Below are 144,179 nucleotides of genomic sequence, written 5' to 3' on the forward strand. Positions count from 1 at the left end.
ATGTTATATGTGAGGTTGTTTCACCTTTTTTGGGTGCAACCAAAAATGGGCAAGTGAAAGTAAGGATCATTGGAAAATTTAACATTTTAACAGAGGTGCAGATTTTACAATAAATACTGGCCCACAGGCTATAGGGAGACACAAGTTCATAATCATACATTTGAGTCAACTACTTGTTATTCATGTGTCCATCCACTGGATTCTTTCCTTGAAAGTCTATGGGACAACAGTCTGTAAATAGTCTATTGGAACAGTAAATGAGCTGGTCATTTGTAATTCACCATGTCTCATGCCTAAACTTAATCAACCAACGAAAGCAAAAAGCACCACCAAGTGAAAGGCTGAGAAGAGCTGGTCATGCCTTCCCCGTTCTAAAATATTTGACATGCAGCTCACCACCACATGTGATGGACATGATATGGGATTTAGAAGTGGTTGAACTCAAAGCTGACTGAAATAAGAAATCAAAAATGTGTTTTTGTTAAAAGCAGGGTAAATTCTGGCTGCATTTTGTTTCTAAGTTTGAATGTGAAAGGGTTCTTTAAATAATGATTTGACCATTTTTGTTCACAGTTAACCTGTTTTGAAGATGTCTCGAACATGATATGATGGCAGTGCCTTCTGTTTTAAAAAGACTGTGAAGTTGTCATGTGACCTGTTCATTCTTATAAACACAGTGTTTTTACAGTTGCAGAAGCTAACGCTTTAGTCCAGCAGTGAGCATATGTTTCCTGTCTGGACACATGCTGATGACACAGCCCCGGAGTCATTCAGCTGGTCACAACAGCTGTTCTCCCATAGAGAAAATTCCTCTGATTTTGCCTTCTCATACCAGTAGTTTTCTTTAGTTGCTCCTATTAACCAAAAATTATTCAGTGTCTTTAAGTCTCTATGGGAAAAATGTTGTGTTTATATATGAAATTCTAAACTACTGAAAAAATGATGAGTAGTCCACACTTATATAGCACCTTTAAACCTTGTATCGGTTCCAGGAAGAGTTTTACAATGTGTTTTTCATTAATCAAACAGTCACACACCTCTTTGTATTATGTATTTTCACTCTGTATTCATTATGCAGTACTTTTTCTCTACAGTCACGCACTACTTCAGCATATCAGGTGTTGTAAAAATGTTCTTAATTGAGTCTGTATTAGAGTAGAACAGTTAAGTTGTCTTTTGTGTATTAATTTCTTGCAAGAAAGGTCTGCCAGTCATACAGAAAGCAGGCAGTCTGCAGAGTGGGCGACTGAGGCTGCAGCTGCAGGGAGTCTTTGTACACATGAGCTGTGCAACTTAACTCAGCGTTGCCATCAAAAGTCCTTTACTTGTTAGCATGAGAAGAGGCTTTGCTCACACAGTGTTCTTTATTGAGCTGAGATCATCACTAACAGAGCAAGTTGACCGAATAACAGAAAACGAAAACGAAACGAGGGTTTTTTTGAAAACGGGTACGAAAATTATTGCGGCCATACGGCAACGCTGCTGTAAAGACAGGTCCAGACGAAAACGATGAAAAACGATGAAACGATGCAGTACACACGAAACACATCTAGGTGCGCTGTAAGCCACCCCCACCGGTTACACCAGAACAATAGAAGAAGCAATGCGCATGCGTGTACGCCCCTACTTCTACCAGCGCGAAGCTCACGTTGTTCCTTCAACAGCCGCTGTAGTTAGCCGTGTCTGCAGCAGTGCTGCTATCAATGTTGTGGGGTCCATGATGATCGCTGTCTGTCCTTGTTGTGTTGTCTTCTTCTTCCGGATTTTGAATGGAAGCCGCTTTTTGTTCTGATCACTGACGTATGTGTATACGTCACTGCGTTAGCCATGTGGCTGTGACGCAGATGTAAACAAATCCGTTTTCGCTGTAACAATGGAAACAAAACGACGCCGTTCTCAAAACTTCCCACTCTGGAACCCGTTCTCAAAAACTATCGTTTTGGGGTAGTGGGAACGCCGGCTCCGTGTGGCCGCGACAGCCAAACGATAAGCAAAAGTATCGTTTACAGTGAAAAACGTTTTCGTGTAGCCGTAGCCTTAATTAGCAAGCTGAGGAATGAAATAACTTTATTTTCAGAGAATGGTCATCATCTGAGTCTGATGTGATGGCTTGAATGAGGTTGGGTGGTTTGAGAGATCAAAATGAGATATGTGGAGATAAAGATAAAAAAGGACCCCAGAGAACCGGTCCTCTGCAGCGTCCATGATATTCTATTGTCGATCCCACCATGGTGACATTAGAACTCGCTAGCACATTGCTGTCATCTGCCTCTGACTGAGCAGTACCACCTCTTATATTGCTACAAGTCACTAACTGGAAAGAAGAGTTTACCAGCACTTAACTCTCAAGTAGGAGTCTTTACCACCCCTCTCACTAATTGGTCTTCTTTAGGTGCACTGCTGAAGAGAAGTCATCTGTTGTCTCAGGAACCTTCTCACAAGGGCTGGCATGGTACCAGATGGCTCTCAAAGCAACCTTTAGTGCTGTGCGATATGGACAAAATTTTATATCCCGATATAGGTCATTTCATATCCCGGTAACAGTATATATTCCGATATAGTGTTTTTTCTTAAAATATATACAGTATATACATATAAAATTAATGGCAATTTCTCTTCTCTTTATATACAAAACACAATACAAATACAGGGCTCTCAAGTCTCACGCAATGAGCGTGAAACACGCATTTCAACAAGTTCACACGCCACACATGCCATTTCTCACGCTGAGAAATTATCAACTTCGTCGCACAGAAATTCTAATGGCCTATACTATAAACGAGTCAATGGCAGGTTACTGTGCGGTGTGTGCTCGTACAGCTCAGAAAATAGCTCTGGTACAGCTGTCTTGATTTACCAACCAATCGGCAAATCACAAAATAGAATTTCTCAGGCAATCAGAAAACAGAATTTCTTGTTGCCGGGTGAGGTCTGAAATAGTTTTCAGCTGCAAGCACGCGTTCCATAACCTATTATGCTCTGAATGCGTGCAGAAGTTGTAGACGAGCTGGAGGTGGAAGAGAACCGTCAGGATCATCAGCAGGTCATATCTTCATTTATTTTAATATTTTATTAGTTACTATAGTTTTCCTACTCTTTGTAAAAGACCAATACCTGCCGATTAAAGTGTTCGTTGGAGTAGTAGACCTAAATATTCAGCACACACCCTTTGACATGAGCAACTTAATGAAAAATGAAAAATATGTAGGAGTGTAATTAGGCTTCCGTGGTGACTGGTATGAGCAGATTCCCAATAAGGCTATCTACAATTGCCAAACTGGTATTAGTTCTGCCACACTGAAATGCTGATGCAGAGAGGGTTTTTTCCATGGTGGGGCTCAATAAAACCAAGACCAGGAACACTTTGGCTCTGAATGGAACTCTGTCATCCATCATGACTGTGAAAATGGCTGACATTGAGCCACAGTGCTTTAAATGGGAGCCCCCAATATCAGTCATCAAGCATCAAAATCTGCCACAAACACTTACAACAACACTCATAAAAAAATTTTGTTTGTTAAGACTTTGCATACCTAAAACAATTCATTTTAAAATATAGCAGAATTTAGTGTAAAAGTGAAGATTTGTGATTTTGGTATAAATATAACAATTTCTTTGTTCTTTAAAGGGGAACTCCGGGGCATTTGAAGCGCAATCCCATTGCTAGAGGTTGTCAAATACTGACAGTAGGACACGGACAGGTGCAAATCGGCGCTCCCTGTGCGGAGATTGCGCTGTTTGCGCAGCCTGTCATGCGAGGCTAATACGTGGTGGCTAAGGGGCAAGTGCTAACCCTTCCACGTAAAACAACAACTTGCACACTGCAGAAACGTCACACCACTTTATAAACCATCCGACAATAAAGTCACAAGCCTTACCATCAAAACCATATGCATGGTTCTCACATTATTGGCATGGGGACGTTACAAAACAACTTAATAAACAGCATGTCACTTACCGGTTGTTTGTATGCTCGCGCATGTGAAAGCCCAAAAGAGTCAATTGACGATAATCCCATATACAAAACAATTATCTTCTCTAGAAAAACTGCATTCAAGTATTTAAAACATTACAACAATACATGCCCAGTAATATTGTTGTAATGTTTTAAATACTTGAACGCAGTTTTTCTAGAGAATATAATTGTTTTGTATATGGGAGTATCGTCCATTGACTCTTTTGGGCTTTCACATGCGCGAGCATACCAACAAGAGGTAAGTGACATGCTGTTTATAAAGTTGTTTTGTAACGTCCCCATGCCAGTAATGTGAGAACCATGCATATGGTTTTGATGGTAAGGCTTGTGACTTTATTGTCGGATGGTTTATAAAGTGGTGTGACGTTTCTGCAGTGTGCAAGTTGTTGTTTTACGTGGAAGGGTTAGCACTTGCCCCTTAGCCACCACGTATTAGCCTCGCATGACAGGCTGCGCAAACAGCGCAATCTCCGCACAGGGAGCGCCGATTTGCACCAGTCTGTGTCCTACTGTCAGTATTTGACAACCTCTAGCAATGGGATTGCGCTTCAAATGCCCCGGAGTTCCCCTTTAAGTAGCTAGTTTATGGCGATGGGATACTGCAAGGGACCAGCCCCCCCCCAAAAAAAGAAAGAAACCCCCCCGCGCACACGGCCCGGCCCCTGCCCCGCCCGAATCTCACTCCAAGCAAACTTGAAAACTTGAGAGCCCTGCAAATAAAATGAATACATTTTTTTTTTTAATTAAATAAAACAAATATCCAGTGGACAAATACCATTCAAAATATCTGGTAGTGCAATCAGTTGTGATTTGGCGGTGTCTGCGGGACTGCTTGTCATCGGGGGTGCCTTTGGTCAACGATTCGTTCGGCTCGTTTGGTGGTTTTTTTCTTCATTTGTGGTTTTGAGGTAGTTTGTCGCATCTTCACGCCGTCTCTGTATCGTTCTTCATGTTGTGTCTTTAAGTGATAGAACAGATTATACGTGTTCGAGTCACTAGTAACGACTTGTCCATTGTGTTTTCCATCGTACTCTCCGCCATGTTGTTGTTTGTATCCATGCATGCTCCCCCATAGACATACATACATGTCTATGTGCTCCCCTCGCACTGCCGTAAATGAGTCTTTGCGTGTGACGTAAAAATGCTATCGCAAAGTAGTAGCATTGCTGCAGTTACATTTAGCCTTCATTCATTATTCATAAAACGCGTAACAACGTGTAATTTAAAAAAAAAAAAAAACGATAGAAACAATAGAGGGCTATATCGTACGGTAGACATTTTTATATCGCACTACGACATATATCGTAAGATCGCACAGCACTAGCAACCTTCATAGCAGTGTAAGAGGTACACAGCACTTGGAATTGTCAGGCTAAAAAGGATGCAGCACACTGGCAGCTTGACCAGGGAGAGATGCATTAAACCTGTGAATAAATGTTTGATGGAAGCAGAGGCAGCAGAGAGCCTGCTGAAAGGGGTGTGGCTTAATGTTTGGCAGGGCTAAATGTTACCGCATGTTGTTTACGCATTCTTGCATTTCAGTGTAGTATTACCATTTTGTGCAACTTTTTTCTTTTACTAATTTCACTACATTCAGGAGAATGTTCTGTAAATCTTTTTCATTAAATAATAATAATCACTATATTTATCTGGAAGCTTCTTAGATTCAAGATTTTCATATCCTTCTTCCCCATCCAGAGCTATCTATATCCAATATTAATATTCGTAAAAAAGTGCTTTTATGATCTGTCAAAATCTTATTTCTGTGATTAACTATTTTTCTGTGGACTAATATATACACTATACTGCCAAAATGTTATGTAATGTTATATATTTTTCAGTTGTAAGTCGCTTTGGATAAAAGCGTCTGCTAAATGCATAAACATAAACAAAAGTATTCGCTCATCTGAACCGAAGTGACATCCCATTCTTAATCCAGAGGGTATAATATGACGTCAGCCCACCCTTTGCAGCTATAACAGCTTCAACTCTTCTGGACAAGCTTTCCACAAGGTTTAGGAGTGTTTATGGGAGTTTTTGACCATTCTTCCAGAAGCTCATCTGTGAGGTCAGACACTGATGTTGGACAGAAGGCCTAGCTCACAGTCTCCGCTCTATTTCATCAAAAAGGTGTTCTATCGTAGCCTGGCGACGCCATCCTACGTACTTCCGCCCAAAGATTTTGGCTCCGCACATAGTCTGGCCAAATCCCCCTACCTCGGTTCGCTCAGTGTTTTGCCAATCAGCAAACAGTTGCGAGTGGTGACGCAGAACTCACGCGCGGAGTCCATTGTAGTCCATATAATTGTAGTTCAACCGCAGCGGAAATAAACATGGCGACGGAAGAACGCTAGAAGCTATCCATGAAGTTGTCTCAACTCTGGAGAGCATTACACAATTAAAACAAGAGCAAGAGGAATGCCTCGTCAATTTTGTTAGTGGCAAGGATGTCGTAGCTCTCCTTCCAACTGGCTTTGGGAAAAGTTTGATTTCTCAAATGGTACCGGTATAATGAAAGCAGATGTGGGAAGCGTGATTCGCGAGCTAGAGCCTCGCGAGAGTAAGCATGAACCTCGGCGCATAACCTGCGTCCTTTCTAAACATTACTGATTGGTTAAGGGAACTCCAATGAATTTAAGTTGCTGAGTAATGTCCCACCCTCCATGGAAACGGATTCCTCTTGGGTTTTTCCAGACTGTTTGACGGAGTCAACAGTCGGCTTTCGCCCAGGCTAGTTCTATCGGGTTGAGGTCAGGACTCTGTGCAGGCCAGTCAGGTTCTTCCACACCAAACTGGCTCCTCCATGTCTTTATGGACCTTGCTTTGTGCACTGGTGCGCAGTCATGTTGGAACAGGAAGGGGCCGTCCCCAAACTGTTTCCACAGAGTGGGGGGCAAAAAATCTAAATCTCTTGGTATGCTGAAGCATTCAGAGTTCCTTTCACTGGAACTAAGGGGCCAAGCCCAGCTCCTGAAAAACTACCCCACACACCTTACACACTTAACCCAGGGTAACGGCGTCGCTGGACGGCAAAGACAGGAACTGGCTGGCGGCTGGTAGTGTGCTGTAGCGGCCGCTCCGGGAGCGATGGCGACCCAGCACTCTAATGTGGACCCTGGTCTGGCTACAGGAGGCAAGCAGCCTCCCCTCCTAACACCTGGGCTGCTAACTCCCCTGGCTACCTGTCTTTGTTGCTGGGAGCTCTATATCACTGCGAACGACAGCTAACAGTAACCCTCCCCAGCTAACAGAGTGCCGTGTCACCAGACGTATTGCTCCTCTCTCACACCCGCCACCTCTGCCACACTCCTCCATCAGACTCTCCTCTCGCCATCATTCACAGCTACACCATATCAGTGATTAAGGAGCCTGTAATTAAGGAGCCAAATTGTAATTTTATCTTGCCTAATGAAAGCTTGGATAGGGTCAAGCCCCCTGCGGAGCTAAGTTTGAATAAGTGGATATAGAAAATGGATGGATGTTGTAATTTAAAAGAGAGATTGTTTTTGAAAATGCCTCATATTAATCCTCCCATTTCTAGTGTGAGAATTTGCCTGAGGTGGTTTCATCAGGCATGTGTGGGAAGCCCACTGACAGAAAAGTCAATTGTATGCTTAGCATGCTGAGAACCAAGGGAAAAAAGTGTCTAACAATTTCTGATTTTTTATGATTTCCTATCTATTTGGGCCTAAAAAAAACCTTACAATTTTAATTTTTTTTTAAATATTTTTTATTTTAATTTTATAGCATGTCCACTGTAGAGGACAACAGGACGATATTTGTGTGAAAATAGTACTAAATTTAGAAAATGAGAAAAAAGGAGCAGATTATATCTTCTGAGTGATATTTACCCAAGAACACATTTAATTTGAACAAAAACTATAAAATTCTGTATCATTCTTATGTTACTTGTTGCTTATAAGGAAAAAAATTTATATAATAATACATTACAATGAAACGAGAAACATGAATTCAGTTCAACAATAAATCATAGGGACATAGAACCTAACTAATCCTGCTTTTCTTCTTCCATTTTAGCTGTGATAATCCTGGAAACACGTTTTCTTTTTAGTTATGCAGAGGAACATCTTGCATTTGGTGCACCTAATGTAGGTCTTGCCATTGCAGCCCTTGTTCCTGCATCTTTCTGCATGTTTGATGTCCATCATCTCTGGCATGTGTCGCGCTCCTAGTCTGCGCACAGATGGCTCTGGTTGTGGGATCCTTGTTTTAGTTGGTGGCTGATAGTCTTCCTCACTGTCCTCACTGCTGTCAGCAAATGAAGGACTATCCAGCAGCTCTTCAGCCAGGTGCAACTTGAAATCCAGGTACTGCTGTGTATTCTTCGCTGGTCGATTCAGCGCTTCGCTGTCACGCTTGTACTGGATCCAAGCATTTGTGATGGCAACATCAAAGAAATGTGTCATCACACGTGAAGTCCACTTCTTGGTCCTGGTTGACATGCGGTAGAAGCTTAGCATTCTATCACAGAGGTCTACGCCACCCATGTTGTCATTATACTCCCTGATTACTGCTGGCCGTCTCACCTGGACATGAACTTTGTCTTTGTTGGACCATCTGCTGCAGACATCTTCTGGATCTTTCCCATATACAGTGGAGGCCATGAGAACTGGTTTATTATCAAACCATTTTGTCACTGCCAGCTCAGGCATCTTCCGGACTGCCATCACTGAAGCCCCTCTCCCTTCTTTTCTCAGCTGCTTATCTTCTGGTAGCTGGCATTGCTTTGGTACCCTGTTCTTCATAATGGTTCCAGTTGCTGGAAGACCCTTTGAGAGCAAAGCGTTCATGAGCTCAATAGTGGTGAAATATCGATCAAAGAACACATAAGTTCCTGTAGGAACTGACTCAACCATTCGCAAGACTGCTGCGGCTCCAACTCCTAGTCTTTGGCCCCTGAATGTGTTCTTGCCCTGATACACCTCGAAATCCAGGACCAGGCCGTTTGGGGAAGCAAGCACAAAAACCTTTAGGCCAGTAGGGTTTGGCTTTCCTGGCACATACTGCCTGACTGGGCAGTGGCCTGTGAAAGGGATGATTTGCTCATCAATGCAGACCTTGTCACACCTTGGAAGGCTGAGACAACCTTGCCTCACACATTCAAGCAATGGTCTGACTCTCCAAAGAATGTCTGACTTCTTTGCCTCTTCAGTTACATCCAGGTCATTGACAATCTTGAGTGAGCTCCTCAGCTTGTAGAACCTATCCCTTGTCATTTTCTTGCTAATAACTGGCACTTTAGTTTTTTTAGCCCAAAACATTTTGACTCTGGGATAGCCAAGGCAGGCCATGTATACTGATATGCCAAAAAAAATCTTGATTTCTTGGGCAGTAGTATTCAGTGACACTCCTGTTGTTTGCAGCTGTCTTTGATTTGTAAAAGCTGCGAGATCCTCAAAAATTGTGTCATTGATGTACTGTGAAAAGTACTGGATTGGACTCCGGTATTCACATACTTTGGGGTAATCTTGGTAGGCAGGAAGCCCAGGTAGAACAGGTGTGAATCTGTTATGATGTGATTAGGGAAAAAGAAACAAATAAAATCAAGTTAATAAATGAGTAACATTTATTATGAGAAACATCCATTTGGATGAATTCAGTAATTTCAGTCTCATAGATGTGGATATGACTCCCTAATGACCAAGCATATTTTTATGTAACTTTAGGTAACCAGCATATATTTAAAAGCATTTACACTTAGCACAAATATTTCAATAATCTAGCATGATAATAGAATTGAATACATTAGCCTGAAACTAAATAAAACATACAAGTTAGTCCTGGCCCATAGAGCACAACGACTTTCCTGCTCCCTCTGCCTCTGTGTCATCAGATTCGCCTGCATCTTCTCCCTCTCCTTCATCATCATCATCTTCTCCTATCACAGGCTGATACTCATCCTCCTCATCCTTTTCCTCATCTGAAAGCTCCAAATCTGAATCTCCCTCTATTATCTGGTATAGAATCCTCTCTGCTTCACTTCTTTCTCCTACCATTGTATGCAGTCATTAAATACATTAAAATTGTCCCGATGTCCACTACAGTTGACATTCATTAAATCACTGTTATTTCAAAACTGAAATAATGAAACTGTTTTCAGATGTAAAAATATTGTTATTAACATGTTTATGAACAAGAATATATATCATTTTCATGGTAAAAATAGCAATAGATAAAGAATATTTGACTTACCTCTCCTCTTTCCATAAAATGTGGTTGCTGGTATGGAAGCCATCTTGAAAGAGGAAAAAAGTAAAGTTCCCAGCATGCAATCCCATCACATGACACATCACTGGAAAGCCCAGGATGTCCTCTACAGAATACTTGTTATGGTAACTCCAAATACTTCAGGAAGATACAGGTGAAAAGAATGTCCATTGTAAAGGACATCAATAAATGGGCCGGGTCTCAATATAGGTTTGGGAGTTTTTTGTTTGTCTGTTTGGAAATTTCCATCCATCATCTTCCGCTTGTCCGGGGGTCGGGTTGCGGGGGCAGCAGCTTGAGCAGAGAAACCCAGACGTCCCTGTCCCCGGCCACTTCCTCCAGCTCTTCTGGGGGGACCCCGAGGCGTTCCCTGGCCAGCCGAGAAACATAGTCTCTCCAACGTGTCCTGGGTCTTCCCCGGGGCCTCCTCCCAGTGGGACGGGCCCGGAACACCTCACCAGGGAGGCATCCAGGAGGCATCCTAACCAGTTGCCCGAGCCACCTCATCTGACTCCTCTGGATGCGGAGGAGCAGCGGTTCTACTCCGAGCCCCTCCCGGATGACCGAGCTTCTCACCCTATCTCTAAGGGAGAGCCCAGACACCCTGCGGAGGAAACTCATTTCGGCCGCTTGTATTCGCGATTTCGTTCTTTCGGTCACTACCCACAGCTCGTGACCATAGGTGAGGGTAGGAACATAGACTGACCGGTAAATCGAGAGCTTCGCCTTCTAGCGAGTGCCGGAAATTTCTGTGAAGTTGATTAAAATAACTGTTTTTGAAAATGACAAAAAACAGCTACCCCATGAGCTGTCACTTCATGAGCTGTATTTGCAAATACCTGGGGGTGGTGCTGGATAATAAACTGGAGTGGTCTGCCAACATAGATGCAGTGTACAGGAGGGGCCAGAGCCGTCTCTTCTTCCTGAGACGGCTCAGATCCTTCAATGTCTGCAGTGACATGATGTGCATGTTTTATCACACTATCATTGAGAGTGCACTGTTCTATGCTGCTGTCTGCTGGGGGAGTTGCACTACAGACACAAACTGTAGGCGCCTGGACAAACTGGTGAAAAAGGCTGGTTCTGTTGTAGGCAGAAGGCTGGACCCTCTCAGTGCTGTGGTGGAGCAACGGATGAGGAGGAAATTATTTTCTGTTTTGGAGAACAATAAACATCCTCTCCACAGCATCCTGCAGGACAGAGAAGCAGCTGCAGTAAGAGGCTGCAGGACTGAGAGCTTCAGGAGGTCCTTTGTCCCCACAGCCAGAAGGCTTTTTAACAGGGACTGCTGAGTTCTTCTCAAATTGATTGATTGATTTTTTTATTTTTTTTATTTATTCAGTCATTTATTATTATTATTATTATTAGTTAGTAGTAGTATTTTTATTAGAATTGGTATTATTATTGTTGTTGTTAATATACAATCATTGTAAATATTAATAATTTTTTGAGCTACTTGACTTTTGAATTTGAATTTCCCCCATTGAGGAATGAATAAAGTATTTTTCTATTCTATTCTACCTTACCGTGGTGGGGGTGTTTGAGTGCCCCAATGAGTCTGGGAGCTATGTTGCCCGGGGCTTTATGCCCCAGGTAGGGTCACCCAAGGCAAACAGATCCTAGATGAAGGACCAGACAAAGAACAGCTTATAAGACCCTCATGATGAAAAAGAAGTTTTGATCATGTTATCCTTTGCCCAGACGTGGGTCACCGGGGCCTCCCCCTGGAGCCAGGCCCGGTGAAGCTGGCTCTTGGGCCTCGGAACGTCACCTCTCTCTTGGAGAAGGAGCCTGAGCTGGTGCGCGAGGCTTACCGGTTCCGGCTAGATATAGTCGGACTCACCTCAACGCATGGCTTGGGCTCCGGAACCAGCCTCCTTGAGAGGGGTTGGACTCTCTTCCACTCTGGAGTTGCCCGTGGTGAGAGGCCCAGAGCGGGTGTGGGCATACTCATTGCCCCCCCGGCTGTGTGCCTGCACATTGGGGTTTACCCTGGTAGACGAGAGGGTAGCCTCCCTCCGCCTTTGGGTGGGGGGATGGGTCCTGACTGTTGTTTGTGCTTATGCACCAAACAGCAGTTCAGAGTACCCACCCTTTTTGAAGTCCCTGGAGGAGACTCCCTCGTTCTGCTGGGGGACTTCAATGCTCACGTGGGCAATGGCAGCAAGACCTGGAAGGGTGTGATTGGGAGGAACGGCCCCCTCGATCTGAATCAGACTGGTGTTCTGTTGTTGGACCCCCCGGGGAAGACCCAGGACACGTTGGAGAGACTATGTCTCTTGGCTGGCCTGGGAATGCCTCGGGCTACCACCGGAAGAGCTGGAGGAAGTGGCTGGGGACAGGGACATCTGGGTTTCTCTAGTGAAGTGTCATGATGGCGAAAAGCAAAAATGAAAGATGGACTCAAGAGCAGATTTCACTAGGGCAACACAGGTTTATTCGAGGAAAATGGAGAACTGGAGAATGGCCTTGAAAAACGCTGAGTGGGGGAAAAACCTTGGCTGGGTGACTGTACGGAAAGAGAATGTGAGAGTGTGAGTTCAGGTGAGTTAAATCCTGATGAGTCTAATATGGAATGACGTGGTCTTACAGTTCTTGCAGGGAAAAAACGTCAACGGGAGGGGTGAAGCTGGGATCGGCTGACTGGGGGATGAATCCGGAGTTGTAGGAGGACGCATGACCCCAACTCATGAAAGGTGCTACCTCCAGTAGGGGTCCTTAGGCAAGACCCCCTTACGCTACCTGCCTACCGGGGATATGAGTGTAAGTCGCTTTGGATAAAAGCATCTGCCAAATGCATAAACAACAACTAATCTTGACCATTTGCTGGGTGAGGCAGTACAGTTCATTTTGATGTAGTGTGGGGGACCAATGAGGCTACTTTTCTCATCCAAAGACATTAAAAGATTATTATATATATTGCAGTGTCCCATCATACAATAGAGGTCATGAGTCTACAGTCTTCATTTTGAGGACAGACAGCTATGTAAATTTGATGAAAAAAACAACTGGGTTTTGCCATTGTTCAGAAGGCCCAAGCTCTCTTGGTTGCTCCGTGGTCTTGCAGACTCTGTCAGACATTAGGGCTTCAGGTTTTTTGGACTCACCATTGTCTTCATTCTCAAAAAACACTGCTACACCACTAGAAAAGAATGAGAAAAAGTCATCCAGGCATTATATTATGTATACTTAAACATAACAACACAATTTCAACCTCTTTGTTTTACTTTTAAGCCATTTTTTTCCTTTCAAGTGATATTTATAGTTGTGACTTCTGGAGTGTTGCTGGATCCCTGTAGAGAAAGATCGAAAGTTACGTATGTAACTACGGTTCTATGAATCCTGGATGACCGCCAGAGGCGGTGCTTCAAGCACTGAATGATACATCTCGCGCATGCGCAGGTCGAGTTGTTATACCAACAAAGTCACTCGTGACCCCTGCTGACCCCGGAGAGCCTATATCTTCCGGTGACATCAGCAGATCGGTTCCTACAGAATCTTCTCGCGAGTACACAAGGATTCTGAGTGACAGAACGCTCTGGCGGTCATCCAGGATTCATAGAACCGTAGTTACATACGTAACTTTCGTTCTATTTCATCCTTACTGACTGCCAGAGGTGACTCATACCAGAAAAGTCACGAGGAACCCAGCACTTACTCTCTACTGAGAGGAAGCAGCAGAGTCGGGCAGCAGGACCACAGCCAACGGGTGGGGAGTGGCAACATTCAACCGACAGAACCTGGAGAAGGTACTCGGTGATGCCCATGATGCTGCCTCACAGATGTCCACCAGGGGAATGCCCCGTAGGGCTGCCCATGATGTCGAGACAGCTCTGGTGGAGTGGCAGCCCACCCCAGCTGGCGGGGGGGCCCACTTCCTTTACATGCCTGGGTGATGGCGTCCACCACCCAGTGGGACAGTCGCTGCTTAGAGAGCGCACAGCCCCTCCGAGGGCCGCCATAGCACAGGAAGAGCTGGTCCGACTGCCTGATACCAGCAGTCGCGGCCACGTAGGCTCTCCGAGCCCGCACAGGGCACAGTAGTTGTAACCTGTCCTCCCCCTCCGGGGGAACAAACTGTGCCAGGTGGATAGGTCTGTTGAGGTTCGATGAATACAGAACCTTCGGGAGAAAGGCGGAGTTTGGCCATAGGGAAAACCCTCGAGCCATCCGAGTTCCACCTCATGCAGGAGTCGCTCACCGACAGAGCATGCAGCTCCCCGACGCGCTTCGCTGATGCGATGGTGAGGAGAAAGGGAGACCCCCCTCAGCCCCGCCTGAGCAAGGGGCTCCCCATCGTGCCGCTATCCACTCGAGCATGCCGAGAGGAAATGGCTGCCACATACCCCCTCAGGGTAGCGGGGACCGGCCGCCATCCAGGAGTGACTGGAGGAACTCCAGAATCTTAGGGACAGGACAGTGCACGGGGTCCAAGCCCCTGTCCAAGCCCCATGTAGAGAACAGTCGCCACCTCTGTTCATAATGCGCCCGGGTAGAAGGCGCCCTCGCGTTTAGGATGGTATGGCAGACATCGCCAGAGCAGTCAGTCAGCAGCGGGTCGGGCCCTGCAGTGGCCAGACCCACGGCTGCAGGCGGGAAAGGTCGGGATGCCGGATTCAACCCTGCAACTGAGACAGGAGATCCCTCCTGTCGGGGAGGCGCCACGGGGAACCGCTGCAGAGCCTGTGCAGCAGTGGGAACCACGTCCTCCCTGGCCAAAAGGGGGCTACCAACAGCAGCGTGTGGCCCTGCTGGAGGACCCTCTGTAGTGTTGGGACAACCAGAGGGATCGGCGGGAAAGCATAGAGGAGAACCTCTGGCCAGAGGCAAAGAGGTCCACATTTGCTCTGCCGAAGGTGGTCCAGATATTGAGAACCACCCCCGGATGAGGCTGCCCGGCAAAGGCTTGCAACGGGAGAGCAAGTCCGCCGTCTGGTTTCGTTTCCCGGGCAAGTACATTGCCCTCAGGCTGGCTAGGCGTGGTGCTGCCCACAGCAGGAGGTCCTGGGATGCCTGCAGCAGCAGTGCAGACCTGGTGCCACCTTGGTGGTTTATGCGGGAGATGGTCGAAACATTGTCCGACTGCACAAGTACACACCGGCCTCTCAAGAAAGGGAGGAAAGCCTGCACCGCCCTGTGCACAGCCCGCAGCTCTAACTGCGTTGATGTGCTGCAAGCGGTCCCACGCCGGTCACAGCCCCTGAGCTGTCCGGTCTTGCCACACGGCGCCCCACCCCGTAGAAGGAGGCATCCGTCGTGACTGTCTCCCGACGGGATGCGATGGAACCCATGGGCATGCCCTGGAGGAGAAACGAACGTTTCCTCCACGGGGCCAGAGTAAGAAGGCAACGGTAGGACCCTGAGCCTCCTGTGCCGGTGTCTCTTGGCATCCGAGCGAAAGCTGTGCAGCCACCTTTGGAGGGGACGCAGCGATAGCAATCCTAAAGGGACCACGGCAGCCGCAGCTGTCAGTTTCCCCAGGACACGTAAGAACTCCGCGTAGTGGAACCGCCTGCCTTCCCGAAACAGGAGGAGGCGGCGGGGGTGTCATCCACCCACCATGGCGACGGGCAGGCCTTCATGGTGGCCGCATAGAGGGTCACCCCGAGAAACAAACCGTGCGCTGTGATGGGGCCAGCCCAACAACTGCGCTGCTGATGGGAAAAAATTTCCGACGGTGGGCCTGGTGGCCTCGTCGTCTGTCCCCATGCCCCTTGATGGGGCGGCGGCCAGAGTTTGTGGCACATCACGATGCAGAGCCTCATCTGGTGACACTATAGTGTGACCACCTCAGGTTCAACTGCAGGCATACGATCCAAGCCTGCTTTAGCCGACTCATGCATAGCTGCCACTTGAGTCTTCTTAGGAGGAGCCACAGAGGCTGTGGCCTCATTCCGGCGCTTCGAGCGCCTAGGGAGGGTCACCTTCCCCAAAGGTGGAAGGTCATTGCCCACCTCGGGGCGCAATTGGGCCGGCCGAGACACCCACACGGCACAGGGCATGCAACTACAGTTCATAAATAAGAGTGAGAAGTTAGCCAAAATCGGGAGAGGGAGCGAGACGCAACCGTCACCAGTTAAAGCAACCAAACTCAGATGCTACCACAGGTAGCTCAATTCAAAACTGAATAATCAGCTGGCTAAAATTGGGAGAGGGGGCGAGATGCCACCTTCACCAATTAAAGCAATCAAACGTAGATGCTACCACAGGTAGCTCAATTCAAAACTGAATAATCAGCTGGCTAAAATTGGGAGAGGGGGCGAGATGCCACCTTCACCAATTAAAGCAACCAAACTCAGATGCTACCACAGGTAGCTCAATTCAAAACTGAATAATCAGCTGGCTAAAATTGGGAGAGGGGGCGAGATGCTACCTTCACCAATTAAAGCAATCAAACGTAGATGCTACCACAGGTAGCTCAATTCAAAACTGAATAATCAGCTGGCTAAAATAGGGAGAGGGGGTGAGATACCACCTTCACCAATTAAAGCAATCAAACTCAGACGCTACCACAGGTAGCTCAATTCAAAACTGAATAATCAGCTGGCTAAAATTGGGAGAGGGGCGAGATGCTACCTTCACCAATTAAAGCAATCAAGCTTAGACGCTACCACAGGTAGCTCAATTCAAAACAGAATAACTAGCTGGCTAAAATTGGGAGAGGGGCGAGATGCTACCTTCACCAATTAAAGCAATCAAGCTTAGACGCTACCACAGGTAGCTCAATTCAAAACTGAATAATTAGCTGGCTAAAATTGGGAGAGGGGCGAGATGCTACCTTCACCAATTAAAGCAATCAAGCTTAGATGCTACCACAGGTAGCTCAATTCAAAACTGAATAATCAGCTGGCTAAAATTGGGAGAGGGGGCGAGATGCCACCTTCACCAATTAAAGCAACCAAACTCAGATGCTACCACAGGTAGCTCAATTCAAAACTGAATAATCAGCTGGCTAAAATTGGGAGAGGGGGCGAGATGCTACCTTCACCAATTAAAGCAATCAAACGTAGATGCTACCACAGGTAGCTCAATTCAAAACTGAATAATCAGCTGGCTAAAATTGGGAGAGGGGGTGAGATACCACCTTCACCAATTAAAGCAATCAAACTCAGACGCTACCACAGGTAGCTCAATTCAAAACTGAATAATCAGCTGGCTAAAATTGGGAGAGAGGCGAGATGCTACCTTCACCAATCAAAGCAATCAAGCTTAGACGCTACCACAGGTAGCTCAATTCAAAACAGAATAATCAGCTGGCTAAAATTGGGAGAGGGGCGAGATGCTACCTTCACCAATTAAAGCAATCAAGCTTAGCTCAATTCAAAACAGAATAATTAGCTGGCTAAAATTGGGAGAGGGGCGAGATGCTACCTTCACCAATTAAAGCAATCAAGCTTAGATGCTACCACAGGTAGCTCAATTCAAAACTGAATAATCAGCCGGCTAAAATCGGGAGAGGGGGCGAAAACGCTGCCTTCACCGATAACAACTATAGGCCGCCTGCTGGGAGCAGGGAGCGCACACCCTGCCTTCACAAGGAGAGGGAGGATTATCCAAAAAAAAAATTTTTTTCTATTTATTTATTTATCTATAGATGGATGCCGGGAGAGGGGGGCAGCAAACGCTGCCTTCACCGACAACCAACTATAGGCCACCTGTGCTGGGAGCGGGGGGGCGCACACGCCGCCGTCACCAGGAGAGGGGCTAGTTTAAGTTCTATTTATCTATAGGTGGATGCTGGGAGAGGGAGCTGCAAACGGTGCCTTCACCGACAACCACTATAGGCTGCCTGTGCTGGGAGCGGGGGGCGCACACGCCGCCTTCACCAGGAGAGGGGCTATTGTGTATTTATTTACTTATCTATAGGTGGATGCTGGGAGAGGGAGCCGCAAACGGTGCCTTCACCGACAACCACTATAGGCCACCTGTGCCGGGAGCGGGGGGCGCACACGCCGCCTTCACCAGGAGAGGGGCAGAACAGGAGCTTAGCAAACAGAAGTTGTTCAACATCAACGTATGCAATCCTTACAACTGGAATAAGTTCATCAGCTGGGATAAGATCCTCAGCTGGAAAGTTAATCAGCTGGAATAAGTTCATCAGCTGGAATAAATTAGTCAACTGGAATAAGTCCATCAGCTGGCTAGCATAACTATAAACGAAAAACCTGTTACTTACTTACGGCTGTACAGCACCGCTCTTTTAGAAGGAGCGAACACGCCGCCTGCCGACACTTGTAACGACCGGCAGTACACTTCATCACCCGAGGAATAAACAAAGTTACAGACCTCTCGGCGGAGTTCGTTGCGGTCTCTGGAGGGCAAGCAGCTCGTAGCTCCGACGGGACGTCGCGAGGCCACCAGCAACGAACAATGAAGCAGTAAGTATGGTTTGAAAATTCATCTCGCGGTAATACCTGCGAGCGAGAAGATGAAAGGAACCGATCTGCTGATGTCACCGGAAGATATAGGCTCTCCGGGGTCAGCAGGGGTCACGAGTGACTTTGTTGGTATAAACACTCGACCTCCGCATGCGCGAGATGTATCATTCAGTGCTTGAAGCACCGCCTCTGGCGGTCAGTAAGGATGAAATAGATCTCCTCTACACTCTTCTCTACAGCCCTGAGATTCTGTTTTTCATCCATGCAACTCAAACTGCGCACATCAGGTTACAAAAATAGGGAGACAACAAAGCTGACCAGTCTATTGCTTTGTGACTTAAAGATAGCAGCCATGATCATTATTCTATTGCTGTTTGGTTTTTACAATGTGAGTGTAGAAGCTAGTTTTTTTCCTCTATTCTCTGCTTCATGTACAATAAAAAGTACAAGAATCAGACCCCAGAATAAAGTTCCATGTAAGCGGCTCATGTGTCCACCAGGCAAATTTTACGACATCGTCTTATAACCTGTCCTGGCTTTGCCACACTATTTATTATGTAACCTTATCGCACAGAGCCACATGCCTTTTTAGAAATTCTTACTCTTGTCCTGAGTAAAGCATGAGGCCAGATGCCTTAACAAACTCTGACCCTCAGGTTACCCAGCTGCAGCACAATGAGGAATGCGGAACTTTATCTGAAATTTCACTGGAACACAAATTATTCTGTACAGGCGACAAGAAAAATACAAACACACGCCAAGCGGAGCATACATTAACTCAGTTCACACACAATGAACGCTACATGTGTCACTCTAGCTAACATTCCTGCCAACGAGGCTATAAACTTCCATTTAATGGGTTTCTAGAAATGTACTTAGATTATTATGTTGAAAAGTCCTAGAGGCTGATTTTACTGAATCTGTGTCAAATAACCTGTAACATGCACCCCCCCTTTGTGTTTTCCCTGAAATGGTTTAATGTTGGTGTAAACATATTGTTTCTCACAGCCCAGCTTCTCATTGAATCGCTGAGAGAAACAATCCCGCTCACGCCCTTACTGGGTGCTACCTTTATAAGCTTTGATAACTTTTTTTAATGTCAGTTCCAGTTGGTTCATTAGGAACCGACATAATGTCGATTTTGGATTCAAATTTAATGTTTAGAATAACTTTACCTATATAGTACTTAATTAAAAATTTTACTTTTTAAGCTTAGATAAGAAAAGGAAAACTTAAAAATGACACAAGTCTAAGAAAAACAAAAGAATTGAACAACTCCTAAAGTGCCTAAGAAATTGCAAAGAAGCAGAAAAAACTGAAAACAAAATATTACAATGAACATTTTCAATTAAGTGGCTTAACATAGCTGGAGCAACTCCCTGTGTCAAAACATGTTGGTTAAAGGCCAAGCTCATCACTCAAACCAGGATGTAATCATGTTGTTGTTGTTGGCAGAGCTGTGTGGTCTCTGCTGTCCCTCATCTGACTCAGAGCCTGCTTACATGACTCTGGGAGGGCAAAGAGCCAGCAGCCTCACAGTGTGAGTGTTACCTCCAGTATCCATTGACAACATTTCAAGTCAGATCCTTGTTTCTGTGAAAGAAAGAAAAAAACCCTGTTCTCAATCCCTTTTTTCTTTTTAATTTGACTGTCTGTAGTTGACCTTTTAACCCCTTGTTAAACTGGTAGGTTAAACAATTACCAAGGTCTTTTTGGCAGTTTTATAACCCTTCTCTAGGGACTTCAATGACAGAAAAAGATTTTTAAGAGTAAATTTATGGAGCTAGATCAGGGTCATAATGTTTGTCTCTTTGAAAAAAATATTTGAAACTGAAAAAATGTCAGTTTTTGATCTTGAACGTTGAAAAACTGTATTCAAAATAAAAATAAGTGCAGCTTTATATATTTTTTCATATTTGAATTTTTTTTCAGTTTCAGATATTTTTTTAGTTCACTTTCAATTCAATTCAATTCAATTCAATTCATTTTTATTTATATAGCGCCAAATACAACAAATGTCATCTCAAGGCACTTAGATAATAAAGTCCAATTCAAGCCAATTGGAATTCAATTAATTGTAATCATAATTATTCATAAAATAATCCAATTCGTTCATATAATTCAAAAACAATTTCCTAGCTAAGGAAACCAACAGATTGCACTGAAACTTTTTTTTTCTTTTTTTTTTCAGTCCAATCTCCCGTCCTGAGCGTGCCTGAGGCGACTGTGGAGAGAAACGACTCCCTTTGAACAGGAAGAAACTTCTGGCAGAACCAGACTCAGGAAGGGTGGCCATCCGCCTCGACCAGCTGGGGTTTGAGAGGACAGAAGGGGGGGGGGGGGCACTGTAACACCATTCAATGGATATCTGTTGGAACAGGGAAATACGAGTTAATGACCACATTAATGTCACATATACATAATTTCATTTGAGAAATTGAACAGCAGAAAAAGAGAGTAAAGTGAGGAAAGGTGTGACAGATGAGGCCCCCAGCAGTCTAGGCCTATAGCAGCTTAACTATGGGATGTTTCAGGATCACCTGAGCCATCCCTAACTATAAGCTTTATCAAAAAGGAAAGTTTTAAAAGTGGAAAGGGTGTCTGCTTCCCGGACATTTACTGGCAGCTTATTCCACAAGAGAGGGGCCTGATAACTGAAGGCTCTGCCTCCCAAACTGGCAGCTGGTTCCACAGAGAGGGGCCTGATAACTGAAGGCTCTGCCTCCCATTCTACTTTTAGAAACTCTGGGAACCTCAAGTAAACCTGCAGTTTGGGAACGAAGTGCTCTGTTAGGAAAATTAGGGAAATTTCAGATTCCTTTTTTTCAATTTAAACCTTTGGGCCTGTTCTGGTGAGATGGGCGGGGCATCAGATTACAGGGGTGTGGCATCATGAGTGACAGCATAATAGTGAAACTCCCTCTATCATGTTGCCTTCAGGAAACATTGGAACTGCACAAAATTATTAGACACGTCCTAAAACAGGGGTGTCAAACTGATCCTTGAAAGGGCCGGTGTGGCTGCAGGTTTTTGTTCCAACCCTGCAGCAGCACAGCTGAATTGTTTAATTCAATCATCTGTACTGGTAAGACCTTCAGTGCAGACAGTTCAGTTGACTGAATGAAACAATTCAGCTGTGCTGCTGCAGGGTTGGAACAAAAACCTGCAGCCACACCGGCCCTTTCAAGGATCAGTTTGAACCCCTAAGCAATACATTTATGTGATTGGTAGTGAAAATGACATGCGACACTGATACAGTTCGATCATTTAAGCTATTTCGGTCAGCACTCTGTGCAACTTGCACTGTAAGAGAGATACATTATGCCTATTTGAGCAGTATTCTTAGCCATACTTAAGGTGTGTACATTTCCAACACCCACGAAGTAAGGCCCGCAGCATTTCAAGATAGCGTCTCCCCCAGCAATCAAATAAGTTTCGGTCATGTTCTGCATTTTATGTTTTTGTCATGTTCTGATAGGGGCTGTTCGGTTTCTCACTGGAGTGGTTCGCAGCCGAGTGTGGAGCGGCTGGGATGAGAATCAGCACTTCCAAATCCGAGACCATGGTCATCAGCCGGAAAAGGGTGGACTGCCCTCTCCGGGCTAACACTTGTGACTTGTTGCTGTCTTCAGCAGACAGCAGCGTGTCTCTGTGGATGGTTGAGGGCAGGCAATGACCCCTGAATGATGATAATGATCATATTGTAACTTAAAACTATATTTCTCTGTTAAAGTTTACATGTAGATTGGTCAGTGTTCTGTCCCTCATATTATTTTTTCATTATTACTTGGTTAACTGAGAGTTCGTAGTCATTTGTTCTATGATTAAGTTAGTAAATGTGCCTTCAACGCAAATACAATGATTCTAAGTCTATTCTGTGGTGAATGTCACTAAACTAGTGGCATGAGGAAAGCAGTGCGAAAGTTTGCATTCCAGACTAGAGTTAGCCATTTTGTCTGAGCATTCAGAGGGAAACGCCCTATTTGCCATTGTCTCTGCCATTTCCTGCATTTGCTGCCCTTGTTGATGCATGTTAGTGATTTGTTTATTCAATTCAATTCAATTCATTTTTATTTATATAGCGCCAAATACAACAAATGTCATCTCAAGGCACTTAGATAGTAAGTCCAATTCAAGCCAATTGGAATTCAATTAATTAATAATAATCATAATTCATAAAATAATCCAATTCGTTCATATAGAGCCAATTCAAAAACAATTTCCTAGCTAAGAAAACCAACAGATTGCACTGAAAACTTTTTGTTTTTCGGTCCAATCTCCCGGCCTGAGCGGCGTGCCTGAGGCGACTGTGGAGAGAAACGACTCCCTTTTAACAGGAAGAAACCTCTGGCAGAACCAGACTCAGGAAGGGTGGCCATCCGCCTCGACCAGCTGGGGTTTGAGAAGACAGAAAAAGGGGGGGGGGAGGGGGGCAGGGGGCCACCGCGACGGCGGCACTGTAACACCATTCAAAGGATATCTGTTGGAACAGGGAAACACGAGTTAATGACCACAATAATATCACATATACATAAAGAGAGTAAAGTGAGGAAAGGTGTGTCAGATGAGGCCCCCCAGCAGTCTAGGCCTATAGCAGCTTAACTATGGGATGTTTCAGGATCACCTGAGCCATCCCTAACTATAAGCTTTATCAAAAAGGAAAGTTTTAAGCCTGGTCTTAAAAGTGGAAAGGGTGTCTGCTTCCCGGACATTTACTGGCAGCTTATTCCACAATTGAGGGGCCTGATAACTGAAGGCTCTGCCTCCCATTCTACTTTTAGAAACTCTGGGAACCTCAAGTAAACCTGCAGTTTGGGAACGAAGTGCTCTGTTAGGAAAATATCTTACAATGAGATCTTTAAGATATGATGGAGCTCGGTCATTAAGAGCTTTATATGTGAGGAGAAGAATCTTAAATTCTATTCTGAATTTAACAGGGAGCCAATGAAGAGAAGCTAAAACTGGAGAAATATGATCTCTGCTGTTAGTTCTCGTCAAAACTCTGGCTGCAGCATTTTGGATCAACTGAAGGCTTTTCAGAGAATATGTAGGACAGCCCAATAATAAAGAATTACAGTAGTCCAATCTTGAAGTAACAAATGCATGAATTAGTTTTTCTGCATCACTCTGAGACAAGATGTTCCTGATTTTAACAATATTACGAAGGTGAAAGAAGGCAGTCCTAGAAACCTGTTTTATATGCGAGTCAAATGATAAGTTCTGGTCAAAAATAACTCCAAGGTTCCTCACTGTAGAACTAGAAGCCAAGGAAATACCATCTAGAGTAACTATATAGCTAGACAATTTCTCCCTGAAACGCTCAGGTCCAAAGATAACGACTTCAGTTTTGTCTGAATTTAGCAGCAGACAGTTCTGAGTCATCCAGGTCTTTATGTCTTTAAGACATGCTTGTAGTCTGACCAACCTATTGGTTTCATCTGGTTTTATAGATAAGTACAGCTGAGTATCATCAGCATAGCAATGGAAATTTATGCCATGCTGTCTAATAATGTTACCTAATGGAAGCATGTATAAAGTAAAAAGAATCGGTCCAAGCACAGAACCCTGGGGAACTCCATGACTTACTCTGGTGTGTGAGGAAGATTCTTCGTTTACAAGAACAAACTGAAATCTATCAGATAAATATGACTTAAACCAGCCTAATGCAGTTCCTTTAATCCCAATAACATGTTCAAGTCTGTGTAATAAGATACTGTGATCGACCGTATCAAATGCAGCACTGAGATCCAACAGGACAAGCACAGACACAAGTCCGCTATCAGAGGCTAAGAGGAGATCATTGGTAACTTTCAGCAGTGCTGTTTCTGTGCTATGATGCACTCTGAATCCTGACTGAAACTCTTCAAACAAATTATTTCTGTGTAAATGATCACAAAGCTGAGCTGCAACTATTTTTTCAAGAACTTTAGACATAAAAGGGAGATTGGATATAGGTCTATAATGAGCCAACACTTCTGAATCAAGAGTAGGTTTTTTAAGTAAAGGTTTAATTACAGCAACCTTAAAAGTCTGAGGTACATATCCTGTCAACAAAGACAGATTGATCAAATCCAATATGGAAGTGTCGATTAATGGGAAAACCTCCTTGAACAGTCTGGTTGGGATTGGGTCTAAAACACAAGTTGATGGTTTAGAAGAGACTATTGCTGTTGTTAGTTCAGAGAGATCAACTGGGCAGAAGCCGTCTAAATACAAATCAGGTTCTAAAGATTTATGGTAGTGATTACTTTTTATGTTTCTTTGCAGTCTGTTTGTTTCAGATAATGTACGATAGCTGTTAGCTTTTGTTTAAGCTGCTTGTGTGATACATGATAGCATTTGGCTTTAGCGTGGGATAATACATGTAATGCCTATCTGTGTCTAATGTTGTGACTTTGGGTTAGATGTGGGTTGGGCAAGGTCATATCCAACTCAGAAAAAAAGGAATGTGCCATAATTGTCAAGTTTATCCATGACTGCAGAGCAAGACTGTTGTGCTACCTGTAAAACATATGAGGTCCTATGATCAATTCAAAATGATCTTTTCATCTGGGCCAGGAATTTAACAATGTCTGAATCAATTCAGTTTTATTTATATAGCGTCAAATCACAACAAATGTCATCTCAAGACACTTCAGTGATACACTCTAATTCAATCAAATCCAATTAATTAAATTCAAAATTAGTACAATTCATACATACAGAGCCAATTCAAAAACAATTTCCTGGGGTTAAAAAATTTAATTAAATTTCCTAACTAAGGAAACCAACAGATTGCACCGAAACTTGTCTTCAGTCCAATCTCCCGTCCTCAGCGTGCATCAGACGACTGTGGAGAGAAACGACTCCCTTTGAACAGGAAGAAACCTCTGGCAGAACCAGAACCAGGAAGGGTGGCCATCCGCCTCCACCAGCTGCGGTTTGAGAAGACAGAAAAGAGGGGACAACAAACACTGTAACACCATTCAAAGGATACCTGTTGGAACAGGGAAACATGAGTTAATGACCACAATAATGTCACATATACATAAAGAGAGTAAAGTGAAGAAAGGTGTGACATAAGAGGCCCCTCAGCAGTCTGGGCCTATAGCAGCTTAACTATGGGATGTTTCAGGATCACCTGAGCCATCCCTAACTATAAGCTTTATCAGAAAGGAAAGTTTTAAGCCTGATCTTAAAGTTACGCTAACCCTAACCCTGCTTCCAGGACATATACTGGCAGCTGGTTCCACAAGAGAGGGGCCTGATAACTGAAGGCTCTGCCTCCCATTCTACTTTTAGAAACTCTGGGAACCTCAAGTAAACCTAGAGGCTATCTCCTGGGGAACAACAAGCTTATTTCCTAAATCTACCTGCATCTCCCAATCACAAGCATCCTCCAAGCTGCCTTTCCTCCTTATTGTCTTATTAACTTTCTCCCCCTCTTGAACAAACTGAATTGCCACTCTCTTCACCTTAGACCCTCCTAAGTTTACCTGCCTTCGTTTATCTTCAATACCTGCAGCTAAGCTTCTTAATACTTGGTCATGTCGCCATGTATACCGGCCTTGTGACAGACTAACCTTACAACCTGACAAAATATGCCTTAGAGCTGCAGTACCCGAACATAACGGGTCTCCATTTACCCAGAGTTTTAGGTTCTGGGGGGTTGGCAATACATCATATGTTGCCCCTATCAAAAATCTAATACTCCTTTCGTCCATACTCTACAGTTCTTTCGAACTAAGCTTTTTCTTCTCTACACCTTCCCAATTCAACCACCGTCCCTGCTTAGCCTGAGCCACTGTCTGTGTACCCCTTAACATTTCCTCCTGTCTACGAACCTGCTCAACAACTAGCTTTCTCTTCTCCTTGGGACCTGCTCTACTCCACACCGGTTTGCCTGGGCCAAGCCCCAAGCCTCCCCGGCCTATTTGAACATTACCCACAATCTCTGCATGTCTAAGAGTTGCTTCTGCCTCCTGAGCTGCCATTCTTGGTTTCCACTTCCTCCCCTTGTTTGGGTTTGGAACCACCTTACTAACTACCACATATTTACTCCCAGCTAACAGGAGCTCTGTCCTAACTAGTACATTTAAACTCCTCTACTAGACTAGATACTGGGAGCTGGAGTATGCCTTTCCCATACAGTGCCACAGTACTTAAGCATCTAGGAACACCTAGCCACTTCCTAATGTAAAAACTAACTAATCTTTCCATTTTTACTGCAACAGATAATGGAATCTCATACACAGACAGTGGCCACATCAACCTAGGAAACAATCCAAACTGCAGACACCACAGCTTCAACTTTCCTGGAAGCTCTGATTTATCTATTCTATCCAGTCCCTCAGCAACATCTTTCCCAAACTGCACTGCCCGCTCTCCATCATTCATGTCATGTCTGATTAAAAGCGTCGGCAAAATGACCGTAATGTAATGTAATGTCTGCCTGGTACCACCTGCCTACACTCTTTACTGCCTTATCCCTAATTATTGGAATGCTTTCTTCATCTATTACAAATCTTCTATCACTTAATTTCCCTCTACTTATTGAGATACTTCTAGACTTAGTAAGTTTGATTTTCATACCAGCCCACTTTAGATTTTTATTAAGTCTCTCAAGTATTCTCTTCATACATGGCACTGTTGTAGTCACCAACGTCATATCATCCATGTATGCTCTAATTGGTGTAAGGCGCATGCCATCCTGACGTCTCTCTCCACCTACAGCCTACTTTGAAGCTCTGATCATTTTCTCCATCACCATTGTTAATGCTAATGGAGAAATCGTACGTTTTGTTACCTAATGGAAGCATGTATAAAGTGAAAAGAATCTGTCCAAGCACAGAGCAATGAGGAACTCCATGACTTACTCAGGTGTGTGAGGAAGATTCTTGATTTTAAGAACAAACAGGAATCTATCAGATTGCTCAACAGAGCAGAACTCTTTGTCAGTCTGGCTACAGTGCTGAAAAGAAACCTGGGTGCTCTGTCCTTGATGCATATGTCGACAGGCAGCTAAACACCTCATTGCAAACAAGACTCTGATTGCATGTTTTAACCAGGTTTATTGCCAGAGGGTGAAACTACAAGAAAAATAGACAATACAATCAAAACATATAAATTACATCTCCACAGATGTGTAAATATCCAAACTGAACCTGCATTTACATGAATATCACAAATAAATTTTGTGCCGGAAATGTCACACTTGTACACTAAACATACAAACATCCAAAAATAGCATGGCTACTGAAAACAGCATGATAAACAAAGATGCTAAATGAAATGCATTCCTAATCAGCAAAGAATGCTCAATTCACCGCTAGAATGACAAAACATGTCAGTAAAAGGCATATAAACACAATAACCATACATACTGACGATGCAACCTCAAACAGATGTATGTAGGAATGACCAACTAAGCACATGCTCTGCCAAATGTCTCCTGCATTATGTCAACACTTCCTGAATAAAGTTTTCTCATTCAAATTAACAAAACACTACATGTTGTACCAAAAGGAGTCAGCAGGTGGTAGTGTTATGTTTGTACTCTTGTTCAAGTAAAATACAATGAAATAAACTACATTAAGCGCTTTTTAACTAAAAACAGAAACCTGGGATTGTTCTTATTCTCTTCTATCAATGATGAATAATAAGCAGTTCTAGCTTTGTGAAGGGCTTTCTTATACGTTATTAAACTATCTTTCCAGACTAATTGAGACTCTTCTAAATTAGAGGAACGCCACTGTCTCTCCAGCTTTCTTGCAGTCTGCTTTAAAGCACGCAGCTGTGAATTATACCAAGGAGCCAGCCTCTTCTGACTGATTACCTTCCTTTTCAGAGGGGCAACATTGTCCAGTGCTGTACGCATTGAAACTATAGTGCTGTCAACAAGAGAGTCAAGTGCTGCTGGAGTAAAGTTTAGGTAGTCGTCCTCTGTCATATCTGCACATGGCAGTGAAGAAAAGGATGATGGAATTAATTCTTTAAATCTGGTTACAGCATCCTCTGATAGACACCTTCTATATGTAAATTTCTTAATTTAATCTGTTCATATTTAGGCTGTCATTTTCAACATCTACATGAATATTAAAGTCACCCACTACAATGACTTTATCTGTGCTCAGCACTAACTGGGATAAAAACTGAATAACAGAATAAGGGCCAGATGGACGATACACAACAAGTAGAAGAGGTTTTTGTGATTTCCACATCCACTAATCTGGGGCCCGTTGCACAAAAGTAGGATAAGGGATTAAGCGGGGATATGTTGGCTATCCTGGATCAACTTATCCGTGATCCGGTTGCACAAAAGTTGGATAAGGGAAGTGGGATATGTTCAGACGTAAGTTACCATGGAGATTTATTCTGTGAAGCTAGCCTGCTCCAGACCAGGCTAAGTTCCAGGATCTATTTAATCTCATTTCTTATCTCAGTCAGCGGTCGCCACAAATGGAAACCAATATTTATTCCACTGCCTAGAACATATTGTTAAAACATTTAACTATACCCACTATCATTATTGAAACATTTGTGATCATTAATTACAATCATTTTAGATAACTGATGATTTCAGATGAACCACTATTTAATTTAGTTTCCCACAGACTACACATAAAGTACATCACCATATAAATATAAATACACATTAGAGAGTACCATGATGTTCCTTTATTGAACAAGGATGAATCAAAGCAAGTAAACCATCAGCTCCTTTCAAAACTGAAGTCACACAGTGCTCTACAAGACAAAAAGCACAGAATCAAAGCCTGCAGTTTGAGACAAACTGTTTGTAAAAATGGGCTATACAAATAAAATTGCCTTGCCTATACAGCACAAAAACCTAACAAAAATGCATCTGCCATTGCAGGCCCAACTTAAATCAACATGCAATATTAATTAAAATAATTTAACACATATTGGTCTCTGACCAGCCGACCACAGTCGTCACCCAGGAAGATGGCAGGATTGTCCCAGTCTATGAGAGCTGGCACTCTGGGGGCCCTCTCCTTTCTCAGGCAGGCCACATTGTGGAGGACAGCACAGGCCACAGTGATATCACATGCCCTGTCTGGGCTGACTCTCAGGTGGTTCAGACACTGAAAGCGTGCCTTCAGTAGGCCAAATGTCATTTCTATCCGGGCCCTTGTTCTGGCATGGGCATGGTTGTATGCCAGTTGTGCCTCCAGAGGGTCTGCAAATGGAGTGAACAGAAAAGGCTGGCAGGCATACCCTCTGTCACCCAGCAATACACCCAGGAATTCACCTGTGAATACAAAATGTTACCATCACAACCTCATAAGTAGTGACAGTCTTAACACAGCCATGATGTTAAAAGTGGTTATCAATAGAGGTTCTGTGGCTCACCTTGTGATAGGCGCCGATAGGTCTCCGAGTTCCGAAACACTCGGGAGTCGTGGACCGAGCCGGGCCACTTTGCCACAACATTACTGATCAAATAGTCAGCATTGCAGACCATCTGAAATAAGATGTTAAACCAATTAATGCACACTACAGGCAATGTACAGTGTTCATTAATTAACTTTATCAAAAGTCATGTTCACCTGTACATTGATGCTGTGGAAGTTTTTTCTGTTCACAAAATCCCCCTCATGGCCACCTGAGGGGGATTTTATTTTGATGTGTGTGCAGTCCACTGCACCAATGACATTGGGGAAACCTGTAATATGATGCAATGAGTATCTTACTCTGAATGTTAACATTGTAATTGTAACTGTAATTTTTTTTAAAAAAATTCTTACCTGCAATCCTATAGAACTCCTCCTTGATGTCACAGAGTCTTCTATGCCCAGGGGAGGAGATGAAGATGCTTGCAAGTCCTTTAATTGCGTTTTTTTTTCACTGCTAAAACAGTACAGGCAATGTGTGGGCAGGCACATTCTTAATAAAAAGTTGCTGCCATGTCCATTTTGGTTGGTTGCTTGCGCTTGACTCAGAGCGCGGATCTCGAAAACACATGAGAAGCTATACAGAATCATACGCGGCGGACACATGCGCGTAATTTGCACGGGGGTTACGGGGGTCATGACCCCCTCAAAAATCAGATCCAGCTAATATAACCCCCCCAATATCATCAAATCAAATCATCAAAAAATATCATAAAATTCTGAATGAATAACTTTTGTTTGTTTTCTTTATTCATTCATTTAATTTCAAGATAGTATCATTTTTTAAATAATCTGTAATTTAACCCCCCCCCGCCCAAACCGACTACTTGGTATTACCCAACCCAATTTCTCTACCGAAAGTTTGTTTTTGCGCAGCCGCTGGACCTGGTGAGTGGTGCCAGAGGGTGCCAGGGATCACTGTGTGGAACCAATGTCACTGAACTGTCTCTTAAGTTGCTGTTTGCTCCAAAACAGTCACACTTTTTTGGGGTTTGTTGTGCTAAGAGGTGGATTAACGAGAGTTAAATTGATGGAAAAGGGCTGTGACGGCTGCTCAGAAAGTTCACAAAGCTAGCGCGAAAATCTTGAATGTTGTCTTGCACATACCAAGACGTTCACCTCATGTGTTCCTTATATGTGATCCTGCAAGGCGAAACCAGTCGCTTTGGTAAAATTTACAAAACTAAGTTATTGTGCTCACATGAACGGCCATAAACTAAGCTTTCCAACGATATGTATATTGAGGCTATTGCTATCGCTAAAATAACTGCATCCAAAGTTGGCATGGTTCTCCTGTCACGATAATGCCAGAAGAGAAGAAAATCACCTTTTTAAGCGACGTTGACAACTGGAATGACTGCTAATGTGTTAAATCTTCACCAGGCTTAACAGTCAAAACATATGTTTTTCCGTGAAATTTGTTCAACCCGCCCAGTTTTCCAGTCGTTTCAGTAATATATTGTGGTCAACTGTATCAAATGCAGCACTGAGATCTAGTAGAACTAAGACTGACATTTTTCCACCGTCTGTATTCAGACATATGTTGTTAAACTTTGTCAAAGCAGTCTCAGTGCTGTGGTTCTGTCTAAGAGTTGACTGGAAGGTGTCATAGCAGTTGTTTTGTTTTAAAAAGTAATTAAGTGGTTGAAAAACCGCTTTTTCAATGATCTTACTTAAAAATGGGAGATTTGAGATAGGCTTGTAGTTGTTCATTTGTGTCTTGTCAAGATTGTCCTTTTTCAGCAGAGGTTTGATAACAGCTTTTTTTTTAGTGGCTCTGGAAACACACCCGACATCAAAGACAAGTTCACCATCAGTAACAGGTCTGACTCCTTTAATAATATTATTATTAATTTATAGCAATCTTAATGTGATAGTAAGTGGGCAATATGTGAAATCAGTTCAGAATAAAGGTGCAAGCTGCTCTCCAGTGTGCCACCCTGTATTGTGTGATGTATCGAGAGTTGCATTGTGCATAATACATTTGCTGCATGTAGGTGCCAATACAGTGATGAAATTGATTAATCTTTAAGTTCTTGTCATCTGCCAATGTTGGCTAGTGCTTAAACACTGAATTTAACTACTGTGTCGTTATGGCATAAATAGTGAAGTGAACTGCTGTATTTACGTTAAGTAGCCTAAATCAGTAAAAGTATCACAATGTATTTCTAACACAGGAATGGCAAATTAGCGAGCAAGAAAATGATTAAATAAATAAATAAATATGCTGCGAGTTTAACCCCCCCAATGGTAGACCCAAAGTTACGCCCTTGGGCGGACAGCACAGCTTTATGCCAATTACGCACACAGGCTCCACACCTCCACACACGCATCGCGTCTGCAATCATAACTCATTAGGGGAAATCACATTTTGCCAATATTTTAGAGACCCCCCAACATTTCCCAAATCATGTTTTCGGGGGGGTCTCGTGTCAGTTTCAGGCTGTCTCGGATCCCCCGAGTCCCCCGTAGTTTTTAACTGTGGCAGTATTTCCTTTTTGTTTTATTTTCTCCTTCACCTCTTCATATGCTTCCATTAATAGTTCTTGCTCCGCTGGGGAGGAATACGCCGCCCTTGTTGCCATGGTGAATCACTGAATCTATGATCGATCGTGGGGTCTATTTAAGAAAGCCGTGTGCAGCACTTATCCAGGATCGGTTTCACCTGGCTTAATGAATCCGTGTCTGCTCATCCTGGCTTGGCCTTTGTGCAACCAACTAAGCCTGGGCGCCATGTTTTGGATTCCTTGAACCTGGCTAAGTAATTCATCCTGGATGTCTAAATCCTACTTTTGTGCAACGGGCCCCAGATCAGGCTTTACCCAGATTGCCAATTATCTCTGTAGCCCACGTTGTTTGCTGGACAACCAGCGATTGAAGAACGCTTAACATGTCATCACTGGTCAGATTTGGCAGGGGTCCAGAGAAAATTGTTTTGGTAAAGTTATACACCGATGCAACATCAATTTTAGCGATTGGCGTAACCGGCTATATTGTTGTTTAGTTGGCATACCTGCTTCTTCTAATGTATCCCTTCAGTTATATTTATACCAGTTTTGAACTTGTAATCACAAGACCCTCTGTTTCATTTCATAGTCCTGGTTCAAGATGCTTCCAGATGTTTTATGATACAATTATTTTGTAAAAGTTTTATGTCTTTGTGGACTTTGCCTGGGCAGCATCGTTTGTTTTTGTTTTTTAACAATTTTAAACTGTGAAAATATTAGTTTACCCACCACAGACTCAGTTAAATCCAAATAAACTTTATTGTTATGAAAAAAATTACATTATCAACAGTATTTGCACAAAGTATAATATTTACAGCAGATGTCCACCCTTTGCACAGTATGAGGGTGGAGTGGCAGGGAGAGGGTGGCGTTCATGTATATTCTGCAGACAACAGGTGGAGCTACACAGCAGCTTTCCCACAGCCAGACAGACTCAACATCATGCAGCCTTCAGGCTCTCTTTATAAACTCCTGATTCCTTCTTTTTTCATTTAGAAACCAAACAATGCACAGCAGCACTGCACAGAACATTGATTTTGTAATCTTATTCTTAATATTTAGTATTTTTGTCAAGACTAAGATCTCTTCTTCACAGCGGCTTTCAGCTTTACTCTGCTGCCTGTGATTTGCATTTAAACATTTCCCAGTGGTAATGTTTAGGTTCCACGAAAGCGTAAGACTTATACGATATATTATCGATTTTTTTAATGTTATCAGGGTAGACCAGTCAAAATATCTAAAAAAAAAAATCTCACACTCGGGTCTTTCATGTATGCCCAATGCAGAAATACATACTTTAAAATATTTTTGACAGTACATGTAGACATCATCATCAATCGATAAGACATTGTGGTGCCTCAAACACTTCTGATTTTTCCATCTGTAAAGCTTTAGACTTGCGTACGTATTGTACAGCTTGGTGGTGTGGTAAGAGCAGGCTCCAATAAATATCTCAGTTCAGTTAGTGTTGATCCTTTTGGTTTTAGGAAGCATGCAGACGGTTGGCTGTGATTCGTTGGCTGAGTCTATGAGCCTTGGAGGGAGTCAGGTTCTGGGTCTTGGCCCTATTATCTTGAGTAAGCTCTTCGTGCTCCTCCTTTTCCACTTCCTGGCTTCGAAGGCTGGGTTGTGTCTCAACTTCAACATCTGTCTGCTCCCAGGCCAAGAAGAGGGGCATCTCTGCATCCACTGGCTCCTCTGAGAGAAAGGGGTGGCACAAGGTCTCAACCAGCCCAATGGCTGTCCCTAACACTGCAAACACAGAACCAAGTAGGTAGACTTTTAGAAGGCCTCGACTGGGTTTCTGGCTGAGCATCTCTTTTGCAAATGGGATCAACTCCTGCATGCTGTCCATTTCCAACGGTTCTGTCTAAATTGAGACAAAAAATGATTTGTGTTACTCATGAAAATTTAGCAACATTTAAACAAAGAAAACAAAAAAAGGACTCATTGTTTATATAAAACTACCACAAATTTCGTTGTAATACGTTTAATGTTTTTATTTTATTTTTATTTTATTTTACTCAGAAACTATTCAACTTTAATATTCTCATGAGCAAAGTCAAATTTGAACAAATCTTAGGATATTATCTCTACTGTATTGGTGAATGCAAAGCTGCAGAGAAAGTATTGTAGGATTAGAAACTTATCACTTTAGTTGATTTACATCCTATGAAATACATTCAAACATACTAAAATCTACCTCGTAAAAAATGTCAATATGTATATGTGTGTGTGGGCTGTGTAGCTCCTGGTTATTTGAGATGCATTAATGTCTTTTGATGGTTGTCTCTCGGAAGAAAAAAAAAGCACTTACCTTGTACTATTTCGTTGTTTGGTTGAGTCAGTTTCTCCCTGATCAGCGTTCCAGCTCATGGAAAGAACACACCTTCTTTGGATACAGTGGTCATTTATAGCCTCAGTCTGTCCACCCACACAGTGACAGCTGCTGAATATTCATGAAGCCAAAGCAGGCTCTGTGCCAGAGCCTTTCACCCAGTTGTTAGCAGGCTTCTTATTCCACAGTCCCCATGTATCTAATGGACCTACTAATATTACATCAGGGTGCCTGTAGTACTGACATGCATGTTTAAAGAAACTATTGCACTTTGCGTTGAATATTATAGTGTCCCAATAACATTCTTGGAACTTAAAGTTACGAGTCATTATTGCCCATGAGTAGATTAATGAAAGAAGAAATCTATATTAACCTGGAAAAAACTAAATTTAAACTATCCTCTTGAGTTGGTTTCACAACCACTTGCACCTTAAACCATGTGACCAAAACATTTTGTGTTGTTCGACATCTTAGAACTTCAATGCGTACAGCACTGGACAATGTTGCCCCTCTGAAAAGGAAGGTAATCAGTCAGAAGAGGCTGGCTCCTTGGTATAATTCACAGCTGCGTGCTTTAAAGCAGACTGCAAGAAAGCTGGAGAGACAGTGGCGTTCCTCTAATTTAGAAGAGTCTCAATTAGTCTGGAAAGATAGTTTAATAACGTATAAGAAAGCCCTTCGTAAAGCTAGAACTGCTTATTATTCATCATTGATAGAAGAGAATAAGAATAATCCCAGGTTTCTTTTCAGCACTGTAGCCAGTCTGACTAAGAGTCCGAGCTCTGCTGAGCCAGGTATTCCTTTAAATCTCAGCAGTGATGATTTCATGAGCTTCTTTATCAATAAAATTGTTTCTATCAGAGAGAAGATTGATGAAGTCCTTCCCACTATTATCAGTGATGTATCATCAAGTACAGCAGCTTTAGAAGTATCTTTAGAACCTGATTTGTATTTAGACGGCTTCTGCCCAGTTGATCTCTCTGAGCTAACAACAGCAATAGTCTCTTCTAAACCATCAACTTGTGTTTCAGACCCAATCCCAACCAGACTGTTCAAGGAGGTTTTCCCATTAATCGACACTTCCATATTGGATTTGATCAATCTGTCTTTGTTGACAGGATATGTACCTCAGCCTTTTAAGGTTGCTGTAATTAAACCTTTACTTAAAAAACCTACTCTTGATTCGGAAGTGTAGTAGTAGTAGTATTTTTATTATTGTTGTTGTTGTTGTTGTTGTTAATAAACAATCATTGTAAATATTTATAAAAATTTTTGAGCTACTTGACGAATTTGAATTTCCCCCATTGGGGGATGAATAAAGTATTTTTATATTCTTCTATTCTATTCTATCTACAACCATATGTTTAGAAAAATAAATTAGCCTAACCATTTGGTAATACTATACTGTATGTCACACAGGGAAAGTGGCAGTGGAAATACGGATGAAGGTATTCCTAAGGGATTTATGTTGTGTCCACCGCATGGCATAACCAACACTTTGATAAGAAAAGCTTTTGTGATTCCTGGTTGGATTTAGACAATGAAATAACTGGTTTAGGGTTAGAAAATGATGAAAGTAGGTCTAAAATAAATCATTTTAGCAAGGCGACCATAACCCTCATGGGCACCATTACATTTGTTGCCTTGGTTACATGTAAGCATGACATGTTATGATGAAACAATGTGACTTTTTGATTGGCTTTAGAAATGAACTTGAAATAAATAAAAAATACTCTGACAATCAACTGAGGTTGCATATTCTTGAAATTGAATGATAAGCAATATTTTGTGAATAAATCCCACATAGGCACATTTTAAGGAGGAGGACAGTTTAATTTATGATGCCAGTTTTTTTTAAGAAAAAGCAGCCACCACTGTGCAACTGGAACCAAGAGCCATTGTTGAAAGAAAATCAAAGGTTGTTACCAAATAGGAATCATAGCAACAATCAAGGACAACCGAAGACAGACGTGACCGTACTAGTCTGAAGCTGTACGCATGTGTGTGTGTGTGTGTGTGTGTTGACTCAGAAGGCGCACCCTGTACCTGGTCTTAGTCAGGGTGGAGAAAACATAACGTGTGTGTTTAGTCGGCCCTGAGGCCTGATTTCTTTGCACACAAATGATGATCAGCAGCTAGCACACACAGCAGTTGCCACACAATCTGACAGATCACTGCCTGCAGGGCATGTATTGTGTCTGGAGAATGAGTTTGTCTGTGTGACAGTGAATCCCCTCTCTCTCTCTTTCTTCCTTTTAGGAGATGGAAAAACACAAAGCAATGTTTTGCTCATACAGTTTGCGGATTGAAGATGAACACTTCTACATTCTGACTGAACATACAAAGAGAATGACACAGTTAGGCTGTGCTGAGACATGCTTGTTGGAAATTCTGGCATTTAAGGAATTTCCCCTCTTCAGTATGCAGAGAAGAACCCTGGACAGAACATGAATAGATTTGTCCTGTGTCACATATTAATGCTACAAAGTGAACTGTATCTATACTCAGAGTGTCGTCTTTCTACAAACGTTACAGCTTAGAGAATATATGAAGTCAGTTCTTTTAGTTTAGGGATGATACGAAGAGGCGGCATGGAAATGTTTCAATTTGAAGGTTAATGTAATTATAGACATAGACGTATTTTTCTAGAAAGTTGTGAGGTATGTAGTCAGATGGATTGTATATTTGGAAAATAGCATTAAGCACAAAGCATAGAGGAGAATGATAAATCAAAATCAAATCAAATCAAGTTTATTTATATAGCACATTTCATGTACAAACAATTCAAAGTGCTTTACATAAAATAAAAGCATTACAGCAGGGAGTGGAAGAAGCATTAAAATACATAAAAGAACATAAAGATAAACAAATAAAATCATTTAAATTAATTTAAAAACAAGCAACAGTCCAGATAAGTTCAAAGATATCGTGCAGATTTCCTGCATAGACACATGAGAACAGAAATGTCTTTAACCTGGATTTAAAAATGTCTCCATTTGGTGAAAGTTTAATCTCCACTGGCAGTTTGTTCCACTTGTTTGCAGCATAACAGCTAAATGCTGCTTCTCCATGTTTAGTCTGGACTCTGGATAAGAGGAGAATGTCAGTAGAATGTATTGGAAAGTCTTGGCCAAATTCAAATGCTGACATGATGATGGAGCTTGAAGTCCAAGGTTTTAGTATTTAGGATTTACCCTCGGGAACACAAATATCCAGTAAAAGTTTAGCAAAGATGTCCTGTAATTCTAAACAAACCAATCTACTAATAAAGACTGCTTTCTTTTTGGAGTAACAATGTTTTCTAATGCCTGGGCTGGTCTTGTTTTTTTTTTCATCTGCCTGCATGTCTGAGTGTGTGTGTTGATTCATGAGTGAAGGGCGTGGTGGTGAAGGGCGCGACTCTGACACACTCTGTCTCACCCTGTCCAGGTGACACAGAGTGTGTCTATAAAGCTGCAGCCCGGTAACCGCACATGTTCATTAAAGCGAACAAAAGAGCTGGAAAAAGGTGAGCTTCAGATTTAAAAACACCATCAGCTGCTTGGGATTCTGTTTGTGGTTGCTCACGGCTGCTTTCTTATCTCTTCCAGACATTTCATAAAAGGAACACAACATGAGAATATTTTTACTCCTAGCAGGTAAGATTTCCTACATTTTCTTTTCATTGTTTGCAGTAACATTCTAAATCCATAAAGTGGTTGTTTAATTTCCCAGTTAAAGGATACATGCCACACCAGATGCTTCTGTTCCTTAAACTGATCGCAGCTTTTAAAGCGCTCCATCTCTTTGATGCCACACGGTTACGTAGCTATTAACACAGGAAGGATTTCTGCCTTTGCTTTTAATGTCTTCTGCTGTGGCAAGAAAATGATTTAGGGAAAAAAGCGAATATATTTCTTACAGCTTCTAAGAATCAGTCCTCAAATCTTCTGTGGAAAAATACAACGGCTAACCTTTACCATATGAAATAACAAAACTACAAAAAGTTATTACTGTTCTGTTGACAAATGAATCAACTAATTGCCTATTTACTTATCCTTTAAATTACTGTACAATATAGTCTCCGGGCTACTGTGGTGTGTGAAATTCAACTACAGTGTTAGACGATGACCAACCATGCTTTCCTGTCTCAATAGCAACTAACAGGACTGTGAACATTTCTATCAATGAAGCTGAACACTTTCCAAAACACTGTATGATGTAAGATTTACAGTATTTAAGAAAAAAAAAGGGCTTCTTTCAGGGACATTTTTTGGCTTCAACTGCAAGTTGCTGAGCATTATAAGGGTAGATGCTGATCCCCCCCATCTGTCTACTACAAAATAATACATTTCAATAATAGATTTTTTTCGAAAATGTTCACAATTACAACAATAACTGAAAAAAAAGAAAGAAACCCCCCCAAAAATTCATATATTGAAATGATAAACACACAAAACTTTGCTTGGCGAAATTATTGGCGATAAATCTGAAACGAAAGAAAAAAGATGTTTGCTTAATTCTCACTGTTCTGTCGCCAGAATTCCACATTCAGGTTTACTACAATAATTGTTAACTGTCTCTTTTTTGCAATAAAAACAACATGAGAGCTGGAGGGGAGAGCAACAGAAATGCTGTTAGGAAAAAATGTATTCCAAAGGCTAAAAGTCATATGTTAATGATCTGATCATTTCAGTTTTATGTAAAGTTGTCAAGTGAGTTCACACTCCTGAAGCTCTTCAAATGCCTCCAGGATGTGGTTCGAAGCAGAAATTCTGTAAGAGAAATCTGTGCAGGCTGGAGTACAAAGGCACAAGCACAACACAAGTGTTTTCTGGGAGTAATGCGCTGTGGACCGAGGAAACGCTCATTTATTTGTTGGCAATAAAATGAAGTTCTTAAGCAAACGAACTGTTAAACATTTTGGAGGTTCTGTTGTGCTGTGGGGCTACTGCTACTGGTTTTAGATGCATTTAATGTTTGAAAGGAATGACCAAATCAGACAGTTACCGATGTATTTTAGATGCTTTAATGTGTTACTTGGTTTGAGGTAAATCTCACATTCTATTGCACGGAAGGGAGGTTGAAAAGTAAAAGTTACACTGTTTTAAACTGGCCAGCAATCCGTCCTGACTTTGCAGTGAAACATTTTTGAGAGAACAGAAATGTGAGCTTGTACACAAAGTAGTAGGCAAAAACTGGAGCTGTAATTGTGTTGTTATGTTGTACTTATAGGCTTTCAGTAAGCATGACACAAGAAAAATCGTTGTGTTAGTCCCACCATGACCAAACTTTTAAAATACTTCCAAACATGTTAGTCCACCTGAGATCATTCAAAATCAAGTTTCTCAAAACAAAAAACAGATAATGCTGTTGGGCTTTGAATAACATCTGCGTGTATATGCTCAACCAGCTGGAATGGGCTTCGGTGCTCTGTTCATGTTGCAAAGTTCCAACTTTTTGAAAAAGTCCATCCCAGCAGCCAGCCATCGGTTGACAGGCAGGGTACAATTTTCACATGAAGAAATAAGGAAAGGCACATTTGATCTTCATTCATTTCAGCAGCATTACTTTATGAAGTGGCACTACTCAAAATATTTACCAGTCAAACTAAATCAGATCTATTCTTGACGAATGACAGGTTTTACACTTCTCTATGTTTTTTAACACATATGTATTTCACCTAAAAACCGAACCCTGACTATCTGTCAGTGAATATTGCTATTCTTAATAAGGAACTATAAGCTTACTGAAGACCAAACTTCTTTGTACTTGGATATAAAAAACAAATTGGCTGTGAAATGTAAATCCTATCGTACATTTATTCACTTGTGTTAGTTGAATGGACTGTCTTGCCACAGTCTCGATAGTGGACACGTTGACATATAGAGGCAGTCAGTTCAGCCTCTGTGTATTTGTGTGGCACACTTACACAAACATTTTCATGTAGATATTTTTGTCCAGGGTGGGGATTTTGTAATATGTCAAATGTCAATGATAAATGGAAATGTTTATTGTGAACTGGGGAACTAATGTTACTGATGACAACCTGTTATGACACTGCATTCCTGATTGCACTGCCTTCTTCTTGACAGCAATATCAGCAGTATCTCAAGCTCAGAATGACTGCTCTCTGGGGGCATGTTACCCACCAGCCAATGACCTGCTCCTGGGCAGAGCTCACCGGCTCCAAGCCTCCTCCACCTGTGGCCTCACAGGCTCTGAGGTGTACTGCACCCCATACCAACAGGTACGTGTTTTGAGGGGTTAATTCATCTCATCAAGCATTAGAAACACGTCTTTTGCACACACTGTTTTGCGTTCCATTCATATCAACCTCAGTCTATTCAGATGATTTATTTGAGGCATACTTCTATGGTGAGAAACACAAAGTACTTTTCAAAATAAAAGCTGTAGTTTTGAGTTAGATAGAGGGAGAAAAATCCCATTAGGAGGTTAAAAAGTATCCGTATTGAAATAGAGATGTTGGCCTCGTAAAAACCCAATGGGGGCACTGCAAGCAGCGTTCAGCCTGGTCGCTTAGGTTAGATAATCCCTAATATTAATTAATTTCACAATTTGGGATGAATAAATGGATCTCTATTTTGAGTTTTAACCAGGTGATGCAGCTCAGTGAAAAATAGGGAAAATGGATGTGCTTGTGGTGGTTTTGGTCAGATTTCCACTGTATATTTGTTAAACTGTCTGATTTTGGTGCCAAAGAATCATGTTGCAACTGTACTTTTGGCTGATGTCTGTAAAGTCTGCTGCCTCAGCACAATCAGTCTGGATATAAGTGCTGATTTTGAAATAAGAGCAACTGTCCAGAGCAGAGGGTACACAGTGAGCAAGAGTCAAATGTGTCATGTTGCAGACTTTGTTCTTGCTCAAAGTAGGGAGAGAAGAGACCATCGCTCTCAAAAATACTTTTTTCTCAATTTTCTTTTCTCAAACTTTTTCTATAACAGGTGAAACTCCACGGTCATTATTTTCAGCTCGACAAACCTGACAAAAAAGATCATTTTTTGTATTTAGTATGTTCTGCAACTAAAATTCCTCCAGACATTTTGAAATAGATGCTCAACAAGATATTTTCTGTGACATTTCTCAGCTTTGTGTCAGATTTGTAAAAGGAATGGTGCAACACACAGCTTACGGCTTACAAATCACAGTCCAATAAAGACAGTGGAGGAAAAAAAGCTCGTTATTCAAAGTACTTTGAACCAAATGTATACAGACTATTAGACATAACAGATTGGCCATAATACATGATCAGATTTGTATCTGGTACTTGTGGAAATTTGTAAATAATAATTTTAGAAATTGTTAGCATTGTATAAGTTAAGTTAAGTTATGTTACATCACTGACGGTAGATTTAAAGTATGACAGATTTGGATGGATGGGACTTCACGTTTAAGGTTGATTCAGTGACCCATTTGGTAACTGAATGCACACACATGAGAAGATTTAAACTGAATCTGAAAATGTTGTCATCTGCTGAAAGGTTTTGAAAGTGAGAGGATGGTACGGGTCTGCACTGCAAAGCGGGTTTAACATGTCCATGTTATCTTGTGGCTATATGGTGTAACTACCCATTACAATGGAGATCTTTGTGAACAACTATGATGCTGGTTATCATCTCAGAAGGTCAACCCAGGTTATCCGACTCTGGATGTGTGAGCACTCATGTCAAAGCAGCTGACAGTTACACTGCATATATCTAGAGGGCCAAAAAACTAAAAAAATAAATAAATAAAAAAAGCTGCTGCAGTCAAAGCAGGAAGGAAGCTAACAACTGACTGTGTTAATGCATACATTTATAAGCCGATCGTTATCACTAGCAGAAGTACATTTGATTAGTAATGATTGTATATTTTATTGAATGCATTTGCAGCAGTTGTGTTCTTGAGGTATATAAGAGAGTTCCAGTCTTATTCTATCAGATTAATGGCAGATGGACTGGACTCATATATAGTGTTTTTTTTGTCTAGCTGACCACCAAGTGCTTTTACACAACAAGCCACGTTCACCCATTCACATTACATGGATCAGTTTGAACGTATTTTGGGGAATTTGATATGCTGCACTCTGGCCCTTTTCTCACTCTTTGAAAAATTGTTTGTACCAAATCTTTAAAAGTCAGCAGGAACAGGCTAACCATTCTCTGTTTTAGGGTACATAAGCATTTTCTACCGCTGACATATCTCATGAAGTCTTTGACTCCAGTTATGCACCCTGGTAGGAAAGCGAACCAACCTCATGACTCCAAAGACAATCTGACACCCCAGAGTTAAAGTTGAAGTTACCTCATGAAGCTACGAAGCGTGCTTTGTACAGGCACCTGATGTGTGCAGGTATGTGTCCAATAAATGCACATCCTGTATTAAATTCAGGTCAGAAGAAAAACAAGGGAGATGGATTACCACTCCCAGGCTCCATAAAATTCTAGATTTGATCAATTATTAATATTAAGATCAGATTTATTAGTCATGCATACATGCATACACACAAAATTTGTCCTCCGCTTTTAACCCATCGAACCTGCCAACCTTCCAGTGATTGGACGACCGACAACCACTCAGTCACGGCCGCCGTTATCAATTATCAATTAGGGTTTGTGATATATTTTGTGAAAATGGGCTGGTGTCAACTGTACAGGTCATAGTGCCTTGCAAAAGCAAGTGTCCACAGTCTTTGTGGCAAAACAAATAGGACCCATCACAAAGACGTCAATTTTGTTAGATGGAGGAAGTTTTGGGACATCTAAATTGTAACAGAAGAATGGAATGGTAAAAACAGATTAGGTCCAAGGATGAACTCTCATAGGACTCCACATATGAGACCAGCAGACAAAGACACAAAGTTATGATCATGGATGTCGAAACACTTGACAGAGAGGTATGATAAAACAAATAAGATCTGAGATTCCTGCTCAGTTCATTGGTATGTCAGACAGGTGTGATGAATGGTGTAAAACGCTGCAGATACAGTGCCTTGCCAAAGTATTCGGCCCCCTTGAACTATTCAAACTTTTGCCACATTTCAGGCTTCAAACATAAAGATATAAAATTTTAATTTTTTGTGAAGAATCAACAACAATTTTGAAGTAGAATGAAATTTATTGGATGTGTCAAACTTTTTTAACAAATAAAAAACTGAAAAGGGGGGCGTGCAATATTATTCGGCCCCTTTACTTTCAGTGCAGCAAACTCACTCCAGAAGTTCAGTGAGGATCTCTGAATGATCCAATGTTGTCCCAATACTACAGATTGAAACTGATGAAAAATACTGAGACCCTCCAGCTGAGGGCAATATACATAGATTATACATAGAATACATAGAATCCATACATAGATTTAGACAGAGGCCTCCAGATCTAGTTACCAAATAAATGAATTTGTCCTAGAGGTGGAAGGTCATACAGACAGAAACTTGGGGTTAAGTATGTTCATGTTGGACCAACATTTAGCTCACTGGGATGGGCGGGTGACAAATATATACCCCGTCGCAGCTGTCCTGGGTTTGATTTGTAGCATGTAACCCCCTCTCTCCCTATGACCTTTCAAGCTTCTTGAAAATATCCTCAATTGGTGATGAACCGAGTCTTCTGCCTGAAGAAAGTGGGGCGAGTCTGCTCTCTTTTGGGGCTGTAGTATTGAGAACTAATTTTATAAGTATGCCATTTTTTTTGTAGCTCGTGGCCTTTATTGGAAAGTTGCTTGAGATGAGATGAGGGCAGAGAGGGGGGGGGGTGCAGCCAAGCACCCCCAGCTGGGAGTTGAACCCGGGGTGGATGCATGGAGGAGTTTCAGCCTCTGTATGTGGGACGTCAGCTCAGCCAGCCGAGCTAACTGGCACCCCATAAGTATACCATCACTATCTTAACCTGCTCTATACATTTGGATTAATAACTCATTTCTACACAAGTAATGTGTAGAAAGTAATCCAAATAATTGCCAAGCTAGAAAATAACAGTAAGGCTATTAGTGAATCTTAAAAACAGTGCCAGACCTCAACAGCCAAACAATATCAAACCTGTTTGTTGGAAATCCTAATACAGTTCACATGTATTATATCGTGTGCCGTCAGGTGGTTTTCATGTCTTTCTTAGATTTGTTGGGATTCAGCACAGCTGAAATAAGTTAAAATGTAACCTGAACCTTCTTTTGCCAATACAGACACAGATAAACTTAGCGAACTAATTGTGTCACCATGTCCACAGTAGACTTTACACCCTAACTGTGGGGCTAAAAGCATGCTCAATTCGTAGAGGCTGCTGGCACCAAACAAATGCACACAGAGTGTATTTGCACATGTGTTTTAGGTGAGTCACTGCAGTGCCAAAAGCCATAAACTTCAGATTGTTCCTCGTTGAATAACTTTTAACCTGCATTGAGTACAAAGTCAAGATTAAAGTCCCAGTCGTGCTTTGCAGGGTGAACTGAGGTGGTGAAAGTGGCATGAACACACCTTTGAGTCTGAATATCCTTTATCACCAGAGATTAGATAAGATCCCTCCTTTTGCTTTTGAAAAAAAACCTGTGCATGTGATATTGAACATAGTGTATTTGTTTTTATTCAATTGTGCCCTACAGGCAGGCAAGGACAATGTGATATCATGCTGCTGCACATAAATAGCATACAATTTCAAGTTCATTGCCCCTTAGAAAGCAAAGCTATGTCGTGTTTTGGGATTGTTTTGTAATTATAGTTCAGGGTATCATTGGCTATTACTACAAAATGTGAAGTGAAAAACAAAAATGTAGTCTTTCACACAGTGTGACGTGTACGTTCATGTGAAGTTGTATTCACGTCATTCTAAGACATAGTAAGTGTATTCATTCCATTCTGATACAGGACAGGCAAGTGTGTAAAGTCATTTTTTCATGAATTTACATTACGAGTTCTCAGGTCACTGCATAGGTTTGAATTTATTTAGTAGAGTTCAAACAACACCAGAGTGGTGCTGCTGTGTGGTTCAGGGTGGAGGAATGCTTCCTCGTCCCCAACAAATTCAAACAATTTACTGTTGAGCAGATGCTTGAAAAGTTTGGAGCTCTGTACTAAATCTGTCCCAGACAGAATGGAGACTTTTCTCTTTTTTTTTGGTGTAACTATAGGTGAAAATTGTTTTTAATACTACATTACATTATTCTCTTTTCTTCCATTCATGGTATCAGTCACAGTTGCCTGGACCCTGTCTTCAGACAATTTGTTCCTCGTATGATTTGGTGTTCATTGTAATATCAATATCCCAGTCAGAGAAGGCTTTTAAAACCATTTATTTTGCATACAGACACATGCTCTGTGCTACCGACGGTACACTGATGTAAAGTATCTTCAGTACGTCTTTCTTTGTCCATGACACATTTTGATGTTTACATTTTTTTTAATAAGGTGGAAAATTAAGTCTTTTGATCTTGTAATTTAATCACCTGTAAAATTGTGAAATTTCCCAGAGTAGTACCACTATCAGTGTGTTAAGGAATTAAGATAACATGCCCTGAAAAATTCATGTTTAAAATGAAAGCATATTTGAAATGAGCTTCATATTTATTAGTTAGCCTTTCCTCGGTCTCTTTCAGCCTAGAGGAAAATGCATTTAAACAGTTTTGATTGCACAATTGTATATCAGTGTGTGTGTGTGTGTGTGTGTGTGTGTGTGTGTGTGTGTGTGCGCGCGTGTGTGTGTGTGTGTGTGTGTGTTGAGACACGTATCTAGAGGGGAAAACACTTTCAAGGCCTTTATGTTGTAACGGGAGCAGGTCGTTTAGGCCATTGGCGTTTAGGCCGCAGTCGTTTAGGCCCCCCTGCAGTCGTTTAGGCCAACATAGGAGTCGTTTAGGCCAGGCTACCTGAGCAGCTGAAATCTTTATTATTGTACATTCGTTATTATTTGAAGTGGGCGTTTTATTTTGAAGACGGTTTGTGCAGTTCCTCTTCCTTTCTTCACGTTCACCACTCGACATGTTTACACCGGTGCGGCAGTCACTGACGATGTAAGTTATGTTCATACTGATGTGAAATGAATGTGTACATGTTACTTACCTTTCTGATAGTGTTTTCTTGCTCCTGGTGTGTATTTGCACTCTTTAAAATGTCCGTTTCTGCTCGTTAGCATGATCGCGATTTAGCATTGTTAAGCTAACCGAATTTGTATTATACAGCATTATTGTCCAATGAATGTGGCAATGCGGATGATTATTTCCACAATTTTATGAATTTATAAATCACCATTTATTAAATAAAAAAAACGTTTCCACACTAAAGTTGGTTATTAAATAATTTACCATCGATATGTAGGCTACCCAGACAGACCAGTAGAGCTGACTTATATCTTATAATAACGAATGTACAGTAATAAAGATTTCAGCTGCTCAGGTAGCCTGGCCTAAACGACTGCAGGGGGGCCTAAACGACTGCGGCCTAAACGCCAATGGCCTAAACGACCTGTATCCGTTGTAACAATCAGCAGCCTAGTTGGAACTGTTCCCTTCAGTGAAAACAGATGTAAAACTGATGGAAGCAGCAGCCCAGCTGTGTATAATGGGAGTGTGGGGAGACATCTAAGTACATACATTCACAAATCCTGAGGAGCATATGATTCTGCAGCAGTGGAAAAAGAGAACATTTTCTTCAATTCTGAAACAATATGAGAATAAACGTAATATTTGGGCATCAATAGACAAAGCCTGTGTAAATGCTGATTTAAGGGTCAGCAGATATTCACCTAAAGGTCATTTTCTGCATAAAAAACATTTACGGGGTATCGCCAGTTAACTGTACATTGAATTGTGTTTTTAGTTGTTGTTTTTTTAAATTCAGTAGCAGTTCATTTGATAACAGTTCATATTTTGTCCATACAAAATGGAATCAGGATGAGCAGCATACACTCCTTCCTCAGCTTTTTGTGGGGCAAAGGTTGTGCTAAATTTTTTGATAGCTCTGTTTGTTCCCCTCAATGCAAAGCTAGCACAGTCAGTCATCAGGCTTCCCATGGAAAACATATTCGTTTCTCTTTCCTCTGGAGACTCAGTGACAGCAGAGCAGGGAGGAACAGTTTGGGCCAGTTTCAGGGCAAAACATTACACTCATTGAGACAAATATCGACATATACATGCACCAAACATTACACTGTAACCCAGCAGGAAACAAAGTATTTTAACTCTTTGACAGAGGAGGATGAAGTGCTGCCCATGTGACTCCAGAAACCCAAACAGCCAGCTGGCCCACACAGTTCAGGATGTCCTGACATCTTCTGGACCAGATAGATGGTGGCAATCCAGAAAAGGTAAGCAAGGGAAGCAAGAAAGTCAACACTGTACAACCTGATCCTGAATTTGAATTTACTGTCAGTAGAAGTATCTCCTGATCTGCTGTCCTGTGTTATATCACTGGAAATGTGCTCTCATCCACAAAATAATTCTACTTTTATAAAAAAAAAAGAAGAGAATAAGAATAATATTTTGATGAAGGATGTTGTGCAGTTGATATGCCGTTTAAATGATGGAGGTTCTGCTGTGTTGGTTATCCTGTAGAGGTGAGTCCAGTCACTCTTCAGTTGGACCTCAACAACCTGTTCCAGCTTGACAACCTGGTGCTGAGCTTCAAGGTAGGATTCAGCACGTAATTACTACAGATATCAGGAACATGTTGTCACAGACACATCATCATCTTTTCTTCTGTACACTGTATGTGATCTCAAATCCATTCAAATATTTTACACAGAGATTTCAGTATTTTTGCCCACACAAATGGTCAACTCTGCATATCATTCGACACAAACTATTTTGGTAGATATAGATTTAAAACATATTTACCAAGCAGGCTGGACAAAAACGGTTCATTCTCCCTATTCATTTCTTTATTCATAAAATCCATCTTCTTCTTTGCAGGGTCCTCGTCCCAGTGCCTTTGTCATCGAGAGGACACTGAATAATGGCATGACTTGGCAACCTATGCTCTACTTGGCCACAGAGTGTCAGAAAGCATTCCCTGGCGTCCCCACATCAACTCCTCTCACCCTGGAGCAGACTTATTGCCACACTCTGCCCCCTGTGTGGACAAATCCATACCAGGATCACACAGTAAGAACAAACATCAGCCAGGTCTTCAATCAAATGTTCTAAGATGTTCCTGCCACAGCACCATAAAATGCTTCATTTATTGCCTTCTGGAAACATGGGTGAAACATTTTTGCTTTTTTTTATTTATTCAGTATTTTATGATTGTATTTATGTATCTATCTATTTATTAGGTTTTGTTTTCATTTTCAGGATGCAGACAATAGTTCAGAGTAGAATTTTTGAATTATTTCGTTTAACATGGTCCTCGTATTCTAAATCCTAAGAGTTTACACAAGGATGATGGTTTACATTTTCATTGATCACTTTTAGAGACACGTGGCACACGTTACAGTGTGAAACTATCGAATCCTTCGGTGTGGATATGCTTTGGTATAAAGTTCTTAAAAAGATGGATTACAATTCAGTGACAGGAACCCAGAAACCCTGTGTTATGAAATAATGAAAGATGGTGTGTCAAGAATGAAAATAGAATCATTTTTGTCTGCAGGTTGAGTTCAGTCCAATGCGTCAGTATGCTTTTGTCCCAGCTCCGAACAGCAGAAAGATTGCAGGTATGTGTCTTGTGATATCAGCAATGAATTCCTGGCTAAAGAAATGGGAGGGAGGACACACCCAGTCTGACAGCTGTTTTCTCTGCAGATGTGACTGGGTTAACGGGGCTCAGGGTGAGGCTAACAGAGCTCGGTGATGTGCCCCGCCTACCAGGCCGAGGTCTCAGTAGGTTTTATGCCCTGAAAGAGATGAGGGTGATGGGCAGTTGTATGTGCCATGGACATGCTGACCGATGCCTCCCAGAGGAATCTAACAACCCACTGTCCTATGCCATGCAGGTATGTATGAGGAGCTTATTCCAAGAGCATATCAGGCCTCCAGTCTGGGATGCCATCAGACATCATTTGTGAGAAAGATCCCTGGTTGCTGACACGGCAGCTATTTCTGCCCCAACTACCAAAGATTAAATGTCACTGTTGAGTGAGAAATGTAAAGAAAAATGTCCTGTTTGCTAATTGAGCTTTGCACACTGATTCATTTCTCTGTACCTGCAGGTGAACCCTCAGTGTGACTGCAAGCACAACACAGCAGGTGTAAACTGTGAGCGCTGTGCTGATCTCTACAATGATCTGCCCTGGAGAGCTGCGCAGGAGGCCCACCCTCACACCTGCAAACGTGAGCTCATGCCCACCTGTTGCTCCGTCACCATGACACACACAAACAACTTCACCAGTTCCACACTAAATCAAATAGTGCTAAGGTTTTTTTGCCCTTGAAAAGTCTGAAATCCATTTGTTAAAGCTCACTTTACTTAAACAATTTTCAGGAACAGCAACAATAAAACTTGATGATATGGAATTCATGTAAGTTCGTGGTGTTGAAGCAGTGAAACCCTGAAGTGGTCCGACGGCCTCGCTCCCTGCTCCTGTCCTCTGCACAGATTCTGCTGGTGTATTCTGAAGTGGCATTATATGTATGCAACGGTCATGAACTGGCCTGATTTACATTCAATTGGAATTCATTCTAATTGGATTACAGCGATTTGTTTAATAACTGGATTTAATTCAACTTTTAAACTCTCTATTCAAACTATCTTCAGATAAGACATATGTTGTCAAAATGTTGCTGCTACATACATAAAGTAGATTTAACTGAACTGAATAGGATAGCCATATTAGACTGGTGATAAGGTGAGTCCTTTACACTTTACACCCCCTCAAACCTTTAGCTGCTCCATTCAACCACCACAAAGCCCCCCATCAAGGCTGTGTTGGCAATGACATTCGCTCTCATAAGGAAACATTTAAATGAGGAGTATTTCCCTCATGCCACCTGCTGGGGCAATACTTTACAAGGTGGAAATATGAGTTGTATTTCGGGGTATGAACAAATAACAGATAGGACACTTCTTGATATCAAAAGGCCAAAGACTTACTTCACCTCTTAAGCAAATCATGTAAATTATGGATCAGGTTAAATATTCCTTTATGCTTAAATGGGTGAAATGACAGAAGCATATGAATGGCAACACTGATTAGAGCTGGATGAATGTTCTAAATTCTAAGGCAAGGTGCTTCAATGCTTCCTTTCCTTTAGCTTAGGAAACACAGGACTGTCCTTCACAACGAGATCATTCTGTCCCTGTTCTGTTGACAATGTTATTCAGTTACTTGAGAAACGCCTGATTACTTTTATAAACGCATACTGATTAACTCAAATTCATGCAGATTGTGTGAGGGGGAGTAACCTGTGACAATATTGATGTAGTGCTCTGCTGAGATGCGAGCGTAGCAGGTTTTGCGCTGCTCCTTTAAACGGCCTGTGGAGAAAAGGCTCAAAGCTCTCCCTTATAAACTGCAGCACTTTGCCATTAGTATTTGCATATTGCCACTTTGTGCTTGTCTTCAGGGTGTAAGGATAAAATAGATGCACTTTGGATTATCTAACAGTATTGTACACCTGTTTACCAAGTCTTTTGCTCTTTCTTCAGGCTGTGAGTGCAACAACCACGCCCAGCGCTGTCATTTTGACCAGACGGTGTATGAGGCCAGTGGGCGTAGAAGCGGAGGAGTTTGTGAGGGTTGTATGCACCACACCACAGGGCCGAACTGTGACCAGTGCGTCCCAGGCTACCAGCCAAACCCCCACAGCCAAATGGACCGTCCCGATGCATGCATTCGTAAGTGAAAATAATCCCGAAGCCCCTTCATACAGCACAGAGTAATACAGCATCTGAGCATCTGTTTGTCCTGTGGCTTCCAGGCTGTATCTGCAGTGCAGAGGGGGCAGTGAACGGTGGCCGGTGTGACGACAGCACAGGCTCTTGTCAGTGCAAAGTGAATGTTGAGGGTCCCCGCTGTGACCGTTGTAAGAGAGGATTCTACGGGCTGACTGCATCTGATCCTCTGGGCTGCAACAGTAAGTCATCCAACAACACTAACGAGGAACTTACTCCTCTGGGATTTCTTTTCATGCTGGCACTTTTTATCCACCCTTCAGTAGCAGTTACTTTCACGTGTAAAGTTTAGATTTTTACATTCAGATCAGGAGTTTATGAAAATGAATGCTTTGTTATAAAAGAATGAAGCCAAACAATAATTCAGTCATTTTTTAGTTTTGATTGACAGAACATTGTGATGACTACTTTGATAAGTATTCGTTAATTTAAATGCAAATACAAACATTTGAAAATCTTAATGAAATGCTTTTAATTTATAATCATCACTCAACTATTTTTGCTTCTCATTTTATTTTATTTCTTTTTTTTTTGCAGAATAATGTAAAAAAACAGAACAAAATGTTTGAAAAGAGTAGCACGTTGCTTACACATGAATGTAAGAGGAAAGTGAAAATTTTACATCATAAATATCAATGTAAGCCTTTTTCAACATTTAATTTATTCATATTCATGGAACGATGAAAAAAATCTGTCTTAACAATTTTAAAATTGAATGTTAGTGAATGTAAAGTGGGCTTAATGAAAGAACACATTTGGAACAGAGATGTGTGGAAATCCATCCATCCATCTTCTATACCCGCTGAATCCGTCGGTCGGGTCGCGGGGGGGCTGGAGCCTATCCCAGCGGTCACTGGGCGAGAGGCGGGGTGCACCCTGGACAGGCCGCCAGTCCAACATTGTAACTTGCTTTAGCTTTTTATGAATTGCTGTGTTGGCTCTGTTTTTAACATTGTTTGTTCATTCTTTTTTACTTTCTCCTTCTCTTAATTGCTTTTGCTATTTCCCTACTTTGAATACTTTTCCAAAAAATGAAAGTGGTTTTGACAGGTCATTAACCTGTGGCCTCAGTCCTAAAAGCAAGTGAAACTAACCACTAGACTATTCCTACCACTAGCCAGGGTGAGTGTTACATTCCATATGTGTGAATGCCAGAACTTGGCAGCATAGACAAAAGGATGCCACACAGTTGCACACTGGAGGAATAGGATGTGCTTCTCCTCTGTGCTCAGCCTGGCTTCGGCAGCAGTGTTACAGTTTGGATGAATAAGATTGTGTTGTTCACACTTTGAAAGGGAGAGCAGTACAGAAATCGGAAAATCAAAAAGCTATTAGGAGTTATTGCAAAAGTAATACAGAAATTGCTTAAACAAAAGCTACTAAAATGGCAAAAGAAATAGAAAAACAGCAATAATTTAGAAAGAATAAGAAAAAAATCATAAATAAATGACACAATAGAAATGTCAAAAATGGAAATGTTTGCACATTTGATTAATTCCATGTTTATTCTTTCCTTTTTTTTTTTACAGATGAATCATTTTTTGGCACACTTTTATTTATTATTTTGGCATACATACAACTTCAGTGCAGGACATTGTGTTCTAACAGGGTATTTGAACAGTATAATATTGATATTTCCACTTCAGCTAAAATGGTTTTCTTTGACTCTGATCTGTGAAGAGTACCGTGCTTCTTCCTAACACTGACTTACGGAATGCTGTGCTCCAGGGTGTTCCTGTTCTGCAGATGGCTCCCTGTCGGGTGTATGTGACCCTGTGAGCGGCCAGTGTCCCTGCCGTCCCCATGTCCACGGTCTGACCTGTGACAGCTGTTCAAAAGGCTACTGGAAACCATTCCTGTCAGAACGCTGTCAACCCTGTGGCTGTGAGCCCACTATGTCAAACAGTGACACCTGTGACCAGGTAGGACTTGCACCACCAACCTCACCACTATGGCCCTAACAAGTGAGCTTCAACCATGTTAAGATTATCTTGTGAGAACTCGGACATTTCTTCCAAAATGAGACTAACCTCTGTGTCAGCACAGCAGTCCACATTAATGGCACAGTAGCTAAATCTCAAAAAAGGAGAGATCTGCAACCAAAATGCTTAAAGTTGAGAATCTGGACTCAATGACTGTGGTTGAATATATGTCTTTTAACCTTGCCGATCAATTCAAAACATGTTCAAATAAAAACAATTGACTTGACTGGCTAATTGGTTCTAATGTGCTGGTTAACTTTGCCTGAACAGAGCATAGTTAGCTCTGTAAACATTTATTTATGAAAGGTATATGGCAATCATTGGTCTAAAAGGTTCATATTAGGTCTGTGTAAATGTAGTTAGTGCCTTTGTGAAACACTATTTATACATTGCTCCCTGTACATGGAGCGCCTGTGGCGCAGCTAGTTGAGTCTTCCAACTGCAGGGTGTCCACGAGCAAGACACTGAACCCCAGTATGTTCATCAGTGTGCAGTTGTGGAGAATAAATGTAAACTTACTGTAAATACAGTGCTTATATTGATAAGATGAACTATATGAGTGTGTGTAAACTAATGATTGAGAGAAACAAAGCAATTTATAGAACCTAGACCATGTTAAATGAATTAAATGGAGAAGAGAATGAACAAAATGCAACATGAGACGTTAATGTTGAAATCTTGCTAATGGTTCACAGAAAAATAGTGATCTAGTTACTAAGATGATTAAAGAGAATCTGTAGACATGTTTAAGAGGACTTAAATATATATGGTATATGATGACGTGAGAAAATTCAATTCAATTTAAAAAAAATACATGAGCATTTTATATAATTGTATACTTTATTAAACATATGAATGAATGAGAAATAAACTCTTGGTCTGTCCCATTCTTCAAAGAAAATCCCAGGTCAACTTTGTGAAGCATTGCTTAGAATTTGGCTGTAACTGTACTACACCTCAGAGGTTGTGGATGTTCTGTCCCTGGATCATTTGCAGAGAACAAATGACAGAATTGAAGTTTGTCCTGATTTGTAATGATACAAGAATAAATTCTTTTGCTCTTTCTTTATTCCAGCTAACAGGTCAGTGTCAGTGCAGAGCAGGCTTTGGAGGCCGGACATGTACCGAGTGCCCAGATAACACATATGGAGAACCTCTAAGAGGCTGCCAACGTGAGTCGACTTCTTTAAATACTGCATGGCGCAAAAAGAAAAGAAGCTTATTTATTAAAGGAGGCTTTGATTCCATGTTCATCCTCTGAAACTCTGTTAAAACAGACTCTAAGATTTCATTCAATTGAGTTTATTTTATATAGCATTAGAAATATAAACAGAAAGCACACAAGGTAGTAGTATTTGTGTATCAATATTCAGACAATTAGAATGAACTTGGAATTATTCAACAAACTAATCAATGAAATTAGAAAATTGTTCAAACTGACAATTCCTGCCTGTATCACAAAATTGTAATATTTGAATACACTTTTGGAATAAGGTCATTAATGATGAAGACTGGCAGTAAATGCAGTACATGTTAAAGGCGACAGGGGGAGCTGACAGCGAGGCAGGGTGAGCAGGTCCAGCTGAGGGGAAGACTCATTCACAGTGTTAAAGAAAGCAAACTCAATGGTGTTGTGAAGAAAAGGGATGTAAAAAGCTGCTGGTTTGTCATGTTCAAGGCCAAACAGACAGACAGAGAGAGAGAGAGAAAGACTGCAACTTAAACTGATAGAGCGGCGCCCTGGACTAGATTCAGATCTCTCTTAATTGTTGACTTCAGGCATTTGCACATATTAGAAATGAAATTGAAACATGTGGCCTTGTGAGGATTGAGCCCTGCTGGTATGTGTGGTGGTGATTACTTTATCTTCTGATCTTCTTGTCTCTTCCCTGACAGCATGTAAGTGTGACGCTGAGGGAACCTTCGGAAAAGGTTGTGACAAGCAGACAGGGGCCTGTTTGTGTCGGCCAGGTGTCGTTGGGACTCGCTGTGACTCTTGTGATGCTGGACACTGTGACTCCTTCCCTGCCTGTGAACAGTGTCCCTCCTGCTTCTTCACGCTAGACTACCAGCGAAAGAACATTAGCTTAGTTCTGGAGAGACTTTCTCCCAGATTCCCCTCTCGTCCTGGAGATGATGATGTTCTTGAAAACTTTGGAAGACGTATTCGGACTCTTGAGTCCCATCTGAACCTGATCAGGAATTCTATCTCCCTTCCACCCAATATTGTTACACAAGTTGATGATGCTCTATCAAAGCTCGACAAGCTCAGGTGAGCAGCTCCTCAGATCTTCAGGGAAAAATGTTTAGTCTCTATACTTTAGTTTGAAAAACTGAAAATAAACATTTATCACACCTTAAAGGTTTTCATTTTTTTAGGAATGTGTTTTCTGACACTGATGATTGTAATTTTCCCATTTTCTAATACTATTCTAATACGTTGTTTTCCTGATGACCAACTGTCATTGTCTTGCAGGGGCAAGGTGGACAAAGTTAACGATGATCTTTCTCCCATGGGAAGACTTCCTGGTTTGGAATCTGAGGTGGACAAACTGCAGGCTCTGATGGACAGCCTCATTTCCTTTTACAAAGATAAGAAAGATGCCATAGAGAACTCCATCAGCGCCAACAATGCAGGTTAGAAAAAGACCCAAAAGTTTCTGCAACAGTTGATAATGTGTTGGATGGATGGCTGGTGTTTTTAGGTCACAGCAAATGAAAGAGGTTCAGTACATCTATTGCATAAAATACACTCAAGTTGACTTTTTGTATTGTATGCAGGGGCATTTATTGCCATCAAGAATGCCTATGATGAGTCTACAGATTCAGCCAAGAAGGTGAATGCCAGCGGAAACACAGTCAAGGAGTCAGCTGATGTGAGAGAGGAGGCTAAAGACATTCAGAATCAAGTACAGCCAAACAACATCAGAGATCTGAGCAAACTGAACCACAGCATGGCCTCCCACCCAGACCTCACTCCTGTTGCCAAAAAGGTACCTGCCAGGCTAACCCCCCTCAGCAGAGCACACGCTGCAGCATTGTGAAAGCTACAGCTTAAAAAATTTGTACCAGAAACAAACTCTTGATCAACAAATTTGTATCAACTGGTATCCTATCTGGGTTGCACGGTGGTGTGGTGGTTAGCACCGTCGCCTCACAGCGGGAGGGTTCCAGGTTCAACTCCTGGCTGGTTCTTTCTGTGTTTGTATGCGTGGCTTCTCTCTGGGTACTCTGGCTTCCTCCTACTGTCCAGAAACATGCATGTTAGGTTTATTGGTTTCTCTAAAATCATCCTTAGGAGTGTGTATGGTTGTCTGTCTCTGCGTGGCCTGTGATGGATGGGCAGCCTGTCCAGGGTGCACCCTGCCCAATGACCGCTGGGATAGGCTCCAGCCCCCCCGTGACCCAACTGATGGATTCAGTGGGTATAGAAAATGGATGGATGCTTTGCAATCTTCAATTTCCCGCTGTATCACCTACAGAAAGGTTGGCCATTGGGCTTTAGGTTGAGGCTAAGAAAAAGTTCAGGAACCATTCTCAGTGGCAGTGTTCATTATCTGTGGTGTAGAATATGCCCACTGCCTATCTGACTTCTAAACATGTGGCGTCATCTGACAGAACTGTAGCTCTAAAGCTCTTCAAAAGGACTTGATATCATCCTCTGGAGACTGTGAATGTTTGCTGAGCCCTAGATGACATTCTAACATGTAACGAGTGACTGTCTCTGTGTTAATGACGAAACTGACTACTGAAGAGACTAAAACACCAATGCTATATCATTTGACGGACAATTTGGAGTTTCGTTTCAGGGACACCAGTTCTTAGATCACTGTAAGATATGCACCTTTATGATTTGTGACTTCATTTTTCAGGTGTGTGGCAGTGTTCAGTCAGAGCCCTGCACCCCACTCCTGTGCAAGGGTGGAGATTTGTGCCCACCAGAGGGGGCCACACCTTGTAAGAAGGGGACAAAGTGTGTGGGTGGTCTGCCGCTGAGCAAAAGGGCAAACGCTGATGTTAAGGATGTGAAGGACCGATTGGACAAACTCAATGGAAAGATCACAGAGGCTGCTGAGATGGTACATGCTCATTCTATCAGCTACGTAGGCACATCACTATAGCTCTGTTCTGTTTCTTTTTCCAGATTATTCTTAGATTGTACAGCAGTTTACAGGTTCTAAATCATTATTTTACTTTCATTCCACTGAAGCTCCAAAAAACACAGGAGACGGCGAAGCAGGTGAAACAGTCTGCGGAGAAGCTATCCAGCAAACTGGAGAAGGCCAAAGAGGAGATAGAAGAGGATTTAAAAGAGACACGCATTGTTGTAAAAGAGCTCAAAGACTTCCTTTCAGGTACAAATTAGTGGAATCAGTCATGGCATTGGTATGAAGTTTCACAGGGCATCTCAGAGTGACTCTTCGGATCGTCTCTCCATTGCAACTTTGATCTAATTTTTCCACATTTCCTGTGTCTAGACCCATCCTCCAACCTGACTCAAATCCAGAAGGTGAGTGACTGGATCTTAAAAGCCAAGCTTCCCCTCAGCCTGGCTGTTCTGAAGAGGAAGCTGGAGGAGCTTAAGAATCTGGCAGCAAATCTACCCAACAGCACGTCTGTGCTGAAGGAGGCAGAGCCACAGCTGGATGACGCCAGGAAACTGCTGCTGGAGGCCCAAGCTGCCAGGTGTGCCCTGAGACTCCACTGTCAGACAAAACGTGGCCACCCCTCATGTTGTTATTTTGAACGATTATCAACTTTGCATAGCCACAGCATCTGTACATAGCAGATTTTCACTTCTGTCTTAATCAAGATGCTGCCTTTTGCTTTGTGCCCTCAATATCGTCTACACCTGTGTCCACAAACAATCTAGAGCCAGACAATTTATCTGTAAGGGGGAAACACACATGAGCTACCATGAGATTTGTGTATTCCAAACAGTATGACCATGTTCTGGAGATAATCAAAGACTGGAAAAGTAAGTGGTTATAAAACACAGCTGGAGGAACCTGTTTCAAATAAACAGGGTAATTGGCAACAAGTCAGTTACGTGATAAGGGTTAGAAAAAGCACCTTGGATAGGCAGAGTCTCTCAGGAGCAAAGATGGGTAGAGGTTCAGCAATTTGCAAATAGCTGTGGGCAAATTGAGGAGCAATGTCGGAATAATGGGTCTCAATGTAAAATTGCAAAAACATGGAATATTTCACCGTCTACATCCATCCATCCATTTTCTATACCCCCTTAATCCAACCGTAGGGTCACAGGGGGGCTGGAGCCAGCCATGATTGGGCGGGGGGCAGGGTACACCTTGGGCAGGTTGCCAGTCCATCACAGGGCCACACAGAGACAAACCAGCACACACTCACTCCTATGGACAATACAGAGTCACCAATGAACCTGACATGCGTGTTTTTGCACGGTGGGACATGGTCGGAGTACCCGGAGAGAACCCACGCATACACGGGGAGAACATGCACAGTCCACACAGAAAGAACCCAACCGGGATTTGAAACAGGGACCCTCTTGCTGTGAGGTGACGGTGCGGACCACCACACCACCGTGCAGCCATTTTGGAGCATCATGAAACACAAAATACAAAAAAGCTCCACGACTGCTGAGCAGCTAGAATCCTCTATCAGACAAGAATGGGGAAACGGCCCTCTGCCAAAAGTCCACAGCTGGGCTCCTCAGTTCCAGATGTTTACAGATGTTGTTAAAAGAAGGGGATGCTACACAGTGGGAAACATGGACCTGTCCCAAACTTTTTGTTTCCATCGGAAGTTGAGCTGATATTTTTCATTAAATAGAATACAGAAAACATTTGACTATTGTGAACACCTAACCTGCTGCACCTGGAGACTCAAGACATTAGCGGCAGTGTTAGTGCTAGCAATAGAAATATGGATGCGGCCTATTTTTATAAATTGTCTCCACCTAACTTGTTTGTAAATACTGAGATTTCAAGAATGCAAGTGTTGATTCAAAGTTGATTCAGATGTGAGCTTAAAGAGAAATATCCAGACAGATATATCCAGTAGAACATCACTAAATACACAATATAAAGAGGGGAACTTACATTTAATCCAGAATGAGTCTACGTTTTCATATATGGTAACAGACTTCATTACTTGTTACTGAAATAAAAGTACAAATGAAAAATAATGGAAAAGAACATGTACAGTACATCTGTTAACATTTGTAAGTCTTCAGACTGATGAAAGGTGTTTTCTCTGGTTGTGTGTTCGCAGAGATGTTGCACTGGGAGTGAAGGATGATGTGGACTTGCTGGTGACAAAGTTCAGCGCAGCTGAGGGCTCTCTCTCTGACCTAGAGGACAAACTCCAGGATAAGCTGGCTGTCATAGAAAGCCTCAACAGCAACTTGATGCAGGTAGGAGGCGCTGACACGGCTAAAAATGGATGGGATCCATTCATTCCAATTCCAGAAAAAGTTGCACATAAGGCTGTATGTACTGATTTGTTTTCTCTTCTTTCAGTCAAAAGATCAGCTGAGCCCAATAGAGAAGACATTGGATGATATATCAACACTGACCAATCCATTGAAACCCCAACTGGATGAGCTAAAAGACTTGCTGAAAAATGGAGGCCAGTTGGCTCAGAATGCAGAGGAAAAGGCAGACAGAGCGAAGGACGAAGCGATTGCAGCCAAGCAGGTAAGGACATCTGGATTATTTAGTAAAGCTGAACATTGTTAGCATAAATTGCATGTCAGTCCAGTCCATGCGCTGGAGTCAGGGTGCTGATGGCACCACACCATCTGCTCACCATGACAAGCCTAACACATGCGTGGAGTGACCTCATAGTTTGGTCTCACATTTCACATCGGCTAACAGGACTGTATATTGTGCAAACTTATATTTGGTGAATCTTTCATTTGAACTTGGACCAGTCTAAATATAATAGTAGCTTATCAGAATGCCAGATATGAATTGCACACACACACTTATTTGAGAATCTGAGTGGCATAAATAGCGTGGGGATTGGCTGTGATCGACTCTGTGAAGGTCTGGTCATCTCAATAAGCTGAGAATTCAGACCAGCTCCAGGTAACCTCTACTCACTGCATGGCTGGAAATAGCCTGGAGCACTTTATTCACCTGGCTGAAGATAGTGATCCTTCATCCAATATCTTGCTGGTACGGCTTGAGAGTTCCTGCCAGTTCCCGGATGATTTTACGAGGACCAGAAACTCCTGGGAGACCGGCAGCAGGTTCTAAGTCTGTCCATTCATGAAACACAAGCTTTGTTCAAGCCCGTCTAAAAAAAAAGCGAAAAGGTCTGCTGTCTGGATGCAAGAATGTACTGAGATCAAAGCAGATGTACATACGAGATGTTTAAAAAGATGTATTTTTAGAAGGTGCCATCAGGTGAACGATCGAGAATGAGAGACTTGTTTTGTATGATTGTTTCTAACGTGCTCACTTGAATGGCAAATGACGTTAGTGCGTTTACATTTTTAGATATAATCACTGATCCACTTATTTCTACTGATTAAACCATTCAATGCACATCCCAGGCAGTTCTGTGTAACAAACCATTTTGGCTCTGAGTTTATTGTTGTCCTGCTGCAGAGCGAATCAAGGAGCCATCAGACTGATGATGGAGCTGTTTGGATTAGAATCTAAACTGCCTCTTAATATATGTCCTCATGCAAATATGTTCATTTGAAGGGTCTGTTGGCTGTGGAAGAACAGCTTGATCGTCTAAAAGATGAAGCTGCCCCTGAGGCAGAGCCTGAGGACGAACGACTACTGAAACTGCAGGAGGATGCTGGAGTTCTGGTTAACACCACTGAAAACATGATGAAGACACTGGAGGGTAATATAGCAATAATATACTATCCATAATATAGCAACAGTGATATAGCAACATCCCTCTGCCACTAGTTGTGTTTCCATTTTCATGTTCAATAGATTATTTGTAATTTCCTGTAATGTGGATTGAGAATCTGTCATTTATCTCAGACTTACTTTACATACGTGTCCAGATGTTTTTGCTTCTCTTGGTCATCTACATTGGGAGAAATCAGTTTCTAACTGGGGAAAAAAATCTGTATTTTTTTTTACTTTTCTTTGTTCTCACACAGACAATATGTTTGTTGTGATCTTTTAAGAAAAAGTCTCCCAGGTTGGGTGTGTATAAAAAAATGAACACAGGTCAGTAAAACCCACAGTGAGATTTGGATAAGTTACATGGTCAATGCTTGTCATCTTGTCTCTCTCTAGGAAAAGCAGATTCCCTCAGAGGGCTGCAGGATGAGATTCTTCAGAAGTCATCAAACCTTGACGCGCTTCATATCAAGCTGAAAGACCTCCTGGAAAAACTTCGAAAGAAAGCCCAAGATTTTAGTACCTGCCAGGGCTGAGCATGCCAGAGCACATGTGCAGCCTTTCACCATTTCCACCCACTGTCTCTGTCAGCTTTTGACAGCTTTGGACATTTCTCTCAGCAACAAACCAGATGAGTGGACCTGATTGAATGTATTGCAACTCGCAGCACAGATGTAAAACATGATCTGAAATAGCGATGACTCTCTCTGTATGAACGGTGAATATTTAATTGAAATCCGTTTTATCAGTTTATTTAGAAAGAACTCATTCACAACATATATCAATCCAAGGCACCTTTAACAGACAATAAACAAGTTCAATATCATTCCCATTGGATACAATCCAATTATTATTCAAGCTGTTGGAATCGAATTAGAATCCAATTTAATCCAGTTTATCAAAGGTTTATTCATGTCAGACCAGTTTGTTTAAAAAAGCCTCACCAACAGAATTCTCCTCTTCGGTCCTGGGCGTGCACGGGCTGACTATGGAGAGAACTTCCTTTAATGGGAAGAAATCTCCAGCACAACCGGAGTCAGGCAGAGAGGCCACGTGGCATGACTGGTTGGGGGTTGAGAGGACCAAACTAAATTAAGTCAAGCTTAATTCTGAATTAGTTTCATCCTCATCACGTCTGCCAGTTTTCCCAGAGACTTACACAGATTTGATTTGATTTTCAATAATTGGCACAACAAACTGTCCTGAGTGTTTGTTGCAGGCTCTAAGAATGGATTTGTTGAGGTGTCATTCACTGTCTGCCTCTCATCATTGAGTGTTTTACTTTGAAAACTGTATTTTTTGGTATGTAACTTCATCCAGGTTTGTCACTGATTTGATGACACATTACGTCAGCAGTTAAAAAAAGGAAACTGGCTTCTCATATTGCAAAATTTCTCATGTTTTTCTTTGTTAATATCCAGAACTGGGTGTGAAATGTTTCTTTCCTAGGAGGTTACCTACAACAGCGCTGGAAGCCTTATATAGTAGATTATAATCTCACAAACATACAACTCCTCATTAAGAGGATAAAAAACAAGCCATTTATGACAGGTTGTTTCAGTTAAAGCAGGTTTTCAGGACTTGGAACATCTATATGAATAAACCCTCACAGGAGAGAGCAAAATAACAAAACTGTGTTTTTTACAGTAAAACTGTTTTAAAATCAAGAACAAAATGATAAAGCTGTTATTTATACAGTGAGAACATTGTACCATTATAACATTCAGGATTTGATCTTCAAAAGAACCTGGAATCCAGACTGTGACAGGCACTGATAGCCAACGGTTTTACCTGAAATACACTCCAGTTTTAATCACAAGCACAAGACCTTTATAATCCATGGAGGGAGACTGAATCAAGAAAAAAGTAACACTGCAAAACAGCTCTTGTATATTTCAGAAGTGTAGAGAGGGTGAATGTTAAATTATTTGTTTTCTCTTTTGCATAATATGTAATGTGGTTGATGCAGTTTTTAAATAAAAACCTGTTTCTGGTCAAGTCAGTGTCTTCAACCATCAGAACAGCAGTGCAGCCGCACATTCAACACAAAGAAGCAGGAAGATTACAGACTACATATTTATTGAGAAAATAATACAAAAAAGAAAATGCATGTTACTATAGACTATACTTCTGAATAAGGAATCATACATGGCATCACTAGTGTTAACAGCATCTTTACACCAGCTTGTGGCACTTGATGAGTTCAGTTATTAAACAAGAGAGCAGCTTACTGACATATCAGAGAAACCACAGCAAACTCTGCTGCGAGCCAATAACCAATTCAAAGTGAAAAGTAGTCAAATGGAAATTCGACTAAAATCCATAAATGAGTTCAGCATGTATGGACACATGTAACAACACATGCCAAAAAGTCTGCCAACATTGAAACATTGATGCACTGGAGCAGGTGAACCTGAATAAGCATCATGATGAGGACTCCTGCAGCGACTGATACTGTGGCAGCAGTCATCGCACTCACTGGCTCATTCAATGTCTGCTTTTACACTTCATTTCCACAAAATGTCATCTGAAACAGTGAGATAATAATGAGGTAATAATGTATGTGAGTGATCACAGAACAAGAAAAGGACTAAACTGCTCTGGATCACATGACTGCACACACACACACACACACACACACACACACACACACACACACTAAAACACACACGCACAGATGTTTCCATTTTTTCAACAATGTACACAAGATAATATGACTGAAGTGTTAGAACACATCCTCTCATAAGCCAATGACATTCAAAGCACTGTCATGTTAGCAATATTGAATTTAAAAAAAATCACATCATTATATTCAATGTAGAACATAAATCAGCAATCATTTCAAATCACTTAAATCTAGTAAAAACAGGTTTAACAAATTGAAATGTTGCCAGAAAGAGCCAATACATTTTCAATCATTCTGAGCATATAAAGAGTCGCTGTCATCAACTACACTGTTTTTTAAAAAGGTGTAGTCACAGGTACATATAGTCATCAATGGGCATGTTTTCTGCAGCACTGAACCAAAGCAGACATGGGGAAGCTGAGCAGCAGGTGCCACATCGCCATCATGTCCAGAAGGACGCCACTGAGAGCCATCGACTCGTGAAACATACTGAAACATTAAAGGAAATAAGTCTGCAGTTAGAGGCAGCTTTCAGATGGCATGTAAATATCTGAATTCCAAACAGAAAGATGAATCTTTACCTGCATGAGGCATCTCAGGCTAATTAGCCAATCACATCATGGAGCACACTCCGGACTGAAGCGACTGGTCCTTTCTCTGAGCCACAACATCCAGGCTGCAACACAACCAGGACTCATCAGAACATCACAACCAACACAACTATGGTGGAAAGATGAGCGAGGACTGAGGTGATTTCTGGTTCTAGTTGGAAGGTTTTGGGAGTTTTATTTCTTGGGGGGGTGGGGGTTCCTGACCTACAGGATGTCCTAAAAATATAACAGAACACAGAAAAAGATTTAGAAACCAGAAAGAAAAGATTCAGAATCCAGAAAGAAAAATTCAGAAACCAAAAAGAAAAGATTCAGAAACCACAAAGAAAAGATTCAGAACCACAAAGAAAAGATTCAGAACCACAAAGAAAAGATTCAGAACCACAAAGAAAAGATTCAGAAACCACAAAGAAAAGATTCAGAAACCACAAAGAAAAGATTCAGAATCCAGAAAGAAAATATTCAGAAACCAGAAAGAAAAGATTCAGAATCCAGAAAGAAAAGATTCAGAATCCAGAAAGAAAAGATTCAGAAACCACAAAGAAAAGATTCAGAAACCAGAAAGAAAAGATTCAGAAACCACAAAGAAAAGGTTCAGACACCACAAAGAAAAGATTCAGAAACCACAAAGAAAAGATTCAGAATCACAAAGAAAAGATTCAGAAACCACAAAGAAAAGATTCAGAATCACAAAGAAAAGATTCAGAAACCACAAAGGAAAGATTCAGGAACCAGAAAGAAAAGATTCAGAATCCAGAAAGAAAAGATTCAGAATCCAGAAAGAAAAGATTCAGAAACCACAAAGAAAAGATTCAGAAACCACAAAGAAAAGATTCAGGAACCAGAAAGAAAAGATTCAGAAACCAGAAGGAAAAGATTCAGAAACCACAAAGAAAAGATTAAGACACCACAAAGAAAAGATTCAGAAACCACAAAGAAAAGATTCCGAATCCAGAAAGAAAAGATTCAGAACTACAAAGAAAAGATTCAGAAACCACAAAGAAAAGATTCAGAAACCACAAAGAAAAGATTCAGAATCACAAAGAAAAGATTCAGAAACCACAAAGGAAAGATTCAGGAACCAGAAAGAAAAAATTCAGAAACCACAAAGAAAAGATTCAGAAACCACAAAGAAAAGATTCAGAAACCACAAAGAAAAGATTCAGAATCCACAAAGAAAAGATTCAAAAACCAGAAAGAAAAGATTAAGAATCCAGAAAGAAAAGATTCAGAAACCACAAAGAAAAGATTCAGAAACCACAAAGAAAAGATTCAGAAACCACAAAAAAAAGATTCCGAATCCAGAAAGAAAAGATTCAGAACTACAAAGAAAAGATTCAGAAACCACAAAGAAAAGATTCAGAAACCACAAAGAAAAGATTCAGAAACCACAAAGAAAAGATTCAGAAACCACAAAGAAAAGATTCAGAACGACAAAGAAAAGATTCAGAAACCAGAAAGAAAAGATTCAGAAACCACAAAGAAAAGATTCAGAACCACAAAGAAAAGATTCAGAATCCAGAAAGAAAAGATTCAGAAACCAGATAGAAAAGATTCAGAAACCAGAAAGAAAAGATTCAGAAAACAGAAAGAAAAGATTCAGAATCCAGAAAGAAAAGATTCAGAAACCAGGAAGAAAAGATTCAGAATCCAGAAAGAAAAGATTCAGAAACCACAAAGAAAAGATTCAGAAACCACAAAGAAAAGATTCAGATACCACAAAGAAAAGATTCAGAATCCAGAAAGAAAAGATTCAGAAACCACAAAGAAAAGATTCAGAATCCAGAAAGAAAAGATTCAGAACCACAAAGAAAAGATTTAGAAACCAGAAAGAAAAGATTCAGAATCCAGAAAGAAAAATTCAGAAACCACAAAGAAAAGATTCAGAAACCACAAAGAAAAGATTCAGAACCACAAAGAAAAGATTCAGAACCACAAAGAAAAGATTCAGAACGACAAAGAAAATATTCAGAAACCAGAAAGAAAAGATTCAGAATCCAGAAAGAAAAATTCAGAAACCAGAAAGAAAAGATTCAGAAACCACAAAGAAAAGATTCAGAACCACAAAGAAAAGATTCAGAACCACAAAGAAAAGATTCAGGAACCAGAAAGAAAAGATTCAGAAACCAGAAGGAAAAGATTCAGAAACCACAAAGAAAAGATTAAGACACCACAAAGAAAAGATTCAGAAACCACAAAGAAAAGATTCCGAATCCAGAAAGAAAAGATTCAGAACTACAAAGAAAAGATTCAGAAACCACAAAGAAAAGATTCAGAAACCACAAAGAAAAGATTCAGAATCACAAAGAAAAGATTCAGAAACCACAAAGGAAAGATTCAGGAACCAGAAAGAAAAAATTCAGAAACCACAAAGAAAAGATTCAGAAACCACAAAGAAAAGATTCAGAAACCACAAAGAAAAGATTCAGAATCCACAAAGAAAAGATTCAAAAACCAGAAAGAAAAGATTAAGAATCCAGAAAGAAAAGATTCAGAAACCACAAAGAAAAGATTCAGAAACCACAAAGAAAAGATTCAGAAACCACAAAAAAAAGATTCCGAATCCAGAAAGAAAAGATTCAGAACTACAAAGAAAAGATTCAGAAACCACAAAGAAAAGATTCAGAAACCACAAAGAAAAGATTCAGAAACCACAAAGAAAAGATTCAGAAACCACAAAGAAAAGATTCAGAACGACAAAGAAAAGATTCAGAAACCAGAAAGAAAAGATTCAGAAACCACAAAGAAAAGATTCAGAACCACAAAGAAAAGATTCAGAATCCAGAAAGAAAAGATTCAGAAACCAGATAGAAAAGATTCAGAAACCAGAAAGAAAAGATTCAGAAAACAGAAAGAAAAGATTCAGAATCCAGAAAGAAAAGATTCAGAAACCAGGAAGAAAAGATTCAGAATCCAGAAAGAAAAGATTCAGAAACCACAAAGAAAAGATTCAGAAACCACAAAGAAAAGATTCAGATACCACAAAGAAAAGATTCAGAATCCAGAAAGAAAAGATTCAGAAACCACAAAGAAAAGATTCAGAATCCAGAAAGAAAAGATTCAGAACCACAAAGAAAAGATTTAGAAACCAGAAAGAAAAGATTCAGAATCCAGAAAGAAAAATTCAGAAACCACAAAGAAAAGATTCAGAAACCACAAAGAAAAGATTCAGAACCACAAAGAAAAGATTCAGAACCACAAAGAAAAGATTCAGAACGACAAAGAAAATATTCAGAAACCAGAAAGAAAAGATTCAGAATCCAGAAAGAAAAATTCAGAAACCAGAAAGAAAAGATTCAGAAACCACAAAGAAAAGATTCAGAACCACAAAGAAAAGATTCAGAACCACAAAGAAAATATTCAGAAACCACAAAGAAAAGATTCAGAAACCACAAAGAAAAGATTCAGAATCCAGAAAGAAAAGATTCAGAAACCAGAAAGAAAAGATTCAGAATCCAGAAAGAAAAGATTCAGAATCCAGAAAGAAAAGATTCAGAAACCACAAAGAAAAGATTCAGAAACCACAAAGAAAAGATTCAGTAACCAGAAAGAAAAGATTCAGAAACCAGAAAGAAAAGATTCAGAAACCACAAAGAAAAGATTAAGACACCACAAAGAAAAGATTCAGAAACCACAAAGAAAAGATTCCGAATCCAGAAAGAAAAGATTCAGAAACCACAAAAAAAAGATTCAGAATCACAAAGAAAAGATTCAGAAACCACAAAGGAAAGATTCAGCAACCAGAAAGAAAAGATTCAGAAACCACAAAGAAAAGATTCAGAAACCACAAAGAAAAGATTCAGAAACCACAAAGAAAAGATTCAGAATCCAGAAAGAAAATATTCAAAAACCAGAAAGAAAAGATTCAAAATCCAGAAAGAAAAGATTCAGAAACCACAAAGAAAAGATTCAGAAACCACAAAGAAAAGATTCAGGAACCAGAAAGAAAAGATTCAGAAACCAGAAAGAAAAGATTCAGAAACCACAAAGAAAAGATTCCGAATCCAGAAAGAAAAGATTCAGAACTACAAAGAAAAGATTCAGAAACCACAAAGAAAAGATTCAGAAACCACAAAGAAAAGATTCAGACCCACAAAAGATTCAGAAACCAGAAAGAAAAGATTCAGAAACCACAAAGAAAAGATTCAGAATCCAGAAAGAAAAGATTTATAACCACAAAGAAAAGATTCAGAAACCAGAAAGAAAAGATTCAGAATCCAGAAAGGTAAGATTCAGAATCCAGAAAGAAAATATTCAGAATCCAGAAAGAAAAGATTCAGAACCCAGAAAGAAAAGATTCAGAACCACAAAGAAACGATTCAGAATCCAGAAAGAAAAGATTCAGAAACCACAAAGAAAAGATTCAGAATCCAGAAATAAAAGATTCAGAAACCACAAAGAAAAGATTCAGAATCCAGAAAGAAAAGATTCAGAACCACAAAGAAAAGATTCAGAATCCAGAAAGAAAAGATTCAGAAACCAGAAAGAAAAGATACAGAATCCACAAAGAAAACATTCAGAACCACAAAGAAACCAGAAAGAATCCACAAATAAAACATTCAGACCCAAAAAAGATACAGAAACCAGAAAGAAAAGATTCAGAATCCAGAAGGAAAAGATTCAGAAACCACAAAGAAAAGATTCAGAAACCACAAAGAAAAGATTCAGAATGCAGAAAGAAAAGATTCAGAAACCAGAAAGAAAAGATTAAGAATCCAGAAAGAAAAGATTCAGAATCCAGAAAGAAAAGATTCAGAAACCACAAAGAAAAGATTCAGGAACCAGAAAGAAAAGATTCAGAAACCACAAAGAAAAGATTCAGAAACCACAAAGAAAAGATTCAGAAACCACAAAGAAAAGATTCCGAATCCAGAAAGAAAAGATTCAGAACCACAAAGAAAAGATTCAGAAACCAGAAAGAAAAGATTCAGAAACCAGAAAGAAAAGATTCAGAATCACAAAGAAAAGATTCAGAATCCAGAAAGAAAAGATTCAGAAACCACAAAGAAAAGATTCAGAAACCACAAAGGAAAGATTCAGGAACCAGAAAGAAAAGATTAAGAAACCACAAAGAAAAGATTCAGAAACCACAAAGAAAATATTCAGAAACAACAAAGAAAAGATTCAGAACCACGAAGAAAAGATTCAGAAACCACAAAGAAAAGATTCAGAAACCAGATAGAAAAGATTCAGAAACCAGAAAGAAAAGATTCAGAAACCAGAAAGAAAAGATTCAGAATCCAGAAAGAAAAGATTCAGAAACCACAAAGAAAAGATTCAGAATCCAGAAAGAAAAGATTCAGAATCCAGAAAGAAAAGATTCAGAAACCAGAAAGAAAAGATTCAGAATCCACAAGGAAAACATTCAGAACCACAAAGAAACCAGAAAGAATCCACAAAGAAAACATTCAGACCCACAAAAGATACAGAAACCAGAAAGAAAAGATTCAGAATCCAGAAGGAAAAGATTCAGAAACCAGAAAGAAAAGATTCAGAAACCATAAAGAAAAGATTCAGAAACCACAAAGAAAAGATTCAGAAACCAGAAAGAAAAGATTAAGAATCCACAAAGAAAAGATTCAGAATCCAGAAAGAAAAGATTCAGAAACCACAAAGAAAAGATTCAGGAACCAGAAAGAAAAGATTCAGAAACCACAAAGAAAAGATTCAGAAACCACAAAGAAAAGATTCAGAAACCACAAAGAAAAGATTCAGAAACCACAAAGGAAAGATTCTGAATCCAGAAAGAAAAGATTCAGAACCACAAAGAAAAGATTCAGAAACCACAAAGAAAAGATTCAGAAACCACAAAGAAAAGATTCAGAAACCAGAAAGAAAAGATTCAGAATCACAAAGAAAAGATTAAGAATCCAGAAAGAAAAGATTCAGAAACAACAAAGAAAAGATTCAGAAACCACAAAGGAAAGATTCAGGAACCAGAAAGAAAAGATTAAGAAACCACAAAGAAAAGATTCAGAAACCACAAACAAAAGATTCAGAAACCACAAAGAAAATATTCAGAAACCACAAAGAAAAGATTCAGAACGACAAAGAAAAGATTCAGAACCAGAAAGAAAATATTCAGAAACCACAAAGAAAAGATTCAGAACGACAAAGAAAAGATTCAGGACCAGAAAGAAAAGATTCAGAAACCACAAAGAAAAGATTCAGAACCACAACGAAAAGATTCAGAAACCACAAAGAAAAGATTCAGAAACCAGATAGAAAAGATTCAGAAACCAGAAAGAAAAGATTCAGAAACCAGAAAGAAAAGATTCAGATACCATAAAGAAAAGATTCAGAATCCAGAAAGGTAAGATTCAGAATCCAGAAAGAAAATATTCAGAATCCAGAAAGAAAATATTCAGAACCCAGAAAGAAAAGATTCAGAAACCACAAAGAAAAGATTCAGAATCCAGAAAGAAAAGATTCAGAACCACAAAGAAAAGATTCAGAATCCAGAAGGAAAATATTCAGAAACCAGAAAGAAAAGATTCAGAATCCAGAAAGAAAAGATTCAGAATCCAGAAAGAAAATATTCAGAAACCACAAAGAAAAGATTCAGAATCCAGAAAGAAAACATTCAGAATCCAGAAAGAAAACATTCAGAACCACAAAGTAACCAGAAAGAATCCACAAAGAAAACATTCAGACCCACAAAAGATACAGAAACCAGAAAGAAAAGATTCAGAATCCAGAAGGAAAAGATTCAGAAACCACAAAGAAAAGATTCAGATTCCAGAAGGAAAAGATTCAGAAACCAGAAAGAAAATATTCAGAATCCAGAAAGAAAAGATTCAGAAACCAGAAAGAAAAGATTCAGAACAACAAGGAAAAGATTCAGAACCAAAAAGAAAAGATTCAGACCCACAAAAGATTCAGAAACCAGAAAGAAAAGATTCAGAAACCAGAAAGAAAAGATTCAGAAACCACAAAAAAAGATTCAGAATCCAGAAAGAAAAGATTTAGAACCACAAAGAAAAGATTCAGAAACCAGAAAGAAAAGATTCAGAGATCAGAAAGAAAATATTCTGAACCACAAAGAAAAGATTCAGAAACCACAAAGAAAAGATTCAGAAATCAGAAAGAAAATATTCTGAACCACAAAGAAAAGATTCAGAAACCACAAAGAAAAGATTCAGAATCCAGAAAGAAAAGATTCAGAATCCAGAAAGAAAAGATTCTGAACCACAAAGAAAAGATTCAGAAAGATTCAGAAACCAGAAAGAAAAGATTCAGAAACTAAAAGAAAAGATTCAGAACCACAACGCAAAGATTCAGAATCCACAAAGAAAAGATTCAGAAACCACAAAGAAAAGATTCAGAAACCACAAAGAAAATATTCAGAATCCAGAAAGAAAAGATTTAGAACCACAAAGAAAAGATTCTGAACCACAAAGAAAAGATTCAGAAACCATAAAGAAAAGATTCAGAATCCAGAAAGGTAAGATTCAGAATCCAGAAAAAAAATATTCAGAATCCAGAAAGAAAAGATTCAGAACCCAGAAAGAAAAGATTCAGAAACCACAAAGAAAAGATTCAGAATCCAGAAAGAAAAGATTCAGAATCCAGAAGGAAAAGATTCAGAACCACAAAGAAAAGATTCAGACACACAAAAGATTCAGAAACCAGAAAGAAAAGATTCAGAAATCAGAAAGAAAATATTCTGAACCACAAAGAAAAGATTCAGAAACCACAAAGAAAAGATTCAGAATCCAGAAAGAAAAGATTCTGAACCACAAAGAAGAGATTCAGAAAGATTCAGAAACCAGAAAGAAAAGATTCAGAAACCAGAAAGAAAAGATTCAGAACCACAAAGAAAAGATTCAGAAACCAGAAAGAAAAGATTCAGAAACTAAAAGAAAAGATTCAGAACCACAAAGAAAAGATTCAGAAACCAGAAAGAAAAGATTCAGAAACTAAAAGAAAAGATTCAGAAACCAGAAAGAAAAGATTCAGAAACTAAAATAAAAGATTCAGAATCCACAAAGAAAAGATTCAGAAACCACAAAGAAAAGATTCAGAACCACAAAGAAAAGATTCAGAATCCACAAAGAAAAGATTCAGAATCCACAAAGAAAAGATTCAGAAACCACAAAGAAAAGATTCAGAAACTAAAAGAAAAGATCCAGAAACCACAAAGAAAAGATTCAGAAACCAGAAAGAAAAGATTCAGAACCACAAAGAAAAGATTCAGAATCCACAAAGAAAAGATTCTGTGTCTTTTTTTTTGTTTTTAAATTCATTAAAACAGAGAAATGCTTTTTTTTTTTTTTAACTACTGCTTCTATATTGACTTCTAACTTAACAGATTCCAATAAAATGACTTGGTGTGTATCTATGTGAATATTTGGAATATATTTATACTTGGAAGCATCACTTATATAGTCACCGTCTGGCCCTTTCTGAAATACATAAACCATCTTAAGTGCAACGAGTGAATTAAAGTCTGGAAAAATCTGTTGTTCAGTTGTAAATAAAATTTGAATTCAGAAAATAATCATTACGTTTTGGGAGGTATTAGAATAGAATTAGAAAGGTTGAATCTGCTGGTTCGCACATGTTAACTTAGCTGGTGATTCTGTCCGAGTGGGACAGGGGAAGAATAGTTCTCATGCACAACCCGTCAGAAATGATGGAATCAGAACAGTTGGACCATTTTCCTTTCCTTAATAGATAAATATTGTCCTTTCCATTTTTTCCACTGAGAGCTCTTTCATTGGGGCCATGATCTCGTTTTCAGATTTAGACTTGTGCAGGTATTGGTTTTAGAGATGCGAATTACAAGATGATTTCATATCTTTTCCCAGACAATTAAGTGATTTCATGATAAATTCCTCTAATTCTTTGAGATGAATGTATGTTTCTGAGATATGTTACAATGCCAGAATCTTCAGCTCTTAAATGCAATTGTTTGTGTCATATCGACGTATGACAGATGAATGAACACCCCTCAAGTGTGACTATTCCACAACTTTTGACAGGTGTTGTAAAAATAATCCAGTTCAGTTTTATTTAAATAGCCTCAAATCACAACAAATGTCATCTCAAAGATACAGCCAAATTCAAGCCAATTCGTTAAATTCCAGATTAATCCAATAAAAAAAAGAATTCTCTTCCTATGATTTCTGCTAATCTTCTTCTGTGTAAATAACTGCAGTGTTGGGTCATTTTTTTCTCATGAATTTGACGCCCTGTGTTTCTTACCTCTTAGACTGCCTGAAAGAAGCATCGGGGTCGGAATGGAAGTCATGGACTTCATGTGACTCATCAGTGAGTGTGTTGCCGGGTTCTCTCTGTGGCGCACAGAGATCTCTGCCTGACAGACGGACGCTGCAGGACAGTTGATCAGCAGCATCTACGGGGTTCCCATTAGGGTCAAAGGGGGGATCCTTTTCATGGGGGGGCCTCAGCGACTCCAAGTCACTCTGAGAGGAGGACTGTACTACACTATCGGGCTGGGAGAGAGGGGAGGGGGAGGGCTCGCTGTGGGACAGCTGCAGTTTCTTCATGTGGTGGATCACTGAGGCTGCGTGGAAGGCTTGCTGTTGGAAAATGCACACAAAGAAAAACATCTGTTTGAGTCTGTAAGTGCCTCTGTCAGGTGTCACTGGTGTGCAACACAACACAATGCAGGGGTGGGCTTACGTCATGTTTTGTGGAGAGTTAAGAACTAAGTGGCTGTCTTCTCATTTCAGGGAGGGACACTTCTACACTGAATATATATTCTCAGACACTGCCGCTGTATGTTAACCTGTGCACTCTCAGTTAGGTGCCTCAGCACGGCTCGAGCTACCTTAGCAGCTCGGCTGGGCCATGTTATTGGATGATTGTAAAATCATGTATACATGCACGGTAGCAGAATCTAGTTATTGACCCAAGTATGTCTGACACTGCAAGCTGTGGAAAAATGTTCATGACGCCCTGCTGCCTCTACTATGGGACATGGAAGAAGAGATGAATTCCCTGCACAGATGCTGTCTGTAAACGACCTGAATGATCATTTTGACAGATGGTCAAAAAAAGGATTTTATTACAGCAGTCTGCAGCTGACACGTAGTCTTTATGGGCTGAAATTAAATCTGTGAATGAGAGCAGCTTCATGGGGAATTCAGATGGATTCATATACACTTCCACTTTACTGTGTTTACTGAAAGATGCAGAAAGATGGAAGTTTGGATCCTGAACAGAGCAGCTGGGACCATCTGATTTTTCTTTGTTTTTATTTTATTTTAGTGTCACGTTAACTTGTTCTCGTCACTTCTCATCTTTTGCATATAAAACACTGTTATTCTACTAAATTAAGCATCTGTTTCACAATTCAATAACGCTTTTCAAATCCCCCCTCCACCAAACTTTACACTTGGCACAATGCAGTCAGACAAGTACTGTTGCCCTGGCAACCACCAAACCCAGACTCCTCCATCAGGTTGCCAGATGGAGAAGCGTGATTGGTCCCTCCAGAGAACACATCTCCACTGCTCTAGAGTCCAGTGGTGGCGTGCTTTACACCGCTGCATCCATTGTACTTGGTGATGTATGGCTTGGATGCAGTTGCCATGGAAACCCATTCCATGAAGCTCTCTGCGCACTGTTCCTAAGCTAATCTGAAGGCCACATGAAGTTTGGAGGTCTGCAGCGACTGACTGTGCAGAAAGTTGGCGACCTCTGAGCACTATGAGCCTCAGCATCCTCTGACCCCGCTCTGTCATTTTACCTGGCCTGCCACTTCCTGGCTGAGCTGCTGTCGTTCCCAGTCGCTTCCACTTTGTTATAACACCACTGACAGCTGACTGTGGGATATTTAGCAGGGAGGAAGTTTCACCACTGGACTTGTTGCACAGGTGGCATCCTATCAGGGTACCACGCTGGAATTCACTGAGCTGCTGAGAGCGAGCCATTCTTTCACAGATGTTTGTAGAAGCAGTCTGCATGCTGAGGGGCTGGAGTTTATACAGCTGTGGCCATGGAAGTGATGGAACACCTGAATTTAATTATTTGGATGGGTGTGAATACTTCTGGCAATATAGTGTATGTTGTGCATTTTCTGTATCATATTTGTGTATCACACACAGTGGGCCAGCTGTTGCTCAAGAGGAGGAGCGGTACTCGGCTATCGGGGGGGGTCTGAGGTTTCTTTCCCCATAGATGCATTCATCACCAACTGTGTAGTAATACTGCAAAGGCTAAGAACTGCTGTACAACAGTGGGTATGAAAGGCTGAATGTCACTTGTAACGTAAAAAGGAAATAGAAAAGCTCTCCATAAATGCAGTCCATGTACACCTTTGGGTATCAGAGCGTTAAGTGTCTCGACCTGTGGGGGGGGGCGGGGGATCGACCTGTTGAGGAGGACTACTCTAGTTCCTGAGCCCCAGCTGGCGTGTTTTCTGCTCATTTGGATTTCAGTCAGTGGGGTTAGTTCACCTGCCTCAGCTGGACGGCAGGCGGCAGTGTCACTCACCTTCCATTTGGATTTGGCAAAGTTTCTCTCCATCTGTTCACAGACGGAGTGGTAAATGTCCAAGTCTTTAGCTGTGTCCTCAGCAATCCTGGAATCAAGTCAGAGATACAAGTTAGTGTGGAAAAACAAAGGAGAAAGAGAGATGAAAGAAGGCAGAGATGAAAGGCAGAGATGAAAGAAGGCAGAGATGAAAGAAGGCAGAGATGAAAGGCAGAGATGAAAGAAGGCGGATATGAATGAAGGCAGAGATGAAAGAAGGCAGAATTGAAAGAAGGCAGAGATGAAAGAAGGCAGAATTGAAAGAAGGCAGAAATGAATGAAGGCAGAGATGAAAGAAGGCAGAGATGAAAGAAGGCAGAGATGAAAGAAGGCAGAAATGAAAGAAGGCAGAAATTAATGAAGGCAGAGATGAAAGAAGGCAGAATTGAAAGAAGGCAGAGATGAAAGAAGGCAGAGATGAAAGAAGGCAGAGATGAATGAAGGCAGAGATGAAAGAAGGCAGAGATGAAAGGCAGAGATGAATGAAGGCAGAGATGAAAGGCAGATGAAAGAAGGCAGAGATGAAAGAAGGCAGAAATGAATTAAGGCAGAGATGAAAGAAGGCAGAGATGAAAGGCAGAGATGAAAGAAGGCAGAAATGAATGAAGGCAGAGATGAAAGAAGGCAGAGATGAAAGAAGGCAGAGATGAAAGGCAGAGATGAAAGGCAGAGATGAAAGGCAGAAATGAAAGAAGGCAGAGATGAAAGAAGGCAGAGATGAAAGGCAGAAATGAAAGAAGGCAGAGATGAAAGAAGGCAGAGATGAAAGGCAGAGATGAAAGGCAGAGATGAAAGGCAGAAGTGAAAGAAGACAGAGATGAAAGAAGGCAGAGATGAAAGAAGGAAGAGATGAAAGAAGGCAGAGATGAAAGAAGGCAGAGATGAAAGGAGGAAGAGATGAAAGAAGGCAGAGATGAAAGAAGGCAGAGATGAAAGAAGAAAGATGAATGAAGGCAGAGATGAAAGAAGGCAGAGATGAAAGAAGGCAGAATTGAAAGAAGGCAGAGATGAAAGAAGGCAGAGATGAATGAAGGCAGAGATGAAAGAAGGCAGAGATGAAAGAAGGCGGATATGAATGAAGGCAGAGATGAAAGAAGGCAGAGATGAAAGAAGGCAGAAATGAAAGAAGGCAGAGATGAAAGAAGGCAGAGATGAAAGGCAGAGATGAAAGAAGGCAGAATTGAAAGAAGGCAGAGATGAAAGAAGGCAGAGATGAAAGAAGGCAGAAATGAATGAAGGCAGAGATGAAAGAAGGCAGAGATGAAAGAAGGCAGAGATGAAAGAAGGCAGAGATGAAAGAAGGCAGAAATGAATGAAGGCAGAGATGAAAGGCAGAGATGAAAGAAGGCAGAGATTAATGAAGGCAGAGTTGAAAGAAGGCAGAGATGAAAGGCAGAGATGAAAGAAGGCAGAGATGAAAGGCAGAGATGAATGAAGGCAGAGATGAATGAAGGCAGAGATGAAAGAAGGCAGAGATGAAAGGCAGAGATGAAAGAAGGCAGAAATGAAAGGCAGAGATGAAAGAAGGCAGAATTGAAAGAAGGCAGAGATGAAAGAAGGCAGAAATGAATGAAGGCAGAGATGAAAGAAGGCAGAATTGAAAGAAGGCAGAGATGAAAGAAGGCAGAAATGAAAGGCAGAGATGAAAGAAGGCAGAAATGAATGAAGGCAGAGATGAAAGAAGGCAGAATTGAAAGAAGGCAGAGATGAAAGAAGGCAGAGATGAATGAAGGCAGAGATGAAAGGCAGAGATGAAAGAAGGCAGAGATGAAAGGCAGAGATGAAAGAAGGCAGAGATGAATGAAGGCAGAGATGAATGAAGGCAGAGATGAAAGAAGGCAGAGATGAAAGGCAGAGATGAAAGAAGGCAGAGATGAAAGGCAGAGATGAATGAAGGCAGAGATGAATGAAGGCAGAGATGAATGAAGGCAGAGATGAAAGAAGGCAGAGATGAAAGGCAGAGATGAAAGAAGGCAGAAATGAATGAAGGCAGACATGAAAGAAGGCAGAGATGAAAGGCAGAGATGAAAGGCAGAGATGAAAGGCAGAAATGAAAGAAGGCAGAGATGAAAGAAGGCAGAGATGAAAGAAGGCAGAGATAAAAGGCAGAGATGAAAGAAGGCAGAGATGAAAGAAGGCAGAGATGAAAGGCAGAGATGAAAGGCAGAAATGAAAGAAGGCAGAGATGAAAGAAGGCAGAAATGAAAGAAGGCAGAAATGAAAGAAGGCAGAGATATAAGGCAGAGATGAAAGAAGGCAGAGATGAAAGAAGGCAGAGATGAAAGGCAGAGATGAAAGAAGGCAGAGATGAAAGAAGGCAGAGATAAAAGGCAGAGATGAAAGAAGGCAGAGATGAATGAAGACTACAAGCATGTCTTAAAGACATAAAGACCTGGATGACTCAGAACTGTCTGCTGCTAAATTCAGACAAAACTGAAGTCGTTATCTTTGGACCTGAGCGTTTCAGGGAGAAATTGTCTAGCTATATAGTTACTCTAGATGGTATTTCCTTGGCTTCTAGTTCTACAGTGAGGAACCTTGGAGTTATTTTTGACCAGAACTTATCATTTGACTCGCATATAAAACAGGTTTCTAGGACTGCCTTCTTTCACCTTCGTAATATTGTTAAAATCAGGAACATCTTGTCTCAGAGTGATGCAGAAAAACTAATTCATGCATTTGTTACTTCAAGATTGGACTACTGTAATTCTTTATTATTGGGCTGTCCCACATATTCTCTGAAAAGCCTTCAGTTGATCCAAAATGCTGCAGCCAGAGTTTTGACGAGAACTAACAGGAGAGATCATATTTCTCCAGTTTTAGCTTCTCTTCATTGGCTCCCTGTTAAATTCAGAATAGAATTTAAGATTCTTCTCCTCACATATAAAGCTCTTAATGACCGAGCTCCATCATATCTTAAAGATCTCATTGTAAGATATTTTCCTAACAGAGCACTTCGTTCCCAAACTGCAGGTTTACTTGAGGTTCCCAGAGTTTCTAAAAGTAGAATGGGAGGCAGAGCCTTCAGTTATCAGGCCCCTCTATTGTGGAATAAGCTGCCAGTTAATGTCCGGGAAGCAGACACCCTTTCCACTTTTAAGAACAGGCTTAAAACTTTCCTTTTTGATAAAGCTTATAGTTAGGGATGGCTCAGGTGATCCTGAAACATCCCATAGTTAAGCTGCTATAGGCCTAGACTGCTGGGGGGCCTCATCTGTCACACCTTTCCTCACTTTACTCTCTTTATGTATATGTGATATTATTGTGGTCATTAACTCGTGTTTCCCTGTTCCAACAGATATCCTTTGAATGGTGTTACAGTGCCGCCGTCACGGTGGCCCCCTGCCCCCCCCCCCCCCCCCCCCCTTTCTGTCTTCTCAAACCCCAGCTGGTCGAGGCGGATGGCCACCCTTCCTGAGTCTGGTTCTGCCAGAGGTTTCTTCCTGTTAAAAGGGAGTCGTTTCTCTCCACAGTCGCCTCAGGCACGCTCAGGCCGGGAGATTGGACCAAAAAACAAAAAGTTTTCAGTGCAATCTGTTGGTTTTCTTAGCTAGGAAATTGTTTTTGAATTGGCTCTATATGAACGAATTGGATTATTTTATGAATTATGATTATTATTAATTAATTGAATTCCAATTGGCTTGAATTGGACTTACTATCTAAGTGCCTTGAGATGACATTTGTTGTATTTGGCGCTATATAAATAAAAATGAATTGAATTGAATTGAATGAAGGCAGAGATGAAAGAAGGCAGAGATGAATGAAGGTAGAGATGAAAGGCAGAGATGAAAGAAGGCAGAGATGAAAGAAGGCAGAGATGAAAGAAGGCAGAGATGAAAGAAGGCAGAGATGAATGAAGGCAGAGATGAAAGAAGGCAGAGATGAAAGGCAGAGATGAAAGAAGGCAGAGATGAAAGAAGGCAGAGATGAAATAAGGCAGAGATGAAAGAAGGCAGAGATGAAAGAAGGCAGAGATGAAAGATGGCAGAGATGAAAGGCAGAGATGAAAGAAGGCAGAGATGAAAGAAGGCAGAGATGAAAGATGGCAGAGATGAAAGGCAGAGATGAAAGAAGGCAGAGATGAAAGAAGGCAGAGATGAAAGATGGCAGAGATGAAAGGCAGAGATGAAAGAAGGCAGAGATGAAAGAAGGCAGAGATGAAAGAAGGCAGAGATGAAAGAAGGCAGAGATGAAAGGAGGCAGAGATGAAAGGGCATGTCAGCGGCAGAGGGGGACTCACCAGGGGTGCTGGAGCGCCTGTTCAGTGGTGAAGCGTTTCATGGGGTTCTTCTCCATCATGTTCCTGATAAAGTCTTTGGCTGTTGACACATGAAATGGACAAATCTTAACCTTAGTTTAACCACCTGTTGCTCCTGCACATGGACAATGATGCACGTTTAAGCCCCTACAGCAACAGTACATGTTTAAATCTATACTCATTTGTTAAGGGGCTCCTTCACAAAACACGTATCGTTAGACCAGCGATACAGATGTGTCATTTGCATTTCTGTAAATGCATTCCTTCTCTCTGGACTTTATAGATGGGTGTAAGTTTTTTATGTTGGACCAGTTCTAAATTCTAAAATATAGATTCATAGATTTATTTTTTTTCTTAGGTCAGAAAGACTGCTGACATGGCAGTTTATAAAATTCCTCAAAAAGGTGTGTGCTGTCATAGCAGGGTAAGAGCTGGCCTAATCCAGCAGGTCAGAGCACTATTAATGTCTTCAGCAGATGATGTCCACATGCAGTCTATATCGAGCTAATCTAAAAGATTACGTGAACTCATCCTGCTCTATGCTTAGCTATCAGCTGCAGTTCATCGCACCATTTGCTGGAACAACCAGAACTGTAAAAAATGAAGGGGCAGCACATCTTTGGTGGGTATCGTATCTCGATACAGTCCTTTTGGAATTATCTGTCTGGAAATGTCTGCTCTACCACGTCTGTTGGGCGAGGAGAGTATGGCGTACCTGACTCAGAGACGTTATCCCAGAAAGGTGAATGGAAGGCGTACTCAGCCCTCATGATCTTTGAAAACAGACGAGTCTCGTTGTCTTCAAAGAATGGAGGGTAGCCGCAAAGCCTGCAAACACAGAAGTGCCTCATGGTATCTGCAGAATTTGGATCAGTACTTCATCCACCACTCTATCTCTAAATGTTTTGCCCTTGAACACCTGTGAGTTTTGCTTCCTCACATTGTTTTCAGCACATTTTCCCACTTAGTTGATTATTCCTTCCACCACTCAGTCACTGCTAACTTTGTCCATACTCCCCAGTGGTTTTTTGTTTGTTGTTACTAGTGTTCCCTGTGCTTTGCCTGTTATGGCTGCTAAGGAACCTCAGCAGTTAGTACTGTTTGTCAGCAGGATCCCTGAAACGACTTGGACGGATTGAGAGGAAGACTTTTCTGGAGGTGGGCCAGGGCCCAGCTTTCCCAGCCTTGGCAGAGGTATGCAGTCTGCTCTTGCTCTGGTCTCCCTCGTGTTTCTTGATTTCTGGTGTTCCCTGTGTGGTTTTTAAAATGACTGCATGCTTTGTGGGTTTGGCCTTTTGTCTGATTTAGTCCTGGTTAGTCCACGCTCCCTGTCTGTTCATTCAACTTTGGATTTTGGACTGGAATTTCTTCTGGTGTCCTCCAGCTGAAAATAGCTACGTATAATTTGTCATGTTAATGTTGCAAAAAGAAATGTACTTACAGGATATAAGTGATTACTCCGATGGACCAGCAGTCCACTGCTTTGCTGTAGGGTTTCTGAGCCAAAACCTCAGGGGCTGTAACATGACACACACACTGGTGAGTAACATATGAGTTGAAGAAGAAGCTTTAAATATGGATTATCTCATAGAAATGAGAAACTTCAACTACAATTACTATAGCCATATAGTTTGACATTTTCTGGAAAGTACTAAATCATTTTGACTAATCTGAATAACTTTCGCTTCAAGCATTTTAAATGAAAACTGTATTTATCAGCAGCTCAAGAGAAGAGCTGAAATAGGACTGACTGTTCAATTCTTTCTCAAAGTTTCATGGACAAAATGTCTGGAATTGCTGTTCAGTACTGAGGCTGAATGCTGTGACCCCCAAACTCCTGAGGTGTGATGAAGGGGAACACCAGTCTGCATCAAAGGAAAGGGCCTCTGTTTGTGCCTGAAAGGTTATGGATGTGATCCCTACAGGGCAAAGTCTCTCTTAAGAAGATGCTTTGTTGTATGAGGGCAACAGGGCAAAGTCTCTCTAAAGAAGATGCTTTGCTGTATGAGGGCAACAGGGCAAAGTCTCTCTAAAGAAGATGCTTTGTTGTATGAGGGCAACAGGGCAAAGTCTCTCTAAAGAAGATGCTTCGTTGCATAAGGGCAACAGGGCAAAGTCTCTCTAAAGAAGATGCTTCGCTGTATGAGGGCAACAGGGCAAAGTCTCTCTAAAGAAGATGCTTCGTTGTATAAGGGCAACAGGGCAAAGTCTCTCTAAAGAAGATGCTTCGCTGTATGAGGGCAACAGGGCAAAGTCTCTCTAAAGAAGATGCTTCGTTGTATGAGGGCAACAGGGCAAAGTCTCTCTAAAGAAGATGCTTTGTTGTATGTGGGCAACAGGGCAAAGTCTCTCTAAAGAAGATGCTTCGTTGTATAAGGGCAACAGGGCAAAGTCTCTCTAAAGAAGATGCTTCGCTGTATGAGGGCAACAGGGCAAAGTCTCTCTAAAGAAGATGCTTTGTTGTATAAGGGCAACAGGGCAAAGTCTCTCTAAAGAAGATGCTTTGTTGTATGAGGGCAACAGGGCAAAGTCTCTCTAAAGAAGATGCTTCGCTGTATGAGGGCAACAGGGCAAAGTCTCTAAAGAAGATGCTTTGTTGTATGAGGGCAACAGGGCAAAGTCTCTCTAAAGAAGATGCTTTGTTGTATGAGGGCAACAGGGCAAAGTCTCTCTTAAGAAGATGCTTTGCTGAATGAGGGTAACAGGGCAAAGTCTCTCTAAAGAAGATGCTTCGCTGTATGAGGGCAACAGGGCAAAGTCTCTCTAAAGAAGATGCTTCGCTGTATGAGGGCAACAGGGCAAAGTCTCTCTAAAGAAGATGCTTTGTTGTATAAGGGCAACAGGGCAAAGTCTCCCTTAAGAAGATGCTTCGTTGTATGAGGGCAACAGGGCAAAGTCTCTCTTAAGAAGATACTTTGTTGTATGAGGGCAACAGGGCAAAGTCTCTCTAAAGAAGATGCTTCGTTGTATGAGGGCAACAGGGCAAAGTCTCTCTAAAGAAGATGCTTTGCTGTATGAGGGCAACAGGGCAAAGTCTCTCTAAAGAAGATGCTTCGTTGTATAAGGGCAACAGGGCAAAGTCTCTCTAAAGAAGATGCTTCGTTGTATGAGGGCAAAAGGGCAAAGTCTCTCTAAAGAAGATGCTTCGTTGTATGGGGGCAACAGGGCAAAGTCTCTCTAAAGAAGATGCTTCGTTGTATGAGGGCAACAGGGCAAAGTCTCTCTAAAGAAGATGCTTTGTTGTATGAGGGCAACAGGGCAAAGTCTCTCTAAAGAAGATGCTTCGTTGTATAAGGGCAACAGGGCAAAGTCTCTCTAAAGAAGATGCTTCGCTGTATGAGGGCAACAGGGCAAAGTCTCTCTAAAGAAGATGCTTTGCTGTATGAGGGCAACAGGGCAAAGTCTCTCTAAAGAAGATGCTTTGTTGTATGAGGGCAACAGGGCAAAGTCTCTCTAAAGAAGATGCTTTGTTGTATGAGGGCAACAGGGCAAAGTCTCTCTAAAGAAGATGCTTCGCTGTATGAGGGCAACAGGGCAAAGTCTCTCTAAAGAAGATGCTTTGTTGTATGAGGGCAACAGGGCAGGCGTGAACAGGGAACAGGGGAGGAACTCTACAGAGGGCAGCTCAGAAGGCAACCATCACTGTGATTAACAATCATTCATGATTGCACCTTTAGGAACCGTTGTAACAAAATGATGCAACACACTCAAAATCATTACCTCTGTCCAAAGATATTTCATTTTTTTTAAATGGTTTGTTCCTGGGTCAAGTAAAGAGTCGAGGAAGAGGAATAAGAGTTGTCTGCTAAAAAACTGCCAAAGTAAATTTGATGAAAATTGGTGGAGATCTGCTAAATGGGAAAAGCAATGTCTGTGTCAATTTGAATCCCTTTCATAAAGAGTTGGAAATACAACATGGTCTCCGTCAACACAGTCGAAACCCAGAACATGGAAGAGCTAAGTGGGTCCACAGCGAAAAACAGAACTTTTCCTGACAAAAAGGGTCAAATTAAAAAACAACTATTAAAAGGTACCAAAATGAAGAATTTGTGAAAGTGGTTTCTACTTTGCTGGAAGTTGTGATGGGTTGGGTTCACATTTAACTCATTGGCTGCCAGCCATTTTCAGTTCAGAGACACCCATACTGCCAAGTGTTTTTCAGTATTTTGACTGATTTTCCAAGACCCACAGAAAAGTGTGTCTTATGACTATGTACACATTGAAATTACCAAAAGAAAGAGTAGACTCTCTTCTTTGATCAGGAAAAAAAAGTTTGTTTCTAGCATTTTCAGTCTTTTAGTAATAGACAGTAAAACATAGGTTGGTTTCACCAAAAACAGCTGTTTGACCCAAAAAAATTGAGAAAACGAGCTCTTTTTTTTTTTGTGCATAGTGGCACTGCTGCCACCTAGCGGGTAATTTTGCCAGTATATTCTCTGTTTAGTGTTTACAAGCCTAAGATTTAGTGACGAACTCCGCTAGATTGTCCCCCAGCCCGCTCCGTTAAAAAACACAATTGACGTCTATAGACGTCTTTGGCAGTGAACAGTTTTTTTTAAATTGACGTCTATAGACGTCAATGGCACCGAAAGAGTTAATTAAAAACTCTCGGTTAGGGTTAGGAATGAAAAAACACCATAGTTGGGTGCTGCTGCGTACAAACAGCATCAGAGCTCTGATTTACAGCCTTCCCTGCGCCAGTCCAGCTGTATGTGCTCTGGACACAGCTGGGCTGGCACTTCTCTCAGGCCTGGCTTTAGCAGGATTACTCTGAAAGCGTTCCAGCAAAGATGGAGCATATCCCTGCTCAGAATCAACTGTTGATGCTAATCCAGATGTGGATGCAGGATGCTTCCTTCAGCTTTTGCAGAAGTCTTAAACTGTTCTTTCTTTTGATAATTTGACCAGATGATTGGACTGATTTCAAAATAATTTACACCCAAAAAGAAACAATATCTCTAAAAGAAGCTTTCACAATGCTTTCGTCTGGAGTTAAAACTGAAAGAAAATCGACTCGTTTTTCAGCTGTGTTAAAGGGGAACTCCGGGGCATTTGAAGCGTGTTTCCATTGCTAGAGGTTGTCAAATAATGCTAGTATGACACAGAGAGGTGCGTATCTGCGCTCCCTGTGTGGAGATTGCTCTGTCCGCACAGCATGTCATGCGAGGCTAATACGTGGTGGCTAAGGGGCAAGCGCTAACCCTTCCACGTAAAACAACAACTTGCACACTGCAGAAACGTCACACCACTTTATAACCCATCCGACAATAAAGTCACAAGCCTTACCATCAAAACCATATGCATGGTTCTCACATTACTGGCATGGGGACGTTACAAAACAACTTTATAAACAGCATGTAACTCACCGGCTGGTTGTAGGCTCGCGCATGTGAAAGCCCAAAAGAGTCGATGGAGAATAATCCCATATACAAAACAATTATATTCTCTAGAAAAACTGCGTTCAAGTATTTAAAACATTACAACAATATTACTGGGCATGTATTGTTGTAATGTTTTAAATACTTGAACGCAGTTTTTCTAGAGAATATAATTGTTTTGTATATGGGATTATCCTCCATCGACTCTTCTGGGCTTTCACATGCGCGAGCCTACAACCAGCCGGTGAGTTATATGCTGTTTATAAAGTTGTTTTGTAACGTCCCCATGCCAGTAATGTGAGAACCATGCATATGGTTTTGATGGTAAGGCTTGTGACTTTATTGTCGGATGGGTTATAAAGTGGTGTGACGTTTCTGCAGTGTGCAAGTTGTTGTTTTACGTGGAAGGGTTAGCGCTTGCCCCTTAGCCACCACGTATTAGCCTCGCATGACATGCTGTGCGGACAGAGCAATCTCCACACAGGGAGCGCAGATACGCACCTCTCTGTGTCATACTAGCATTATTTGACAACCTCTAGCAATGGAAACACGCTTCAAATGCCCCGGAGTTCCCCTTTAATGACTATTTAAAGTCATTGAAAGTGATTTACTATTTAAAGTTATCAAACTACTATTGAAATGACACAATTTTTTCGTACCAAATAAAGAAGGGATTAACTCACCAACATATCCTGGTGTACCACAAGCCGTAGACATCACACCGTGCTCCAGTGTCTTAGACAGACCAAAGTCACTGACCATGATCTTAGCGTTCTCATCTGTGTTGTAGTACAGCAGGTTCTCCGGCTGCTCAGGGAGACAAAAGCACAAATGTAGGCTCTGTGTGCAGGGGGACCAGGTTTTCCTGTTGTGGGGACATAAATATGTTTTCACAGTCACGTTATTGAAACACGTCCTCCTTTGAAAGCATTTCCATTCGAGTTAGACAGAGATTCCATGCTCTGGGTGAACTCAGCCGCAGGGCCTGAGGGACATGCAGTGTATTGGGTCATCCTAACCAGTCTGCAGCGGGACATCAGGTCCCTCTGCAGCAGACTGCATGCAGCTCCACTATCTCTGAGCACGCTGACTACAGGACTGAGCTTTGGTCTTATTGCAGTGCCCTGCATGGTCGGCATAGCTGACCCATATGTGGGAAAAGATTATGTCCAGCTGAACATGGAGACCCCCGTAACTTGGAGGAGGCAATTTGTGAAATTGGAAGGAAAAAGACACTTATCTGAAAGCCCCTCATAAACCCATCACCCCTCCCAATGTGGAAAACCTGGGAGCTCCAGGCCCAGGTTACCTACACTTTCCAACGCCTGCCTGAATATCAAGGTGACGGTGTCAGTCAGCACGCTTTGACCAACAGTAGTGATGGGTGTGTAGAGCTAAAAGAATATTCTCTCCTCTCCTACTCTGAAATAATACCTACAAACAAGCTTTCCTGTTCTGGTCATACTCCTTTTCATGTTGTCTCTGTGGCCAAATCTTTTAAATATTCTAAAGTTGGAAAAAGCCCAGGTCCTGATAATAACAGTGGTCAACTGCTCTCCTCCTGTGTGGAACAGTTAGCTCCCTTTTTTCATCGTATCTTCCAGCTGTCATTGAACCAACAGAAGTTGCTGGAAGCAGTCCATGGTGATACCTGTGGCTCAGAGCAGCCACCCTAAAGCTGGGAATGATTTTAGACCTTTGGCTCAGAGCAGCCACCCTAAAGCTGGGAATGATTTTAGACCTGTGGCTCAGAGCAGCCACCCTAAAGCTGGGAATGATTTTAGACCTTTGGCTCAGAGCAGCCACCCTAAAGCTGGGAATGATTTTAGACCTGTGGCTCAGACCAGCCACCCTAAAGCTGGGAATGATTTTAGACCTGTGGCTCAGAGCAGCCACCCTAAAGCTGGGAATGATTTTCGACCTGTGGCTCAGAGCAGCCACCCTAAAGCTGGGAATGATTTTAGACCTGTGGCTCAGAGCAGCCACCCTAAAGCTGGGAATGATTTTAGACCTGTGGCACGGACCTCCCTTGTCATGAAGTCCTTTGAAAAATTGATGAAGAGAGATGTTCTTATGAAGACTGAATACCTACTGGACCCTTTACAGTTTGCCTACAGGGCCGGTCGAGTTGAGGATGCTGCTGCCACCTTATTAAACTGGTAACAAAAACCATGCTAAGCTGCTGTTTGAAGATTTTTCATCTGCTTTTAACACAATCCAGCCCCACATTCTGATCCATAAGCTTCTAAACATTTTTCATGGATTCTCGACTTTGTAACATCCAGAACACAGAGAGTGAGGGTGAATGGATGCATGATCCACTGGCTCTCCCCGAGGCTTCGTCCTCTGCCCTCTCCTCTATATTCTCTACACCGACGATTGCTGCCGTCGGCATGAGAATAGATCCATTTTAAAACGATTCAGTAACAGTCAGTCTTTTACATGATGATGAATATGCCCACGGTCCTGTGGTCAGTGAATTTGAAGTCTGGTCTTTGAAGTCTGGACAATGCTTTTCTCCAGTTAAATGTACAGAAAACTAAGGACATGTGCATTGAGTTCAGACAAAAGCCCCATAACACCAATCCAAAAACAGAAATCAAAGGTCAGACAGTGGACATCGTCGAAACTTATTCTGGATAATAAGTTCAATTTCACCTGCCATTCAGAGAACCTGCAAACAAAGGGCCAGCAGCGACTGTCCTGTCTGAGAAAACTCTCCAGGTTTCAGATGGATCAGTCCCTGATGGTCTTATTCTACAGATCATATACTGAATCTGTGCTGACCTTCTCTCCTCTGCTGGTTTGGTAACCCTGGCAACAAGGTCCAAAACTGCACTGAGCAGAGAGATAAAGGCGAGCAACAGGATTCTGGGAGTTGAACGGTGCACCCTTACGGATCTGTTCAACAGACAGATAATCAGGAGGGCTGATGCCACTCTGTCTGACAGCTCCCATCCTTTCCATTCTGAGCTCCAGTTTCTGCCTTCCTGCCCCGGCTCAGACTTCCTGTATGAAGAGCAACAGGTACAGGCAGTACTTCGTCCCTACGGCTGTTTCCCTTTTACTCAGGACAGGGGAGGAGGAGTCGTGCCTGATTGGTCGATATTGTTTTTGTTGTTGTTTCTGTTTCTTGTGGTGTTATTGATGTTGGCAGAAATTGATGACACGCACTGTTCGCTCCTCATAGGAGCTGCTACTGATGTTGTTTCGGCACACTGTATTATCCCTCCCTCTTCGACTTTTCATCGTATGTCTTTTATTTTGTATGTCCTTTTTACTTGCTGCAACACTAATTGCCCTACGGGGGCACAAATGAATCTGAATCTGAATCTGAATCTGAACATATGTTAGTAATTATGTCACATAAGCCTTCTATAGGTTTGGTTTACAGAGATTAAACGGATAAACAGAATCTTATGTCATTCTGTGTGTGTGTTAAAATGCTTGTCAGGCTTGAGCTATGTTGTGGTTCCGATAGTTGTTGGGCACAGGTGTGTGTGTTACCTTCAGGTCCCGGTGTACGATGCCGTTTTGGTGCAGGTAGCTGACAGCCTGCAGCACCTGTTTGATCACTTTGGTGGCGTCCTTCTCAGTGTAAACCCCCTTGTCTAAAATGCGATCAAATAGTTCACCGCCGGACACCCTGTGAATGCACACAGACACACAAAAGTAGAATCATCAGTGTGACATCATCATTTAAGAACCCTGCAGCCTTCACTCACCTCCTTTACCTACTTCTGAGAGTTGGTGGACAAAAATCTTTGTTCAAGATTTGTAAAGCCTCCACCCATTTTCTATCCCCGCTTCATCCAACTGACACCCTGCACAGGGCCACACAGAGACAAACTCCACACACGCCCACACTCACTCCCAGGGCCACTCAGACTCACCACTTACCCTGACATGCATGTTTTTGGTGGTGGCAGGAAGCCGGGGCATACACGCATACACAGGGAGAACATGCAAACTCCACACAGACAGAACCACCTGGGATCAGAACCTGGAACCCTCTTTCTGATTTGTAAAGCACTAAAATATCATTTTACATCTTCACTGAGTCAACGCAGCAGGATGAATACGTTCAGTCATCAGCTGCTGACTCATACGAGGCTGCAGAGAGGAGTCCTGAACCCCTCCGTTCCTTTCTCCAGTACAACGTGGCATTTTGGCTTTTTTCTGACGTGTTTCACTTCATTGTGACTTGAGGGGAACTTTTATGCTGTCTCCTTACTGTGACGTGGATCAAAACTGAATCACACACTCACATTCAGCCAGCTATTACATAACACTTTTGAGCTCAACTTGGCAAATGGCATAACAAGGTAAGGAAAAATACACTTTACCCAAAGAAACTTTTTGATTTTAGCCGATATCAATAAGCGAACATAGCGTACTTGTATGTAAAAGACAAAAGCTATTAGTTAATGGTAGTATATCATAGTGTCATTGTAAAACTAACATGTTCACGGGATTTTTCCACATTTTGTTAGGTGTTTTTGTCAGATTTCACTGCAGTGTGCCAGATGAGACACATTGCTAGTGTTGTGCCATACTAAGTGATCAATAAGAATGAGTTCACTTGGGGCAGTCAGTGGTGTAGTGGATTAAGCAGCTGCCCCATGTACGGGGGCTGCGGTCCTCGTTGCGGCTGGCCCCGGTTCAAGTCCCGCACCGGAAGGCCCTTTGCTACGTGTCTTCCCCCTCTCTTTGCCCCCTGCTTCCTGTCTCTCTCTCCAACTGTCTATCCATTAAAGGCATAAAAAGCCCAAAAAATATAAAAATAAATAAATAAGAATGAGTTCACTTACAGTTGCATGACGAGGTAGTAATGGGTTCTGCTCTCATAGAAGTCTTCCAATTCCACCACATTCTCATGTTTTATCCTGAAACAGTGAGAAATAGAACACTGACTCTGTGTGTGCTGAATGCTACACCTGCTTCCAAATGGAGGGAAAATCAACTCAGTTCAGTTACACATGTGTCACACATGCTTTGTACACATGATCTACTGTTTACAGTATAAACACGTATTCAATGATTTGCATGTGCAGAAGCCTTTTTGAACAGGAAAATGATCCCATCTGTGAGGTTGAAGATAAAACATTCATGTTTGTGCGGGTTGTGATGTGTGCATTATTTACACCGGAAATGTTTTGCACCGTTTACAAGTCATGTATTACACATGTGTGACTGTATTGAGTTGATTTTCTCTGGTACTGTCTGGCTAAACTTTTACTCAAAGCAGCATTAGCATGAACCAGTAACTGGTTATTTGTCTAATTGAAGACACAGCTGGTGCACAGCTCTCTGCTGGGACGAATCTGATGAAAATGGGTTTTACCTCCTCAGAACATTGATTTCATTTTCCAGGTTGCTTTGAACGAGGTGTTTTTTCTTCAGACATTTCAGGGCATAAAGGTTTCCTGTTTTCTTCTCCCTAACCATGAAGACTTCTGAAAATGACCCCCTGCAAAAAAAACAGCAAAGAAAAGCAGACAAAGTCAATAATTGCAAATGTGAAAAGTTGTAAAGGAAATATTACATTAAAGTTCCACAAAAGCAATATAATATTCACAACTCTGTTTACAACTCAACAGAATGTAAATATGCAGATTAAATAATATATTGCAATAGATAAATGCTTTTCATCTAAAAATGACACTTTTCGAAGAGGAACTTTTATCAATATCAGGGGGATTTTCTGATGTCATAGATACTTCCAGCTAGAGCCCTGCACTCCTGCGGGAGTCCCGCGGGACTCGCGGGACCCAACGCAAAGATTTTGGTAGGTATGTTGGGTAGGCTTATTGCTGTAAAGCCTCTTGTGCCATTTGCGCTCCTGCACCGTGTGCCCCACCTGAAGGATCGGACAGTGTGTGCAGCTAAGATCATGTTTCTTTCCTCAAGCCAATGACAAGAACTTCCGTGAGAAGTAACGCGAACGTCTGAATCATGCGGGAATTGCGGGCGGGAGCGGGCAGGAGCGGGCGGGAGTGGGACTGTAAATTCTGTCCCGCGCAGGCCTCTACTTCCAGCTTGTCTCATGCTTTGGTAAAAGGGCTTGTTGAGCTGTTCTGTCTGCTGTCAGACTAAATAAGGCTACGGCTACACGAAAACGAAACGAGGTTTTTTTTGAAAACGGGTTCGAAAATTCTTGCGACCACACGGAAACGCGCTGCTGGTCCAGACGAAAACGATGAAACGATGCAGTTCACACGCCACTGTGTCACGCCACGCTGTGAGACAATAGAGAAGTGTTAAAATTGGCTCACAGCGTCAACGTGTGACTGACGCAAAAACGTTTTAGCTGTAACAATGGAAACGAAACGAGGCCGTTTTCAAACTTTCCCACTCTGGAACCCGTTTTCAAAAACTATCGTTTTGGGGTAGTGGGAACGCCGGCTCCGTGTGGCCGCGACAGCGAAACGATAAGAAAAAGTATCGTTTACAGTGAAAAACGTTTCCGTGTAGCCGCAGCCTCAGTCCTTCCATGGAAAACGATATGAGGTCACGCAAAGATGGTAATAGAATTATTTAGGGCATTCTTTAGGGCTTTAGGTCAAACATTTTACAACAAGAACCCAACTCAACTTTACAGCTATTCAAATGAAACTCTGAAATGCTCATGTTTTTTCACAGAAGCTATTTTAGGCTCATATTATATCAATAAGATACAATGTCAGACATAATATCATTTCATTGGTAATCTTGAAAGAAAAGAGAGTTACTTAAGTGGGACATACATGAATGTATGAGTGAATGTACCTGGGTTAACGTTTAGTTCTGTAGACAACTGTAGACAACAAAGCAAGGCTGCTCAATTTCTCCATTGATAAAATAAATTCACAACTCTACAACATAAAAATTCATGTAGAATATAGCATATACTTTGTTGTCTACAGTAGTAGATCAACCCTCATCTTACATTGAAGCTCCCAGATCAAGAAGTGACGTCGACGCAGCTTTAGCAGCAGAGAAGCTATTAGGCTTGGGTTGATAATAATAAACTCCTGGACTATGTACAAACTTCAAAATGCATCGTTTTGTGAGTACAGACCATATTTGTACTACTGTAGAAGTTTGGTGTCATGGCATGTGATTTTAGTGTGGTAATTTTGGAGATACTGCCAGGGTCCGTTAGCGCTTGTACTAAGCTATTCGGGAGTACATCAGTTCCCAGGTCGCAGGCATAGGATGGATAGGCAGGCACAAAGAATGCCTTAAACACGGTTCTGCACTCTATCTGTGTTTGGCCTTCACACAGCTGCGTCTCCCTGTTTTTGGCGTATTTTGCTGGAATTTGGGGGCAGCCTCAGAAACATGTAGAACATTGGGAGCTATGGTTTGCTCTCCAATGTGTTGGTTTGCTCTCCTTTGGAAAATAAATAAGTCAAACTGGGCACTGATCTGGTTTGTGCTGATGTGAAACTAAGGCTAAGCACAAACAAGGGTATCTTAAGTAAGATTTTTTTCTCTTAAATAAAATACATTTTAAAAAAACAACACAAACTTCATTGTAATAGCTAACTGCACATACACTGGGTACAAGTTGGAATATTTGCCTTTTTAATTGTCCACACCACTTTTAATGACCTTCCAAAGAGGTTTGCTCTTATACATTATCTCCCCTGCCTACTCAATAGTTCAGTGTGCAACTTTCAGACACCACGACAGGCCTCTTCTAATTACTGTGCAGGTATGCTGTTGTAAGAGGTGGAGGTCTGATCGGGTCCAATAAAAAACCGAGTAGCATAGCGCTGTAGCCTTCGTTCATCAATATAGTCAGAGAGTGGATGTACATTATGAGCAGGCATTAAAGGCTGCTAAGGTTAGGCCGTCAAGGTTAGCCCCAGCATTATCCTGCTGGCCTCTCCCATTGCCATGACAACAGAGGGTAATTCATGCATATTCTCACATCAGACCAAGGAGCAATTGCACGCATCCTGATATTTTCCAGTCAACACATAAATGTTACAGTCAGAGCCCGTGACGATCTTAAAAAAATCTGGCTTTGGTATCCAAACCGTGTTGGCATGTAAAAGATGGCGCCGATGGTGAATTATTGTGTACAGGGGCTTTGTGTTTGACTAATGAAGAGTGTCCAGTGCAGCTGTTGTTTAACTGTTTCACCTGTGCTTTTTCCCCATTCGTCATTATTCGAGCTCCTCGTTATGAAATCTGATGCTGTCGGCTCCTCACAACTCGAGCTCATTTTCAGCCAACTGGCGTTTATCCAACGTGTCGCCTCGTCTCCAAAGCCTACTGACTATTAGGTTTTTGGAGGGCTGCATAGAAAAATACTCAAAATTTCTCAAGGGTTTGAATGTTGTGCCAGCAGCAAATTATTCAAAAACAAAGTCACATTTATTTGTATAGCACAAATAAATGAAGAGACAACATGATCTCCCTTCCTTTCAGAAGGGATGGTGCAAGGGTTCCCATGCTGTGCTGAAGGAGATCAAAAAAGAAGCACATTCGGGTGCTAGAGTCGGATGGGGTACCTGCACACAACTGCATGTGCTCAGCAGTGGGTTTGATAACTGCCATGGGTTTCTTTACTTCAATAGCTGAGGGAGACGAGTGTGGGTGTTTTGATCAAGCCATATTAAGTAGTCGACTGAAGAACACTGAAATTCTTGGGAAGTTGGACAATTTATTGAGCCACTTGCAAGAGTTGCATCGTAAGCAAATGACGGAGCTAATTGGTAGTTTCCCAAGCATGGGCGGCGGGTAATGAAGGCTAGGGTAGGCTGTGCACTCCCAAATGTTATGCTGGGAATTTTGCAAATTATATATAATATATGTGGGCAGGTTATATAGGCCATTATATTGTGTGTGGATGTTGTCGCTGCAGCCCCCTGGTGACAATCAGGTCAGGTGATAATGCAACAATGCTGTCACCGACCTGGCCCAAGGTGGTATGGGTGATGGGCTGGCATTGTAAACATTTTCGAACTATTTTGGTAAAAGCATAAAATGGATATATGAACTTTTTTCAAGGCAAAGGAAAAACAAAGAAGTTAATTTGAACCCTTAATTTGCACTGGGCCAGGTCTACATAGCCTATTAAATGAGTGATGAGTGGCTGTGGCTGTGGCTGGCCGTAGCCTTGTGGGTGTGTGTAATGTATGTGCTTGTGTTGTGGAAAAAAGTTAGAAAAAAAAAAAAAAAAAAATCCTGAAATGCTAGACAGACAGCCAGGAGGACACTTGTTAGTCTTGGAAATTAATTCCACACCGTCACTGTCATGTCCTCCTTTTTTATTTTAAAACAGAATCCTTGTGTTGTTGTTATTAATTATGCTAAATAACTAATTTTTACGCCATTTTTGTTTAAAAAAAACAAACGTCTTTTTCTGTGCCTTGCCAAATGTCGGGCTCACCCGCCGCCTATGTTCCAAAGTCTGTTTGGTGATACACCAACCCAGGCACATCTAATGGAGCATGACAAAGAGATGGGGGAAGCAAAGCCCAAAAAAACGTTCCTTTCCTTAGCATTTAGAGACTTTTATCACACATGGCACTCGGATACTTCTGGGTCATCTCACTCAGTTAAAAGCTTTCTTACACAAAAAAAGTTATTTTACCACCTCTATGCTTTCCCTACCTGCTTTAACCTTCCACAGCTTTTCTTTCCATGTGAGAATTTGACTTTTATGATGATATCTTATGGTTCAAACTGAATAAAAATGCATTCACATCTTTTTATCAAACGAGTGTTATGTTCATGGACTTCTCTGCAACTGGACGGCTTCTGGAACAACAGGTGTCGTCACAGTGAAAAACATGTGACCATATATTTTGACGAAAATAAAACACAGCATAGATTCATCTATGAAGCCCGTCAAGTAGGAGAATTGGATTGTTCAGTGAACGTGTTGGCTGAATCTCTCTTAAAATAAATTGAGGATATAATAAAACACCTTTAACACATTAACTGTGGCTACAAAAGAAAAAATAACTGTATTCTTTACGACAAAGACTAAATGGAGTGCAAAGCATATGTAGCACTAATGCATCTACTTAACTGAGCTGACTCCATCTGACACCAGCTCATACCACACACTCCTGCTGTGATACAGTCAGCCAGACAGCTAATCCTCTCAGAAAGTGGTGCCAGGATGTCCTGCACTGCTCGTCTGACGTCAGCACTCCAGAGCTTCAGACACACACACAGCTGACTCATTCCCATGCAGCTGAAGAGCGAGCACTAAAGAAGCTTTCACGCTGCAGGATATGCTCCCTCAGTAACCCTGACAAGTGTTCGCTGCAGGTGTTCGTACTGACCAATGAAACTAGCCTGTTCTTATATTGGCCACTGATCCAAATCATTGCAGAGACCCTAAAATGACAAACAATTATGTTTCTGCTAGTTTAAGGCCATTTGATGTAAAAAAAAAAAAATCTCCCAATTAGTTGCACCAAAAGTTTGATTGCCTATAATGACTCCTTAAAATTTTTAGAATAGAATAGAATAGAAAAATACTTTATTCATCCCCCAATGGGGGAAATTCAAAAATCCTTATGATTAAAAAATGAAAAATTATAATCATTTAAGTCCTAATTTAGTTGATTTTGTATCATTTTTAACTGTCATAAGAAGCTAATCTGGATTAGATGGAAAACTAACGTGTAGGAAGTTTATATTCATCAATATGTTTATGAAAATATCAAATATCAAAAGGGCTAAAACAAAAGAATCTAAAAATATCAATAAGCTCTGAAAGCTTGGAAATCAAGCATGTGTTCAGCATAAAATATCCTCATCAAAATCCCAGGATTACTCAGTCAAGAAAGCTTGAAAGTTCTAATGCTAATTAAAACCAGTGAAGCCCAAATGTCTTCCAAAAGGTTAACAATGCAAAGTCCTGCACTAGCAGCTTAAGTGGTGAGCACATTGCGACATCATTGATAAAACACGCTTCCTGGCAGCTGTGAAAAGGGATTATCCTGGGCCCTGAACACTGATCTAAGCCTCATCACTGGGAAGATAAAGAGAGGTATCTCCGTTGTGTAACTGCTCTCTGAAGTTGAGTAAACTAATTCATGGTTGTAACACTGAAGCGGATATTTGGAAAGTGGCTTCAGAAAAATGAGGTCCCACCTCAGATGATCACTCATATATTTTCTGCTCATACAAATCCAGTAAGGCATGTTTTCCTTTAGGAAATGTGCATCTTCAGCGCAAAACTGCTGTAATAAACATCTAACTACTTAGAGCAGCCACTGCACCCACACATGATCAAATCAGATTCTTAGCATATTTGTTTGAAAGCCAAGAAATATGAGTTCTGATGAAAACTAACAGCAGAGATCATATTTCTCCAGTTTTAGCTTCTCTTCATTGGCTCCCTGTTAAATTCAGAATAGAATTTAAGATTCTTCTCCTTACATATAAAGCTCTTAATGACCGAGCTCCATCATATCTTAAAGATCTCATTATAAGATATTTTCCTAACAGAGCACTTCGTTCCCAAACTGCAGGTTTACTTGAGGTTCCCAGAGTTTCTAAAAGTAGAATGGGAGGCAGAGCCTTCAGTTATCAGGCCCCTCTCTTGTGGAATAAGCTGCCAGTAAATGTCCGGGAAGCAGACACCCTTTCCACTTTTAAGACCAGGCTTAAAACTTTCCTTTCTGATAAAGCTTATAGTTAGGGATGGCTCAGGTGATCCTGAAACATCCCATAGTTAAGCTGCTATAGGCCCAGACTGCTGGGGGAGCTCCCATGATGCACCTCTCCTCCCATGATGCACCTCTTCTCCCTCTGCTCTCTTTCCTCTCCATGTACATATGACATTATTGTGGTCATTAACTCGTGTTTCCCTGTTCCAACAGATATCCTTTGAATGGTGTTACAGTGTTTGTTGTCCCCTCTTATCTGTCTTCTCAAACCCCAGCTGGTGGAGGCGGATGGCCACCCTTCCTGGTTCTGGTTCTGCCAGAGGTTCTTCCTGTTCAAAGGGAGTCGTTTCTCTCCACAGTCGCCTCAGGCACGCTCAGGACGGGAGATTGGACTGAAGAGAAGTTTTGATACAATCTGTTGGTTTCCTTAGCTAGGAATATGTATCTATGAATCCGACTAATTTAATGAATTGGATTTGATTGGATGATGATTACAATGAATTGGACTCTAATTGGCTTGCATTGGATTGTATCTCAGAAGCTTCTTGAGATGACATTTGTTGGCATTCGGTGGTATATAAATAAAACTGAATTGAATTGAATTGAATTGAATTGAATACCACACAGTTGGGAACATGTCTGATTGTAATGCCAATCATTTGTGAATTGATAATTAAATAACAACTGTTAAAAAAAATTGAAAATAGATAAATGCTGCTGTGTCGATGTAGATGGACACTTGTAGTCCATCTGGTCCAAAACACACATAGCAGTCCCCTTTGCTTTTGTGTCTTTACTTTCGGCAGGCGGTACTTACGATCCCATCTTCCCCTTAAAGTCAAACACATCCTTGATATTGCTGATGCTTTTCTTCCAGCTGCAGATGATCTCCTTTCGCCCCATCTTGGCTCTGACGTTGTTATAGACTCCTGAAGTATAAATGACATTCATTTCTTAAAATTCTTAAATTCATTTTTTTATTAAACCTTTATTTAACCAGATAAAAGACCCATTGAGATCAAGACCTCTTTCACAAGGGTGACCTGGCCAAGAAAGGCAGCCGCACATGTCATGGTGGATATTACATACACAAATATTAGAAATAGTAAGTGCAAGCTCTTTGACAAATACAGTACAGAAGTTATTGTTCCGATAATAAATCAATAGGCTGATTGTAGTTTTTTAATCAAGAACTTTTAACTATATTTAAACACTACAGGTGATCTTCCTAATTATGTAAACTGTCCATTCCTTCTTCACATCTTGCGATAAATAATGAACGATATATAGTTTATATATAGATTAACTGCATATAATAAATAAGGATTCTGGCCAAATTCTTGTGGAGGAACAATATCCAGTGTAAGTACTTCTCTAACCAAAACCATTTCCTGTGAAACGCCACTCTCAGAAGTCACCCCGTTTCCCCTGATCTGGTCACGTAAACAGCGAGGTCAGTTCTCGCTGAGTAAAGCCCATTTGTACCTATCAGTTACACAAGATTTGACACTTTAAGGATTAGAGAGATAAAAAGCTGGTTCGTTTCTCATCCCAGTCATCCCTCCCTCCTCCTCCTCATCTCCTGCACTCCTCCCTCGTGTTGGAACAGATTAAAGGTTGATTGATTCCCCAACAGGACCAAAACTGGGTCATTTTTCAGTCATTGCCTAGAAAAACCTTCCAAAATATAAACAAGAAGGCACCAAAATATGATACATTTTATTTAGATACTTTTCACACAAAAGACTTGACAGACTGTTGGAAGGGAATATTTCATAACAACTTAAAGTTATCTTCAAATATACTCCAGAAAGGTTGTTACAGGTCCATTTGATTCAGTATGAAAAGGCTCTAAATAGAGATGGACACTTTAAGCTGTGTTTGTCAGAGAGGAACAGAACCCATCTACTATTGCCTGTAAGGTTCTGAAGCTCTACATGTCACATATCTTCCCTTTCGCACTTTTTAAAAGAGAAAAAATAATGGAGTACGAAATTAGACAGTTTAGAAACCCAGAACTGTGAACAGAAAGAAAAAGATACTGAATATATAGCATTTTTTTCTCCCCGTTCATTTTTTAACAGTGTCAGCTGCTTTTCATGCTGCTTATTCTTTTTTTCCCCTGATCTTTACAAAAAGAGTTGCACTGTGTAACCTAACGGGGCCTGGAGAGCCTCGACAAACACAAGTTAGTAATAAATACTAATACTAGTATTAGTATTTAGTACATCTGAAGCCTGAAGTTGAACAATCAGACATTCTACTCTAAATGTGAGGTAAAGCCCTCAGAAGGAAGAAAAGGTTACCTTAGGCGTGGGTCAGGTCCGACTGAGTCCAGCTGTCCGTGGATGTACCTGAGCCTTCCGCGAGGACCGCAGCTCCTTGTGATGTGGGCGGAGCCTCATCCATCCCAATATGATGCATTCAGAAGCTATCGGAAACTGTGATACCTGCCTTACTTAACCGTTGTTCTCATTTTGTACAGACACTACAGCTTAGTCTGTGCTTACGGTTATATTGATTATATTGATAATTATATATTGATTAAAATTATGATGATTCGCCATCATCATTTGTAAGATGTTCCTTTATCTATTTCAATTAGATTTTGATGATGAATAAACAACGTTGTCTAAAGGTCGAGGGACTGCAAAGGCATCTTTTCACCCGGTGTAAACTGCATGTAACCTGCATGTAAACTGCATGTAAACTGCATGTAACCTGCATGTAATAATAATAATACATTTATTTTTTTTTAAAAAGCGCCTTTCTCAACACTCAAGGACACTTTACAACACATTAAAAACACAATAAATAAAATAACACAAGTTAAAAAGAGGCTAGAGGGAGAATGCAGCTTGAAATAGATGGCTTTGAGTTTTGATTTGAAGAGGGGTAAAGAGTCAATGTTGCGGATGTCTGGTGGGAGTGAGATCCAGAGTTGGGGAGCAGAGCGACTGAAAGCTCTGCTCTCATGGTGCTGAGACGGGCAGAGGGCACAGAGAGGTGGAGGGAGGAGGATGACCTGAGGGAGCGAGATGGGATGACAATGGAGAGGAGATCAGACAGATATGGGGGGGCGAGGTTGTGGATGGCCTTGAATGTATAAAGAAGGATTTTGAAAGTAATTCTGAATTTGACTGGGAGCCAGTGAAGCTGCGGGAGGACGGGGGTGATATCGTGAAAGGAGGGGGTACCGGTGATGACGCAGAGTTGTGAACTAGTTGAAGCTTATGAAGGGATTTGTGAGGGACACCGAAAAGGAGTGAGTTGCAATAATCTATACGGGAGGTGACGAGGCTGTGGACCAGGACATCAGTGGTGTGAGGGGTGAGAGAGGGGCGGAGACGATTAATGTTACGTAGATGAAAATATGTTATTGATGTGGGAGTGGAAAGAAAGTGGGCTGTCGAGGATGACACCCAGACTCTTAACCTGAGGGGAGGGGGACACGGTGGAGCTGTCTATGGTGAGGGAAAAACTGTCAACTTTGGAAAGGGTGGATTTGGTGCCAACAAGGAGGAGTTCTGTTTTATCACTGTTGAGTTTAAGGAAGTTTGCGGTGAACCAGGATTTAATCTCAGAGAGGCAGTGGGTGAGGGAGGATGGAGGGAGACTGGCGTCAGGTTTACTGGACAGATAGAGCTGGGTGTCATCCGCGAAGCAGTGGAAATGTATACCAAATTTTCGAAAAATATTGCCAAGTGGGAGGAGGTAGATGATGAAGAGGAGGGGCCCCAGGACGGAGCCCTGGGGAACACCTGAAGTGACAGGGGAGGGCTGAGAGGAGAAGGACTTGAGCTGTATGAACTGAGTGCGGCCTGTGAGGTAGGAGTGAAACCAGTGCAGGGGGGTGCTGGTGATGCCTAAGGAGGAGAGTCTATTGAGCAGGATGGGGTGAGAAATGGTGTCAAAGGCTGCACTTAGATCGAGGAACTGCGGTCAAGTGAGCAGACGTTCGTTTTTTTTCGTGGTCAAGTGAGCAGGCGTTCGTCTTTTCCTGATTTAAAGTGCGCCCGTATTACAGAATTTATGGCAAATGCAGGAAGTCCATGATACGGAGCGTGTAAATATTTTACTCAACTGTAAAATCCTTTTGATCCATAATTTCTGACAAAGGTTCATACACTTGAACTCAGGAACATCCTGACTGTTCACTCACTCAGTATCAAACATATTCACTGTGTCATTTTGGAGAAATTCAGCCTCAAAGTTCATTATTTTGAAGTGAAAAAGGCATTATGCGCAATATTTATGCTACTGTAAAATCCTTTTGATCCATAATTTCTGACAAAGGCGTGTAAACTTGAACTCAGGAACATCCTGACTGTTCACTCACTCAGTATCAAACATATTCACTGTACATTTTGGAGAAATTCAGCCTCAAAGGTCATTCATTTGAAGTGAAAAAGGCATTATTTGCAATATTTACTCTACTGTAAAATCCCTTTTATCCATAATTACTGATAAAGGTGTTGTAATGATGTAAATATGGGAAATATTTATTATTACCAAGAGGTGGCGCCCGAGAACCACTAGAAGGTATGGAGGTGTATTAATGAGGACAGCCAGTGTAGAAGAAGCACACCAGATGTTACGTTGGCAAGTTGTGACAGTTCTCTCAGAAACCGTGCTGTATGTTTAAATGGTTTACACTTTAGATAAAGGTAAAAACTCGGCAATCGGTGTTTCGTGGTTCTTTTAGTTTATAAGTTACCACATAATTTTGGCAACGAGATGAACTGCGATGAGTGAAATCGGTGGAGAGGAACAACAACAAGCTATCGCCGAGAAACAAGAGGAGCTCGTTGAGAGGAACGGAGCGCCAGTTGCTGTGGAAAGGGGACAGGGAGAAGGACAACGACCTGTGCAGATCATGGCAACGTTCGGGACAATCGGTGAATACGTGGAGGGAGACGAGGATTGGACTGAGTATGAGGAAAGGTTGGGACACTTTTTCAGTGCTAACGGAATTACTGAGGAGGCTAGGAAGCGCTCGATTCTTCTGAGTGTGTGTGGGGTGAAGACGTATAAGCTGATACGGAACTTGGCAACACCACGGAAACCAGGTGAAATTCCATATGCAGAATTAGTCAAACTCGTAGGCGACCACCACAATCCGAAACCGTCAGTAATTGTCCAGCGTTTCAAGTTCCACAGTCACTTCAGAAAATCAGGTCAGTCAGTGGCTAACTTTGTAGCAGAGCTACGATGGCTGTCAGAGCACTGTGAATTCGGAGCGGTGCTAGACGACATGCTACGTGACCGACTTGTATGCGGCATAAATGATGAAGCGATTCAGCGCTGCTTGCTGAGTGAGACAACACCGACATTGACTTTTAAAAAAGCGCTAGAGCTGTCTCAGGGCATGGAAACGGCTGCTAGCAACGCCAAAGACATCCAGAAAGGGCATGCTGGAGCACAACCTGTGGTAGTGCATCACATAAAGAAAGACAATTCGAGATCTGGCAAGCCAGTTGAATGCTTTCGGTGTGGAGGAGCACATTATGCAAACGAATGCAAATTCAAGGATGCAGTCTGCCATGGTTGCAAGAAAAAAGGACACTTAGAAAAGAAGTGCAGAGGTGCTAAAAACAAAAAGACTGAGAAATGGAAAGGAAAGCAAAATCAGGCTGACACACACCATGTAGAGGAAGCAAGCGAAGAGGCTATGTGTTCTTTTGACATGTTTGCAGTGAACACTGATGAGGAACCGCCTATGCCATACTATGCCACAGTCACAGTATACGGACAGGATGTCAAGTTTGAGATTGATTCAGGAGCGACAGCGTCGGTCATCAGCGAGGAGACCTACAAGAGGACCTGGAGGTCCAAACCACCGCCCCTGACACCATCAAAGCTGCAGCTGAGGACATACACTGGGCAGCCCATTCACCACCTGGGAGTGCTAAAGGTGAGCATCGCATTGGGTAATCAGAAGGCTGAGGGGAGACTAGTGGTGGCCAAGGGTAGTGGACCCAGTCTTTTGGCCGTGACTGGCTCAGAAAAATCAAACTGAACTGGCATGAGGTGAAGTACACAGGCAAAACAGAGGACGTTCTGCAGCGATACAGTGAGGTGTTCAGAGACGAGCTGGGCACACTCAAGGGAATGACAGTGAAACTGTACATTGACCCCAATGCCACACCACGTTTCTACAAGCCCAGAGTGGTACCTTATGCCATGAAACAGAAAGTGGAGGAGGAGCTGGAGCGTTTACAGGCGCTGGGCGTCATCGAGCCAGTCCAGTTCTCCAAGTGGGCAGCTCCCATTGTTCCTGTTATGAAACCTGACAAAACAGTGCATATATGTGGGGATTATAAACTTACCGTGAATCAGGTCTCAAAGCTGGAGGAGTACCCATTCCCACGGGTGGATAACCTGTTTGCAACCCTGGCTGGGGGCAAGTCGTTCACAAAACTGGACATGAGCCACGCCTATCAGCAGCTGCTGCTAGATGATGAGTCCAAGGAGTTCGTCACAATCAACACACACAAGGGATTGTTCAAATTCAACCGCCTAGTGTTTGGAGTGGCGTCCAGCCCCGCCATTTTCCAAAGGACAATGGACAGTCTGTTGCAGGGCATCCCACACGTTGCATGCTACCTGGATGATCTGCTCATTACGGGTGCTACAGAGGCCGAGCATCTCAGAAACTTGGAGCAGGTGCTACAGAGACTCTCAGATGCAGGGCTGAGACTGAAAAGGGAAAAATGCGTGTTCATGGCACTGAGTGTCACTTACCTGGGACACAGGATAACAGCCGAAGGTATCTGCCCAGTGGAAGACAAAGTGGAAGCTGTCAAGGAAGCCCCAAGCCCCAAGAATGTCACCGAACTCAGATCTTTTCTTGGAATGGTGAATTACTACGGGAAATTTCTGCAGGACCTCTCTAAGGTCTTGGCGCCGCTGTACAAACTACTGCACATTGACACAAAGTGGCAGTGGTGTGAGGAGCAAGAAAAAGCTTTCAAGGAAGTGAAAGAACTGCTCCAGTCAGCAAAACTGCTTGTGCATTTCGATCCAGACAAAGAGGTGACCCTTTCAGGTGATGCCTCACCGTATGGTCTGGGGGAAGAGCTGTCTCACGTGATGGCAGATGGATCAGAGAAGCCCATTGGCTTTGCTTCACGCACGTTGACGGCTGCAGAAAAGGGGTACTTGCAGCTAGACAAGGAAGGTCTGGCAATTGTGTTTGCTGTTAAGCGCTTCCATCAGTACCTTTACGGCCGTCCCTTCAAAATCCACACAGACCATAAGCCACTGATGAGTCTGTTTGGCGAGACACGTTGCATCCCACCACTTGTCTCCGCCCGAATCCAACGTTGGGCACTAACATTGTCAGCCTACCAATACACCATAGTGTTCAGGGCAGGAAAGGACAATGCAAATGCTGACGCACTCAGTCGCCTGCCATTGCCAGAGACACCAGTCACCACTTACGTGCCTCCGGAGACTGTCTTTTCGTTAGAGAAGTTGTCGGAAACACCAGTGACTGCATCTCAGGTCAAGCAATGGACCGAGCGTGACCCTGTCCTGTCTAAGGTAAAGACTTACCTGCTACAAGGCTGGCCTGTGGTGATCGAGAGTGAGGATTTGAGGCCTTATGCGAAAAGAAAGACGGAGCTGAGCTTACAAGATGGGTGCATCTTCTGGGGGACGAGGGTCGTCGTGCCTCCCTCAGGCCGCTCACAGATCTTCGAGGAAGTGCATGAGACACATCCAGGTGTGTCTAGGATGAAAAGTCTGGCAAGATCCTACATCTGGTGGCCGAGAATGGATTTAACAGCTCCCTCAACCATTGAGAAACTCAGACAAGTGTTTGCAGTTCATGGTCTACCTGACACCCTAGTCACAGACAACGGTCCAACCTTCACAAGTGAGCTGTTCAGTGACTTCATGCAGCAGAATGGAATCCGTCACATTCGCACAGCTCCTTTCCATCCAGCATCGAATGGACTGGCTGAACGTGCTGTCCAGACCGTGAAGGAAGGGTTGAAGCGCATGACAGGTGATTCTCTGAGTACTAGACTCTCACGTTTCGTGTTCAAATACCGCCTCACACCTCAGACCACCACTGCACGTACACCAGCTGAGATGTTGATGGGCCATAGGCCCAAGTCAAGGCTAGATCTGCTTCGCCCTGACCTGAAAGAAAAGGTAGTGAGAAAGCAAGAAAAACAGAGGCGAGGCACGATCTTCATGCGAGAGAGAGACTGCTGAAACCAGGTGACAATGTCTATGTCAAGAATTTCTGCAGTTACTCCAAACAGCGATGGCTTCCAGGGGTTATCCTGACACAGAATGGTCCCGTCTCCTACGTCATCAAGCTGACAGATGGAAGAGCGTTCCACAGGCATCAGGACCACGTGCGGCTGCGTCATGATACAGGCCCAGAGATTGTCAGCACTGCAGAGTTGCCACTGGTGACTCCTGGAGGAGAGTCTCCGGCGAAGGAATCACCACTGGAGGTGTCTGTGCCACCGGCAGAGACTGGACAGTCTATACAGTGTTGTATAGTAACGAAGTAAAAATACTTCACTACTGTACTTAAGTATATTATGGAATACTTTGTACTTTCCTCGAGTTTAAAATTTTTTGACAACTTTCACTTCTACTTCACTATATTTCCGAACTTAATTGCATACTTTTACTCCAATACATTTTCATTGTTCGGTTTAGTTACTCGTTACAAAAAAAGAGAGAGAGAAAAAAAACGCAACAGTGTTTTGACCCCATGCATGTTATGCCTGCCCAAAGACGTGGAAATTCTATCTTACAGAAACTCCCCTTTTTTAGGTTTTAAGGTAGTTTTACAAAAAAGGTCTTCCTCTTCAGATGCCAGATAAGCTGCAGTTCCCTCCCAATTCTTTTTTTCTTTTGTATAATGACCGGTTGTGTGTGCACCTCCTATAGCTTCTGAAGTACAGTAATCGTAACAGCTTTTTTTCTTGGTGATGTTGGCCGCATTTTCTGTACTGAGTTATTTTATTTATTTTTTAGAAAGGTTTACAAAAGGGGTTTCAAACTGGACTCCCTCTTCAGATGCCAGATAAGCTTCAATTTTCTCCTATTTTTTTTCTTTAAATTTTGTTTATAATGATGGCAATAACAGTAGCAGCCTCTTCTGTTTCATTTTTTTCTTAATGGTGTAATGTATGCCTTATTTTCAGCACTGACCTTACTTGAAGAAGAAAAACTTAAAGGTTCACAAAGTTTGTATTTTCTGTCTAAACCTGGTCTAAATTTTGCCTGCACTTGGTTGTGTGTAGATTTTAAGTGTACTTGACCTTCAAAGTTTACCAAAATATTAAAAATGTCATTCAAACTGCATTTGCCTTGTTTACTTTTTACTTATACTTTTCATTACATTACTTAAGTACATCTATTTTTACAGTAATTCTCATACTTAAGTACAAGACATTTCGGATACTTTAAGACTTTAACTCAAGTAACATTTCAGTCAGTGACTTGGACTTTTACCAAAGTCATATTTTGGAGGGGTACCTATACTTTTACTTGAGTGTGAGATTTCAGTACTTTATGCAACACTGTACACCGATACACAGACACCACAGAGCCCTGTGGTGACCGCAGCACAGGAGTCTCCCAAAGCTCCAACGCCTGTGGTGACTGCTGTTTCACAGGAAACGGTGCGCAGATCACAGCGTGCTCGAAAAGCTCCTGATAGACTGAATTTGTGATAAAAAGTATTACTGTTTTTTTGTGATAATGCATATATCGTGTTCTGTTATGTGTATGCTAAGATAATTTGTTTGATGTGTTAAGGTCAGTATAGGTCTATTGAAGTAATTTACAGTAATTCATTTTCAGTCCTTACAGTTAATAGTTAAGAGAGGAATTTCTGAACTTAGTGGGGAAGGGGTGTTGCAATGATGTAAATATGGGAAATATTCATTATTACCAAGAGGTGGCGCCCGAGAACCACTAGAAGGTATGGAGGTGTATTAATGAGGGCAGCCAGTGTAGAAGAAGCACACCAGAGGTCCGTTTCATGTAGCAGGTTTAGTGAAAACTCTGAGTAGGTTAACTCTGAAATGAGGGAAACCCTGAGTTTTCCGTTTCACAAAGGGAGGTAACTCAACCCCGAGAAAGAGGGGTAACTCTAGCCTGTTTCACAAAGAGAGGTAACTTAACCTCACGGTCAGTTACCGGAGTAACAGACTCTCTGAACCTAACCTGGTCGGGACCAGGTTTTATTCAAGAAACCTCAAGTTTCTTTCTGTCTCCGCCCTCTTTCAGCCACACACGCCATTTGATTTCCTCATTTATTCAGTCAGCAGAGCGAGTTCTTCTACTTCTAGAAGCCCATTAGGCACAGTAGGAGGCGACTTTTTTCACGAACATGTCCTTTTGACAACGATCCCGTGGATGAAGGTGGAGCATTATTGTGCATAGAAATAAATATTCGTCTGAGATGGTTATCAGGCCGCGCATAGATTTTTGCATTTACAGACAATTATCTTTTTGAGCGGCACCATCAGAATGTGTTGGGACAAAAGAAAAAAAAGACATAAAAGACAAATAAATATTTGTATGAATAGGCTTAAAAAAGACATATAGCCTATAGGCCTATTATATTTTATAAAGGCACTCGTGTCTTGGGGGTGGACTCCCTCCATGGATTCCCTCAGCCACTTCCCTCCCGTTAGAGGTGGCGGTGCTGGCAGTGGGCAGCACCGGTTTTATGGGCATCTGTCTTCTTTCTGTTGGCTCAGTAGAAGTCTGTGTTAGTTTAAATAGGCTAAATTATTTAACTGAACATGATATAGATGATGACTCTAAATTTTCCTTAGGAGTGAGTGTGAGTGTGTATGGTTGTTTGTCTCGTTTGTCTCTATGTGGCCCTGTGATGGACTGGCGGCCTGTCCAGGGTGTACCCCGCCTCTTGCCCATTGACCGCTGGGATAGGCTCCAGCCCCCCCGCGACCCGACTGACGGATTCAGCGGTATAGATAATGGATGGATGGATGGATGGTATTGTCACGCCCATGGACTCATTTTTTAGTTTTCATGTTCTAGGTTATGCTTTTGTTGTCACTCCATGTTTAGTTTTGCCTTAGTTTCCCTTCACTCTGTTCCTTAGGTTCATTCACTTCACCTGTGTTTTTTCCTCAGCTGCACTCACTCCCCAATCACTCCCAGCCCTCTATTTAGTTTCCTGCCTCCCCTGTCGTTTTTGTCGGATTGTTGTTTGTTACCTGCCTTGACCTGATTCCCGTAGATATCCATGTTCCATGTTCTGCGTTCCCTTCGTTAAGTTAAGTATTTATTCCATGTCATGCACAGTCTGTTTTTTGAATCCGGCTAAGCCGCGCTTTTGGTTCGTTACTTTGTTTGTGTGAAATAAACCCAGTTTTCCTTTGAAGTCCGCATCCGTGTCCTCCCTCAACACCACCTCCCTGACAGAACAATCCGACCAAAAATGGACGCGGCGGACTCAGACAAATTCTGGGACCTCTACGAAGAGCTCTGGCGCAGTATTGAGCGGGGCTCCGCACTTGAGAAACTGCGGGTGGCTGGTGAGCTCTTGCTGTTCTTGTCGGCGAGGCGGGGGCTCCGGGGGTGGCACTCTAACCTGGAGTTCGTATGGGACCATGCCAGGACTGTGCAGCATGATGCCTCGCAGAACGTTTTTGGCTTGGAGCCTCAAGAGGTAATTAAGCTGTACAGCTCCTCTTCCTCAGGCTCCCAGGACCCGCAGCCCCAGGACCCAGCAGCCACAGTGTCCAGCAACCCAGCAGTCCCAGAGCCGGCCCCGGCCGTCCCAGAGCTGGCCCCGGCCCCGGCCGTCCCAGAGCTGGCCCCGGCCCCGGCCGTCCCAGAGCTGGCCCCGGCCCCGGCCGTCCCAGAGCTGGCCCCGGCCCCGGCCGTCCCAGAGCTGGCCCCGGCCCCGGCCGTCCCAGAGCTGGCCCCGGCCCCGGCCGTCCCAGAGCTAGCCCCAGCCGTTCCAGAGCTAGCCCCAGCCGTTCCAGAGCTAGCCCCAGCCGTTCCAGAGCTAGCCCCAGCCGTTCCAGAGCTAGCCCCAGCCGTTCCAGAGCTAGCCCCAGCCACAGAGGCCTCCGGGCCTGACCCCGAACCCGACCAAGAGGCCTCCGGGCCTGACCCCGAACCCGACCAAGAGGCCTCCGGGCCTGACCCCGAACCCGACCAAGAGGCCTCCGGGCCTGACCCCGAACCCGACCAAGAGGCCTCAGGGCCTGACCACGAGCCTGACAAAGAGGCTACAGGGGCCGACAAAGCCTCAGAGCCCATGGGACCCCGGCCCATGGACTCACCTCTTCGGGTCCCTCCCTCCCACCCCCAGACTTTGGGGATGTCTGGGATCCATCCCTTGAAGGGGGGGCCCCCCCCCGCCGGATGTCTGGTCAACCGTGGGACGGTCCCCGGCTCCTCCTCCCGCCACGCAGATGGAAGTCTGGGTGCCAACCAGACCACCACCTGCTGCCACGTCATCGGGGGTCCGGGCGTCCGCCGGATCACCGCCTGCTGCCACGTCATCGGGGGTCCGGGCGTCCGCCGGATCAACGCCTGCTGCCACGTCATCGGGGGTCCGGGCATCCGCCGGACCACCGCCGTCTCCTGCCGCCACGCCGACGGAAGTCTGGGCGTCCGCCAGACCACCGCCTGTCACGCTGTCTGCGGTCTGGGCGTCCGCCAGACCATCACCTGTCACGCTGTCTGGGCGTCCGCCAGACCACCACCTCCTGCTGCCCGAAGCCGGCACCACGCCCGTTTCTGGTTCCCCGACCGGCTTCGAGCCCTTCCCTCCCACCCTTGGACTTTTAAGGGATGTCTGGGATCCACCGCCTGAGGGGGGGGGGCTCTGTCACGCCCATGGACTCATTTTTTAGTTTTCATGTTCTAGGTTATGCTTTTGTTGTCACTCCATGTTTAGTTTTGCCTTAGTTTCCCTTCACTCTGTTCCTTAGGTTCATTCACTTCACCTGTGTTTTTTCCTCAGCTGCACTCACTCCCCAATCACTCCCAGCCCTCTATTTAGTTTCCTGCCTCCCCTGTCGTTTTTGTCGGATTGTTGTTTGTTACCTGCCTTGACCTGATTCCCGTAGATATCCATGTTCTGCGTTCTCTTCGTTAAGTTAAGTATTTATTCTATGTCATGCACAGTCTGTTTTTTGAATCCGGCTAAGCTGCGCTTTTGGTTCGTTACTTTGTTTTTGTGAAATAAACCCAGTTTTCCTTTGACGTCCGCATCCGTGTCCTCCCTCAACACCACCTCCTTGACAGATATAGATGAGAAGACATAGTTTGTTTGTGAAAACAGCATTATGTTGGGAATAAAATAACTGCACAGTCAAATAGCCACTTAATATTTACTTTACAGTGTAAAACATGATCAAAATGAGGTACCTCCATGCCGAGGTCTCACCTGTTTGAACAATGTTTTTATATTTCATCTTAAACTGCTGCCAAGTGAGCTTCTCCCCCGCGAGATTGCACCTAAATGAATGGGCTACCATTCAAGCAGTTTCCCTGTAATATTATTGTGATTGCAAAGGACTACATTTAAACTTACACTTTTGCTGCAGCAACGGTGTTGCACTTATTTCTAAAAACGTATTGAAACTCGCCGTATGAGCGCATTAAGATTTCCAATTCAAGGTTGGTGAAAAACGTAGCCCCTCCTCTTCCCCGTTGCCAAGGTGACTCGTCGAATCGGGGCTCCATTGATGCTGGCTTTTTAAAGTTGTGGTGCATGCGCTAAACTCAAGGTGAACCTATTCAGATTTGATTAACCTCACTCAAATCAGCGTTTCTAGAACCGAAAACTCAGGGTTTTCTATCTCAGAGTAGATCAACTCAGAGATCAGGAATAGACTCAGAGTTGGTTGAACCTGCTTTGTGAAATGGACCCCTGATGTTACGTTGGCAAGTTGTGACAGTTCTCTCAGAAACCGTGCCGTATGTTTAAATGGCTTACACTTTAGATAAAGGTAAAAACTCGGCAATCGGTGTTTCGTGGTTCTTTTAGTTTATAAGTTACCACAAAAGGCGTGTACACTTGAACTCAGGACCATCCTGACTGTTCACTCACTCAGTATCAAGCTCATTCACTGTATCATTTTGGAGAAATTCAAGGCAAGGTACGGCAATTTTATTTGTAGAGCACAATTTATACACAGGGCAATTCAAATTGCTTCAACTTCAATTCAACCTCAAAGTTCATTATTTTGAAGTGAAAAAGGTATTATTTGCAATATTTACGCTACTGTAAAATCCCTTTTATCCATAATTTCTGACAAAGGCATGTACACTTGAACTCAGGACCATCCTTACTGTTTAGTAATTCAGCCTCAAAGTTCACGTTTTTAGTTTTTAAAGGGAGATTCTTTTTTTTTTTTTAAATATCGGTTTTGTTTATTTGTTCAAAATAAGAATGAAGCTGAACAAATCAAGAGGATTACACTCCAAACAGAAGGAAAACTAAAAAAAACTCATTACAAACCCTCCATGTCTCCACTCCACATTTGGGAAACAAATAACATCATTCACTAGTAAAATGTGGATGTGTGAGCAGGAAGTGACTATAAACTGTAGATATAGTCTGAAATCATTGTTGAAGTTGTTTATTCATTGTTCACAAATCACACAATTCCATTCACTACTCTCTGCCTGCTGAAATGTTTCCGAGTCCATGTCGATGCACTCAACATGGAACCACCTGCAACAGGTGTCACACTGAATCTGTAAAAGGGCAAAGGCCAGAAATGTTTTGGCTTTCTTCATGGAAATCACTAAGTAAATTATGTACTGTTCTGCAACCTTTTGATGACTATCTTCATTTGATTATTCTCCAGATCAAAATGTCATCATTGTTGAAATCTCAATCTAATGCACACTTTCTTTTTGGAATTCTTGATAGGAAAACATGCATATCCCTATGGCTGAGGAGTGAACCTCAGATTGTCCTAGCACAGATGATTGGCTGTCATTTCTCATCCTTTTAGGCTCTTGCTTGCCGTCATCCACTTTAAAACAAGGCATGCAAAATGTGCGGAGAAAACCTTTTAAACAACTTACCCAGTTTGTTAAGTCAGGCCCTTTAAAGGGGTAGTTCGCCATTTTGCACATTAAGCCCTGTTTTTAGGTAGTCTGGGGTGAATTATAGATGTTCTGATCACAATTTGGACATTTGGTGCTGAACGGAGCATTTAGGTATCCACTGCGGCAGCCCCCCCACCTTTGCATTGAGTCAATGACCACTCAAGCAAACAATCATAAAACGGCATTAAACTTTCGTTTGCAGAGACACGAAACTCACCGTGTGGTCTGTGGTGGACAGCGATACGTTGGCTCGAAAATCACCGCGAAATACGCTTCCAGAGAAGTTATATTACCATTATTGTCCGTCTTCATTGATTTGTATTGTACACAAACAACGCACTATCGCCACCTAGTGGCTGGATGTCTTGCTGCTGCTATTCAACGGTGTCCGGAAAAATAGGTCCACCAAATGCTAAAACAACTGTTAGAAGGCACATTTCGCTGCGATTTTCGGGTCAATTTATCGAAATTGACCCGAAATTGACCCGAAAATCGCAGCGAAATGTGCCTTCTAACAGTTGTTTTAGCATTTGGTGGACCTATTTTTCCGGACACCGTTGAATAGCAGCAGCAAGACATCCAGCCACTAGGTGGCGATAGTGCGTTGTTTGTGTACAATACAAATCAATGAAGACGGACAATAATGGTAATATAACTTCTCTGGAAGCGTATTTCGCGGTGATTTTCAAGCCAACGTATCGCTGTCCACCACAGACCACACGGTGAGTTTCATGTCTCTGCAAACGAAAGTTTAATGCCGTTTTATGATTGTTTGCTTGAGTGGTCATTGACTCAATGCAAAGGTGGGGGGGCTGCCGCAGTGGATACCTAAATGCTCCGTTCAGCACCAAATGTCCAAATTGTGATCAGAACATCTATAATTCACCCCAGACTACCTAAAAACAGGGCTTAATGTGCAAAATGGCGAACTACCCCTTTAAGTGTTGGTTTGACTGCTGAGCACATGGCACAGCTGGTCTCTGTGTTAATCAGTAACAGAAAGTTGTAAATATTAGATTTACCACTACTGCCACCACTAACAATTGTTCTTATAATAAATAAAATAATGATTTACTTGTTTTAGCGTATAGAGAAGAGGTTTACAAAGTGTTTTTTTTTAGAAAAAATTCACTAAGCGAGTCAATCAGTCAAAGTTTCTGTCATGACTTTGAATTTTGCATTCTTCAGAAATAGAACAAAATTATTTGAGATGTATCAAAAGAATTAAACTGCAGTGACAGTGTTTGATATAGAATCAGTTCTTGCAAACCTGGCAGATGTAATGCACATAATGCCCTTTTCACTTCAAAATAATGAAATTTGAGGTTGAATTTCTCCAAAATGATACAGTGAATATGCTTGATACTGAGTGAGTGAACAGTCAAAATGTTCCAGAGTTCAAGTGCATCAACCTTTGTTAGAAATTATGGATTGAAGGGATTTTACAGTTGAATAAATATTGCAAATAATGTCTTTTTCACTTCAAATGAATGACCTTTGAGGCTGAATTTCTCCAAAATGGCACAGTGAATGAGTTTGATACTGAGTGAGTGAACAGTCAGGATGATCCTGAGTTCAAGTATACATGCCTTTGTCAGAAATTATGGATCAAAGGGATTTCACAGTAGCATAAATATTGCGCATAATGCCTTTTTCACTGCAAAATAATGAACTTTGAGGTTGAATTTCTCAAAAATGATACAGTGAAAATGCTTGATACTGAGTGAGTGAACAGTTAAAATGTTCCCGAGTTCAAGTGTATTAACCTTTGTCAGAAATTGTGGATCAAAGGGATTTTACAGTTGAATAAATATTGCAAATAATGCCTTTTTCACTTGAATGACCTTTGAGGCTGAATTTCTCCAAAATGATACAGTGAATGAGCTTGATACTGAGTGAGTGAACAGTCAGGATGTTCCTGAGTTCAAGTGTACACGCCTTTATCAGAAATTATGGATCAAAGGGATTTTACAGTAGCGTAAATATCATGCATAATACCTTTTTCACTTCAAAATAATGATTTTTGAGACGGAATTTCTCAAAAACGATACAGTGAATGAGCTTTATACTGAGTGAGTCAACAGTCAGGATGTTCCTGAGTTCAAGTGTACATGCCTTTGTCAGAAATTATGGATCAAAGGGATTTTACAGTAGCATAAATATTGCAAATAATGCCTTTTTCACTTCAAATGAATGACCTTTGAGGCTGAATTTCTCCAAAATGATACAGTTAATATGCTTGATACTGAGTGAGTGAACAGTCCGGATGTTCTTAAGTTCAAGTTTACACGACTTAGTCAGAAATTATGGATCAAAGGGATTTTACAGTAGCATAAATATCATGCATAATACCTTTTTCACTTCAAATGAATGACCTTTGAGGCTGAATTTCTCCAAAATGATACAGTTAATATGCTTGATACTGAGTGAGTGAACAGTCAGGATGATCCTGAGTTCAAGTGTACATGCCTTTGTCAGATATTATGGATCAAAGGGATTTCACAGTAGCATAAATATCGCGCATAATGCCTTTTTCACTTCAAAATAATGATTTTTGAGACGGAATTTCTCGAAAACGATACAGTGAATGAGCTTGATATTGAGTGAGTAAACAGTCAGGATGTTCCTGAGTTCAAGTGTACATGCCTTTGTCAGAAATTATGGATCAAAGGGATTTTACAGTAGGGTAAATATCATGCATAATGCCTTTTTCACTTCAAAACAAATTTTGAGGCCGAATTTCTCCAAAATGATACAGTGAATATGCTTGATACTGAGTGAGTGAACAGTCAGGATGTTGCTAAGTTCAAGCGTACATGCCTTTGTCAGAAATTATGGATCAAAGGGATTTTACAGTAGCATAAATATTGCAAATAGTGCCTTTTTCACTTCAAATGAATGACCTTTGAGGCTGAATTTCTCCAAAATGATACAGTTAATATGCTTGATACAGAGGTGAGTGAACAGTCAGGATGATCCTGAGTTCAAGTGTACATGCCTTTGTCAGAAATTATGGATCAAAGGGATTTCACAGTAGCATAAATATCGCGCATAATGCCTTTTTCACTTCAAAATAATGATTTTTGAGACGGAATTTCTCAAAAACGATACAGTGAATGAGCTTGATACTGAGTGAGTGAACAGTCAGGATGATCCTGAGTTCAAGTGTACATGCCTTTGCCAGAAATTATCGATCAAAGGGATTTTACAGTAGCGTAAATATCGTGCATAATGCCTTTTTCACTTCAAAACAATAAATTTTGAGGCCGAATTTCTCCAAACTGATACAGTGAATGAGCTTGATACCGAGTGAGTGAACAGTCAGGATGTTCCTGAGTTCAAGTATACATGCCTTTGTCAGAAATTATGGATCAAAGGGATTTCACAGTAGCATAAATATTGCGCATAATGCCTTTTTCACTGCAAAATAATGAACTTTGAGGTTGAATTTCTCAAAAAATGATACAGTGAAAATGCTTGATACTGAGTGAGTGAACAGTTAAAATGTTCCCGAGTTCAAGTGTATTAACCTTTGTCAGAAATTGTGGATCAAAGGGATTTTACAGTTGAATAAATATTGCAAATAATGCCTTTTTCACTTGAATGACCTTTGAGGCTGAATTTCTCCAAAATGATACAGTGAATGAGCTTGATACTGAGTGAGTGAACAGTCAGGATGTTCCTGAGTTCAAGTGTACACGCCTTTATCAGAAATTATGGATCAAAGGGATTTTACAGTAGCGTAAATATCATGCATAATACCTTTTTCACTTCAAAATAATGATTTTTGAGACGGAATTTCTCAAAAACGATACAGTGAATGAGCTTTATACTGAGTGAGTGAACAGTCAGGATGTTCCTGAGTTCAAGTGTACATGCCTTTGTCAGAAATTATGGATCAAAGGGATTTTACAATTGCATAAATATCGTGCATAATGCCTTTTTCACTTCAAAATAATAAACTTTGAGTCTGAATTTCTCGAAAATGATACAGTGAATGAGCTTGATACTGACTGAGAAAACAGTCAGGATGATCCTGAGTTCAAGTGTACATGCCTTTGTCAGAAATTATGGATCAAAGGGATTTTACAGTAGCATAAATATTGCAAATAATGCCTTTTTCACTTCAAATGAATGATCTTTGAGATTGAATTTCTCCAAAATGATACAGTGAATATGCTTGATACTGAGTGAGTGAACAGTCAGGATGTTCCTAAGTTCAAGCGTACAAGCCTTTGTCAGAAATTATGGATCAAAGGGATTTTACAGTAGCATAAATATTGCAAATAATGCCTTTTTCACTTCAAATGAATGACCTTTGAGATTGAATTTCTCCAAAATGATACAGTGAATATGCTTGATACTGAGTGAGTGAACAGTTAAAATATTCCTGAGTTCAAGTGTATAAACCTTTGTCAGAAATTGTGGATCAAAGGGATTTTACAGTTGAATAAATATTGCAAATAATGCCTTTTTCACTTCAAATGAATGACCTTTGAGGCTGAATTTCTCCAAAATGACACAGTGAATGAGCTTGATACTGAGTGAGTGAACAGTCAGGATGATCCTGAGTTCAAGTGTACAGAAATTGTCAGAAATTATAGATCAAAGGGATTTTACAGTAGCATAAATATTGCAAATAATGCCTTTTCACTTCAAATGAATGACCTTTGAGGCTGAATTTCTCCAAAATGATACAGTGAATGAGCTTGATACTGAGTGAGTGAACAGTCAGGATGTTCCTGAGTTCAAGTGTACACGCCTTTATCAGAAATTGTGGATCAAAGGGATTTTACAGTAGCGTAAATATCATGCATAATACCTTTTTCACTTCAAAATAATGATTTTTGAGACGGAATTTCTCGAAAACGATACAGTGAATGAGCTTGATACTGAGTGAGTGAACAGTCAGGATGATCCTGAGTTCAAGTGTACATGCCTTTGTCAGAAATAATGGATCAAAAGGATTTTACAGTAGCATAAATATTGCAAATAATGCCTTTTTCACTTCAAATGAATGACCTTTGAGATTGAATTTCTCCAAAATGATACAGTGAATATGCTTGATACTGAGTGAGTGAACAGTCAGGATGTTCCTAAGTTCAAGCGTACATGCCTTTGTCAGAAATTATGGATCAAAGGGATTTTACAGTAGCATAAATATTGCAAATAATGCATTTTTCACTTCAAATGAATGACCTTTGAGGTTGAATTTCTCCAAAATGACACAGTGAATGAGCTTGATACTGAGTGAGTGAACAGTCAGGATGATCCTGAGTTCAAGTGTACAGAAATTGTCAGAAATTATAGATCAAAGGGATTTTACAGTAGCATAAAAATTGCAAATAATGCCTTTTTCACTTCAAATGAATGACCTTTGAGGCTGAATTTCTCCATAATGATACAGTGAATGAGCTTGATACTGAGTGAGTGAACAGTCAGGATGTTCCTGAGTTCAAGTGTACACGCCTTTATCAGAAATTATGGATCAAAGGGATTTTACAGTAGCGTAAATATCATGCATAATACCTTTTTCACTTGAAAATAATGATTTTTGAGACGGAATTTCTCGAAAACGATACAATGAATGAGCTTTATACTGAGTGAGTGAACAGTCAGGATGATCCTGAGTTCAAGTGTACATGCCTTTGTCAGAAATTATGGATCAAAGGGATTTTACAGTAGCATAAATATTGTAAATAATGCCTTTTTCACTTCAAATGAATGACCTTTGAGGCTGAATTTCTCCAAAATGATACAGTGAATATGCTTGATACTGAGTGAGTGAACAGTCAGGATGTTCCTAAATTCAAGTTTACACACCTTTGTCAGAAATTATGGATGAAAGGGATTTTACAGTAGCATAAATATCGCGCATAATGCCTTTTTTACTTCAAAATAATAAACTTTGAGGCTGAATTTCTCCAAAATGGCACAGTGAATGAGCTTGATACTGAGTGAGTGAAGAGTCAGGATGTTCCTAAGTTCAAGTGTACACGCCTTTGTCAGAAATTATGGATCAAAGGGATTTTACAGTAGCATAAATATTGCAAATAATGCCTTTTTCACTTCAAAATAATGATTTTTGAGACGGAATTTTCTCGAAAACAATAGAGTGAATGAGCTTGATACTGAGTGAGTGAACAGTCAAGATGATCCTGAGTTCAAGTGTACATGCCTTTGTCAGAAATTATCGATCAAAGGGATTTTACAGTAGAGTAAATATCATGCATAATACCTTTTTCACTTCAAAATAATGATTTTTGAGACGGAATTTCTCGAAAACGATACAGTGAATGAGCGTTATACTGAGTGAGTGAACAGTCAGGATGATCCTGAGTTCAAGTGTACATGCCTTTGTCAGAAATTATAGATCAAAGGGATTTCACAGTAGCATAAATATTGCGCATAATGCCTTTTTCACTGCAAAATAATGAACTTTGAGGTTGAATTTCTCCAAAATGATACAGTGAATATGCTTGATACTGAGTGAGTGAACAGTTAAAATGTTCCCGAGTTCAAGTGTACATGCCTTTGTCAGAAATTATGGATCAAAGGGATTTTACAGTAGCATAAATATTGCAAATAATGCCTTTTTCACTTCAAATGAATGACTTTTGAGGCTGAATTTCTCCAAAATGATACAGTGAATGAGTTTGATACTGAGTGAGTGAACAGTCAGGATGTTCCTGAGTTCAAGTGTACAAGCCTTTATCAGAAATTATGGATCAAAGGGATTTTGCAGTAGCATAAATATTGCAAATAATGCCTTTTTTACTTCAAATGAATGACATTTGAGGCTGAATTTCTCCAAAATGATACAGTGAATGAGCTTGATACTGAGTGAGTGAACAGTCAGGATGTTCTTGAGTTCAAGTGTACATGCCTTTGTCAAAAATTATGGATCAAAGTGATTTTACAGTTGCGTAAATATCGTGCATAATGCCTTTTTCACATCAAAATAATAAACTTTGAGTCTGAATTTCTCGAAAATGATAAAGTGAATGAGCTTGATACTGAGAGAGTGCATGTAAACTGCATGTAAACTGCATGTAACCTGATGTAAACGGGATGTAACCTGCATGTAACCTGCATGTAAACTGCATGTAACATGCATGTAACCTGCATGTAAACTGCATGAAACCTGCATGTAAACTGCATGTAAACTGCATGTAAACTGCCTGTAACCTGCATGTAAACTGCATGTAACCTGCATTTAACCTGCATGTAAACTGCATGTAAACTAAATGTAAACTGCATGTAAACTGCATGTAACCTGCATGTAAAATGCATGTAGACTGCATGTAAATTGCATGTAAACTGCATGTAACCTGCATGTAAACTGCATGTAAATTGCATGTGAACTGCATGTAACCTGCATGTAACCTGCATGTAAACTGCATGTAAACTGCATGTAACCTAATTGTAACCTGCATGTAACCTGCATGTAAACAGCATGTAACCTGCATGTAAACTGCATGTAACCTGCATGTAAACTGCATGTAACCTGCATGTAAACTGCATGTAAATTGCATGTAAACTGCATGTAACCTGCATGTAAACTGCATGTAAACTGCATGTAACCTGCATGTAAACTGCATATAAACTGCATGTAACCTGCATGTAACCTGCATGTAAACTGCATGTAAACTACATGTAAACTGCATGTAAACTACATGTAAACTGCATGTAAACTACATGTAAACAGCATGTAAACTGCATGTAATCTGCATGTAACCTTGATGTAACCTGCATGTAACCTGCATGTAAACTCTATATAAACTGCATGTAACCTGCTTGTAACCTGCATGTAAACTGCATGTAACCTGCATGTAACCTGCATGTAAACTGCATGTAACCTGCAAGTAAACTGCATGTAAACTGCATGTAAACTGCATATAAACTGCATGTAACTTGCATGTAAACTGTATGTAAACTGCATGTAACCTGCATGTAAACTGCATGTAAACTGCATGTAAACTGCATGTAACCTGCATGTAAACTGCATGTAAACTGCATGTAAATAGCATGTAAACTGCATGTAAACTGCATGTAAATTGCATGTAAACTGCATGTAAATTGCATGTGAACTGCTTGTAACCTGCATGTAAACTGCATGTAAACTGCATGTAACCTAATTGTAACCTGCATGTAAACTGCATGTAACCTGCATTTAACCTGCATGTAAACTGCATGTAAACTAAATGTAAACTGCATGTAAACTGCATGTAACCTGCATGTAAAATGCATGTAGACTGCATGTAAATTGCATGTAAACTGCATGTAACCTGCATGTAAACTGCATGTAAATTGCATGTGAACTGCATGTAACCTGCATGTAACCTGCATGTAAACTGCATGTAAACTGCATGTAACCTAATTGTAACCTGCATGTAACCTGCATGTAAACAGCATGTAACCTGCATGTAAACTGCATGTAACCTGCATGTAAACTGCATGTAAATTGCATGTAACCTGCATGTAACCTGCATGTAAACTGCATGTAAACTGCATGTAACCTAATTGTAACCTGCATGTAACCTGCATGTAAACAGCATGTAACCTGCATGTAAACTGCATGTAACCTGCATGTAAACTGCATGTAAATTGCATGTAACCTGCATGTAACCTGCATGTAAACTGCATATAAACTGCATGTAACCTGCATGTAACCTGCATGTAAACTGCATGTAACCTGCATGTAAACTGCATGTAACCTGCATGTAACCTGCATTTAACCTGCATGTAACCTGCATGTAAACTGCATGTAAACTGCATGTAACCTGCATGTAAACTGCAAGTAAACTGCATGTAACCTGCTTGTAACCTGCATGTAACCTGCATGTAAACTACAGGTAACCTGCATGTAAACTGCATGTAAACTGCATGTAAACAGCATGTAAACTGCATGTAACCTGCATGTAACCTGCATGTAACCTGCATTTAACCTGCATGTAAACTGCATGTAAACTTCCTGTAAACTGCATGTAACCTGCATGTAACCTGCATGTAAACTGCATGTAAATTGCATGTAAACTGCATGTAAACTTCCTGTAAACTGCATGTAACCTGCGTGTAACCTGCATGTAAACTGCATGTAAACTGCGTGTAACCTGCATGTAACCTGCATGTAAACTGCATGTAAACTGCATGTAACCTGCATGTAAACTGCATGTAAACTGCATGTAAACTGCATGTAAACTGCATGTAACCTGCAAGTAAACTGCATTTAAACTCCATGTAACCTGCATGTAAACTGCATGTAAACTGCATGTAACCTGCATGTAAATTGCATGTAAACTGCATGTAAACTGCATGTAACCTGCATGTAAACTGCATGTAACCTGCATGTAACCTGCATGTCACCTGCATGTAAACTGCATGTAAACTGCATGTAACCTTTATGTAAATTGCATGTAAACTGCATGTAACTTGCACGTAAACTGCTTGTAAACTAAATGTAACCTGCATGTAAACTGCATGTAAACTGAATGTAAACTGCATGTAAACTGCATGTAAACTGCATGTAACCTGCATTTAAACTCCATGTAAACTGCATGTAAACTGCATGTAACCTGCATGTAACCTGCATGTAAACTGCATGTAAACTGCATGTAAACTTCATGTAAACTAAATGTAACCTGCATGTAAACTGCATGTAAACTGCATGTAACCTGCATGTAAACTGCATGTAAACTGCAGGTAACCTGCATGTAACCTGCATGTAAACTGCATGTAAACTGCAGGTAACCTGCATGTAACCTGCATGTAACCTGCATGTAACCTGCATGTAAGCTGCATGTAAACTGCATGTAAACTGCATGTAACCTGCATGTAAGCTGCATGTAAACTGCAAACTGCATGTAAACTGCATGTAAACTCCATGTAACCTGCATGTAACCTGCATGTAAACTGCATGTAACCTGCATGTAACCTGCATTTAAACTGCATGTAACCTGCATTTAACCTGCATGTAAACTGCATGTAACCTGCATGTAAACTGCATGTAAACTGCATATAAACTGCATGTAAACTGCATGTAAACTGCATGTAAACTGCATGTAACCTGCATGTAACCTGCATTTAAACTGCATGTAACCTGCATGTAAACTGCATGTAAACTGCATGTAAACTGCATGTAACCTGCTTGTAAACTGCATGTAAACTGCATGTAAATTGCAAGTAAATTGCATGTAACCTGCATGTAAACTGCATGTAAACTGCATGTAACCTGCATGTAAATTGCATGTAAACTGCATGTAACCTGCATGTAAATTGCATGTAAACTGCATGTAACCTGCATGTAAACTGCATGTAACCTGCATGTAACCTGCATGTAAATTGCATGTAAACTGCATGTAACCTGCATGTAAACTGCATGTAACCTGCATGTAAATTGCATGTAAACTGCATGTAACCTCCATGTAAACTGCATGTAACCTGCATGTAAATTGCATGTAAACTGCATGTAAACTGCATGTAACCTGCATGTAACCTGCATGTAACCTGCATGTAACCTGCATATAAACTGCATGTAACTTGCATGTAAAGTGCATGTAAACTGCATGTAACCTGCATGTAAACTGCATGTAACTTGCATGTAAACTGCATGTAAACTAAATGTAACCTGCATGTAAACTGCATGTAAACTGCAAGTAACCTGCATGTAACCTGCATGTAAACTGCATGTAAACTGCATGTAACCTGCATGTAAACTACATGTAAACTAAATGTAACCTGCATGTAAACTGCATGTAAACTGCATGTAAACTGCATGTAACTTGCATGTAAACTGCATGTAAACTGCATGTAACCTGCATGTAAACTGCATGTAAACTGCATGTAACTTGCATGTAAACTGCATGTAAACTAAATGTAACCTGCATGTAAACTGCATGTAAACTGCATGTAAACTGCATGTAACCTGCATGTAACCTGCATGTAACCTGCATGTAAACTACATGTAACCTGCATGTAAACTGCATGTAAACTGCAGGTAACTTGCATGTAACCTGCATGTAAACGGCATGTAAACTGCAGGTAACCTGCATGTAACCTGCATATAACCTGCATGTAAGCTGCATGTAAACTGCATGTAAACTGCTGGTAACCTGCATGTAAGCTGCATGTAAACTGCAAAATGCATGTAAACTGCATGTAAACTGCATGTAACCTGCATGTAACCTGCATGTAAACTGCATGTAACCTCTATGTAACCTGCATTTAAACTGCATGTAACCTGCATGTAAACTGGATATGAACTGCATGTAAACTACATGTAAACTGCATGTAAACTGCATGTAACCTGCATGTAAACTGCATGTAAACTGCATGTAAACTGCAGGTAAACTGCATGTAAACTGCATGTAAATTACATGTAAACTGCATGTAAACTGCATGTAACCTGCGTCTAACCTGCATGTAAACTGCATGTAACCTGCATGTAAACTACATGTAACCTGCATGTAACCTGCATGTAAACTGCATGTAACCTGCATGTAAACTGCATGTAACCTGCATGTAACCTGCATTTAACCTGCATGTAACCTGCATGTAAACTGCATGTAACCTGCATGTAAACTGCAAGTAAACTGCATGTAACCTGCTTGTAACCTGCATGTAACCTGCATGTAAACTACAGGTAACCTGCATGTAAACTGCATGTAAACTGCATGTAAACAGCATGTAAACTGCATGTAACCTGCATGTAACCTGCATGTAACCTGCATTTAACCTGCATGTAAACTGCATGTAAACTTCCTGTAAACTGCATGTAACCTGCATGTAACCTGCATGTAAACTGCATGTAAATTGCATGTAAACTGCATGTAAACTTCCTGTAAACTGCATGTAACCTGCGTGTAACCTGCATGTAAACTGCATGTAAACTGCGTGTAACCTGCATGTAACCTGCATGTAAACTGCATGTAAACTGCATGTAACCTGCATGTAAACTGCATGTAAACTGCATGTAAACTGCATGTAAACTGCATGTAACCTGCAAGTAAACTGCATTTAAACTCCATGTAACCTGCATGTAAACTGCATGTAAACTGCATGTAACCTGCATGTAAATTGCATGTAAACTGCATGTAAACTGCATGTAACCTGCATGTAAACTGCATGTAACCTGCATGTAACCTGCATGTCACCTGCATGTAAACTGCATGTAACTTGCATGTAAACTGCATGTAAACTGCATGTAACCTTTATGTAAATTGCATGTAAACTGCATGTAACTTGCACGTAAACTGCTTGTAAACTAAATGTAACCTGCATGTAAACTGCATGTAAACTGAATGTAAACTGCATGTAACCTGCATGTAACCTGCATTTAACCTGCATGTAAACTACATGTAACCTGCATGTAAACTGCATGTAACCTGCATGTAACCTGCATGTAAACTGCATGTAACTTGCATGTAAACTGCATGTAAACTGCATGTAACCTGAATGTAAACTGCATGTAAACTGCATGTAACTTGCATGTAAACTGCATGTAAACTAAATGTAACCTGCATGTAAACTGCATGTAAACTGCATGTAACCTGCATGTAACCTGCATGTAACCTAAATGTAAACTACATGTAACCTGCATGTAAACTGCATGTAAACTGCATGTAACCTGCATGTAACCTGCATGTAACCTGCATGTAAACTGCATGTAACCTGAATGTAACCTGCATTTAACCTGCATGTAAACTACATGTAACCTGCATGTAACCTGCATGTAAACTGCATGTAACCTGCATGTAAACTGCATGTAACCTGCATGTAAACTGAATGTAAACTGCATGTAACCTGCATGTAACCTGCATGTAACCTGCATTTAACCTGCATGTAACTTGCATGTAAACTGCATGTAAACTGCATGTAACCTGCTTGTAACCTGCATGTAACCTGCATGTAAATTACAGGTAACCTGCATGTAAACTGCATGTACCTGCATGTAAACTGCATGTAAATTGCATGTGAACTGCATGTAACCTGCATGTAAACTGCATGTAAACTGCATGTAACCTAATTGTAACCTGCATGTAACCTGCATGTAAACTGCATGTAACCTGCATTTAACCTGCATGTAAACTGCATGTAAACTAAATGTAAACTGCATGTAAACTGCATGTAACCTGCATGTAAAATGCATTTAGACTGCATGTAAATTGCATGTAAACTGCATGTAAACTGCATGTAAACTGCATTTAACCTGCATGTAACCTGCATGTAAATTTTAAGCAAACTGCATGTAACCCGATGTAAACAGCATGTAACCTGCATGTAACCTGCATGTAAACTAAATGTAAACTGCATGTAACCTTCATATAAACTGCATGTAAACTGCATATATGCTGCCTGTAACCTGCATGTAACCTGCATGTAAACTGCATGTAACCTGCATGTAAATTTTATGTAAACTGCATGTAAACTGCATGTAAACAGCATGTAAACTGCATGTAACCTGCATGTAAACTGCATGTAAACTGCATGTAAACTGCATGTAACATGCATGTAAACTATATGTAACCTGCATGTAAACTGCATGTAAACTGCATGTAACCTGCATTTAACCTGCATGTAACCTGCATTTAACCTGCATGTAACCTGCATGTAAACTGCATGTAAACTGCATGTATCCTGCATGTAAACTGCATGTAAACTGCATGTAAACTGCATGTAACCTGCATGTAAACTGCATGTAAATAGCATGTAAACTGCATGTAAACTGCATGTAAATTGCATGTGAACTGCATGTAACCTGCATGTAAACTGCATGTAAACTGCATGTAAACTGCATGTAACCTAATTGTAACCTGCATGTAAACTGCATGTAACCTGCATTTAACCTGCATGTAAACTGCATGTAAACTAAATGTAAACTGCATGTAAACTGCATGTAACCTGCATGTAAAATGCATGTAGACTGCATGTAAATTGCATGTAAACTGCATGTAACCTGCATGTAAACTGCATGTAAATTGCATGTGAACTGCATGTAACCTGCATGTAACCTGCATGTAAACTGCATGTAAACTGCATGTAACCTAATTGTAACCTGCATGTAACCTGCATGTAAACAGCATGTAACCTGCATGTAAACTGCATGTAACCTGCATGTAAACTGCATGTAAATTGCATGTAAACTGCATGTAACCTGCATGTAAACTGCATGTAAACTGCATGTAACCTGCATGTAAACTGCATATAAACTGCATGTAACCTGCATGTAACCTGCATGTAAACTGCATGTAAACTGCATGTAAATAGCATGTAAACTGCATGTAAACTGCATGTAAATTGCATGTAAACTGCATGTAAATTGCATGTGAACTGCATGTAACCTGCATATAAACTGCATGTAAACTGCATGTAAACTAATTGTAACCTGCATGTAACCTGCATGTAAACTCTATATAAACTGCATGTAACCTGCTTGTAACCTGCATGTAACCTGCATGTAAACTGCATGTAACCTGCATGTAACCTTGATGTAACCTGCATGTAACCTGCATGTAAACTCTATATAAACTGCATGTAACCTGCTTGTAACCTGCATGTAACCTGCATGTAAACTGCATGTAACCTGCATGTAACCTGCATGTAAACTGCATGTAACCTGCAAGTAAACTGCATGTAAACTGCATGTAAACTGCATATACACTGCATGTAACTTGCATGTAAACTGCATGTAAACTGCATGTAACCTGCATGTAAACTGCATGTAAACTGCATGTAAACTGCATGTAACCTACATGTAAACTGCATGTAAACTGCATGTAAATAGCATGTAAACTGCATGTAAACTGCATGTAAATTGCATGTAAACTGCATGTAAATTGCATGTGAACTGCATGTAACCTGCATATAAACTGCATGTAAACTGCATGTAACCTAATTGTAACCTGCATGTAACCTGCATGTAAACTGCATGTAACCTGCATTTAACCTGCATGTAAACTGCATGTAAACTAAATGTAAACTGCATGTAAACTGCATGTAACCTGCATGTAAAATGCATTTAGACTGCATGTAAATTGCATGTAAACTGCATGTAAACTGCATGTAAACTGCATTTAACCTGCATGTAACCTGCATGTAAATTTTAAGCAAACTGCATGTAACCCGATGTAAACAGCATGTAACCTGCATGTAACCTGCATGTAAACTAAATGTAAACTGCATGTAACCTTCATATAAACTGCATGTAAACTGCATATATGCTGCCTGTAACCTGCATGTAACCTGCATGTAAACTGCATGTAACCTGCATGTAAATTTTATGTAAACTGCATGTAAACTGCATGTAAACAGCATGTAAACTGCATGTAACCTGCATGTAAACTGCATGTAAACTGCATGTAAACTGCATGTAACATGCATGTAAACTATATGTAACCTGCATGTAAACTGCATGTAAACTGCATGTAACCTGCATTTAACCTGCATGTAACCTGCATTTAACCTGCATGTAACCGGCATGTAAACTGCATGTAAACTGCATGTATCCTGCATGTAAACTGCATGTAAACTGCATGTAAACTGCATGTAACCTGCATGTAAACTGTATGTAAATAGCATGTAAACTGCATGTAAACTGCATGTAAATTGCATGTAAACTGCATGTAAATTGCATGTGAACTGCATGTAACCTGCATGTAAACTGCATGTAAACTGCATGTAAACTGCATGTAACCTAATTGTAACCTGCATGTAAACTGCATGTAACCTGCATTTAACCTGCATGTAAACTGCATGTAAACTAAATGTAAACTGCATGTAAACTGCATGTAACCTGCATGTAAAATGCATGTAGACTGCATGTAAATTGCATGTAAACTGCATGTAACCTGCATGTAAACTGCATGTAAATTGCATGTGAACTGCATGTAACCTGCATGTAACCTGCATGTAACCTGCATGTAAACTGCATGTAAACTGCATGTAACCTAATTGTAACCTGCATGTAACCTGCATGTAAACAGCATGTAACCTGCATGTAAACTGCATGTAACCTGCATGTAAACTGCATGTAAATTGCATGTAAACTGCATGTAACCTGCATGTAAACTGCATGTAAACTGCATGTAACCTGCATGTAAACTGCATATAAACTGCATGTAACCTGCATGTAACCTGCATGTAAACTGCATGTAAACTGCATGTAAATAGCATGTAAACTGCATGTAAACTGCATGTAAATTGCATGTAAACTGCATGTAAATTGCATGTGAACTGCATGTAACCTGCATATAAACTGCATGTAAACTGCATGTAAACTAATTGTAACCTGCATGTAACCTGCATGTAAACTCTATATAAACTGCATGTAACCTGCTTGTAACCTGCATGTAACCTGCATGTAAACTGCATGTAACCTGCATGTAACCTTGATGTAACCTGCATGTAACCTGCATGTAAACTCTATATAAACTGCATGTAACCTGCTTGTAACCTGCATGTAACCTGCATGTAAACTGCATGTAACCTGCATGTAACCTGCATGTAAACTGCATGTAACCTGCAAGTAAACTGCATGTAACCTGCATGTAAACTGCATGTAAACTGCATGTAACCTGCATGTAAACTGCATGTAAACTGCATGTAAACTGCATGTAAACTGCATGTAACCTGCAAGTAAACTGCATTTAAACTCCATGTAACCTGCATGTAAACTGCATGTAAACTGCATGTAACCTGCATGTAAATTGCATGTAAACTGCATGTAAACTGCATGTAACCTGCATGTAAACTGCATGTAACCTGCATGTAACCTGCATGTCACCTGCATGTAAACTGCATGTAACTTGCATGTAAACTGCATGTAAACTGCATGTAACCTTTATGTAAATTGCATGTAAACTGCATGTAACTTGCACGTAAACTGCTTGTAAACTAAATGTAACCTGCATGTAAACTGCATGTAAACTGAATGTAAACTGCATGTAACCTGCATGTAACCTGCATTTAACCTGCATGTAAACTACATGTAACCTGCATGTAAACTGCATGTAACCTGCATGTAACCTGCATGTAAACTGCATGTAACTTGCATGTAAACTGCATGTAAACTGCATGTAACCTGAATGTAAACTGCATGTAAACTGCATGTAACTTGCATGTAAACTGCATGTAAACTAAATGTAACCTGCATGTAAACTGCATGTAAACTGCATGTAACCTGCATGTAACCTGCATGTAACCTAAATGTAAACTACATGTAACCTGCATGTAAACTGCATGTAAACTGCATGTAACCTGCATGTAACCTGCATGTAACCTGCATGTAAACTGCATGTAACCTGAATGTAACCTGCATTTAACCTGCATGTAAACTACATGTAACCTGCATGTAACCTGCATGTAAACTGCATGTAACCTGCATGTAAACTGCATGTAACCTGCATGTAAACTGAATGTAAACTGCATGTAACCTGCATGTAACCTGCATGTAACCTGCATTTAACCTGCATGTAACTTGCATGTAAACTGCATGTAAACTGCATGTAACCTGCTTGTAACCTGCATGTAACCTGCATGTAAATTACAGGTAACCTGCATGTAAACTGCATGTACCTGCATGTAAACTGCATGTAAATTGCATGTAAACTGCATGTAAATTGCATGTGAACTGCATGTAACCTGCATGTAAACTGCATGTAAACTGCATGTAACCTAATTGTAACCTGCATGTAACCTGCATGTAAACTGCATGTAACCTGCATTTAACCTGCATGTAAACTGCATGTAAACTAAATGTAAACTGCATGTAAACTGCATGTAACCTGCATGTAAAATGCATTTAGACTGCATGTAAATTGCATGTAAACTGCATGTAAACTGCATGTAAACTGCATTTAACCTGCATGTAACCTGCATGTAAATTTTAAGCAAACTGCATGTAACCCGATGTAAACAGCATGTAACCTGCATGTAACCTGCATGTAAACTAAATGTAAACTGCATGTAACCTTCATATAAACTGCATGTAAACTGCATATATGCTGCCTGTAACCTGCATGTAACCTGCATGTAAACTGCATGTAACCTGCATGTAAATTTTATGTAAACTGCATGTAAACTGCATGTAAACAGCATGTAAACTGCATGTAACCTGCATGTAAACTGCATGTAAACTGCATGTAAACTGCATGTAACATGCATGTAAACTATATGTAACCTGCATGTAAACTGCATGTAAACTGCATGTAACCTGCATTTAACCTGCATGTAACCTGCATTTAACCTGCATGTAACCTGCATGTAAACTGCATGTAAACTGCATGTAAACTGCATGTATCCTGCATGTAAACTGCATGTAAACTGCATGTAAACTGCATGTAACCTGCATGTAAACTGCATGTAAATAGCATGTAAACTGCATGTAAACTGCATGTAAATTGCATGTAAACTGCATGTAAATTGCATGTGAACTGCATGTAACCTGCATGTAAACTGCATGTAAACTGCATGTAAACTGCATGTAACCTAATTGTAACCTGCATGTAAACTGCATGTAACCTGCATTTAACCTGCATGTAAACTGCATGTAAACTAAATGTAAACTGCATGTAAACTGCATGTAACCTGCATGTAAAATGCATGTAGACTGCATGTAAATTGCATGTAAACTGCATGTAACCTGCATGTAAACTGCATGTAAATTGCATGTGAACTGCATGTAACCTGCATGTAACCTGCATGTAAACTGCATGTAAACTGCATGTAACCTAATTGTAACCTGCATGTAACCTGCATGTAAACAGCATGTAACCTGCATGTAAACTGCATGTAACCTGCATGTAAACTGCATGTAAATTGCATGTAAACTGCATGTAACCTGCATGTAAACTGCATGTAAACTGCATGTAACCTGCATGTAAACTGCATATAAACTGCATGTAACCTGCATGTAACCTGCATGTAAACTGCATGTAAACTGCATGTAAATAGCATGTAAACTGCATGTAAACTGCATGTAAATTGCATGTAAACTGCATGTAAATTGCATGTGAACTGCATGTAACCTGCATATAAACTGCATGTAAACTGCATGTAAACTAATTGTAACCTGCATGTAACCTGCATGTAAACTCTATATAAACTGCATGTAACCTGCTTGTAACCTGCATGTAACCTGCATGTAAACTGCATGTAACCTGCATGTAACCTTGATGTAACCTGCATGTAACCTGCATGTAAACTCTATATAAACTGCATGTAACCTGCTTGTAACCTGCATGTAACCTGCATGTAAACTGCATGTAACCTGCATGTAACCTGCATGTAAACTGCATGTAACCTGCAAGTAAACTGCATGTAAACTGCATGTAAACTGCATATACACTGCATGTAACTTGCATGTAAACTGCATGTAAACTGCATGTAACCTGCATGTAAACTGCATGTAAACTGCATTGTAAACTGCATGTAACCTACATGTAAACTGCATGTAAACTGCATGTAAATAGCATGTAAACTGCATGTAAACTGCATGTAAATTGCATGTAAACTGCATGTAAATTGCATGTGAACTGCATGTAACCTGCATATAAACTGCATGTAAACTGCATGTAACCTAATTGTAACCTGCATGTAACCTGCATGTAAACTGCATGTAACCTGCATTTAACCTGCATGTAAACTGCATGTAAACTAAATGTAAACTGCATGTAAACTGCATGTAACCTGCATGTAAAATGCATTTAGACTGCATGTAAATTGCATGTAAACTGCATGTAAACTGCATGTAAACTGCATTTAACCTGCATGTAACCTGCATGTAAATTTTAAGCAAACTGCATGTAACCCGATGTAAACAGCATGTAACCTGCATGTAACCTGCATGTAAACTAAATGTAAACTGCATGTAACCTTCATATAAACTGCATGTAAACTGCATATATGCTGCCTGTAACCTGCATGTAACCTGCATGTAAACTGCATGTAACCTGCATGTAAATTTAATGTAAACTGCATGTAAACTGCATGTAAACAGCATGTAAACTGCATGTAACCTGCATGTAAACTGCATGTAAACTGCATGTAAACTGCATGTAACATGCATGTAAACTATATGTAACCTGCATGTAAACTGCATGTAAACTGCATGTAACCTGCATTTAACCTGCATGTAACCTGCATTTAACCTGCATGTAACCGGCATGTAAACTGCATGTAAACTGCATGTATCCTGCATGTAAACTGCATGTAAACTGCATGTAAACTGCATGTAACCTGCATGTAAACTGTATGTAAATAGCATGTAAACTGCATGTAAACTGCATGTAAATTGCATGTAAACTGCATGTAAATTGCATGTGAACTGCATGTAACCTGCATGTAAACTGCATGTAAACTGCATGTAAACTGCATGTAACCTAATTGTAACCTGCATGTAAACTGCATGTAACCTGCATTTAACCTGCATGTAAACTGCATGTAAACTAAATGTAAACTGCATGTAAACTGCATGTAACCTGCATGTAAAATGCATGTAGACTGCATGTAAATTGCATGTAAACTGCATGTAACCTGCATGTAAACTGCATGTAAATTGCATGTGAACTGCATGTAACCTGCATGTAACCTGCATGTAAACTGCATGTAAACTGCATGTAACCTAATTGTAACCTGCATGTAACCTGCATGTAAACAGCATGTAACCTGCATGTAAACTGCATGTAACCTGCATGTAAACTGCATGTAAATTGCATGTAAACTGCATGTAACCTGCATGTAAACTGCATGTAAACTGCATGTAACCTGCATGTAAACTGCATATAAACTGCATGTAACCTGCATGTAACCTGCATGTAAACTGCATGTAAACTGCATGTAAATAGCATGTAAACTGCATGTAAACTGCATGTAAATTGCATGTAAACTGCATGTAAATTGCATGTGAACTGCATGTAACCTGCATATAAACTGCATGTAAACTGCATGTAAACTAATTGTAACCTGCATGTAACCTGCATGTAAACTCTATATAAACTGCATGTAACCTGCTTATAACCTGCATGTAACCTGCATGTAAACTGCATGTAACCTGCATGTAACCTTGATGTAACCTGCATGTAACCTGCATGTAAACTCTATATAAACTGCATGTAACCTGCTTGTAACCTGCATGTAACCTGCATGTAAACTGCATGTAACCTGCATGTAACCTGCATGTAAACTGCATGTAACCTGCAAGTAAACTGCATGTAAACTGCATGTAAACTGCATATACACTGCATGTAACTTGCATGTAAACTGCATGTAAACTGCATGTAACCTGCATGTAAACTGCATGTAAACTGCATGTAAACTGCATGTAACCTACATGTAAACTGCATGTAAACTGCATGTAAATAGCATGTAAACTGCATGTAAACTACATGTAAATTGCATGTAAACTGCATGTAAATTGCATGTGAACTGCATGTAACCTGCATATAAACTGCATGTAAACTGCATGTAACCTAATTGTAACCTGCATGTAAACTGCATGTAACCTGCATTTAACCTGCATGTAAACTGCATGTAAACTAAATGTAAACTGCATGTAAACTGCATGTAACCTGCATGTAAAATGCATGTAGACTGCATTTAAATTGCATGTAAACTGCATGTAACCTGCATGTAAACTGCATGTAAATTGCATGTGAACTGCATGTAACCTGCATGTAACCTGCATGAAAACTGCATGTAAACTGCATGTAACCTAATTGTAACCTGCATGTAACCTGCATGTAAACAGCATGTAACCTGCATGTAAACTGCATGTAACCTGCATGTAAACTGCATGTAAATTGCATGTGAACTGCATGTAACCTGCATGTAACCTGCATGTAAACTGCATGTAAACTGCATGTAACCTAATTGTAACCTGCATGTAACCTGCATGTAAACAGCATGTAACCTGCATGTAAACTACATGTAAACTGTATGTAAACTACATGTAAACTGCATGTAAACTACATGTAAACAGCATGTAAACTGCATGTAATCTGCATGTAACCTTGATGTAACCTGCATGTAACCTGCATGTAAACTGCATGTAAACTGCATGTAACCTGCATTTAAACTCCATGTAAACTGCATGTAAACTGCATGTAACCTGCATGTAACCTGCATGTAAAATGCATGTAAACTGCATGTAAACTGCATGTAAACTTCATGTAAACTAAATGTAACCTGCATGTAACCTGCATGTAAACTGCATGTAACCTGCATGTAAACTGCATGTAAACTGCAGGTAACCTGCATGTAACCTGCATGTAAACTGCATGTAAACTGCAGGTAACCTGCATGTAACCTGCATGTAACCTGCATGTAAGCTGCATGTAAACTGCATGTAAACTGCATGTAACCTGCATGTAAGCTGCATGTAAACTGCAAACTGCATGTAAACTGCATGTAAACTCCATGTAACCTGCATGTAACCTGCATGTAAACTGCATGTAACCTGCATGTAACCTGCATTTAAACTGCATGTAACCTGCATCTAACCTGCATGTAAACTGCATGTAACCTGCATGTAACCTGCATGTAAACTGCATGTCACCTCTATGTAACCTGCATTTAAACTGCATGTAACCTGCATGTAAACTGGATATGAACTGCATGTAAACTACATGTAAACTGCATGTAAACTGCATGTAAACTGCATGTAAATTACATGTAACCTGCATGTAAACTGCATGTAACCTGCATGTAACCTGCATTTAACCTGCATGTAACCTGCATGTAAACTGCATGTAAACTGCATGTAACCTGCATGTAAACTGCAAGTAAACTGCATGTAACCTGCTTGTAACCTGCATGTAACCTGCATGTAAACTACATGTAACCTGCATGTAAACTGCATGTAAACTGCATGTAAACAGCATGTAAACTGCATGTAACCTGCATGTAACCTGCATGTAACCTGCATTTAACCTGCATGTAAACTGCATGTAAACTTCCTGTAAACTGCATGTAACCTGCATGTAAACTGCATGTAAATTGCATGTAAACTGCATGTAAACTTCCTGTAAACTGCATGTAACCTGCGTGTAACCTGCATGTAAACTGCATGTAAACTGCGTGTAACCTGCATGTAACCTGCATGTAAACTGCATGTAAACTGCATGTAACCTGCATGTAAACTGCATGTAAACTGCATGTAAACTGCATGTAAACTGCATGTAACCTGCAAGTAAACTGCATTTAAACTCCATGTAACCTGCATGTAAACTGCATGTAAACTGCATGTAAACTGCATGTAACCTGCATGTAAATTGCATGTAAACTGCATGTAAACTGCATGTAACCTGCATGTAAACTGCATGTAACCTGCATGTAACCTGCATGTCACCTGCATGTAAACTGCATGTAACTTGCATGTAAACTGCATGTAAACTGCATGTAACCTATATGTAAATTGCATGTAAACTGCATGTAACTTGCACGTAAACTGCTTGTAAACTAAATGTAACCTGCATGTAAACTGCATGTAAACTGAATGTAAACTGCATGTAAACTGCATGTAAATTGCATGTAAACTGCATGTAACCTGCATGTAAACTGCATGTAACCTGCATGTAACCTGCATGTAAATTGCATGTAAACTGCATGTAACCTGCATGTAAACTGCATGTAACCTGCATGTAAATTGCATGTAAACTGCATGTAACCTCCATGTAAACTGCATGTAACCTGCATGTAAATTGCATGTAAACTGCATGTAAACTGCATGTAACCTGCATGTAACCTGCATGTAACCTGCATGTAACCTGCATATAAACTGCATGTAACTTGCATGTAAAGTGCATGTAAACTGCATGTAACCTGCATGTAAACTGCATGTAACTTGCATGTAAACTGCATGTAAACTAAATGTAACCTGCATGTAAACTGCATGTAAACTGCATGTAACCTGCATGTAACCTGCATGTAAACTGCATGTAAACTGCATGTAACCTGCATGTAAACTGCATGTAAACTAAATGTAACCTGCATGTAAACTGCATGTAAACTGCATGTAAACTGCATGTAACTTGCATGTAAACTGCATGTAAACTGCATGTAACCTGCATGTAAACTGCATGTAAACTGCATGTAACTTGCATGTAAACTGCATGTAAACTAAATGTAACCTGCATGTAAACTGCATGTAAACTGCATGTAAACTGCATGTAAACTGCATGTAACCTGCATGTAACCTGCATTTAACCTGCATGTAAACTACATGTAACCTGCATGTAAACTGCATGTAAACTGCAGGTAACTTGCATGTAACCTGCATGTAAACGGCATGTAAACTGCAGGTAACCTGCATGTAACCTGCATATAACCTGCATGTAAGCTGCATGTAAACTGCATGTAAACTGCTGGTAACCTGCATGTAAGCTGCATGTAAACTGCAAAATGCATGTAAACTGCATTTAACCTAATTGTAACCTGCATGTAACCTGCATGTAAACAGCATGTAACCTGCATGTAAACTGCATGTAACCTGCATGTAAACTGCATGTAAATTGCATGTAAACTGCATGTAACCTGCATGTAAACTGCATGTAAACTGCATGTAACCTGCATGTAAACTGCATATAAACTGCATGTAACCTGCATGTAACCTGCATGTAAACTGCATGTAAACTGCATGTAAATAGCATGTAAACTGCATGTAAACTGCATGTAAATTGCATGTAAACTGCATGTAAATTGCATGTGAACTGCATGTAACCTGCATATAAACTGCATGTAAACTGCATGTAACCTAATTGTAACCTGCATGTAACCTGCATGTAAACTCTATATAAACTGCATGTAACCTGCTTGTAACCTGCATGTAACCTGCATGTAAACTGCATGTAACCTGCATGTAACCTTGATGTAACCTGCATGTAACCTGCATGTAAACTCTATATAAACTGCATGTAACCTGCTTGTAACCTGCATGTAACCTGCATGTAAACTGCATGTAACCTGCATGTAACCTGCATGTAAACTGCATGTAACCTGCAAGTAAACTGCATGTAAACTGCATGTAAACTGCATATACACTGCATGTAACTTGCATGTAAACTGCATGTAAACTGCATGTAACCTGCATGTAAACTGCATGTAAACTGCATGTAAACTGCATGTAACCTACATGTAAACTGCATGTAAACTGCATGTAAATAGCATGTAAACTGCATGTAAACTGCATGTAAATTGCATGTAAACTGCATGTAAATTGCATGTGAACTGCATGTAACCTGCATATAAACTGCATGTAAACTGCATGTAACCTAATTGTAACCTGCATGTAAACTGCATGTAACCTGCATTTAACCTGCATGTAAACTGCATGTAAACTAAATGTAAACTGCATGTAAACTGCATGTAACCTGCATGTAAAATGCATGTAGACTGCATGTAAATTGCATGTAAACTGCATGTAACCTGCATGTAAACTGCATGTAAATTGCATGTGAACTGCATGTAACCTGCATGTAACCTGCATGAAAACTGCATGTAAACTGCATGTAACCTAATTGTAACCTGCATGTAACCTGCATGTAAACAGCATGTAACCTGCATGTAAACTGCATGTAACCTGCATGTAAACTGCATGTAAATTGCATGTGAACTGCATGTAACCTGCATGTAACCTGCATGTAAACTGCATGTAAACTGCATGTAACCTAATTGTAACCTGCATGTAACCTGCATGTAAACAGCATGTAACCTGCATGTAAACTACATGTAAACTGTATGTAAACTACATGTAAACTGCATGTAAACTACATGTAAACAGCATGTAAACTGCATGTAATCTGCATGTAACCTTGATGTAACCTGCATGTAACCTGCATGTAAACTGCATGTAAACTGCATGTAACCTGCATTTAAACTCCATGTAAACTGCATGTAAACTGCATGTAACCTGCATGTAACCTGCATGTAAAATGCATGTAAACTGCATGTAAACTGCATGTAAACTTCATGTAAACTAAATGTAACCTGCATGTAAACTGCATGTAAACTGCATGTAACCTGCATGTAAACTGCATGTAACCTGCATGTAAACTGCATGTAAACTGCAGGTAACCTGCATGTAACCTGCATGTAAACTGCATGTAAACTGCAGGTAACCTGCATGTAACCTGCATGTAACCTGCATGTAAGCTGCATGTAAACTGCATGTAAACTGCATGTAACCTGCATGTAAGCTGCATGTAAACTGCAAACTGCATGTAAACTGCATGTAAACTCCATGTAACCTGCATGTAACCTGCATGTAAACTGCATGTAACCTGCATGTAACCTGCATTTAAACTGCATGTAACCTGCATCTAACCTGCATGTAAACTGCATGTAACCTGCATGTAACCTGCATGTAAACTGCATGTAACCTCTATGTAACCTGCATTTAAACTGCATGTAACCTGCATGTAAACTGGATATGAACTGCATGTAAACTACATGTAAACTGCATGTAAACTGCATGTAACCTGCATGTAAACTGCATGTAAACTGCATGTAAACTGCAGGTAAACTGCATGTAAACTGCATGTAAACTGCATGTAAATTACATGTAAACTGCATGTAAACTGCATGTAACCTGCGTCTAACCTGCATGTAAACTGCATGTAACCTGCATGTAAACTACATGTAACCTGCATGTAAACTGCATGTAACCTGCATGTAAACTGCATGTAACCTGCATGTAACCTGCATTTAACCTGCATGTAACCTGCATGTAAACTGCATGTAAACTGCATGTAACCTGCATGTAAACTGCAAGTAAACTGCATGTAACCTGCTTGTAACCTGCATGTAACCTGCATGTAAACTACATGTAACCTGCATGTAAACTGCATGTAAACTGCATGTAAACAGCATGTAAACTGCATGTAACCTGCATGTAACCTGCATGTAACCTGCATTTAACCTGCATGTAAACTGCATGTAAACTTCCTGTAAACTGCATGTAACCTGCATGTAACCTGCATGTAAACTGCATGTAAATTGCATGTAAACTGCATGTAAACTTCCTGTAAACTGCATGTAACCTGCGTGTAACCTGCATGTAAACTGCATGTAAACTGCGTGTAACCTGCATGTAACCTGCATGTAAACTGCATGTAAACTGCATGTAACCTGCATGTAAACTGCATGTAAACTGCATGTAAACTGCATGTAAACTGCATGTAACCTGCAAGTAAACTGCATTTAAACTCCATGTAACCTGCATGTAAACTGCATGTAAACTGCATGTAAACTGCATGTAACCTGCATGTAAATTGCATGTAAACTGCATGTAAACTGCATGTAACCTGCATGTAAACTGCATGTAACCTGCATGTAACCTGCATGTCACCTGCATGTAAACTGCATGTAACTTGCATGTAAACTGCATGTAAACTGCATGTAACCTATATGTAAATTGCATGTAAACTGCATGTAACTTGCACGTAAACTGCTTGTAAACTAAATGTAACCTGCATGTAAACTGCATGTAAACTGAATGTAAACTGCATGTAAACTGCATGTAAACTGCATGTAACCTGCATTTAAACTCCATGTAAACTGCATGTAAACTGCATGTAACCTGCATGTAACCTGCATGTAAACTGCATGTAAACTGCATGTAAACTTCATGTAAACTAAATGTAACCTGCATGTAAACTGCATGTAAACTGCATGTAACCTGCATGTAAACTGCATGTAAACTGCAGGTAACCTGCATGTAACCTGCATGTAAACTGCATGTAAACTGCAGGTAACCTGCATGTAACCTGCATGTAACCTGCATGTAAGCTGCATGTAAACTGCATGTAAACTGCATGTAACCTGCATGTAAGCTGCATGTAAACTGCAAACTGCATGTAAACTGCATGTAAACTCCATGTAACCTGCATGTAACCTGCATGTAAACTGCATGTAACCTGCATGTAACCTGCATTTAAACTGCATGTAACCTGCATTTAACCTGCATGTAAACTGCATGTAACCTGCATGTAAACTGCATGTAAACTGCATATAAACTGCATGTACACTGCATGTAAACTAGATGTAAACTGCATGTAACCTGCATGTAACCTGCATTTAAACTGCATGTAACCTGCATGTAAACTGCATGTAAACTGCATGTAAACTGCATGTAAACTGCATGTAAATTGCAAGTAAATTGCATGTAACCTGCATGTAAACTGCATGTAAACTGCATGTAACCTGCATGTAAATTGCATGTAAACTGCATGTAACCTGCATGTAAATTGCATGTAAACTGCATGTAACCTGCATGTAAACTGCATGTAACCTGCATGTAACCTGCATGTAAATTGCATGTAAACTGCATGTAACCTGCATGTAAACTGCATGTAACCTGCATGTAAATTGCATGTAAACTGCATGTAACCTCCATGTAAACTGCATGTAACCTGCATGTAAATTGCATGTAAACTGCATGTAAACTGCATGTAACCTGCATGTAAACTGCATGTAACCTGCATGTAACCTGCATATAAACTGCATGTAACTTGCATGTAAAGTGCATGTAAACTGCATGTAACCTGCATGTAAACTGCATGTAACTTGCATGTAAACTGCATGTAAACTAAATGTAACCTGCATGTAAACTGCATGTAAACTGCATGTAACCTGCATGTAACCTGCATGTAAACTGCATGTAAATTGCATGTAACCTGCATGTAAACTGCATTTAAACTAAATGTAACCTGCATGTAAACTGCATGTAAACTGCATGTAAACTGCATGTAACTTGCATGTAAACTGCATGTAAACTGCATGTAACCTGCATGTAAACTGCATGTAAACTGCATGTAACTTGCATGTAAACTGCATGTAAACTAAATGTAACCTGCATGTAAACTGCATGTAAACTGCATGTAAACTGCATGTAACCTGCATGTAACCTGCATTTAACCTGCATGTAAACTACATGTAACCTGCATGTAAACTGCATGTAAACTGCAGGTAACTTGCATGTAACCTGCATGTAAACGGCATGTAAACTGCAGGTAACCTGCATGTAACCTGCATATAACCTGCATGTAAGCTGCATGTAAACTGCATGTAAACTGCTGGTAACCTGCATGTAAGCTGCATGTAAACTGCAAAATGCATGTAAACTGCATGTAAACTGCATGTAACCTGCATGTAACCTGCATGTAAACTGCATGTAACCTCTATGTAACCTGCATTTAAACTGCATGTAACCTGCATGTAAACTGGATATGAACTGCATGTAAACTACATGTAAACTGCATGTAAACTGCATGTAACCTGCATGTAAACTGCATGTAAACTGCATGTAAACTGCAGGTAAACTGCATGTAAACTGCATGTAAACTGCATGTAAATTACATGTAAACTGCATGTAAACTGCATGTAACCTGCGTCTAACCTGCATGTAAACTGCATGTAACCTGCATGTAAACTACATGTAACCTGCATGTAACCTGCATGTAAACTGCATGTAACCTGCATGTAAACTGCATGTAACCTGCATGTAACCTGCATTTAACCTGCATGTAACCTGCATGTAAACTGCATGTAACCTGCATGTAAACTGCAAGTAAACTGCATGTAACCTGCTTGTAACCTGCATGTAACCTGCATGTAAACTACAGGTAACCTGCATGTAAACTGCATGTAAACTGCATGTAAACAGCATGTAAACTGCATGTAACCTGCATGTAACCTGCATGTAACCTGCATTTAACCTGCATGTAAACTGCATGTAAACTTCCTGTAAACTGCATGTAACCTGCATGTAACCTGCATGTAAACTGCATGTAAATTGCATGTAAACTGCATGTAAACTTCCTGTAAACTGCATGTAACCTGCGTGTAACCTGCATGTAAACTGCATGTAAACTGCGTGTAACCTGCATGTAACCTGCATGTAAACTGCATGTAAACTGCATGTAACCTGCATGTAAACTGCATGTAAACTGCATGTAAACTGCATGTAAACTGCATGTAACCTGCAAGTAAACTGCATTTAAACTCCATGTAACCTGCATGTAAACTGCATGTAAACTGCATGTAAACTGCATGTAACCTGCATGTAAATTGCATGTAAACTGCATGTAAACTGCATGTAACCTGCATGTAAACTGCATGTAACCTGCATGTAACCTGCATGTCACCTGCATGTAAACTGAATGTAAACTGCATGTAACCTGCATGTAAGCTGCATGTAAACTGCAAACTGCATGTAAACTGCATGTAAACTCCATGTAACCTGCATGTAACCTGCATGTAAACTGCATGTAACCTGCATGTAACCTGCATTTAAACTGCATGTAACCTGCATTTAACCTGCATGTAAACTGCATGTAACCTGCATGTAAACTGCATGTAAACTGCATATAAACTGCATGTACACTGCATGTAAACTAGATGTAAACTGCATGTAACCTGCATGTAACCTGCATTTAAACTGCATGTAACCTGCATGTAAACTGCATGTAACCTGCATGTAAACTGCATGTAAACTGCATATAAACTGCATGTACACTGCATGTAAACTAGATGTAAACTGCATGTAACCTGCATGTAACCTGCATTTAAACTGCATGTAACCTGCATGTAAACTGCATGTAAACTGCATGTAAACTGCATGTAAACTGCATGTAAATTGCAAGTAAATTGCATGTAACCTGCATGTAAACTGCATGTAAACTGCATGTAACCTGCATGTAAATTGCATGTAAACTGCATGTAACCTGCATGTAAATTGCATGTAAACTGCATGTAACCTGCATGTAAACTGCATGTAACCTGCATGTAACCTGCATGTAAATTGCATGTAAACTGCATGTAACCTGCATGTAAACTGCATGTAACCTGCATGTAAATTGCATGTAAACTGCATGTAACCTCCATGTAAACTGCATGTAACCTGCATGTAAATTGCATGTAAACTGCATGTAAACTGCATGTAACCTGCATGTAAACTGCATGTAACCTGCATGTAACCTGCATATAAACTGCATGTAACTTGCATGTAAAGTGCATGTAAACTGCATGTAACCTGCATGTAAACTGCATGTAAACTGCAGGTAACCTGCATGTAACCTGCATGTAAACTGCATGTAAACTGCAGGTAACCTGCATGTAACCTGCATGTAACCTGCATGTAAGCTGCATGTAAACTGCATGTAAACTGCATGTAACCTGCATGTAAGCTGCATGTAAACTGCAAACTGCATGTAAACTGCATGTAAACTCCATGTAACCTGCATGTAACCTGCATGTAAACTGCATGTAACCTGCATGTAACCTGCATTTAAACTGCATGTAACCTGCATTTAACCTGCATGTAAACTGCATGTAACCTGCATGTAAACTGCATGTAAACTGCATATAAACTGCATGTACACTGCATGTAAACTAGATGTAAACTGCATGTAACCTGCATGTAACCTGCATTTAAACTGCATGTAACCTGCATGTAAACTGCATGTAAACTGCATGTAAACTGCATGTAAACTGCATGTAAATTGCAAGTAAATTGCATGTAACCTGCATGTAAACTGCATGTAAACTGCATGTAACCTGCATGTAAATTGCATGTAAACTGCATGTAACCTGCATGTAAATTGCATGTAAACTGCATGTAACCTGCATGTAAACTGCATGTAACCTGCATGTAACCT

General features: G+C 41.0%; 2 protein-coding genes across 2 annotated transcripts; one reads left to right on the plus strand and one right to left on the minus strand.

The window, feature by feature from the left end:
- Positions 1-38,232: 38,232 nt before the first annotated feature.
- lamb3 (laminin subunit beta 3) lies at positions 38,233-63,445 on the plus strand. Its single transcript, XM_075461879.1, has 23 exons — positions 38,233-38,328; positions 38,411-38,458; positions 40,895-41,049; positions 47,977-48,091; positions 48,339-48,412; positions 48,696-48,887; positions 49,375-49,438; positions 49,527-49,717; positions 49,934-50,054; positions 51,370-51,558; positions 51,642-51,797; positions 53,344-53,537; positions 54,673-54,769; positions 55,494-55,869; positions 56,074-56,234; positions 56,379-56,590; positions 57,470-57,676; positions 57,808-57,952; positions 58,076-58,283; positions 59,847-59,988; positions 60,095-60,271; positions 61,289-61,436; positions 61,844-63,445. The coding sequence occupies exons 2-23, from the start codon at positions 38,434-38,436 to the stop codon at positions 61,981-61,983; spliced, it is 3,489 nt and encodes a 1,162-aa protein (XP_075317994.1). The 5' UTR covers positions 38,233-38,328; positions 38,411-38,433; the 3' UTR covers positions 61,984-63,445.
- A 64-nt stretch (positions 63,446-63,509) lies between these two features.
- Positions 63,510-99,831, minus strand: camk1ga (calcium/calmodulin-dependent protein kinase IGa). Its single transcript, XM_075462292.1, has 13 exons — positions 99,753-99,831; positions 98,264-98,375; positions 91,167-91,292; positions 90,634-90,708; positions 89,330-89,468; positions 86,506-86,629; positions 81,886-81,961; positions 81,160-81,272; positions 80,427-80,505; positions 76,148-76,235; positions 73,892-74,229; positions 64,655-64,749; positions 63,510-64,562 (listed from the first exon to the last, which is right to left on the minus strand). The coding sequence occupies exons 2-12, from the start codon at positions 98,347-98,349 to the stop codon at positions 64,686-64,688; spliced, it is 1,308 nt and encodes a 435-aa protein (XP_075318407.1). The 5' UTR covers positions 98,350-98,375; positions 99,753-99,831; the 3' UTR covers positions 63,510-64,562; positions 64,655-64,685.
- Between the last annotated feature and the right edge of the window lie 44,348 nt (positions 99,832-144,179).

The sequence above is a fragment of the Odontesthes bonariensis genome, chromosome 3 (genome assembly GCF_027942865.1).
Source record: "Odontesthes bonariensis isolate fOdoBon6 chromosome 3, fOdoBon6.hap1, whole genome shotgun sequence".
Taxonomy (NCBI): Eukaryota; Metazoa; Chordata; class Actinopteri; order Atheriniformes; family Atherinopsidae; genus Odontesthes; species Odontesthes bonariensis.

Bases quoted from the DNA above. Each gene is read 5' to 3' on its own strand.
- lamb3 (XM_075461879.1), top strand. From the start codon at position 38,434: ATGAGAATATTTTTACTCCTAGCAG. The intron at 48,092-48,338 runs GTAAGCAAGGGA...GTTATCCTGTAG, and splicing joins ATGGTGGCAATCCAGAAAAG to AGGTGAGTCCAGTCACTCTT. The intron at 60,272-61,288 runs GTAAGGACATCT...GTTCATTTGAAG, and splicing joins AAGCGATTGCAGCCAAGCAG to GGTCTGTTGGCTGTGGAAGA.
- camk1ga (XM_075462292.1), bottom strand. From the start codon at position 98,349: ATGGGGCGAAAGGAGATCATCTGCAGCTGGAAGAAAAGCATCAGCAAT. The intron at 81,273-81,885 runs GTAAGTACATTT...CTGTGTTTGCAG, and splicing joins GGAGTAATCACTTATATCCT to GCTTTGCGGCTACCCTCCAT. The intron at 80,506-81,159 runs GTACGCCATACT...ATGTGTCAACAG, and splicing joins GGATAACGTCTCTGAGTCAG to CCAAAGACTTTATCAGGAAC.